Raw genomic sequence first — 115,549 nt, 5'->3', positions numbered from 1 at the left:
TTGTTCGAGCTCCTCTTGAGGACATTATCAAACGAGACTCACCTCGTGCACGATTCAACATAATAGCAATCCTAGCACCGCTAGATATTAATCACCACTACCCAATATATCAGGATTATTGGGTTGCGAAAAACCCGCACCATTTGATAAGTCAAAGTAGTGCATAATCAATACCGTATGCTCAATGCTAACGTATGTAGATTAAGAAATAGCATTTTATCAAGACCTAGTCTTTCAGTAGATAGCATAAAGACACGTCTTGCTGTTAGATCCATTCAGTGCTATACCACACCAACGTCATCTTATTTCAGTAAGGCTTAGAAATAATCGGACTGACATTGCAACCTTTCACGATAGGTAGTCTAAGCCTATCTGGGTTGTGAAATTCTTCTTTTTCTTTTGCAAAGCATTGCATAGAACCGACTGTGTTACCTTAAAGTGGACGACGCCCACAACCAGTCTACTAAGCAAAAGACTTAGACTTTGTTTGCTTCTTATACATTCAAATGTTTATAAAACATCTTCTAAATGCACAAGAAAACACAATGTAATAATATATTGATTCTATTCGTGCGAAACTGCTCGAATAATACTGAATCGGGTTAAAAGTGGATTATAGAGTTTTACGTATACAAGCAAGATTCTATTCGAGCGAAACTTGCTCGAAACATGCTTTTCAGTATACCAAACCTAACAATCTCCCACTTATACTCAAAACATGCTTTCGAGTATACCCACTGCCAAAAACTCTCCCACTTATACACAAAGCAGGTATTGGTACTAGATATATCGAACCACCATTCATTTCACATCATGTTTGAACTTGATTCCACAAAGGCATTTTATGTGAAAAATCTGCTTAGTTGTTCTCTGATCATATCTTTTCCACCATAATGTCTTTGCTGCGTACTTGATCTTTAATTAATTTCATCTCTGTATGTGATTGCTTAGCTTTATTAGCTCGTGTGTCCCTTGAGTTAGCCTTCACTAGAGTCATACTCCAAATGTAATACTCATAGGCATATTCAAACTTACGATTAAAGCTATTAGGAAGATACTCCTAAGGTGAACACATTTTCAGAGGATGACTTACTCGATCACTGATTAGTCATAAAACTAAGTCAGTGTAACCCCAAGGACATTACATGAATGACTGGTAAACTAGAATATAGCAATTAGTCTTTCTCAAGCACTATGGTATACTCTTTACCTCAGTCAAAGTCCTTTGCCATGGTTAATATGATATATACTCGTCATGCATAAGCACAATTAATATCAAACTTAGTACACATTATAGCATACATGAGACAACTATCTCCGAACCTAGTCTCATAATTCTTGATCTCACTAAGCGTCAAACGACACTTGACTAGAGACAAGACAATTCCATCTTGAAAGGTATAAACCTTTTCATGGAATTTCTAATGCTAAAATGTTCTAAGCAATGTGTAGGTATATGATTCCTAAGAGAATCTCAACATTCTTTCTAGCAATCTTAAAAAGGACTTAGATGCAAAGAATGCAATTAGTTTCTCTTAAATCCTTTACCTTAAACTGGGCAGACAACCAGTTTCCTACGCCAGATGTCAATCTTAGTTGTTTGCAACTTTTGTAGATTTCATCATCGTAGAGTACCAATAATACCATATGTAATGCACTTTCAACTTCCTTGTGCTTACTGCACCGTTAAGGACACAAGTCAAATTCCAAATATTTGACAATTTTGATAAAACACATATACTCTGATTTAGATGCTTGCCTAAGACCACGAAGGTCTATATAAGCCTCCAATCATGCGTTTCTTGTCCTTAATTACATATCCATTAGAATGTTCTAGTAGATGATTTCCTCAAGACTTCTATTTATAGAAGGCTGTCTTGACAATCATAATACATACATTCTAATTTATGTAAGTTCTGATAGACAATATGATTGAATAAATCCTGGCACAACGATAGCGAGAAGATAATTCTCTTTGGGTATAACCCATTGTCATTGTCTAGCCATTTGAGATCCACATTTACACTTGCAAAGATACTTGCTCCCACTGACTGACACAGCCTGTAGGTAGTATTGCAAGTCTTGTAAAACATGTTGTCTATCTTAGATTGTAATATGGAATCTAACACCTTTTCAAAGATGATTATCCAAATTAACCAATACTATATTGTAGTTAAAGGGATTATGTTCAAGTTAATCTATGACTGAGTCTTACGACACTCTTAGACCCATGAACTTGTTGTGTTCCAGCGGAACGCTCCCACTACGACATGGTTCTTACAATCTTAGGTACTAAAGTTGATTTTATTAGTGCAAAAGTTTCTAATGGTATGACTTCTTGGTAATGTGGAAAATTCGATATCTCTCTCTTTATTTTGAGAGTTATCACGCTGTTAGGCTTGAAGTTCATCTCTTGATCTTCATACAAGAATTATATCTTTGAAGATTACAGAACTTATAACCTTACATCATTTGGGACAAACCTTAAAACATGCCTCAGTACTCAACTCCAATTTCTTGGACACTTTTCCAACACGTGTTGGAACAACATTACACCTTGAGATGTGCTAGACTAGAGACGCTCTAGTCCACAACTCGTGTTTTGTAGAAGGTACTGATGTTGGTAGTTTCTTTAATGTTTATCCCATCAATGAAAAGATTTTAATGAGTACAACTCATCACTTAATCAAACTTGTCTTAGAAAGACTTCGATTCCTTCTTACATAACTATCCCATTCATTAGATGAATGCTTGGATTCGTTAATGGAGATTAGACTCCCGCTACTGATCATAACCCTTTGCTCGTCTCCTTATGGTGTAAACCATTGAGACTTGCTAGTCTTTCTATGTTGCACTTCTATAAGTATTCTGAATCTCTTGATAAATCAAATGATTCTAACTCATAGTGCATCAAGCAGACTTTCTCAACTCTCAAGCTATTTAACGAAATGTTAAAATCTTGATAGTCTAGATCAGTTCGAACAATTGCTAAGTATTTTCTTGGCCTTAAGACTAAGAGCCATAAATACTTTATCATTCAATGATTAAGAAGTTGATGTGTTGTTTAATACTCAACCTTGTCGCACTTATATTATTTTAATACTATGATGCCTTAAGCATCAACCATAAAACAATAGTTGAGCATTAATAGCTCCCACTGCAACAAAAACCTAACTGGATCAAGATCTCTTACTTAGAAGTTGCATTGTCATGTAAGTCATTGTCCTTCTATAAAATAGGTCAATCCAACTCACAAAGCATCTTTTCTCGCTTTAAACTAACTTTGATGACAATTCAGGCTCTCCCATTTTCATATCTAGTCTTTTGTTCAAATGAACTAGGACTTAAGAAAAATACAGCCTTTATGAATTCGTCATCTATCATGTTACTTTCCTCGAACAATAATATAACGACTATTAATCTGAAGATTTTCTACTTTTCAGTTAAACCTTCTTGTAGTCATTTCTTATTACTTTAGGCGATGACTTGTGTGTCAGAAACTATTTGAGTGATCAAAAGATCCTCAAAACATTCTGTCACTCTAGGATATTCCAATCGAATCATCTTGACAGATTCTATTTATATCCATCCTTCATCGTCATTAACCAAGACTTGTCGAGCTACTTAAAAGAAAAATAGCTTAACCTTATTCCTCAAAGAGCTTGTCAAGTACATGCATAATGCATTCTCGAACATTCTTCGTGGAATTGTGTCGAGGAAATGGAGGACATGAATCATTGAGTATAAACTCCAAGCTTTCAGCGATGAGAATCTTATCCATTTTCGTTTCCGGTCTACATAATTTAGGCATTCGAGTTTACTTTCTTTAAGGATCGCAGACAAATATTAAATGACATAATGAAGATTTGGCAAATAAACTTATTATCACATACTCATGCTCAATACATAATCGCAAATAACCACAAAACAATTATGTATCTTGCAACTGTAAAATTAAAATTTTGTACCCTCAAGCAGAGGTCAATACGCATTAAAATTTTAGCAATTTTACTGGTCACAACACCGACGAATAGTCCAGAGACCGCAGCACGGCATGGCCGCCAAATGTTGCCTAAGCACGACCATCAGATTTAGCATTACAGAATCTTGTTTCTACAACACACTCCCATAACAATGCTCATGTGCTGATAACAAAACCAAGCTATCTCATAAATTCTGTTTGAACTTCTGAAACTTGTAATTTCTTAGGATTATTGTCCCCACAGCATGGGTGGCGATAATATTAGAAACTACTTTCTAGTTCATACTATTTATATTTGAGAAGTCTGCCCTTATGAACTCGCTATTTCTTAGGATTATTGTCCCCACAGCATGGGTGGCGATAATATTAGAAACTACTTTCTAGTTCATACTATTTATATTTGAGAAGTCTGCCCTTATGAACTTGCTATTTCTTAGGATTATTGTCCCCACAGCATGGGTGGCGATAATATTAGAAAATGGCTTCATAAATTTGCAAACCAATGGATGGAGACCGTATACAACGCACTTGTTGTAATCATCACTTAGATATTTTTATATGGTTTTTGCATAATTATCACATAAGCAGATAAAGCAGATAATCCACTTAAAATAGATAAACACCAAATAAACAGATAAATCCATTTAATGCATGGCATTTAATCACACATGATAATTATCGAAAATTATTTAATCTAGTCAAGGGAGAATCAATTAAATAATTAAGTTTTATCTTGGATAATAATTATCCAAATTCATTTAGGATTTATCAGGATAGAGTCAACTATCTAAATCCACTTAGGATTATTCTAGATTTTATTTCGATAAAATCAAATCCTACATTTCAAGATAACGTTGATCTAGGATTATCATTATTTAAATCGCACTAGGATATTACTAGATAGAAACAATCCCATCATAATCCATAAGATAAAAATAAAATCCTATCAACCAAGATTTATACAAATCTTAATACTATTTAGAATAGACATCTAGAATATATCAAACATTGCTTAGGATTTCTTAGACAAACAAATTTATCTAAATCCAATTAAATAAAGATTTTCTTATATATCATTAACATCCTAATCTATCTAGGATATATATCCAAAAGATAAGGATAACTTGGATTAACACTTATTTTAATCCATCTAGGATTTGTCTTGATAGAATTAAATCTATTCAAATCCATAGGATAAAATAAATTAATATTAATATTATTCCTAATCCATCTAGGATTTAATCTTGGAGTAAATCCATATAAATCCATAGAATTAGATAATATTATATTATCATTGTTCAAATCTATTCAAGATTTATCTAGGAACAAATCCATACAAATCTATAAGATAAGAATAAAATATTACATTATCACTATCCAAATCCATCTAGAATTTATCTATGAATAAATTCATATAAACTCATAGGATAAGAATAAAATAATATTTTACTATCTAAATCCAACTAAGATTTGTCTAGGAATAAATCCATACAAATCCATAGAATATAGATAAAAACTTAGATTATTATTTTCCAAATATAACTAGGATTCATCTAGGAATAAAATCCATATAAATCCATTTAAACAAGGAAAGAATCTAATTAATCCATGATTTGATACAAAATCAAATCTTATATAATATATTAAATCCACAAAAGATATATTCAAATCTTATTTCCAAATTAATCTTGAGCAGTCTGGTGTATTTAAATCTGTAATAATAATAATAATAATAATAATAATAATAATAATAATAATAATAATAATAATAATAATAATAATAATAATAAAAAGTAAGTGAGTGATGTGTGAAAACGAATAATACAAGTACTACACTGCCATCAACTTAAACTGATAATATGTCATATTAAAGGCTATTCGAAGCATGACATAAAACATGTCATGGTAACACAATAAATAATTCTTTATTATAACATTCCTAAAACTAACGATGAAGTAAAGACAAAATATTCCATCTACTGGATTTAGTATGATATTAGGTCATAATAAAGACAAATCGAAACATAATAAAAAAATGTCATATTACACTCGACAAACTAAGTAATTATAAAATAGGTCATACTTATTACATTTGAAAAAATAACAAGGAATCCTGGATTTAGAATGACCTAAGGTCATACTAAACACAAAACAAAGCATAACAGATAAATTTGAAGCATAATAAACTCATTGTGAAAAACTGAAAACATTCATAAAACTTAAAACAATGACAATCACAGGTACCAAAATATGAAACTGAGCATAACAAAAAAATGAAAATAAAAAAAAACCGACATGAACACATTATGCCGACTGATTATGAAATTTCATCATACTAAAGTAATATTATATTGAATAAAAAAATAACATGTATTCTCAAGAATGTCATCGGAGGATAATTGATTATCTACATGCGAAGTAGAATGTGATTCAGATTCCATTTTTGGATTGAAGTCACAAAATCCTATGTCGTGACATAACCCAAAATATTTTGTTATCAAAACATTAAACAAAATCAATGAAAGTTCATAAACTTAAATTGTAGTATATTATATAATTACCGCCCGCTGAATTGAAAAGGATGCGAGAAACGATGGTCTAAAAGTATTAACTTACAGTATATATGGGATCTGGAACAAGTAAAACAATTGGAACAGATTGATGCAGCGACGAAATGGTTAAGGCTATTAACAATTCGAAGATATGAAGAAGTTGAATGGAAGATCGAATGACGAATATAGAAGATATTAAAAAGTTGAAGTTATGGAATGTTAATTCAATTTACACGCATTTGATTTGTTAGTGATATGCAAAATTATAGGCTTCTCCTAGCAGCCGATTAGATGGATGGGCATAATTAACCTTTTATGATTTTTACTGATTAAAATAATAATATTTAAGAAATTAATACAACCATTAGATATGCTAATCTTAAGATTGAGATCGCCTAATCCTAAGGACCAACAAACCGTCTGTATTTCTTTATTTAAAGTCATTCTTGTTTTGATCAAAATCATATATATATATATATATAAACTTAATATTTAGCAAATTAACAATTAGACTTTATCAATTAAAAGTGAATTTATTACTGAATGGATACAGAATTCCGTATTTAAGATTTTGTAATGTATAATCAATTATAATCAGAATACATAATTGCGTACATAAGATTTAGTAATTGGAGTTTATAAACTTGATTTCATTAATCATTTCTGAATCAGAAAACAACCTTCTGTAATTAAGGTTTAAGATTTAGTTATGTATAACTATGTTTTATAATCCACGATTTAGAAATTTTAATATATGATTAAAATTTAAAATTAATAAATTTATTAAATTCTATATCAATTTATAAAATTAAATATATTAATTTTAGTTATTACAAATAAAAATATAATATTTTATGTATAAAAATAGATTAAGCACATTTTAATTAAGAAAATGTATTTGATGAAATAATATTTCATTAACATATAATTAAATATTTAGATATATATTAATATCAATTGCTGGTGCATATAATATGGATATATACATAAAATTATTAATATTTAGTAAAAATAAACTATAATGAGTAATACATACTAAAATAATCCATTAAACTTTAGATGAAACTACCAACTCCTACTACCACCATCTTGTATCTTTTAAGAATTGAAACTATTTCCAATTAGGGGTGTCCCTTAAATATAAAAATTTTCTAAACTTTTCATTAGGGTGTCCACAATTCACTAATACCACTTTCACTAATTTTCTCTTCATATCCATTTTTCTTTCTCTCTCTTCTACTTTATGAATTCTTCTCTCTTACTTTACTAGTTTGCATTAAAATCCATACCTTTTCAAAATATAATATTCAAGGAAGGAGGTAGTATATTACTCCCTCCGTCCCAAAAAAATATGAGCAATAGGTATGGCATGGGAATTAAAACAAAATTAGTAAAGTAAGATGAGGAGAATGGTATGGTAAAGTAAGAGAGATGAGGAGAATGGTAGTTAAAGTAGTGATAGTGGATACTGGAGCCTACATTATTAAATTGATATAACTTTCCAAAAATGGAACACACGTATTTTTGTGGGACGGACGAAAATGAAAGGTGCACATATTTTTATATGACGCATGGAGTATAAAAATAAGTACAAATTTAGTGATTGTAAAAGTATAATTAAAATGTAGAAAATATATACTCCATCCGTCCCTGAACAGTATGCACATTTAATTTGACACGAGTTTTAATGTATAATTGGTAAACTAAGAGAGAAATGTAAGTAGAGTTAGCGGAGAGTGGGTTGTACACCATTGGTAGTTTTGTGTAATGGTATAAGCTATAAATAAAATGATATGTATGTATAATGTGTTGTTTAACTATTCTAAAATAAAAAAGTTCATACTTTATAGGAACCGACTAATAAGAGAATAGTTCATACTTTCCAAGGACGAAGGAAGTATTATAATTATCAATTTCTTGAAAGAATATAAAATTAAAATGAATTACTCCTCCCGTCCCTGAAAAGTATAAAATACTACCTCCGTCCCGCATTATATTTACTTTTCTGCACTCGTTTTATAAAAATGATAATAGATAGTTAAAGTGGGGAAATAGTAAAGTAAGTCTTCTATAAAAATTATACGCTCGGATTTTGCACTGTTTTAAGGACTTTATTTGGTATGTTTTTAATGTCAAAATCATGATTCATGTCCATATTTTGCATATTTTCACTATATTGGTATTTTGACGTGTTTTGTGAGTTTTGTGCATATTTGAGCTTAAAAAGAGCGTTAAAAGCAGAACCCCTTTTAAATGTAGAACATAGAACCAAATAAAATAGATCATTATAAAAGAACATAAGGTTATTATAAGATCATTTTTAATTCATTATAGAAAATTTGCATTTTAAAATACACTAAAAAAATCCAAAAATAAACTAGTTCATTTTAAGAATCAGATTACTATATTGAAGTAATAATGAAATAACAATGACCTTAATGGTCTCCTACAATGAACTATTTTCATATAAATCTATGTTCTGCATTTAAGATTGGTTCTATGTTGATCACAATCCTATATATATATATATATATATATATATAGAGTCCTATTAACCACAAATCCACCCTTAAAGACCGAACTAGAGACCAAATTAGGGCCACTCATTTTTCTTAATCTTATGGTTATGATTAATTTACAATTAATTTAATATTTTATTAAATATAAACTTTTTTTTATTTATTTTATTTATTTTATTTTTATTTTTTTTTAATTTTTTTTTTTAGTTTTTTTATTTTATTTTTTTATTCGATAAAAACTTGTTGGGGTAAATAATGAACTATATTCACTACATAATGAACTAAATGAATGTATGTTATGAACTTATTACTTCATTCAGTCGTGCTATTACTTCATTCCGTTAGTTTATTACTTCATTTATTCATGCCATTACTTCATTCTATTAGTTTAGTACTTCATTCCGTTAGTTTATTACTTCATTCAGTCATGCTATTACTTTATTCCATTAGTTTATTACTTCATAATGTGTTATGCCATAATTATCTTTCAGTTGGGTTTAGGGTTATTACTTCATTCCGTTAGTTTATTACTTCATTCAGTCATGTTATTACTTCATTCCGTTAGTTTATTACTTCATTCAGTCATGTTATTGTTATGAGCTTATTACTTCTTTCAGTCGTGCAATTACTTCATTCCGTTAGTTTATTACTTCAATTATTTATGCTATTACTTCATTCTGTTAGTTTATTACTTCATTCAGTCATGTTATTACTTCATTCCATTAGTTTATTACTTCATAATGTGTTATGACGTAATTATCTTTCAGTTGGGTTTAGGGTTATTACTTCATTCCGTTAGTTTATCACTTCATTCAATCATGTTATTACTTCATTCTATTAGCTTAGTAGTTCATTCCGTTAGTTTATTACTTCATTCAGTCATGTCATTACTTCATTCCGTTAGTTTATTACTTCATTTCATTAGTTTACTACTTCATTTCATTAGTTTACTACTTCATTTCATTAGTTTATTACTTCATTTTATTATTTTATTACTTCATAATGTGTTATGACATAATTATCTTTCAGTTGAAGTAAATTCAGTATATAATGAATGCGAAAAATTACTTCATAACATACATTCATTTAGTTCATTAGGTAGTGAATATAGTTCATTATTTACTCCAACAAGTTTTTATCGAATAAAAAAAAAATTCTAAAAAATTTTTTTTTTTTTTAAATTTTAAACAAATTTTTTTTAAATATAAATTAAAAACGTTTTTATTTAATAAAATATTAAATTAATTCTAAATTAATCATAATCATAAGATAAAGAAAAATGAGTGGTCCAAATTTGGTCTCTAGTTCGGTCTTTAAGAAGGGTTCGACATTGATCACAACTCTATATATATATATATATATATATATATATATATATATAGGGGTGCGTTAGGCTCCTTTGCACCCTAAGTGTCCTATTTCCTTCTTAATCTCAACCCTTGGATCCTTAAATTGGATGGTTGTGATCAATGCATTATTAGTCTATAATGTTGCATTATTAGCTGCTGTGCATTATTAGAATGAAAATGTGCATTATTAGTCTATAATGTTGCATTATTAGCCGCTGTGCATTATTAGAATGAAAATGTGCATTATTAAATGACACGTGGCATTAATCTAACCGTCAGATGACAAAATCGTGGGGTTAGGATTAAGAAGGAAAAAGGACAAAAGATATGAAAAGGATTTGAATACATCCCTATATATATATATAGGTTTGTGTTAAAATGACAACCCCTCTTAAAATGACAATGTGGCAACGCTTATACAGCAATATTATAAACGCTACACAGCAATATCCAACACGTTAGACAGCAATTTATAAATTGCTGTCTAACGTGTTGGATATTGCTGTTCAAGAAAAATTGTTGTTTAAAGGCCAGCAGATTGCTGCTCGTCTTTTTTGGGGTTTTTTTTTTTGCCACGTGGCAGCTTATTATTCGTCCACGTGTACAAATGATTGGCTAGAAATGGTGGTATGGTGTTATTTTAAGGGGTGGTGGCACCCTAACATGCCCCTATATATATATATATATAGGTTTGTGTTAAAATGACAACCCCTCTTAAAATGACAACGTGACAACGCTTATACAGCAATATTATAAACGCTACACAGCAATATTCAATACGGTAGACAGCAATCTATAGATTGCTGTATAGTGTGTCGGATATTGCTGTTCAAGAAAAATTGCTGTTTAAAGAACAGCAGATTGCTGCCCGCCTTTTTCCAGAATTTTTTTTATTTTTTTTGCCACGTGGCAGCTTATTATTCGTCCACGTGTACAAATGATTGGCTAGAAATGGTGGTATGGTGTTATTTTAAGGGGTGGTGGCACCCTAACATGCCCCTATATATATATATATATATATATATATATATAGGGTCTTGTTAGGTTGAGATTATTTAGCTAAATTGAGAAATGAGATGCAATATGGGCCACTTATCCACAAACTAAACAAAATGTCAACAAATGCAACATTATATCAACAAGGGGGTAAAATCGTAATTTCATTAATAAAAAAAATCGTCAAACTCAAAACTGATTTCAAATTAGTTTCTAAAAGTTTCTCTAAAATCTCTCTTCAAAAATCTCAAATCTCGCTCATCTTCATCAAATTCATAGAACTCGAATCTCTTCAAAATCTGCAAAATCTCGCTGATATTCAAAATCTCGCTGATCTAAATGACGAATGAAGAGGAAAATCGGAAAGAATCGGTTGAAAAATCAATTGAAGCTGAGGAACAGGAGTCAAAATCGGCGATGCATGAAGCCACTTCTTCAGGTTAAGAAATTGATTCAAATTTTAAGTATATTGCTTTGATTTTGATGTTTTAATAAACATCTCGATTTCGTTTTTTATGAATTCGATACTTGCTGAATTTTTTTGTTGATTTGCGATTGTAGAATCGGAACAGATGGCAACGAAAAATGCAGCTGAAAAAAAAAAGGAAGAGAAGAAGCTTCACCTTCCAGTTAAGGATTAGTTTAAATTTTTAAGATTATTGACATTCTATATACTAGCTATTGACAGTAATGACAGTAGTGTATGCTTGTTTGAATAGGTATTGATATAATAATATTGATATATTGTATGCTTGTTAGAGTGGCTGTAGAAAAAAATACAAATGTATGGCTGTAGTAGTATGTCAATAACTATTGACATAAGGTATGCTTGTTTCAATGGCTGTTAGGATGGCTATAGAAAACATATGTATGGTTGTAGTAGTGTGTCAATAGGTATTGACATATTCTAAGCTTGTTTAAATAATAGTTGACATAGTCATATTTATATAAACATAGTATACTTGCCATAAACTTTATAAGATAATCAACAGGTTATGTCAACTTTAACTATTGACATAATAGTAATAGTATAATTGTTCTAACTATATATGGAAAATACCTTTTAATGACATAGCACACTTAATGCCTGAAATTCTGTTAATCGTGATTGGTATATCTAATGAAATAATTTTAGTAATATACACACACTTGATGTCAACAGAGTACACTTGTTATTGTCATGATACTTTGTATAATTGATATAGATTTATTATGTTTGATTTTAAACTAGAAAACAGAAGAACATCCAAGCAAAAAAGGAGTACCTCAGTATCTCAGAAAGAGTTAATTATTGTTAACAAAAAGCAAAAAGAAAAGTGTAGAGGATGGAAAACAGATTGTTATTGCTGAAAATCTATCTCAAGGCTTCTAGTGAAAAGGAAGCCGATGTATTTTGTTGATGCAATAAGCAGACTGAATGAGGAACAGATTAATTCTGTGAAGGAGTTGGGTTTCGAGAGTGTCCTACATTTCAAGATTGATTACATTCCTAGCAGATTAGCATTAGTATTATTAAAAAAAATTGAAGAGAATAAGTGCAAGATAAAGCTTAACAATGGTAAAAAAATTCATATCACTGAAGAGGATGTAGAGCTTGTATGTGGATTCCCAAGAGGTGACATTACTTATTCTAGAGATAAGTGTAAAAGTAATGCAGCTTTCATGAGGAAGATAGCAAAGAAATGTGGTACGAAAAAAGAAAGTGTGAACCATAACGATGTTTTAAAGGTTATGTTGAATGATCTTCAAGGAAGAAGGCAGTTTAAGACAATGTTTTTGATATTGCTAGAATCAACATTGATTGAGCAATCAACATGTGGAATGGTAAAATCTAAGATTGGAGAGATAATTGATGATCTGGATAACATGAGAAATGTAAATTGGTGTCCGTATGTAATATCTGTTCTCAAATTTGCAAAACAAAATTGGTCAATCACAGAGAAGAATGCATTTGCTGGACCACTTCCCTTCCGAAAGGTAAGATACCACTGGTTAGGTCGGTTAACACGCTGTGTGCACAGAAAGAATATAACAGGTTTCCTTGGTCCAGCAAATCCACTAGATCACGCGGTCTAGGAACTCGTTGGTCGTCGGAAAACCCTGGTCGTCGGACACACAGAGCACTCGTTCAAAAACCCTCAACCACTTTACTAAACCTAGCATAGGGAAGTAGGGATCGATCCCACAGAGATGGATGCGTAACAATCGTGTTCAAGGATTTGGACTTGTTTTTGGGGTTGGCTGCTGCCACGCATTTTTTTTGGGTTGAGGAAAATAAACTTAACTTGGGAATTTAAACTGTTACGCTAACAGCTAGACCTAGGCGAAACAGCAAAAGCATGCACGAAAATTAGACCGAACATTCACTGGATCTAAGAAACTACTCTAATTACCTAGATCGGGGTAACAAACTGACTGTGGGGACCATAACTGAAAAAGCAGAGTACGGATGAAAAGCTGGAAAAATAACTAACTCGGGTACTAACTAACAGCGACATCATCTTCTTCAACCAAATTGCGTAAAAACTCAGAAGAAAAGCAGCATGAGCGAAATCGGAACAGAGCAGACTGAATTTAAATCATTTTGATGAAGAACAATAAGAAAAACTAACAGATCTAAGGATGCTAGACGAGGTAAAACAGAAAGCAAGCGAAAAACTCAAAATCCATGCACAACTCGACCTCCCCTGTTCAGATCCAACCTCGGACACTAAATCCACTCCGGATCCAAGCGTCCGACACAAACTCACGCCAAAAGAAACATTCCATAACTTCAGATTTAAACAACAACCTCCAATCAATCAACAAACCACAGATCTATCACCAAATTCCCAGATCGAGCGCCACAGCAACCAAAACAGAAATCGACATATAACTTGTGAAAATAAACTCTCAACAGCGGGATCTACGTAAATCAACTTGAAAAATCACAGATAAACGCAAACTAACAGAAGTGAATAGATAATCAGTAGCATCAACAACCGAATCGACTCCCAAAAGTGAAGTTCGACCGTAAAAGTGCAAAACAAACTGAAAATTTAAGAGATTGTATCTTCACCCTCACGCGGACGGTGTTACGACTGAAATTTCTGCAGAATAAACCCCTTCGGAACCGAAACTACCCCAGATCTCCCATTCCCAAGTGTGTGTTGTGTGTGAGCTAAGAGTGAGCGAAAAAGAGTGATGATTTGTGCGTTGCATGCTCCTCTATTTATAGGCGTTGGAGTGGGGCCCAGCGAGGTATAGATAGACTTTGTTTCCCTCAGCTACTGACTCCCTTCTTCAAGCCCCCTTTTTCCTTAATTCCTGCTCATTTCTACTTCATTTCTTCGCTAGACTGTTTCCTTCAGCATCTCCTTGGTCTAGCGATTTTGTCACACACCTGGCTTAGAAACCGTGTTAGACCCAGCAAAATGTAACGTTTTTCACCATATAACTGATGCATGAAATTAGTCTTATCAAACTGCTCACACTTAAACCATACTTGTCCTCAAGTATAAAGACAAGAAAAAAGAATAAGGCGAATTTCAAGCAAAGTTATCCCCTGACCGACTCTTTAGACTCTAGACAGACTCCTAGACCTAGACACAATTTAAAACTTAAACAGTTTAAGAAAAACATACAAACACATAAACACATATGCATGAGCTAGCTTCAACTTTTAGGAAACCATCCCCACAAGATTAAGGTCAATCCAACAGGCTGCACTCCTCCAAATAGGCTCTTTCCCATCCTCTACCTAGCCAATCTGTCAGCTCGTCAAGATAGCCCTTTTTCTTACCCAATTGTTGGATTCACTCGATCACTCATTCCTTACCAGGGATGTTAGGATCGATTCTCTCTTAAGTTATTGCCACACCACTGAAGCGTCGGGTTATGAGAGTTCCTCTTTTTTTCCTGGGTCAGGCTATTATTGTTCTTGCCCTTTAGACAACTTCCCGCTGGACTTCGTCCAGCTTATTCCTCCTTATATATTTTTTTTATTTTCTCCTCCCTTTTTCCCTTTTTCCTGTTTTTTTTTTTCTCTGGACTTTGTCCAGCTTATTCCTCCTCTCTTCTGGACTTCGTCCAGCTTATAACACCTTACCCTGGACTTCGTCCAGCTTATGCCTTCTTAACCAATTCCCCTATTTTTTCTCCTTCACAACTCTTCTCCCTAAGCATTCAGTGGCGGCCCTTAAACATGTGTTAGCTCGAAGTTATTTAAGGCTTATAACTCGCTATTATAGTAGGGCTTCACAACTAAGTAAGTAAAGACATCCTCCATCGTTCTCGCTTCACTCAGATTGACTTGGCTTATTAAAGGAAAAAAGCTTCTAAGTTGAAACGCCTCCTATTTTCAATTACTTTCACTAAGGGGATCATGCCGTATTATATTCACTGGCTCATGCGACACAACAAAACTTAGACCTAAAGACTCTTAACATGCAGACAAATTCATGCATTGACTTCTCTTCCCCTCCCACTTCACTCAAGCTAGTCCCCAAGCCATCGTCGTGAAGGGGGAAAACAGAGAAATCAATGCAGTAACAACAATAGTTCATATAAAAACAAATACTTCTCACACTTAGACCAAGCATTGGGCTAAGTGGGAGGAAAACACAACAAAACAGAAAATACAAACTTCTCACACTTAGACCAAGCATTGGGCTAACTGGGAGAAGACATAGACAAATACAAAACACAAGTAGTCAACAAGAACAAACACAGATAACTGAAAGTAAGAAAAATAAAAGTTACTTGGTCATGGGGGGGTGATTCACTTCTGGGGCTGGCTCCCTCGAGAGCCAGACTGAGGTGGGATTCCGGGTCGGGTCACTTTCACTTTCTTCTTTGCTAGCTGCTCCAGCTCTTCCTCTTCCTATTCTGGCTGGTCGGGTTCTGGCTTCTTCACTAGAGACTTTGATTTAGGTGGGGCTGGAACTTGTTTGGGAACGGGTGGGAGATCAACTGCTTGAGCGATTGCTGCGGTCGCTTGACGGAGGGACTGCTCTGGATGGGCTGCTTGACCTCACTGCTGGACCCAGGAGTTACCTTCGACTGGGTCAAGGGGAGTGTCTGCTGCAACCACTTCAACATCTTCATTGAAAGCTCCACCGCTTCCGTCATTCGCTCATTTTGTTTGGCGCACTTCACCACCAAATCTGCAATGTTGCCCCTCAGGGTCTTTACTTCCTCCCGGTTGCCGTTCAATTCCTTTCTGATCCCACCAAGTTCCTTCATCACTTCCTTCCTCATCAACTACATCTCCTTCTTCACATCCTGGACTTCCTTACGTAGCTCTTCAACCTCTTCACTTGGCATGGCTTCCTCAGCTTCTTCAGGCTCTGCTTTTACCTTATCTCTTAACGAGTAGAAAATAACACCTTATCTCTTCACTTGGCGCCATGAGTCTGCAGCAACCCCTTGTTGAAAAAATAATCAACACTGAACACCTTCGGGGGGTCGCACATGACTACCAAAGGAGCGGCCTTGGCAATCTTCATTTCTATGTTTCGTTGGAGGTAGGCGCCGAGGAGGTGGCAGGTATACATATGACGCGCAGGGTTGCTCGTCATTTGGTGGCATGCCTGAGCCAGCCAATAGCCTAGGTGCACCTTCACGCCTTTCGCCATGCACCATGTGAAGTAAAGGTCGGTAGTTGTAAGAGTTGAATTAGCGGTTCCCATCAAGTGGTAGCTGATAAACGTCTGAGCAAAGCGGAGGATTCGGTCTTCGATGTGAGAAGCTTTGGAGTAGCTGGACTTAAACGTTCCCGCCTTGGGGTGATTGATCAGTTCCCATGCCGTTTGCACTTTGAAACCCGGCGTATTCTTCGGCACACCGATCATCCTTTCATTCCAAGCCCCCTCCTCATCCTCAGCTCGGGTAAACAATCCCATTCGCAGAGACCATTCCCAGATGCTCATCTCATATTCGTCATTAAAAAGCCTGAACGTTATTGAATCCGCATCAAGATCAGTGGTGTTCTTTAATCGAAAGGTGGAGAAAAACTCCCTTGCTAGATCCACCGGCACCCTCTCCTGGTTGTGTTGTAGTAACCACTCAAATCCTATCGAATAGATACAAGCGCGGAATTCCTTGTCACATGCAATCATTTTAAGCTCCCTTGAGCTGTACTTCTTCCCAGACTTGGCCATCTTCCCGGCGCTACATCTTTCCTTGTACACTGCGGTCCTCTTCTGATCGTCGAACTGCCTCATCTCCTCTAGCAGCTCTTTAGTCAGCCAGACCTCCGGACGTCCTGGAATAGGCTCTTCTTCAGCTTCTTCAGATTCATAGTCGGGCTCAGGGATAGGCTCGTCTTGTTCCTCGACAGAGGGATCCTCGGTCACCGGGGAAAGGGTCTCCTCAACTTTCTTGACGGAAGGAGCTTTCCTTGACCGAGTAGATGAGGTCGCCGCCGCCTTTCCTTTTCTCGCCCTTTCCTTGGCCAGGCGGCGTTCCTTTGCCTCCGCAGCATCAGGAACTAAATCATCAACTTCATCGAGCAGACTCCTCCTGGTGCGCCTCCTTTCTGCCCTCTCGTCTATCTTGGGTTCATCTTCCTCCTGGTCATCCACCAGGTCCACAATCAATTTCAGCCCTCCCTCGGGCTCCGGTACTCCAGTCGCAAGTAGATCTGCTTCTTCCATCAACTATCGGGGTCACCCCCTCAATATAAATGGGGTTCTCCCCCCAGACACCACTTGGGGTCGCCCCCTCTTCCATGAGTTCAGGGGTCGCACCCCTGAAATCAGTTGGGGTCTCATCCCCAGTTTCCATTGGGGTTTCCCCCTCAGCAACATCCTTCACAATAGGGGTTTCCCCCTCAATCGTAATGTCCACAATAGGGGTTTCCCCCTCCACAACTTCATCTAAAACAGGGGTTTCCCCCTCTCGAACTTTCTTACCCTCAAAACTAGGGTTCTCGTCGCCTTGCTTCTCTGTCTCCACCATTGTCCCGCCGTTCATCGCCGCCTCTTCTTTCTCCGCCTCCTGTGAAGCAGTTTCTACATGTTGAGATCCAGAATCCTGCGGCCTTTCTTCACGAAGATTCGCCGGTTGTGCAGCCGAGTCTGCCGGAATCGTCAGTGGTGGTATGACCGGCACGGACGTCATTAGGCTAGCGGAGAACAGGGCGTATACTTCCCTTGCTTTCTCGACGCTCCCCAATTTCTGCGTCAATTCTGCCACCAGGGTTGGGTCGTACACGGTCTGCTGTGAACTTCCGGTGAGTTTGGTCGAATCCATCACTGCAGATCTGAAATTAGACAAAACTTGGGCCGAATATAGGTTAGGGTTTGTATTCTAGAGAGAGAATGAAAGTAGAGAGAAAGGAGAGTAAATTCATATTTTTGTCGATTTGGGATTATTGGAGAGAGAGAAGCGACGATTGCTTTTCTGATGAAAGGATGGTGTAGTTGCAGGCATGATGTAAGCAACCATACAACTCCCATAATTATTGGCAAATTTTGAAATTCAAATTATCTCCGTCCCTCCTTGACCTCTTCCTCCAATCTTTCCTTGACTTCTTCCTTCAGATTCTTCTCTAGTTGATTCCTTTGATCATGACCCTATACTTATATAATAAAAAAAATTGAAGGTTCCAGACTCCCGGGTCAAGGTTAGAGTATAAAGTATTGGTTTCCTTCGGAGTCTGGTGCTTCAAAAATATTTTTGGATTTTCTTTAGTTTGAAAATTAATTAAACTATTTACACACTTCTTTAGAGTATTCCCGAGATTCCCTGGTTAAGTTCGTATTTTCAAAATTGTTAACCTACTACTTGACCCAGGAATTCATCGGGAATACCTCCTCGTCTGTCTAGGAGATAGTAGGGAGTGCGTGTAGTGGAACTTCATCCACCACACACAACTCGGAATTAGAAGCACTTCCCTGGATCTCCACTGCTCCGTTTGCGCGGATGCCGACGATTGTATATGGGCCAATCCATTTAGACTTCAATTTCCCTGGCATTAGCTTGAGTCGCGATTGGAAAAGGAGCACCTTCTGCCCCACATGAAGTTCCTTGACCCGGAGATTCTTATCATGCCATAACTTCGTCCTTTCTTTGTACCACATGGCAGACTCAAATGACTCCAGCCGAAGTTACTCCAATTCTTGCAATTGTAACTTCCTCTCTTCTTCGCAAGCTATCGGCTTCATGTTCAACTCTTTCAATGCCCAGTACGCCTTGTGCTCAATACCAACAGGTAAGTGACACATCTTGCCAAACACAAGCCTGTAAGGCGACATTCCAATAGGCGTTTTAAAAGCAGTTCTGTAGGCCCACAATGCGTCACCGAGCCTCTTGCTCCAGTCCTTCCTTGACGGATTAACTGTTTTCTCCAATATCGCCTTGATCTCGCGATTAGAAATCTCTGCTTGGCCATTAGACTGGGGATGGTACGGAGTCGACACTCTATGGTAAACACCATATTTCTTCATCAGAGCCTCGATGGTGCGATTACAGAAATGAGTTCCCTGATCTGAGACGATGGCCCGTGGAACTCCATATCTGTTGAAAATATTGGCCTTCAAAAATTTTGCCACCTCCTTTGATTCGCATGTTGTGGTGGCCTTAGCTTCTATCCACTTGGACACATAGTCTACTGCAACCAATATATACGTGTTCCCACAAGATGATGGGAACGGTCCCATAAAGTCCATCCCCCATACATCAAAAATTTTGCACACGATCACCGGGACCTGAGGCATCTCGTCCGTCCTTGAAATCCCCCCCGTCTGTTGGCACCTCTCGCAACATTGGCAGAACTCAAAGGCATCCCTATTTAGCGTCGGCCAATAAAAATCGATGTCCAGAACTTTCCTTGTTGTCTTCCTCGGTCCAAAGTGACCTCCACATGCCAAAGTGTGGCAATGAATTAACACATCTTTTTGTTCCCATTCGGGAATGCAGCGTCTAATCACTTGATCTGAGCACATTTTCCACAGGTAGGGGTCGTCCCAAAAGTAATATTTGGCTTCACTTTTAATTTTCATCCTCTGGGCCCGGGAAACTTCGTCTGAACTTGGCACTTCTCCCGTGACCAAGTAGTTGGCTAAGTCAGCAAACCATGGTTCTGCGTTCAGTGTGCGCTTCCCTTTATCCGATTCCCCTAGACCGGTTAAAGCCAAAACTGCTTCCCAGTTAAGTGGTCTAGGAAATTTCCCTAGAAGGTACAAATGCTCCTCGGGAAAGGCATCGGGTATGGCCTCTTCTGTTTCCCCTTGATTTATTCTGCTCAAGTGATCGGCTACTCTATTCTCCGTTCTTCTTTTGTCTCTTACTTCCCAATCAAACTCCTGCAAGAGTAACACCCAACGGATTAATCTCGGCTTAGACTCCTTCTTAGCCAGTAAGTACTTTATTTCGACCCAAGGAGGTAGGGTCGGAATTTTTCAAACGAGTATACGACAACCAACATTTCATTCTCCGTGGTGTCATAATTCTTCTGAGCCTGATTCAGCGTTTTGGAAGCATAGAAGATCACATAGCTTTTTCCATCAATTTTCTGTCCTAGGACAGCTCCCACAGCAAAATCACTCGCGTCACACATTATCTCGAAAGGATGGCTCCAATCTGGCGCCCTGATAATTGGTGCTGACACTAACCTGTCCTTAAGCAACTAGAATGCCTTTTTGCATCCTTCGTCAAAGACGAATTCCACATCATTGTGTAACAAACGAGTGAGTGGTTGCGCGATTTTTGCGAAATCCTTGATAAACCTCCTATAAAACCCTGCATGACCTAGGAAGCCTCTCACCTCTTTTTGGTTCGTAGGATAAGGTAACTTTGATATCACATCAACCTTTGCTTTGTCTACTTGTATCTCTCTCTCAGAAACCACGTGACCCAGGACAATGCCTTCAGTCACCATGAAATGGCATTTCTCGAAATTCAATACTAAATGCTTCTCTTGGCATCTCTGTAACACTAGATCAAGGCTGGCTAAACAAGTATCAAATGAATTCCCGTATACGGTGAAATCGTCCATGAATATCTCAATGCATACTTCCAACAGATCCGAAAAAATGCTCATCATACACCGCTGGAAAGTTCCCGGTGCATTGCACAATCCAAACGGCATTCTTCGGTATGCATAGGTACCAAAAGGGCACGTGAATGTGGTTTTCCCTTGGTCCTCTGGATTAACGTAGATTTGGAAATAGCCACTGTATCCATCAAGGAAACAAAAGTACTGCTTGCCAGCCAGTCTTTCTAGCATCTGATCAATGAAAGGTAGGGGAAAGTGATCCTTCTTTGTGGCTTCGTTCAGCTTCCTATAGTCGATGCACATCCTCCACCCCGTCACTAGTCTTGTGGGCACCAGCTCATTCTTTTCATTCTTAACAACCTGTTTTCCAGATTTTTTTGGTACCATATGGACAGGACTGACCCACTCGCTGTCCGGAATGGAGTAGATGATCCCTAGGGCAAGCAATTTTAACACTTCCTTTAGGACCTCCTCTCGCATGTTCGGATTCAGTTTCTGTTGTGCATCTTGATGAGCCTTCGCACCTTCTTCTAGCCGAATGTGGTGCATACAAAGATCCGGACTTATTCCTACCAAATCCGAGAGAGTCCACCCTATTGCTTTCTTGTTTCTTTTGATGACTTCCAATAACCCCTTCTCTTGCTCCTTGGTCAGGTTACTGTTGACTATTACCGGAAATGTCTCATTTTCCTCCAAGTAAGCGTACTTGAGGCCTGGTGGAAGCGTCTTCAGTTCCTTCTTTGTTCCTTTCGTCTCCTGGGGCAAGGGATTTTTTTCGCAATTTCTGGCAATGCCTCCTTCCCAGACCCAGGAGATTTCTCCATACTAGCCACGTGAGCCGATCCCTTAGATTTGGCTGACTCGGGGCTTCTGCAAAACTCCATGATGGCCTCTGTGAGTTCCTCATTTGTAAATCTTGTTGTGTTCATTGCTGCACACCATCCTACAACTTCTCTGTCAATTGTATGGCTCAACTCTGAGTTGTCAATTTGTCTCTGCATTAATTACGTCTCAAGATATTCTTGGACCAGGGGGTTAATTACATCAATAGCATAGATGTTCTCAACATCTAAAGGCCTTTTCATCCCCTCGTCTATGCTAAAAGTATATTTTTCCCCATTATAATCCAAGCAAATCGTTCCATCGATGACATCGATAATGGTCTTAGCGGTACGCAAAAATGGTCTCCCTAAAAGTACACCACTAGACTCAGCAGACTCATTATCATTCATCTTGATCACATAAAAATCAGCAGGATATAGAAATCATGCACCTTGACTATAACATTTTCCAACACACCTTCAGGACAAATGCAAGTTCTATCTGCTAACTGGATCACTACCTTGGTAGCAACCATCCTCACTCCAGTCAATTTCTTATAGATCGAAAGCGGTAAAACATTAATGGACGCCCCTAGATCACACATAGCATGCTCGACCTTGATGTCCCCTAGAGAGATGGGTAATGTGAACATACCTGGGTCAGTGCATTTTGAGGGCATCCTCTTCTTTTGTATCACAGCAGACACATTCTCCCCGATCACAATTTTTCCGTCTGGCTTGGTCTTCCCTGCAATGAATTCTTTGATGAACTTGCTGAAAGTAGGCATTTTTAGGGCTTGCAAGAATGGCAGGTTGATTTCCAACTTGCTAATAATCTCCATGAGATCCTCTGCATCATCCTTTTTTTTCTTTGCTTCCCCTCGGTATGGAAATGGCTTTGGTCGCTTTACTACATTGGTGGAAGTCCCAGCCTGGGTTTCATCAGCTCCCCATGTTTCCTTCCTTGCTCACTTCTTCAGGTTCTGGGTCTAGGAAGAATGGGTCTCTTGTTCGAGGTAGGGATCCCCCTAAATCTCCCTTCTGGAGGTCATCCTGAACAAGGATTTCCCTGGGTCTAGAGCTATCCCCTTGATGCATCTGACTCTTTTTTCCTTCACTAGCCTGCATAGGCACCTCCTCGTCAGTTTCCAACGTCGGTCCTTCATAACCCCGCCCAGATCTCAAGGTGATTTGATTAATGTTTGCTCGGTCTGGCGGTTTGACGGTGGCAGGAAGCTTCCCTTCATTTCCCCGCATCTCATTCAAGGAGACTGCGATCTGGGACAGTTGCTTTGCCATCATATCCATGGCGGCTTTATGTTCAGACTGAGCGTCTTGTAATTTGTGTACCATGTCATTGTTGGAGTGCAGGTTACTCTGCATGAACTGCTGTGAATTCACTAGGTCGTGGACCATGTCATCCAAACTCCTCTGTGGTCTGGAGTTGAACTGATTAGAATTTGGCCCTTGACCCTGGTTCTGACGATAATTCCCTTGATGATTGTTGTATTGGTTACTAGACCCTTGATTCCCCTGATGGTTGTTGTACTGGTTACTAGACCCTTGATTCCCTTGATGATTTGGTTGGGAATTCTGGTAGTTCCCTTGGTTGTTTCTCTGATGAGGTGGCACATAGGAGCTCCCTGGATTGTTCTGATTCCTATTTCCCCAATTAGTATGGTCCTGATTCATGTACCCTTGTTGCAATTGCCCCTCTTGACCTTTCCCAGACCAGTTGGATTGCCTCTCCGGAGGGTGTGCATAATTCGTGAGCTGAAGTGGGGGTGGCTGGCCTTGATCATGATCGGTCCACCTAAAGTTTGGGTGAATTCTCCATGGTGCATCCCTCTGTCTTCCTTGGTTCCAACTTCCATCGGGATTCCAACTTCCCATCGAATTTGCCTGAGCTTGGCACTCCCCTTCCCAGGGCTGACTGTAATACGGCTGAAGTTGTCTTTCCTCTGGACCAGGGGGTTTCTCAATTTCCACTGGAGCATGCGGATTGTATTTCTCAATTGCATTCAGCAAAGCTTTCTCCAGTTTATCGATCCTATCTTCCACCTTATTGTCATTTTGTTCCATTACTGTATTGGCTGACCCTCTCCTCAATATGCTTCGCGGGTTATCATAGGCCTTCTTCGCCTCGATCAGCCTTCCCAAAGTTTCCCTAGCTTCACTTGCTTTATTCTTAGTAAAATTTCCCCCGCTCGAGGAATTCATCAAGTCCTTCGATTCAGGATTTGCACCTTCGTAGAACAGATAGTAGGTCTCCGCTTCTATCATCCTGTGGTTCGGACAAGCATCCAGCAGCCCCTTGAACCGGGACCAATAAGAACTCAGAGACTCATCGTATTCCTGCTTGCACTCCTGAATCTCCTTCTTCAAGGCATTCGTCTTGTTGGACGGAAAAAAGTAATCCAAAAACTCTAGTTTAAAGTCCATCCATGTGTTGATCGAGTCCGGTGAGAGCCTTAGCAGCCAAGTATTCGCCTCCCCCTTGAGAGCAAACGGGATTGCTCGAAGACGGTAGTCTTCCTCCATCGCCTCGTTGGGTCGCTTTTGAATGCTGCATAACTTACTGAACTCGTTCAAAAATTCATAAGGGCATTCGTTCCTTCATCCAGAGAACGTGGGTAGAACTCCGAGTACACTCGTTTTGATATCGATCGACCTCCGGCGCGGGTTTGAGACTATAGCATGGGTTGGTTGACCGTCGAGATGTGCGGTGAGTGACCCTATCTCCGGATCAGGGTCTACTAGATGAGCCATATTCGGGTCTTCCTCCTCCTCGGTATCGGAATGCTCTGTTTCCGTTGATGACTTCGGGTCCTCTTCTCCCGATGAATTCCACTCCTTCTCACTTTCTGATTCGAATGGAAATGGGTCTCTCGTCCTTAAACCTAACCTGGTGGTGATGGTAGATGTAGACTCCTTGACTCGCCACTTGTATTGGCCACTCCCTGACTCAGATGAGCTCGCCCAACTTCCAGAATGGAAGCCTGCGTTCATAAACTGTCAAGGAGAAAGAAAGTAACAGAAATTAAAATATTTACACCAAATTCTTAAACGCAATAACAATAAACGCCATCCTTCCCCGGAAACGGCGCCATTTGAAAGGTAAGATACCACTGGTTAGGTCGGTTAACACGATGTGTGCACAGAAAGAATATAACAGGTTTCCTTGGTCCAGCAAATCCACTAGATCACGCGGTCTAGGAACTCGTTGGTCGTCGGAAAACCCTGGTCATCGGACACACAGAGCACTCTTTCAAAAACCCTCAACCACTTTACTAAACCTAGCATAGGGAAGTAAGGATCGATCCCACAGAGATGGATGCGTAACAATCGTGTTCAAGGATTTGGACTTGTTTTTGGGGTTGGCTGTTGCCACGCATTTTTTTTGGGTTGAGGAAAATAAACTTAACTTGGGAATTTAAACTGTTACGCTAACAGCTAGACCTAGGCGAAACAGCAAAAGCATGCACGAAAATTAAATCGAACATTCACTGGATCTAAGAAACTACTCTAATTACCTAGATCGGGGTAACAAACTGACTGTGGGGACCATAACTGAAAAAGCAGAGTACGGATGAAAAGCTGGAAAAACAACTAACTCGGGTACTAACTAACAGCGACATCATCTTCTTCAACCAAATTGCGTAAAAACTCAGAAGAAAAACAGCATGAGCGAAATCGGAACAGAGCAGACTGAATTTAAATCATTTTGATGAAGAACAATAAGAAAAACTAACAGATCTAAGGATGCTAGACGAGTTAAACAGAAAGCAAGCGGAAAACTCAAAATCCATGCACAACTCGACCTCCCCTGTTCAGATCCAACCTCGGACACTAAATCCACTCCGGATCCAAGCATCCGACACAAACTCCAGCCAAAAGAAACATTCCATAACTTTAGATTTAAACAACAACCTCCAATCAATCAACAAACCACAGATCTATCACCAAATTCCCAGATCGAGCGCCACAGCAACCAAAACAGAAATCGACATATAACTTGTGAAAATAAACTCTCAACAGTAGGATCTACGTAAATCAACTTGAAAAACCACAGATAAACGCAAACTAACAGAAGTGAATAGATAATCAGTAGCATCAACAACCGAATCGACTCCCAAAAGTGAAGTTCGACCGTAAAAGTGCAAAACAAACTGAAAATTTAAGAGATTGTATCTTCGCCCTCACGCGGACGGTGTTACGACTGAAATTTCTGAAGAATAAACCCCTTCGGAACCGAATCTACCCCAGATCTCCCATTCCCAAGTGTGTATTGTGTGTGAGCTAAGAGTGAGCGAAAAAGAGTGATGATTTGTGCATTGCATGCTCTTCTATTTATAGGCGTTGGAGTGGGGCCCAGCGAGGTATAGATATACTTTGTTGCCCTCAGTTACTGACTCCCTTCTTCAAGCCTCCTTTTTTCCTTAGTTCCTACTCATTTCTACTTCATTCCTTCGCTAGACTGTTTCCTTCAGCATCTCCTTGGTCTAGCGATTTTGTCACACACCAGGCTTAGAAACCGTGTTAGACCCAGCAAAATGTAACGCTTTTCACCATATAACCGATGCATGAAATTAGCCTTATCACCTTCCTTATGGTATGTTTTACATTTTGCATTGTTGATTATTAACATCATTACATTAGGTTGTGTGTGTAGTTGATATAGCTCGTACTATAGTTGACATAAGCTGTATTAGTTATTTTAAGTGGCTTTTGTATTGAGTTGACACGACACAATAATAATTGACATGCATTTTTTAACATATGCAGCTCTGCTACTTAGACAGAGTTATACAAGACAAGCGTCCTGTTCCTCGGACATTTCCATTAATGAAAGGATGGAAAAGTGAGCATCTTCAGGCTAGAGAAGATAGAGAGATCAGTGCAGGAGTTTTTGGTTTAGGAAATGTAAAGAAGAGATACATTCGAAATGAAGAGCAGCAGCAAGAGAATGAAGAACAAAGTGTTGATGTAGATGACAGTGGAGTGGGGTCTTCTTCTCAGAACATACTCCCATCAGATATGGTGAAAAATGTTTTAAAATACATCAATCAGATAAATGATGGCAGGACCAGTCTTGTTAGAGTCCTCAAAGAAGCTTCTTCACAGATCAAGAATAATGATTTATTCGGATTTGTTTGTGACAATGCTAGAAGCGCAATTGGAAGCCAAAAATCTCCGGTTGTATCTGTGAGTGACACATTCATGCATTTGTCCCAGTCATTTCATATAGACGACAATGTTGCTGTTGATAACTGGAAAGCGGTATTTGACTCAATACGGAATGCTGAAAAAGAAAACGAAACACTTGAAGATTTGAATGAATTTCCAACTTTCAGATTGGGAGATTTTTTCGATAAAGTAAGCACATAATCAACCTATATTTAGATTAATACATCATTTTGTTGATATATGTTTCTCTTAGTTGACACTGGATTACTCCTACAGTTTAGAAAGTAACATTGTTGAACTAATTTTTGAACAGGCTGTAGAAGAAAGAAATAGAGAAAATTTACCTACATCACCAGTTGATAATCCTGAAGAGGTCAGACATACTGTTGAAGAAGATGAACAAAGCAAGGAGAACATGATGTGTGATGGTGATAATGAATCAAACTCTCCTATCTTGACAGCCATACTAGGATCTCCACAGACAGCATCCCCATCTCTCCAACAACAAGAAGCCAATGCTTCAGAGCATGTCAACACTCAAGCATCAGTTTTAGGATCCGAGAACAGATGAAGTGAGATGGAAATTCAAGTAGAAGTTCAAGCTGATAGGGCATCACCAACTACTGAATATCCTGGACATGTCAATACTCAAGAATCAATTATGGAATCTGAGAACAGTGGAACTGAGTTGGAAATGCAAGAAGAAGTTGAAGCTGATAGAGCATCACCAACAACTGAATCTCCTGGACAAGTCAATAATCAATCATCACTTATAGAATTTGAAAACAGGAGTAGTGAGTTGGAAATTCAAGCAGAAGATGAAGCTGATAGGGCATCACCAACAAATCAATCTTCTGCACATGTCAATATTCAAGCATCAACTATAGGATTTGAGAACAGGAGAAGTGAGTTTGAAATTCAAGCAGAAGATGAAGCTGATATAGACTTAAGAACACAAAATGCCTTGCATATATTGTCAAAAGCATGTACTGACTTGGAAATCAGCAACAATGAAGAAGCAATCAAGGCAACAAATGCTATTGTTGATATCATAAATGAACAGGTACAGTTTATAATGATTATATTAAACTCTTGAATCTTTGTATATAATTTTATATTAGTTATTGACATTGTGGATATCATAGTTGACATAGATAAAAATATAATTGACATGGTATAGCATGGAGTTTCAGGAAGACAGGGAGGATGCAGCTGCATGCTCAATTGTTGAGTATATGATGAGAGAGGGTATTGAAACACTGGATGACACTCCTCCTGAATCGAACATACAAATACAAGAACATAAAGGGAAAGAGAAGATGCATGAGGAAAAAGAAAAAACTCCTGAAAACACGGAAAGAAGAATGATTGTTTACAAGGTAAAAAAATGAATGTTTATTGATTACATTGCTTGTAATAGTTGTTAAAATGTAATTGACACGGTTATTTACACGATATGTAGTGCAGTTGACATGATATGTAGTGTAGTTCACATAATCATATTAGTTATTGAAACAGTTAGTGTAATATAGTTGACATGATTTGTAATTGCAACTAACATTAAATTCACTGACAACAACATCCAAACCCTGTTCCGATCTCTGAGATTCCACTGGCTGAAGCTAGAGAGAAACGGACTCGTGCTGAAATGCGTCCTAGCCCAGTGCTACGCTCACCATTTGAAATACGAGCCGTGCATATGAAAACAACCTTGAACCCAGACGAAAGAGATATGTACTACTACATAGTAGAAACTGAAGGAACAAATGAGTATGCATAATTTAATTCTTTGAATAATCTGTACAATCCTTTTATATTTCCATGCAGTTGACATAATTTATGAATGATATATAAATGTTGTCTGCACGCTGTCATTTCAGTGATTCATGTGTCTACACTAATGGCTTTGTGTGGGCAAGCAAAGAAGTGTTTTCATCTCTGAAACCCCATTCAGAAATCAATACAGGTGTAATTGATGTATGGGCAGTGCACCTGAACTACAAGAAAAGAGAAAGGGCAGAATCGTCACCTCCGCGCCTGTTTCTGACAACATCCCCATGCGTGAGTAATCTAAATTTCTATGTCAACTATTTGGATGACAAATTTCATTAACAAAAAATGTTAAATGCAGTATTTGAATATAACAAATCGGTAGCCTCATTGGGATCCATTACAATCCCAGAACAACTTTGTGTCGCGAATTCAACAGGAGATTAGAACAATAGAAGATTTCGATTGGAGAAAGATTGATTTGATAACAAATTTAATTTTGTGCAAAGATCTCACAGTTTCACCTACATAGTTTTCGACAGGAGTTGTCAAATTCTTTTCTCTAATTTTATCTAACATACAATACAGGTATTCTTCCCTGTTTTTAAAAGTGGCTATTACTATCTTGTGGTATTCTGGATGAGGATGAACAAAATTGAGATAATTGATAGTGCCAAACCACCCAGAGACAAGAATCCCTTGAGAAAGTATAGCTTTGATGTTGCAATACTGGTATGCTTTTTTAAATATAGCTAACATTATGTTTAGATTTTTGTTGACATAATTTATGTATCTTGCTAAAATGCTTTGTATGCAAATTTTAATTTAGTTGTTTATATATTTGCAGAAAGATATGTTTGAGGCATACTTCGTAGAGAATAACATGACAGATCTATCACAGAATATAAAGAAGTCTCCTTACAAGGTTATTCCTTTAGATTGGGCCACAAGCACTAATAAAGAAGACAGCGGTGTTTATACGATGAGACATATGGAGACATACTTTGGCAGGAAGGGAAGGGATTGGGATATTGGCTTTACTCCACGCGGCTTGAAGATTCTACAGGTACTCAGAGGAAGATATTGCGAAGCAATGCTTACATCAGAGAGCAACAAGAAGTGTATGGATATGATATGTCATGCTAACATCTGGATGAATGCAAACAAGCAAAGATTATCTGCGTTACAGAACAAGTACAAGGAATGGTTTAGCCGTAGAACCAATAAGTAAACAGTTGTTTTATTTTGATTTGAACAAAGAGTGGTTTGAATATTTGATGTTATCATGTTTTTTAGATGGATGTGTAAAACAATTATCATATATCGATTTGAACTACGCAGCCTGTAATAATATATCAACTATGAAATCAGTAAAGCAACTTCAATAGTAATGTCAACAACTTGAATTTTATGTCAACAGCTCAAAAACAATTGTTTTAACTAAAAAAAATGTACAACTATTTTTCTTCATTTTTTAATTTTAAATATGTACTGGCATCATTATCATAAAAAACATGTTAATAGTTTCTATATAAAAACTCAACATTGTGTCCATACCTTAATTATCAAATATCAATAACTTTTAGCAAAAATGTGAACAGCTTGTCAATAGGCTTCATATAAAATTTCAGATAACTCAATATTTTGAACATATTCATGAATTATGGTCATACAATACATTTCAGTATAAAGCAAATTAAACGTGAAAAACAAAAAAGAAAATATAAATAAACTCTATGTAATGCCAATAACTAAATAATTGTCATGTCAACTGCCTTTTTTTCAAATATTAACAATGTCAACTACCTTTTTTTCTAATAAAATGGATGAAAAAAAATATAATACAAAACCATCTACTCTACAAACTATTCCACTAAGTCATAAAAAAGCAGAATAATAAATATTTCTCTACCACCTACTCTCTCACAAATAGATTACCGCTCAAAGAAATTTTTGCTACTCTCTCATATTCAAACCCTTCGTCTACCTGATTTCATTTCTTTTCTAGGTTTCTAAATCGATTTAGAGTATTAGGAATGTCAACCGCAGAAAGAAACACAAGTGATTCAGTTGTATCGTCGACCGTTCATGGAAAAACGACGTCAGAAATGGAGGTCAATAGCAAATCAACACAAAGTACTGAAACGACTTATTCAAGTTAAGGATTTCTTTCGTTTATTAATTGTATGACTTCAATTTCACTTTTGAAAAACACAGTTTGATTATTCAAAAGATTTTATTTTTAGGTTTCATTATTTAATTATCTGATGAGTTCGATTTTTGCTTTTTTAAAACAGCATCAGAATATTTCTGAGGTTAAGTAGTATGTATTTAAATTTTTATGATTATTGACATTAGAAGATGTATGTTCACATAGTGGTATTAACATTTTATAAAATAATTTTTATCATAATGTATGCTTGTTTCAATTGTTGTTGAAATAGTCATATGGTTCCTATAAAATAGATATGTTCTGTACACACAAAAATGAATTCATATGTGAAGTGTCAAAGGATTACAAAGTATGTCAACAGGGTATGATGGCAATTGTCATATGTATGATTGTAGTTGCTATAAATTTTGAAATGATAATACTGTATTGTTGACATTTTGTTGAAATAGTGATATTGACATTTTATACAATAATTATTGACATAATGTGAACTTGTTTGAATGGTTGTCAAGATAGTTATATGGTTAACATTATATTACTGTATTGTTGACATTTTTACTGTCCTTGCTTTTAAACCAGAAAAAAAGAACACAACAAAAAGAAAAAGAAATACATCAATTGATGAGGATGAGTTGATTACATCTGAGATTAGAAGTAAAAGAAAAAATGACAAGAGACCATCAGAGGCTAAGGAACAGAAAAAGAAAAGTAATTTATTTTCTAAAAGGCTTCTAGTCAAAAGAAAGACGTGGTATTTTATTGAAACACTGAGAAAATTGAATGAGGCTCAGATTAATGCTGTCAAGGACTTGGGTTTTAGGAATGTTTTTCATTTCAACGTCGATTACATTCCTACCTATTTGGCATTTGAATTGGTGAAATGTTTTGATGAAAGAGTGCAAGATAAAGTTAAATAATAGGAGGAGTGTTAGTATAACAGAGGACGATGTGGAGCTGGTATACGGATTTCCGAGAGGTAGGATAAATTACTCAAGAGCTAACTGTAAATGTAATGCGTCTTTTATGAGAGATATAGCCAAACATTGTAAAATAAAATAAGGAGGAAATGTTAGCCATAAAGCTGTGGAAGAGCTTATGTTAGAAGATAGTGAAGGAGGGCCATGGTTCAAAAGATTGTTCTTGTTACTATTAGAATCAGGATTGATTGAGCCATCAACATGTGGAACAATAAAGTCTAAGATTGGGGAAATAGTTGACGATCTGGACAATATTCGAAATGTCAACTGGTGTTCGTATACATTGTCTGTTCTGAAGTTTGCAAAGGAAAATTGGTCAAAGAAAAAGATGAATGCTTTTGCAGGACCACTTCCTTTGCTCATGGTATGTTTTACGTTTCACATTAAAGATTATTAATAGTGAACATAATGTTCACATAATGTTGTATATGTAGTTGATATAGCTTATAATTGTTATTGATATGTATTTTATATGCAGCTCTGCTACATGGATAGAGTTTTACAAGCCAAACGTTCAGTTCCTCGCACATTCCCATTAATGAAAGGCTGGACAAGCACACATCTCCAGGCTAGGGAAGATCGGGAGATAGATGTGGGAATATTTGGTAATGGACTTATCTTCAGAAGATATGTCCGTAATCTGGAGCAGGAGCAGGAGCCTCAACAACAGATTCCACACGTAGTTGACAGCGGGGTTGGGTCTTCCCAAAGCGTTGTCCCAAAAGATATCATGCAGAATGTAATGAAATACATTCTACTCATAAATTATGGGAAGACCAATCTAGTAAAAACCCTTGAAGAAGTTCCTACACACGTCAAAACTAATCATCTATTTGGATTAGTGTGTGATATTGCTAGATCTGCAATTGGAAGCCCAACAACTTCTGTTCAATCTGTGGAAGACAAGTGTGTAAAATTGGCAGAGTCATTTCTTCAAGACAAAGATGAGGCATTTGACAACTGTAAAACAATATATGAAGCACTAGTTACTGTTGAAAAGAAAAAAGAAGCACTTGAAGATTTGACTAAATTTCCAACTTTCAAATGGAGAGATTGCTATAACAAAGTAAGTACATCATTTTGTTTACATAACTTTTCTCTAAGTTGAAATTAATTTAATATTAATTATAAATAACCCTTTCAATAGACTGCTGAAGAAGAAGTACATGAAGAACAGCAAAGTGAAGGACAAGAAGAACAAGAACGATCAAAAGAGGACAACACATGTGGCATCAATAATGAATCGGCGTCTCCTATATCACCACCTGTATCGGAATCTGATAACAAGGGGAGTGAGACAGAAAATCAGAAAGATCTTGAACAGGTACAATTTACAATAACTATCTTAAACTATAAAGATATTCTGCATATTATAGAAAAAAATATAATTAACATAACATAATGTATTTCAATTGAAATAACAGGAAGATAAGGAGAACCAAGATGACACAAATGTTGAACCGGACAGAGAAAATCCACTGGATAAAGAAGATAATGTTGTTGAGGTAACTAAAACTAAGATTAAACAGTATATTATTTTTATAAAATGAGTGAAGTGTTGTTGACATGACTTGATAGTGTAGTTGATATAAGTTATAATAATTATTGACATGGCTTCTACGTGTAGTTGACATGGACCATCTTGTTTACATACATTTCTCAAAGTTGAAATTAATTTAATATTAATTATAAATTACTATTTCAATAGACTGCTGATGAAGAAGTACATGAAGAACAAGATAATGAAGAACAAGAAGAAGGAGAAGCATCAAAAGAGGAAACAACATGTTGCGTCAATAATGAATCAATGTCTCCTATGTCAACACCTGTACTAGAATCTGGTAATAAGGGGAGTGAGATAGAAAATCAGAAAGATCTTGTACATGTACAATTTACAATAATTATCTTAAACTCTAAAGATATTCTGCATATTATAGATAAAAATATAATTGACATAACGTAATATATTTCAGTTGAAACAACTTGAAGATAAGGAGAATGAAGATGACACACATGTTGAAACGGACAGAGAAAATCTACTGGATAAAGAAGATAATATTGTTGAGGTAAATATAACTAAAATCTATTATATTATTTTTATAAAATGAAAGAAATGTTGTTGACATGACTTGATAGTGTAGTTGATATGATTTATAATAATCATTGACATGGCTTCTATGTGTAGTTGACATAACTTATAAGTGTTGTTGACATAGCCTCTATGAGTAGTTAACATATTATGTACCGTAGTTGACAGGAGAAAGAAACAGTATACATATCCCTACATCGCCAGTTTCTGATCCTAAAGGAGTGAGTTAAATCTCGTCTTTTGTTATTTAGAATTAATTCAAATTAATTTGATATTAATTATAAATTACTAATTTAATAGGCTGTTGAAGAAAAAGAAGAAGAAGGAACAAAAGAAGACACAGTGAGTGATGACAATAGTGATCAGCCTCTCCTATCTCACCACCAGCTGCAGGTCCAATGGATGACGCACATGTTGAAATGAACAAAGCAAAGCAACAGAAGAAAGGAAAAGAGAAAGAAGAGAATATTGTTAAAGTAAAGTAACTGAAACTAAGATTAAATAGTATATTGTTTTTATAAAATGACTGAATTGTTGTTGAAATGGCTTGAAAGTGTGGTTGACATTTTGTTATTATTGTTATTGACATGATTTGTACGTGTAGTTGACATGTCTTATAATCGTTGTTGACATGATTTGTATGTGTAGTTGACATGTCTTATAATTGTTGTTGCCATGAATTTTATTTGCTGTTAACATGGTTCTGTGTGTAGCAGACATAGTACGTACAGTAATTTACATAACTCGTATGTGCGGTTGACACAATATGCACCATACTTGACATAATTATACTAGTTGTTGACATGGCTAGTAAATATATAGTTGACATGATTTTTAATTGAAACTGACATGAATTTTATTTGCCAGAAGACTGTTGTTCCATTCTCTGAGATTCCACTGACAGAAGCTAGTGTGAAAAGGTCTGATGATAAAACGCATTCCGACCCATTCCTAGGCTCTCCAGTTGACATAAGAGCTGTAGATACAAAAACATACCTGGAATCTTATGAAAGAACTGTCTACTACTACATACTAGAAACAGAAGGAACAGATGAGTATGCATAATTTAATTATTTCATTGATCTAAAAAGTATTTTTAGTTTTCTATGCAGTAAACATAATTTATGAATATTGTTCATATGTCATTTGTATAACTTCATTTCAGAAATGCATGCGTTTATGAAGATGATTTCACTTGGGCGACCAAGGAATTGTTTTTATCACTGAAGCCCCATGTTGAAATTAATGTGGGTGTAATTAACGCATTGTCTTCACACCTGAACAACAGAGAAAATGAAAGGCCAACAACATCACTTTCACGCTTTTTCATGAGTATATCTCCATGTGTAAGTAATCTTAAATTATATGTAAACTGTTTGAGTCAGATGTCTCCCTAACCAAAAATTTTAAATGCAGAACTTCAATGTAACAAATCGGGAGGAAAATTGGGATGCTTCGACAGCAAAGAGAAATTTTATTTCTCAGATAGATAATGAGGTTGAAAGAAGACCAGATTTCAACTGGAGAAAAATTGATTTGGTAATAAGATCTAAAAATGATATCTATGTTAGAATATGAATAAGTATTCTATGGATATAATTGTATATTTCATGTCATACAGGTCTTCTTCCCAGTTTGTGCAGATAACCATTACTACCTTGTAGTATATTGGATGAAGAAAAACATCATTGATATCATAGATAATATAAAGCCACTTAAAGATACAGATCCGTTGAAGAATTATGACATTGATATTGGCTTACTGGTATGCTTTTATCTATATTATAGACATATTCTATACATTGTGTTGAAATGCTTTGTACGTGTAGTTTAATTTAGTTATTTATATATTTTGCAGAAAGATATGTTCGAAGCATACTTCATAGAGAAGAAATTGCTAGATCTTTCAGAAAATATAAACAAGTCTTCATTCAACTTTATGAATTTAGAATGGGCAACAACCACAAACATAAAGGACTGCGGTGTCTATTTGATGAGGCACATGGAGACCTATGTTGGGAAAAAGGGCAGTGATTGGGATATCGGCTTCTCTGCGCGTAGTCTGAAGATTATCCAAATACTCAGGGGAAGATATTGTTGCACGATGATTGCATCAATTTACAATAACCAGAGATCGCCAATGTTACAACTAGCTCATGATTGGATGGAAGCAAACATGGACAAATTGTATAAGCTAAACAACAAATACAAGAAGTTGTTTAGTTGTAGAAAGAGGAAGAGAACAAAAACAGATTTTAATGTTTGATGTTAACTTATCTTTTGGATTGGTTTTAAAATGATTATTATGCATTCTGACTTTTGAATTAGCAGTTATAACAAATGTTAAATAAGTTCAACAAATTGTATTGAAATGTAAACAACTTGATTGAAATATCAGCAACCTATAACAAAATGTCAACAGCTTGTATAAAGTGTCAACAACTTGGAAAACAAATATTATGTCAACAACTTAAAATTGACATAATTATATTAGTTGTTGACATGGCTAGTACATGTAGTTGACATGACTTACAATTGTTGTCAACATGTTTTCTATGTATTGTTCACATGGCTTGTACGTGTAGTTGACATGGCTTGAAACATAGTTGACATGACTGGTATGTGCGGTTGACACGATATGTACCGTAGTTGACATGACTGGTATGTGCGGTTGACACGATGTGCACCATAGTTGATATAATTATATTAGTTGTTGACATGGCCAGTATATATAGTTGACACGATATGTACCGTAGTTGACATGACTGGTATGTGCCGTTGACACGATGTGCACCATAGTTGACATAATTATATTAGTTGTTGACATGGTCTATATATATAGTTGACACGATATGTACCGTAGTTGACATGACTGGTATGTGCCGTTGACACGATGTGCACCATAATTGACATAATTATATTAGTTGTTGACATGGCCAGTATATATAGTTGACATGATTTTTAATTGTTGACATGGTGCAAGTTGTACTAAAAAGTCAACTACTTATAACCAAATGTCAACACCTTGTATAAAGGTGCACAACTCAGAAAATAAAACTTAAAATTAAAAAAATAGAATCATAAAATAGATGTCAACAGAGAGTAAAATCAGATATCAACAACTAACAAGAAAATGTCAATAATTTGTAGTCTATGTCAACAACTAAAAAACAATCATGTCTCCTTTCTGCCACAGCTTCTAGCATTATGATCAGTAATTTTATGACACTTTCCACAACGCCTATGAGGTTTATTTGCTTTTTCAATTGCTTTCTCTGTGCTTGACTTAATCCTGTTTTTCTTGTCACTTGCACCTCCTTTTGTACTAACCACATCTGGAGCATGTGCAGTTATTTCTTCAGGTACAGCAATACCATATATGTTCATGATTGAATCATTTTTATCAATAGACGACGATCCAGCACAGTCATCTTTAAATATTTGAGGACCAATACCCGCAAGCAAATTATCCAAAGCAATCAAATGATCTTTATTCCTAAAAGCACGCTGATATAGACCAAAGTAACGACCATGACACATCTTTGTTAGAACCTGCACACATATAAAATGTCAACAGCCTATATAAGATGTCAACAGCCTATATAAGATATGTCAACAGCTTAAATAACACATGCTAAAACTTAAACTAAAATATCTATAGAAAATAGTTTGAATACCTCTGTCAGACGCACTATCATCACTCGTGAGACCATGAATTGAAGGGACTGGCAGCGGAAGCGCATGTATAAATCAATTACATAATAATCAGATCTATTTAGCGGATTATTTAGACAAATTCTATTCGCATAATTATCTCACGTATCATGCTGATAACTCAAATAATAACATGCTTTAAATTAATAGAAACCTAAAACATGTTGTTCTAAGGTTTAGCCATCATACCTTGATGATTCTCCAAAGAATCGAAGATAGCTAGCGCCTTCTCCTGGTAAAGATCTTCAGTACAAAACCACGGATCTTCTGACTGGTTCCCGGACTGTGAACTGATATCAGGGTGGGCCACCCTGATCTCACCAGTGCACTAGGACTTAAATAGAGAAGACAGAAATCCTTTCCCTCGGATGAGAGAAAATTTCGACTACTACTAGGAGTAGGGGCCGAAAATTTTGAGAAAAATATTAGTGTATTTTTCTGTCTCCTTTATTCTCCTATTTATAATAAGTCACATATTGGGCCCAGACAGGGATCTATGGAAGGCTTTGGATATGGGCTCCTCCAATTAGCTTTTTACTAATTAAATTAAACCCAATTTAATATAAGCTTAAAATTGGAATATTACGAGCAGCCACTACAGAAGTAATACTGCACTCCCCATCCAAATTCGAAATTACAAGTACTTCGGGTTTCCAATACTTTATATTTATTTCCCGCGCTTAAGATAAAAACATGCATTAATTAATTATTGTCTTCTATGGACTTAATTAATTAATATCTTATTTATTCCAAGAGAGGACTCAGCAAGAAAATCTTATTTATTATTCATAGAGTAGTTAAACTCCAACTAGCTAGGTTCCGAATAATAAAACCTTATTTCAAGCTTCTCTTGAGGATGTTATCAAACGAGACTCACCTCGCGTACGATTCAACATAATAGCAATCCTAGCACCGCTAGATATTAATCACCACTACCCAATATACCAGGCATATTGGGTTGCGAAAAACCCGCACCATTTGGTAAGTCAAAGTAGTGCATAATCAATACCGTATGCTCAATGCTAACGTACATTGATTGAGAAATAATTTACGAGACCTCGTCTTTCAGTAGATAGCATAAAGACTGTCTCGCTGTTAGATCCATTCAGTGTTATACCACACCAACGTCATCTTATTTCAGTAAGGCTTAGAAATAATCGGACTGACATTGCAACCTTTCACGATAGGTAGTCTAAGCCTATCTAGGTTGTGAAAATATTCTTTTTCTTTGTTTAGAACTGACCGTGTTACCTTAAAGTAGACGACGCCCACAACCGCTCTACTATAACAAAGACTTAGACTTTGTTAAGTTACTTATACATTTAAATATGCAATAAACATCCATTAAATGTAAAACATAACAACATTATGACAAAAATAATCTGTTTATTCATTTGGAAAATAAAATGAGAGTTTTAACAGTATTCAATCACTCGAAAGGTGATTTCTAGTATACAAACTCTAACAGAACTGCCTTTAGTAATTCACTTTTAAGCCAACGGTTACCAACATATTTCTCTGGAATATTGTTGACATCTTTGTTTCTGAGGATGAAGAAAAGGTGGCTGCATAGATAACCACACCTTAAAAATAGTTTACACTCACATTCATATGACTCAGTCTCTATCTCATGTGTAACTGTAAAGGTCTTCTTTCTAGCATCAGAAACTTTGAAGACCTCGATATTCTCCAATGTGGACATGCTACTCATCCGACAACTCTTATCAGCCTCAGCAATAAATTCTTGTACCACTCTGAACATCCTATCTGTGTATACAGATGCCAATTGCTTCTCAAATGCTAAATCAGTGACATATTTTGGAGTGATTACAGAATCATAATAGTCAAGCCTTTCAGTTTGATTCCTTTGAGCATCAATGGCATTATTATACTGAAGAGTGAAGTCAGCAAAATTAAACAACGGTTTCGAGTACCTCTTAAAAAAACTGTTTTCAGATTCTGAAAAAGATGTTCTCATTAAAGAACCCATAGGAACATCTCTAAAGAAGGTTGGGATCCACATATGTTTAATAGGAAACATATCCTTAAACCATTTATGATCTTCTTACACCATATTTTTCAACAATACTAGTCCATAATATATCAAACTCATCCGGATCTAACAACTCTGACCAAACACAAGACTTAAACTCCTTACTAAACTTTTCTCTGTTAGAAATAGATTTAGGTATCTTCTCAAACAACTTGCTCATAATATGCCACAAGCACAAACGATGCCTTGTACCAGGTAATACCTTCTCAATGGCAAGCCTCATTCCCCAATCTTGGTCAGTGACTATGATTCTTGGAGCAACACCCATGCATTCAACAAATACAGTGAAAATCCATGAAAATGCATCACAATTCTCACCGGATACGAAACCAGCTCCAAACGCAATAGGACACCCATGATTGTCTTTCCCGGTAAATAGACCAAACACCATACGATACCTATTGAACAAATACATCAACACAAAACATCGAAATGTCAATTATAGGTATATGCTATGTCAACTATTAAATCAGAAATGATGCAAAGTACAAATGTATCCTATGTCAACTACCATATCAACTACTATCTATGTCAATTACTAAGTATAATATATAAACTACCTGTTTGTTGAATATGTTGTATCAAATGCTACAACATCTCCAAACATGTGGTAATGCTTCCGAGACTCAGCATCAGACCAGAATAAGCTCACTAACTTATTATCTTTAGGTGATAATTGATATTTGTAAAAAAAACCCTTCACAAATTCTCTTCTTCTCTTGCATCTGATTTAGGATCATTTCCACATCCACTTCTTTTAATTTCTCTTTAATATCACGTGAACAATTCCTAACATCAGTCAACGTACACCCAACAACATCATAACCACCGAAAAACTCCTTTAATAAATTAAAAGTATAGGTAGGACCGATGTTAGCTTTGGTGCAATCTTCAACAAACTTGTGATGAACATCATTCAAACTGCGATTACCTTTCATAAATCTCTTATGATCTTTGTCAATCATAGCATGATTGTGTTCCTCAACAAACTGATGCACAAGGTAATACTTATCACCAAAATCAGAAAAAAAAACTTAAAACTAATTCTCGCTCCACATCCACACCTTTTGGTGCCACGTCTACGTCTCTTCTTTGAAGATACTTCATCATCATCAGACACATTACCATCGTCAGATACACTAACATCAACATCCAACGAATCTACCGTATGAAATCCTTGTCTATTGCAAACAACATACTGAAAAATAATAACACCACCACTAGACCTATTTCCAAATCTTCGACAATCAAAATAACACTCCTGAGCATACTTTTCATAAAAGGAAATTCCTTCCTCAAGGGAAGAAAATTTTTTACCTTCATAAGGCCTCAACTCAGGCTTACAAATTGGAATAACAGACCCTACAACATAAAATATTTACCAAGGAACATAAATCATGTCAACAGATTTTCAAGTCATGTCAACAGAGCATAAATCAACAACATAACACCTTTAGTTATCTCTAAAGAGGTGGCTGAACTCTTGTAAAATTCTTAGACAATTGTTATAAGTTACGTAAGCCAAAATATCAGAACATGCTTCAAATTACCAGGATCAAAATGTCCAGTTTAATTAGAATACACCAATTCAAACACACGATGTCAACAGAATATTTAACAAGTAACATAAATCATGTCAACAGAGCAAAAATCACCAACATAACACAACAAAATAATATTAATGAAACAGAATGTCCACAAAGAGCATAACAACAACACAGAATATTTACCAAGTAACATAAATCATGTCAACAGATTTTCAAGTCATGTCAACGGAGCATAAATCACCAACATAACACAAAAAATCATGTTAATGAAAATCAAACCAAACTACCTCCACCATTCGTAAATCATGTTATCAGATTTTCAAGTCACGTCAACGCAAATCAAGAGACTTACGTAAATTACCCCTATAGTTATCTCTAAATAGGTGGCTGTACTCTTGTAAAATTCTTAGACAATTGTTATAAGTTACGTAAGCCAATATATCAGAACATGCTTTAAATTACCAAGATCAAAATGTCCAGTTTAATTAGAATACACCAATTCAAACAGACGATGTCAACAGAATAATTAACAAGTACACATAAATCATGTCAACAGAGCATAAATCACCAACATAACACAACAAAATAATGTTAATGAAACAGAATGTCCACAAAGAGCATAACAACAACACAGAATATTTACCAAGTAACATAAATCATGTCAACAGATTTTCAAGTCATGTCAACAGAGCATAAATCGCCAACATAACACAAAAAAATCATGTTAATGAAAATCAAACCAAACTACCTCCACCATTCGTAAATCATGTCATCAGATTTTCAAGTCACGTCAACGCAAATCAAGAGACTTACGTAAATTACCCCTATAGTTATCTCTAAATAGGTGGCTGCACTCTTGTAAAATTCTTAGACAATTGTTATAAGTTATGTAAGCCAATATATCAGAACATGCTTCAAATTACCAAGATCAAAATGTCCAGTTTAATTAGAATACACCAATTCAAACAGACGATGTCAACAGAATAATTAACAAGTACACATAAATCATGTCAATAGAGCATAAATCACCAACATAACACAACAAAATAATGTTAATGAAACAGAATGTCCATAAAGAGCATAACAACAACACAGAATATTTACCAAGTAACATAAATCATGTCAACAGATTTTCAAATCATGTCAACAGAGCATAAATCACAAACATAACACAACAAAATAATGTTAATGAAACAGAATGTCCACAAAGAGCATAACAACAACATAGAATATTTACCAAGTAACATAAATCATGTCAACAGATTTTCAAGTCATATCAACAGAGCATAAATCAACAACATAACACAACAAAATAAAGTTAATGAAACAGAATGTCAACAAAGAGCTCATAACTGATTAAGAAAAAGGGTTTAACAGTGTGCACCTAAAATATCCATACATTCCAAACTCAACCATGTTTCTCAACCTCCTCAGGCTTTATGGTCTTTTGCTTAGCCAATAACTAACCAATTTTTTTATGTCAAGTTAAGGACTCTCGTCATGGTTATATCATATGGACTTTTACATTCAAGAAAATTCAACCAAAGATTGATCCACTTAGACTAACGTTTATTTCCTCGGTCAAGAATTAATGAGCTGATTTCTCAAGTAGCTTCAATTAAAGCAGAAAATTACCCCTATAGTTATCTCTAAAGAGATGGCTGCACTCTTGTAAAATTCTTAGAAAATTGTTATAAGTTATGTAAGCCAAAATATCAGAACATGCTTCAAATTACCAGGATCAAAATGTCCAGTTTAATTAGAATACACCAATTCAAACACATAATGAAATTTAACATAAATCATGTCAACAGAGCATAAATCTACAGCATAACACAACAAAATAATGTTAATGAAACAAAAAATCAACAAAGAGCATAGCAACAACACAGAATATTTATCAATTAACATAAGTCATGTCAATAGAGAATAAATCACCAACAAAACACAAAAAAATCATGTTAATGAAAATCAAACCAAACTACCTCCACCATTCGTCGACGTAGACTCGGAATAAGATGAAGAATCCATCAAATAACACTTAGCTGCTGATTACGAACTGAAATCGAACCTAAAGATGAGAAAATCCAAAAAAAAACTAATTAGGAACAAATTTGACTGGAGATACACAAATAAAACATAAAAAAAGAATCAAAGTCAGTAAAATCGACCGAAAAACGTCAAAATCAACAAAGAAATCCGTCGAACAGGTCGTCCGTTTTTCGAACATTGAATCGCAAATCAGGTATCACTGAAATCGTTGAAACTGGCTGAGTCTAATTTTGCAAATCAATTGAATCATAAATCGTTAAAATAGATTGAATGAGAAATATGATTCAATCGTTAAATCTCACCAGAATCGCGCGACAAAATATGAAACCTGATGAAGAACCCTAAATTAAAACGCAAAAAGACAGTTTTACCCTTTCATATTAAATTAATCTAAAAATATTTATTGTGTGGCAAAATCTGGACCACTCATTTAATATATATATATATATATATATAGGATCATGATCCATTGAGATTATTTAGGCTAATTGAGAAATGAGATGCAATATCAGCCACTCATTTTTATTAAATGAGTGGTCCAGATTTTGCCACACAATAAATATTTTTAGATTAATTTAATATGAAAGGACATAATAGTAATTTTATGCTTATTTGCCAATCTCTCACGCAAGGCGGCGGAGTTCTAAATCCAGATCCAATTTCGTCGGAGCTGGTCACGATTCGCCTTCGCCGCGGTGGTGAAATCGTCTCCATCGGTAAGTTTGCGCGGTCGCTGCTCGGCGCGTGCGGCAACGGCAGCTATAATCGCGGCATCGAGGTCGGGTGAGACGTCTGCGAGGGATCTGTTGATTTTGTGCAGAAAATTCGACTGAATCCGGCGGGATCGTCGATTGCGGTGGTGAGGGAACTGCCTTTCTCTCTCTGTAAATTAATTTTCGTGGTGAGCATCTGGTGAGTGGAATGTAGCGGATTGGATAATACGAAACGATCTAACCTCTCGTTTTGTAGTTATAAAATTCTCACTTTTCCGAGTTCAAGTTTGAATCGTGATTGTTGAATTGCTGGTGCATTTTTGTAGCTGTTGAAGGAGAAGGCGTGGGAGCTCGATTTTGTTCAGAGAATCGTGGAATTGTTTTTGTACTCTGATTGGATTTCTGATACGAATTTTTTGACTCCAGAGGTTTCGATTAATTGTGCTCTTCTGTGTTGTTTTTTCTTCCGTTTCCGGAAATTAATCTGGATTTTTTGTTCGACAGGTAGTGCTGGAGATATATGATTATTATCCTGGTTCAGAAGATCTGAATTGGAAGTTGTGATTTATTGTTCTTTCATCGTCAATCGGGACGTGCGTGGCGGAATTACTGTGTTTAGACATAATTTCAGCAAATATGATTCTCTGTTCACCGCTTCTGAGACGATGATATGAATGCTTCGCTTTGAAATCCAGATTTCGTTAGGTAATTTGATTCTTCGTTATAAGATGACGAGCGTTGAATTTTCTCCCTAACTGATGAAATTGTTTGCCCTCGCAATTGCAGATTTGGATGGTTCTGTTAGCTGATTTATCTAATTTCCGGAAGCAGAAGGAAAATCTGGATTGTATGAGGAAGAACAAAGTACAGTGAACAGAATTGAAGTTCGCTGGTAACGCAAATATTGTTTTTAAAATAATTGTTTTCTCATGATTTCTGTTTCGATCTTTACCACAGAGTTCCCTAAAATATTATTGTTGACATAAATTATATAAGTTGTTGACATGAAAATGTTTATTTTTGACATGAATTATATAGCTCGTTGACATAATAACTTTTGTTATTGACATGAATTATATAAGTCGTTGGCATAAATTTTATGAAAATTGTTGTTGACATAAATTATATGTAAAACATTGTTGTTGACATGAATTATATGTAAAATGTTATTGTTGACATAAATAATATACGTTGCTGACATGAAAATATTTGTCGTTGACGTTAATTATTTGTGAAATGTTATTGTTGACATAATAGTTGACATAAATAAAGTTTGTTGTTGACATCGTAGTTCACATAAATAAAGTTTGTTGTTGACATCGCAGTTGACATAAATAATGTTTGTTATTGACATTTGTCGTTGACATTAATTATAAGTGTTATTTTTTAGTTGTTGACATTTTAATACGAGTTGTTGACATTCGATAATCTCGGTATTGAAATGCTCTCGGTAAGGTGAGTGGCGGATCGCGTAGAAGAGCACTTGGAGCTTTGACCATTGAAATGATCTGTTCCAGTTCCCTTGCTGCCTCCCTTTGCAACTGGGCCTTCTTCGGCTTCAGTCTGTCCAGATTCACAAGGCACGTAAGTAGCTAGTAACACCGTGTTTATCTTTGATATCTTTGTTGCTATTCTGTGTTGTTGTTTGGTGTGTTACTGGAATTGCTTTGAAGTGATATGAAGTAAAATGAGTTATAATAACTACAATTGATCACTAGTTAATTGATGAGGAAATTATTGAATCTCGCTTTGGCAAAGGAGTTAGATAATAGAGTATATTATTGATGAATGTAACTGATTTACTGGAATTGGAAGTATTATCAGGAATTGGATGTCAACAAAACTTGGATTTGGATTGCAGAATTTACCCCAAGAGAAGATGCCTCAACTTGTACAGATAATCAGGAAGAGGGATGAGGATTTGGCACAGGATGTCAATGAAATTGAGCTTGATATTGAGGCTCTTGATACGGAAACGTTGTGGGAACTTGATCGGTTTGTGACCAATTTGAAGAAGATGGTGAGCAAGATAAAGCGGCAAGCGTTGATGATGAACAACAATCCAGCTGCTGGAGTTTCTATTCCCTCCAGTCTTGTTACTGATGCTGATGTGGTAAGTTAAATTTGCATCAAGATTTTTGTCTTTTTTGTGGTGTTTTCACTGTTTATTCATGTTGTTGGTAATGTTGTGTAGGGCGCATTGAGCGACAAGAATGATGATTGTGGCAAGATGATGAAACAAAATGATGAAGAAGATGTAGATATTGATGTCGATATGCCAGCAACGAGTTTCCCTGTTGTTGTGGAGATTGAGTTTGTGAAAGAAGGTGTTGTTGGGCAGGAGAATGATGGTGTTGTTGGACAGGAGAATGATGGTAGAGGCAATGGCAGCAGTAGCTCAAGCAGTTCTGGCAGCTCAAGCAGCGATTCGTCATCCTCGAGTGGTATTGATACTGATTCTTCTTGCGTTTCTACATTGTGTTGGGGGTGAAAGTATGGAAAACGGAAACAGAAACAGATGTTCATTCGTTTGAACATGTTTCTTACAGATTCTGATTCAGGGAGTTCCTCTGGTAGTGAGTCCGACGCAGATGATTGACCAATTTGATGATTGAACTTTTATTTGATGATTGAATTGGATGTCTGGCAGTTTTATTGCTTTTTCTTGCCTGTTAACTGTGATATCTCAACTTTGTTTTAGTTCATTTGATATTTTGGCTATTGATATGTGAATTATAAGTGTTATTTTTTAGTTGTTGACATTCGATATTCTCGGTATTGATATGTCAATTGTAAGTGTTATTTTTTAGTTGTTGACATTTTAATACGGGTTGTTGACATTCGATATTTTCGGTATTGATATGTCAATTATAAGTGTTATTTGTTAGTTGTTGACATTTGATATTCTCGATATTGAAGAAATGTTAAATGTACAATTTTTTTATTGTTGTTGGATGATTTATCAAGTATGAAAGGAACGGAAAATACGTAAAGAATTCTGCTTTTGAGGCAAATGTTACGTGTCTCTCTCTTTTATTTCTCCAAATTAAAGCATGAAATATTTTGCACTCTATTGTTTGGTAATATTTCTCATTTGAAAATTAGTTGCTAAGATTTAGTTATCTCCCCTTTTTAATATCAATTATGCATGTTGAAGCTACGTCGGGATGTGACAGTACAAGTGTGGTGTGTGTGCAGTGTTGCGATATTCAAATAAGGCAGGTTCCCCAGATCCAGCAAGTCCAATAGATCACATGGTCTAGGAACTCGTAGGTTGTGCGGAATCCCGGTCGTCGGACACACAAGTACTTCCCCGCTTCAAAAACCCTCAACCACTTTACTAAACCTAGTATAGGGAAGTAGGGATCGATCCCACAGAGAAGGATGCGAAAGACTCGTAATCAAGGATTTGGGAGTATTTTTGGTGTTGGCTGCTGCCACGCATTTTCTTGGGTTGAGGAAAATTAAAATTTAACTTGACTTGGGAATATTAGAAAGAAACTTAACCTAACAGCTAGACCTAGGAGATAAATCTACGGTGGGACCACATCTAAAAAAAAACAGAGTACGACTGGAAAGTGGCAGAATAACTAACTCTCGTACTAACTGACAGTGACATCGTCTTCTACAACCAAATTCGCATAAAAACTTCTGGAGAAAACACATACGCAAATCAAAAACAGGGCTACTAACTTGGAATCAAATCTATGCATAAATAACGAAGAACTTAACAGATCTGCATACCTAGACGAAGGGAAATAGAAAACAAAGGAAATAAAACAAGTCTATCCACTACTGTTTCTTTCACACGCCAAAACCAACTTCAGACGCTAAATCCACTCCGGATCCAAGCGTCCGACACGGACTCCAAACAGAAGAAATTCTCCATCACGTCAGATTTACAAATTTAAGCTCCGAACACTCAATCAACCACAGATCTGTCACCCAATTCCACATCAAACACCTCAATAACGAAATAAGCAGAGATCGACATAGCAATTTAAAAATTACGCTAACAGTAGAGAGATCTAAGCAAAAGTAACTTGAAATTAAACAGCTAAACTCAGATCCATGAGCGATAAGCAGTTAAACATCATCAACATCAAAGTCGACTCCCAAAAGTGAAGTTCGACGGTGGAAACTAGCAAAAACAGCTGAAATTAAAACAATTGTATCTTCGCCCTCACTGGGACGGTGTTACCAAATTCGAGATCTTTAGAAAGTACCCCCCCTATCACGATTATCCCCAGAATGTTTCCCAAGTGTGTGTGTAAATGTATGAGCTAAGAAGAGTGAAAACTATATCCATTACGCTGCATGCTCCTCTCTATTTATAGGCGCTTTAGTGGGTCCAGCGAGGTATTGATAATGACTTTGTTGCCCTCAGCTGTAGACTCCCCCGTCACGCCAATTTTCCTTGTAAATCCTGCTCATTTCGTCCTTTTCTCTCGCTAGACCATCTCCTTCATTACTTCCTTGATCTAGCGATTTTCTTCACACACCTGGCTTAGGAAACGTGTTAGACCCAGCAATTTATAACATTTTTTTGCACATTACCGATGCATGAAATTAGCCTTATCAAACTGCTCACACTTAAACCATACTTGTCCTCAAGTATAAAGACAAGAAAAGAAAAAGAATAAGGCAAATTTCAAGCGAGGTTATCTCTTGACCGACTCCTAGACCTAGACTCAAGAAAAACTAAGAAATATAAGAAAATCACACAAACACGCAAAACACATATATACATGAGCTAGTTTCAATTTTAGGCATCTGTCCCCACAAGATTAAGGTCATTCCAATAGTTTGAACTCCTCCAAATAGGCCCTTTCCCTTCCTTTACCTAGCCAATCTGTCAGTTTGTCAAGATAGCTCTCTACTTACCCAACTGTTAGGTTCACTCGATCACTCATTCCTCACCAGGGATGTTAGGATCGATTCTCTCTTAAGTTAATGCTACACCACTGAAGCGTTGGGTTATGAGAGTTTTCTCCTTTCTGGGTCAGGCTATCATTATTCCTGTTTTAGACCATTCCCCCCTCTGGACTTCGTCCAGCTTATTCCTCCTTTTTTTTTTTTTTTTTTCAACATCTGGACTTTGTCCAGCTTATTCCTCCATTTTTTTCTCTGGACTTCGTCCAGCTTATACCTTCATAACCCAATTCCCCTTTTTTTTCTTTCTCCTTCATAGCTCTTCTTCCCTAAGCATTCAGTGGTGGCCCTTAAACATTTGTTAGCTCAAAGTTATCTGAGGTTTATAACTCACTATATAATAGGGCTTCACAACTAAGTAAGTAGAGACATTCTCCGTCATTCTTGCTTCATTCAAATTAACTAGGCTCATTTAAGGAAAAAGCTTCTAAGTTGAAATGCCTCCTATCTTCAATTACTTTCACTAAGGGAATCATGCCGTATTAAATCCACCGGCTCATGTGACAAAACTTAAAACTAACAAACTCTTAACATGTAATACGGGTAATGCATTGACTCCTCTCCCCCTCCCACTTCACTCAAGCTTGTCCCTAAGCCATCGTCGTGAAGAGAGATCAATGCAAAACTAAAATCATAAAACTTCTCACACTTAGACCAAGCAATGGGCTAAGTGGGAGAAAGACACAGAAAAACATAGAAAAACAAATAAAACAACAGAAAACACGAACTTCTCACACTTAGACCACGCAGTGGGCTAAGTGGGAGAAGATATAACAAATGTTAAACACATAAATAACAGGTAGACAATAAAAAAAACGAAAAGAACGAAAAATAAAAGTTACTTGGTCAAGAGATGTTTGATCATTTCTGGGACTGGCTCCCTCGGGAGCCAGACTGGGGTGGGACTCCGTATCTGTTGAAAATGTTATCCTTTAGAAATTTCGCCACCTCCTTTGATTCGCAAGTTGTGGTGGCCTTGGCTTCTATCCACTTAGATACATAATCTACTGCAACCAATATGTAGGTATTCCCACATGATGACGGAAACGGTCCCATAAAGTCCATTCCCCATACATCAAAAATTTCGCACACGATCACTGGGATCAGAGGCATCTCATCTCTCCTTGAAATTCCCCATGTCTGTTGGCATCTCTCACAATACTGGCAGAATTCGAAAGCATCCTTATTCAATGTTGGCCAATAAAATCCGCTGTCTAGAACCTTTCTCGCTGTTTTCCTTGGCCCAAAGTGGCCTCCACATGCTAACGCGTGGCAATGATTTAATACATCCCTTTGTTCCCATTCGGGAATGCAGCGCCTAATCACTTGATCTGAGCACATTTTCCACAGGTAAGGATCATCCCAAAAATAAAATTTGGATTCGCTTCTAATCTTCATCCTCTGGGCCCGGGAAACTTCTTCTAAAACCGGCATCTCTCCTGTGACCAAGTAATTGGCTAGATCAGCAAACCATGGTTCTGCATTCAGCATGCGCTTCCCTTTATCTGATTCCCCTAGACCGGTCAGAGCCAAAACTGCTTCCCAGTCAGGTGGTCTAGGAAATTTCTCCAAAAGGTACAAATGTTCCTCGGGAAAGGCATCGAGTATAGCCTCTTCTGTCTCTCCTTGGAAGATTCTGCTCAAATGATCTGCTACCCTATTCTCCGTTCCTCTTTTATCTCGTACTTCCCAATCGAATTCTTGTAGAAGTAACACCCAACGGATTAACCTTGGCTTCGACTCCTTCTTAGCCAGTAAGTATTTTATTGCTGCGTGATCCGTGAAGACTATAACCCTTGACCCAAGAAGGTAGGGTCGGAATTTTTCAAAGGCATACACGATGGCTAACATTTCCTTCTCCGTGGTGTCATAATTTTTCTGAGCTTGATTTAGTGTTTTGGAAGCATAGAAGATCACATAGCTTTTTCCATCAATTTTTTATCCTAAGACAGCTCCCACAGCGAAATCGCTCTCATCACACATTATCTCGAAAGGATGGTTCCAGTCTGGTGCCCTGATTATTGGTGCTGATACTAACCTGTCCTTAAGCAGCTGGAACGCCCTCTCACATCCTTCGTCAAAGACGAATTCAACATCATTTTGTAACAACCGAGTGAGTGGTTGCGCGATTTTTGCAAAATCCCTTATGAACCTCCTATAGAACCCTGCATGGCCTAGGAAACCTCTCACCTCTTTTTGATTCGTAGGGTATGGTAATTTTGATATCACATCCACCTTCGCCCTGTCTACCTGGATACCCCTCTCAGAAACCACGTGACCTAGGACAATGCCTTCGGTCACCATGAAGTGGCACTTCTCGAAGTTCAACACTAAATGCTTTTCCTGACATCTCTGCAACACTAGATCTAGGCTGGCTAAACAAGCATCAAATGAGTTCCCATAGACGGTGAAATCGTCCATGAATATCTCAATGCATACTTCCAACAGATCCGAAAAAATGCTCATCATACATCGTTGAAAAGTCCCCGGTGCATTACACAATCCAAACGGCATTCTTCGGTATGCATATGTACCAAAAGGGCACGTAAAAGTGGTCTTCTCTTGATCCTCCGGATTAACGTAGATTTGGAAATATCCGCTGTATCCGTCAAGGAAACAAAAATACTGTTTGCCTGCCAATCTTTCCAGCATCTGATCAATGAAAGGCAAAGGAAAATGATCCTTCTTTGTGGCTTCATTCAACTTCCTGTAGTCGATGCACATCCTCCACCCTGTCACTAATCTGGTGGGTACCAATTCATTCTTCTCATTTTTGACGACTTGTATCCCAGACTTCTTTGGCACCATATGGATAGGACTGACCCACTCACTGTCAGGAATGGAGTAAATGATTCCTAGAGCAAGCAACTTCAATACCTCCTTCAAGAATTCCTCTCGCATGTTTGGGTTCAGCTTCCGTTGTGCATCTCGATGAGCCTTTGTACTTTCTTCCAGACGGATGTGGTGCATGCAAAGATCTGGACTTATTCCCACCAAATCTGAGAGAGTCCATCCTATTGCCTTCTTGTTCCTTTTAATGACCTCTAACAACTCCTTCTCCTGTTCCTTGGTCAAGTTGCTGTTGACTATTACTGGAAATGTCTCGTCCTTCTCCAAGTAAGCGTACTTAAGGCCTGGTGGGAGTGTTTTCAGCTCTTTTTTCGTTCCATTTGTCTCCTGGGGCAAGGGATTTTTTTCTGAATTTTCTGGTGAAGTCTCTTTCCCTAACCCAGGAGATTTTTCCAAACTGGCCACATAAGCCGATCCCTTGGACCTAGCTGATTCCGGGTTCCTGCAGAATTCCATTATGGCCTCCATGAGCTCTTCATCTGTCAATTCCTCTGTGTTCACTGCTGCACACCATCCCACAACTTCTTTGTCAATCGAATGGCTCAACTCTGAGTTATCAATCTGTTCCTGTATCAATTCTGTCTCAAGATATTCTTGGACTAAAGGGTTAATAACATCAATAGCATAGATATTCTCAACATCCAAAGGTCTTTTCATCCCCTCATCTATGCTAAAGGTATATTTTTCCCCATTATAGTCCAAGCAAATTGTTCCATCAAACACATCGATAATGGTCTTAGCCGTACGCAAAAATAGCCTCCCCAAAAGTACCCCACTGGACTCAGCAGACTCATTATCATTCATCTTGATCACGTAAAAATCAGCAGGATATAGAAACTCATGCACCTTGACTATAATATTTTCCAACACTCCTTCAGGGCAAATGCAAGTTCTATCTGCTAGCTGGATTACTACTTTGGTATCAACCATTCTTACCCTAGTTAACCTTTTATAGATTGAAAGAGGCAAAACATTTATTGACGCCCCTAGATCACACATGGCATGCTCAACCTTGATATCCCCTAAAGAAATGGGTAATGTAAACATACCTGGGTCCGTGCATTTTGAGGGCATCCTTCTTTTTTGTATCACAGCAGACACAGTTTCTCCAATCACAATCTTCCCATCTAGTTTGGTTTTCCCTGCAATAAACTCCTTGATGAACTTACTGAAGGTGGGCATTTTCAAGGCTTGCAAGAATGGCAAGTTGATTTCCAACTTGCTGAAAATCTCCATGAGATCCTCTGTATCATCCTTTTTCTTCTTCGCCTCCCCACGATATGGAAATGGTTTTGCTCGCTTTACTGCATTTGTGGACGTCCCAGCCTGGGTTTCATCAACTCCCTTGTTTCCTTCCTTACTTACTTCCTCAGGTTCGGGGTCTAGGAAGAACGGGTCCCTTAGTCGAGGTAGAGATCCCCCTAAATCTTCCTTCTGGGGGTCTCTCTGAACAATGATCTCCCTTGGTTCAGCGCCTCCTTCTTGCTGTTTCTGACTCTGTTTCCCTTCTTTGGCTTGCATAGGCGCTTCCTCATCAGCTCCCAACGTTGGCCCTTCATAACCCCGCCCAGATCTCAAAGTAATTTGACTAATATTTGCCCGATCTGGCGGTTTGACGGTAGCAGGAAGTTTACCTTCATTCCCTCGCATCTCGTTCAAAGATACTGCGATCTGGGAAAGTTGTTTTGCCATCATGTCCATGGCGGCTTTTTGCTCTGACTGAGCATCTTGTAACTTGTGCACCATGTCATTGTTGGAATGTAGGTTACCTTGCATGAACTGCTGTGAATTTACCAAATCATGGACCATGTCATCCAAACTCCGTTGTGGTCTGAAATTGAATTGACCAAAATTTTGTCCTTGACCTTGGTTCTGTCGAAAATTTCCTTGATGATTGTTGTATTGGTTACTCGACCCTTGATTGTTGTACTGGCCACCAGACCCTTGATTCCCTTGATGGTTCTGTTGGGAATTCTGAAAATTGCCTTGGTTATTCCTTTGGTGAGGTGGCACATAGGAGTTTCCTGGGTTGTTTTGATTTTTGTTTCCCCAATTAGCTTGATCCTGATTCTTGTATCCCAGCTGCAATTGTCCTTCTTGTCCCTTCCCTGGCCAATTAGACTGCCTCTCCGGAGGGTGTGCAAAATTCGTGAGCTGCAAGGGAGGTGGCTGGCTTTGATCATGGTCAGTCCATCTGAAGTTTGGGTTAGTCCTCCATGGAGCGTCCCTCTGTCTCCCTTGATTCCAACTTCCATCGGGATTTCAACTTCCCATCGAACTTGCTTGAGCGTGGCACTCTCCTTCGTAGGGTTGGCTGTAGTATGGTTGCAGTTGCCTTTCCTCTTGACCAAGGGATTTCTCATTTTCCACTGGGGCATGCGGATTGCATTTCTCGATCGCACTTAGCAAGGCCTTTTCCAGTTTATCGATCCTATCTTCCACCTTCTTGTCTTCTTGATCCATCACTGCATTAGCTGATCCTCTCCTCAATATGCTTCGCGGGTTATCATAGGCCTTCTTTGCCTCAATCAATCTCCCCAGCGTTTCCCTGGCTTCACTTGCTTTGTTCTTAGTAAAATTTCCCCCGCTCGAGGAGTTCATCAAGTCCTTTGATTCAGGGTTTGCACCTTCATAGAACAAATAGTAAGTCTCCGCTTCTATCATCCTGTGGTTTGGACAAGCATCCAGCAGCCCCTTGAAGCGGGACCAATAAGAACTTAGGGACTCATCGTATTCTTGTTTGCACTCCTGAATCTCCTTCTTCAAGGCATTCGTCTTATTAGATGGAAAAAAGTAACCCAAAAATTCCAGTTTAAAATCCTTCCACGTGTTGATCGAGTCTGGTGGAAGCCTCAGCAGCCAAGTGTTCGCCTCCCCTTTGAGAGCTAACGGAATTGCTCGAAGACGGTAGTCCTCTTCTGTTGCCTCGTTGGGTCGCTTCTGAATGCTGCATAGTTTACTGAACTCGTTCAGAAATTCATAAGGGCATTCATTCCTACGCCAGAGAAAGTAGGTAGAACTCCAAGCACATTTGTTTTGATGTCGATCGACCTCCGTCGTGGATTCGAAACTATAGCATGAGCGGGTTCACCGTCAAGATGTGCGGTGAGCGACCCTATTTCCGGATCGGGGTCTAGTAGATGAGCCATATCTGGGTCCTTCTCCTCCTCGGTCTCGGATTGCTCTGGTTCTGTTGATGTCCCTGGATTCTCCTCTGTCGATGAATTCCACTCCTTTTCACTTTCTGACTCGAACGGGAATGGATCTTCCGTTCTCAATCCTGATCTAGTAGTGATGGTAAATGTAGATTGCTTGATTCGCCACTCGTACTGGCCACTCCCTGCTCCAGATGAACTTGCCCAACTTCCAGATTGGAAGCCCGCTTTCATAAACTGTCAGGGAGAAAGAAAATAACAAAAATTAGAATATTTACACCAAATCCTTAATAACAGCAAACGCCATCCATCCCCGGCAACGGCGCCACTTGAAGCTACGTCGGGATGTGACAGTACAAGTGTGGTGTGTGTGCAGTGTTGCGATATTCAAATAAGGCAGGTTCCCCAGATCCAGCAAGTCCACTAGATCACTTGGTCAAGGAACTCGTAGGTTGTGCGGAATCCCGGTCGTCGGACACATAAGTACTTCCCCGCTTCAAAAACCCTCAACCACTTTACTAAACCTAGTATAGGGAAGTAGGGATCGATCCCACAGAGAAGGATGCGTAAGACTCGTAATCAAGGATTTGGGAGTATTTTTGGTGTTGGCTGCTGCCACGCATTTTCTTGGGTTGAGGAAAATTAAAATTTAACTTGACTTGGGAATATTAGAAAGAAACTTAACCTAACAGCTAGACCTAGGAGATAAATCTACGGTGGGACCACATCTAAAAAAAAACAGAGTACGACAGGAAAGTGGCAGAATAACTAACTCTCGTACTAACTGACAGTGACATCGTCTTCTACAACCAAATTCGCATAAAAACTTCTGGAGAAAACACATACGCAAATCAAAAACAGGGCTACTAACTTAGAATCAAATCTATGCATAAATAACGAAGAACTTAACAGATCTGCATACCTAGACGAAGGGAAATAGAAAACAAAGGAAATAAAACAAGTCTATCCACTACTGTTTCTTTCACACGCCAAAACCAACTTCGGACGCTAAATCCACTCCGGATCCAAGCGTCCGACACGGACTCCAAACTGAAGAAATTCTCCATCACATCAGATTTACAAATTTAAGCTCCGAACACTCATTCAACCACAGATCTGTCACCCAATTCCACATCAAACACCTCAATAACGAAATAAGCAGAGATCGACATAGCAATTTAAGAATTACGCTAACAGTAGAGAGATCTAAGCAAAAGTAACTTGAAATTAAACAGCTAAACTCAGATCCATGAGCGATAAGCAGTTAAACATCATCAACATCAAAGTCGACTCCCAAAAGTGAAGTTCGACGGTGGAAACTAGCAAAAACAGCTGAAATTAAAACAATTTTATCTTCACCCTCACTGGGACGGTGTTACCAAATTCGAGATCTTTAGAAAGTACCCCCCCTATCACGATTATCCCCAGAATGTTTCCCAAGTGTGTGTGTAAATGTATGAGCTAAGAAGAGTGAAAACTATATCCATTACGCTGCATGCTCCTCTCTATTTATAGGCGCTTTAGTGGGTCCAGCAAGGTATTGATAATGACTTTGTTGCCCTCAGCTGTAGACTCCCCCGTCATGCCAATTTTCCTTGTAAATCCTGCTCATTTCGTCCTTTTCTCTCGCTAGACCATCTCCTTCATTACTTCCTTGATCTAGCGATTTTCTTCACACACCTGGCTTAGGAAACGTGTTAGACCCAGCAATTTATAACATTTTTTTGCACATTACCGATGCATGAAATTAGCCTTATCACATGTCAACTACCTATATAATCTATGTCAACTACATATACAATTAATGTTAACTACACACATATAATGTCAACTACATTTACAATTCATGTCAACTATATATACAATTCATATCAACTACACACATATAATGTCAACTACATATACAATTCGTGTCAACTATACACATATAATGTCAACTATAAGTTGTTAACATTTGATGCAGGCTATTGACATTTGATGTGCAAGCTATTGACGATAATACCCCTAGTTGACATAAACTACACGCTGTTGACATAGCACGAAAATTATGAATGAGTGGCTGCATCAAATGTCAACAACTTATAGTTGACATTATATGTGTATAGTTGACATGATTATGCCAACTAGGGGTATTATCGTCATTTCATTTCTAAAATGGCGGAATATCGAATGTCAACAACTCGTATTAAAATGTCAACAAATAAAAAATAACACTTATAATTCACATATCAATAGCCACAATAGCAAATGTCAACAACTCGTGTTAAAATATCAACAACTAAAAAATAACAGTTATAATTCACATATCAATTGACATGTAGTTGACATGGCTTGAAAGTGTAGTTGACATGGCTTGAAAGTGTAGTTGACATGACTTATAATTTCGTGACATGGCTTGTACATGTAGTTGACATGGCTTGAAAGTGTAGTTGACATTACTTATAATTGTTGACATGGCTTGTGCATGTAGTTGACATGACTTGTACGTGTAGTTGACATGGTTTTTTTTTGAATTTTTTTTACATTTAAAAAAAAAATAAAAAAAATTAATTTTTTTCAATTTTAAATTTTTTTTTTATGTCAACTACACAGTTGTTGACATTTGATGTCAACTACATAGTTGTTGACATTTGATGTGTAGTTGACATGGATTGTACACATAATTGACATTATATGTGTGTGCAGTTGATATGATATGGCTTGTACGTGTAGTTGACATGACTTGTACGTGTAGTTGACATGGTTTGAAAGTGTAGTTGACATGACTTATAATTATTGTTGACATAACTTGTAGTGTAGTTGACATGGCTTGAAAGTGTAGTTGACATGACATATAATTGTTGACATGACTTTTACGTGTAGTTGATATGACTTGAAAGTGTAGCTGACATATTACTTACTTTCAGAAACATCGCAGAGCTTCCACCAACATACACAAAATCTATTAGTCAATTAAAAAATTTAACAATTTCGACACGAGGATTCAATATCTTACAAATCTTATTGTTCCAATTTTTAGATCTACAAATTCCAATTCAGGAAAAATGATTAAAATTGCAGATCTCACTACAAAATCCAACAAAGAGTAGAAATCAATGCTGTCGGCGAGGAGCTCTCGGCATCCATCTCGAGATCGGGCAAAACGTCGCCGTCTTCGATTTCGAGGAAGAGATCGTTGAAATCAATGCTATCGAGCAGAATGACGCCTAAGAAATTGGGGAACTCGGCAGCGTCGATCGAGAAGCCTTCCATTTCGCCTTCCATATCGGAAGGCAAAATGTCAACATCTTGTCAACAACTTGTATATAGTGTCAACAACTAAAACAATCCTTGTAATTAAAAGATAACTACTATTTTATGGCTCCACACATCATCATCGTCACCATCAATATTGAGAGTGCTGCTTTTCACTCTATTCCTTACAAGATCAAGATGTTTTCCTCTCTCTCTCTCTCTCACTCTTTCTCTCAAATAGATCAATATGTTTCTTTCAGGAACCAATAAGCTATGGAAATCTTAGCTCAAGAGGCAAACAGAGAGAGAGATTAGATATGGTAAGATATCAAGACCAATAAAAAATCAGCAGAATTAAGTAAGACAGCAACTCCATCAAGAACAATTTCAGCTCAAGAATAAGAAAAACAATCCACCAAAAATAATCCCTCATTGAAAAGAAAGGAAACATTTGCTAGAAAAACAGAACACATTCAACCATCACTATAAACAAGAAAAAAGAACATTTTATTCTGGAAAAAAATCGAATCTTAATAATTAGATTAGAGAGACAATTCACTCTAAACTTTCACACGCATAAACGCACACACCTTCTGAATCAATTCATCAAACACCTGGAGAATCCGATCGAGCTCCACCACCTCTGCCGCCCCCTTGCGCTGCTGGTGGCTCCAAAACGGCACAAACGCTCTCTTCACCTACTGCAGCACGGAGAAGAGCTCCGGCGGCACGCCCTGCGGCGGCTGCTGCTGCTTCGTGATCCACCACGGCGACAACTCCTCCCTCGAAGCCTTCCTCCTCTCCAATGGCTTCACCGTCCCCCCTAGCTCGATCCCCTCAAATTTGCCATGGAAATCCTCACCGACCTCCAACCACTGGAACAGCCGGAGCAGTAGCCGGAAAAATTAATCGAATCCATCTCTCCTCCTCCAATTGAACACAAAATCAGATCTGGAAGCTCGAGAATCCACGAAATCACACTCCTATCCTTCCGATTTTGGAAATTGATTTACAGAACGAACAATTGCTCGTCAGCAACACATTGCAAGCCATAGGAGTCGGAATCGTGCTCGGCACGATCTACATCAACATCGGATTAGACAAATCGGGGATCGAGAAGCGATTAGGTCTCTTCGTGTACAGACTCACCTTCCTCCTCTCCTCCACCACCGAAACCCTCCCGATCTTCATCAACGAGCGACTAATCCTCCTCCGAGAAGCCTCCAGCGGCGTCTACCGCCTCTCTTCCTACCAATCCGTCTTTCAGATTTTCCTCTTCATTCGTCATTTAGATCAGCGAGATTTTGAATGTTTACGTTTCGAATTTTGAAGATTAGCGAGATTTTGCAGATGAAGATTTGAAGATTTTGGAAGAGAGATTTTAGAGAAATTTTAGAAATTGGTTTGAAATTAGTTTGGATGTTTCACGCTTTTTTTATTAAAGAAATTACAATTTTACCCCCTTGTTGACATAATGTTGTATTTGTTGACATTTTGTTTAGCTTGTGGATTAGTGACCCATATTGCATCTCATTTCTCAATTTAGCTAAATAATCTCAATCTAACAAGACCCTATATATATATATATATAGGGGTGCGCTATGGTCCATAAGTGAAATCCTGTCAAAAATCAAAGCGAATCTCATCCCTTGGATCCTTAGATTGGATGGTTGTGATCATAATATCTGAACTACATTATTATAGTATAAGCGTTACATTATTAGCTGAGCTCCATTATTAGACTACACAATCTACATTATTAGACTAAAACGCGTTACATTATTAGTCGAGCTACATTATTAGACTACACAATCTACATTATTAGATGACACGTGTCATTAATCTAACGGTTACATCATATGATCCAATGACTGAGATTTGCTTTGAATTTTGATTGAATTTCAGTTATGGACCTGATCACGTCCCTATATATATATATATATATATATATATATATATATATAGAGAGAGAGAGAGAGAGAGAGAGTTGTGATTAATGTCGAACCAATTTTAAAGACCGAACTAGAGACCAAACCTGGGCTATTAGATCTAGTTTTTTTGATGAGATGTGCTGCTGTGAAAATTTTTTCTGCTTCATTACTAGCCCATTTTACTTCATTGTATAGGTTTATTACTTCATTTTGTACGTAATACCTTGAAACTACAACATGTTTTTACTTGCTTCCAATAGGTTTTGAAATGATTCAACATATGCTTCATTCAAATTCATTGACATGGGTTTTTGCTTGATTAACATTTAAATATGCAATTTATTCAAGTAAGTTTATTACTTCATTCAGAAATGTTATTACTTCATTGGATAAGATTTTTACTTCATTCCAGTAGGACTTCAAATGCTTCTACACATACTTCATTCGAATAATTTATTATATTATTCCATGTGTTTATTAAACCATATTAGCGCCATGGCGGTGGTGATAGATATTGTAGAGAGAAAGAACGACACGCGACGGCGAAACCACATTTACGTACTGGAATGAAGTAAAAACCTACTAGAATGAAGTAAAAACCTACTAGAATGAAGTAATATATTCTGGACGAAGTTAAATCTTCGTAACATGTTAGTATGACTTATTTACCTTCGGATGAATTAAAATAGGCTCGTGATGAAGGCAAAAATAATTTATAAATTTATGTATCTTATCCATAAAAAACTAGATCTAAAAGCCCTAATTTGGTAGGGTTCGGTGGTTCGGTCTTTAAGAGTGGATTTGTGGATAATGGGACTATATATATATATATATAGGGATGTATTCAAATACTTTTCATATCTTTTGTCCTTTTTCCTTCTTAATCCTAGCCCCACGATTTTGTCATCTGACGGTTAGATTAATGCCACGTGTCATTTAATAATGCACATTTTCATTCTAATAATGCACAGCGGCTAATAATGCAACATTATAGACTAATAATGCACATTTTCATTCTAATAATGCACATCGGCTAATAATGCAACATTATAGACTAATAATGCATTGATCACAACCATCCAATTCAAGGATCCAAGGGCTGAGATTAAGAAGGAAATAGGACACTTAGGGTGCAAAGGAGCCTAACGCACCCCTATATATATATATATATATAGGGGTGTGATCAATTGCTAACTTTCTTAAGCTGCTAACTTGCTAACTCATCAATGTTGTGTATTAAAAATGTCAATACGGTGACATTAAAATGTCAACACATAATTTTGTTGAACTTCAATATAATGTGTTGATATTATGTGTTGACATTTTAATGTTACCGTATTGACATTTTTAATACACAACATTGATGAGTTAGCAAAGTTAGCAATTTAAATAGTTAGCAATATAACGCACCCCTATATATATATATATATATATAGGGATGTATTCATATCAAAACGCTAAGTATGAGTAAAACTTAAAACACTTGCAGGCCATTGGATCGTGTGATCTAACGGTCAGATTAATGCCACGTGTCATCTAATAATGTAGATTTTTAGCCTAATAATGTACCTATGATAATAATGTAACATTTTAGTCTAATAATGTACATTTCCATTCTAATAATGTATCTCGGCGAATAATGTACATTTTTAGTATAATAATGTAGCTTATCACAGCCATCCAATCTAAGGATCCAAGGGCTGTGATTTGTGCTGTGTTTTACACTGAGATGCTGTTATGACCCTAACATACCCCTATATATATATATATATATATGGGTCGAACGATGGAGGTGTGAAGGTAATATCATATCAAAAATGAACGGAATTTCATTTCCGAGGCAAATGGTTCGTATGTATATATTTTTTTTTTCGCATTTCGGTAGTTCGCGAGTTCGTTCTCGTAAGTCGTTCGCCTCGCATTCAGCGTTTTTATGCCTCCAAGTTCGATATCGTTATACAAATTTTCAATCACAACACGATTTACAACTAAAAAAAAAAAGCATGCCCAAGTTCAACTCATTCACCGAACAATCACGCAATCACAAATCATATAGAATTTCATTTATTCGATTCGTAGAGATCTTAGTGCAAAATCACTTGCATAATAACATTCATCATTTTTTTTGCATAGTCGCAATTAGCAATTTCACATGCATGCATAATCGTGATTTCATACTCCAACACAAATCTCAAAATATCACAACAACTTCCATTCACTTCAATTTCCTACATTTCATAATTCAAATCAATATTCAAAGATACATATTACCTCATTCATCGTGGTTGAGCGGAGACGACTCGTGGTGTTGAGCTTTCGACGATTATTATTTAATCAATTCCCACAAATTTCAGATTTTAATACAACAAGACTCTTGGGTCCAGAGCGGAAAGAACTGAGGCTCTGATACCAACTGTAACAGCCCGCCATTCTAGTGTATAATAAATACGGCGACTTCTATTTAGGCGAACTTAAAGGCAACAAGAACGTAGACTAGGGTTTCATTTAAAGAGATTTGACCAAGAGATTTCATGAACAATCAAGGCAACGAGTCAACGGCTAAATCACGAAAATCAAGATTTTATAGATAACATAGGCTAAGCACAAAGGTCAAGGGTTTATTGTAAATCCAACAAAACACAATATTTCACAATATTCCAATTCAAAGAAATGAGTTCAACTCAACCAAAAATAATAAGTTCCCAAATATTCAGCGGAAGCAATCCAAGAGAAAGCGAAGCCATGTATGAAGACACGACTACACTTAAAGTTCCAACATCCATTTTATTCGATTCAACTGTCTCAACACCACCGACCGTCCGTCGCCGCTCAACCTGCACATAGGGAAAACACATGCAGGGCTGAGTATGTTAAACATACTCAGTGGACTCATGCCAAAACGTTTTAATAGTTATGCCACCCTTACCATAGTGAACTCGAGGTTTAGCATTTAATTTAAAAGATAGCATCGAGTATCACAAAATATTTCATGGACTGGCCAGTCAACAATACCTCCCATTTTCTCATCAATCAACAATATCATGGTGCGACGAAGTGTGGCCACACTTTCGCCCACGAGACCGGCCGACTAGCAAGGACGGCTCCCGATCTCCCGTGTACACTAGCCTGATAGGGTTTGCGGCCCTACTCAGACCCGAATTCGTTAATATAGCCCTATAGCCTAATGGAGCGCACTCGCAAACTAGGCATCAGGCACACACAATATCCAAAATAATCATAGGCATGGCATAACAATTTAATCCACCCTTATCGCTCTACTTTCATATATTTGCAACATAAGAGAGAGTTTAAGAATAAAGCTCACCTCGATTCCTAGGCCACAAGTATGTTCTTCTTCTTGTTATCACTTCGTGAACGCGAGTTCTCACGTTTAATTTATGTATTACAAGTAAGTCTCAATCATGAATCAAAATCATGCATGTTCTCACATTTCCCTTCTTCCCATCGATTTTTTTTAATATCATCATTCAAAATCAAAGTACGATTATCATAACGCTTTTATTCGCACAACAACTCCAGATTTATCATCAAATCGTGTCACGCATGAGTGTTTCAAAACACACCCACACACACACACAAACACACGCACCAACACACACACCCACACGGTTTCACACACACACACACACACATGCATGTGTATCCCATTCATCAATTAATTTCCCCTTCACTCATTCTAAATGCATGTGGACTCAAGAACACCGATTGATCGGTAGAGGAAGAAAAGATCAAAATAAAAATACCTTTTCAATAGAACAATCGGTAGGAAACAAGTAGTAGCCTTGGTTCTTCAAGATTTCTTGAATTGCAACTTCAATTCTTCTCCAAAAGATGAAGAATAAATGGAGAAAAGTAGAAGAAAAATTTGAGAGAGTAGGGAGAGGGAGAGAGCGACGTGAAGAGGGGGGGGCGATTTTTGTTGTGATCTAGGGTTAGGTTTCTCACTCTTATTTATAGAGTGCAAAATATAATCCCATAATTAAATAAATAAAGATTTGGTAGAGATATGGGATAGTAGTGGCGTTAAAACTGGTGAGGAAAAAGGGGATTTCGAATTTTTATGCTATTTATTAGCATATGATTTAATTTGGATATTTCACGGAGTAGGATAAAAATAAATCTCCCCAATCAACATGAAATAGGCGTGATTTTCGATTCCTTCCACAAGGAATTATTTAAAATCCTAATTTAATTAGGATATGGCAAGATCTTCTTAGATATGGCAAGATATGCTAGGATATTTGAATTTATTTATGGAAGAGAATAAATAAGGGATCAAATAATATAATAAAATCCCTTCTCCCATAAAACAAGGGGATTTTCAAAAATCCCCCTAGACACAATCATAAGGGCCGAAAATTTCATCAAATAAATAAGGAATAATCGGACTTTGGATTTAATTTGGATAATTATCCCAAGCAATAATTAAATCCAAGAAAAATAGGATTTCTTCTCCATTAAATAGGAGGGGTCGAAAATTCCACTTAAATAAATAATGATTCTATTAAATTCTCACTCATCCCTTAGGAAAATAATTCACCACAATTATTTCACACCGCATCAAAATATTCACATATTCGAATTTCACCTCCACTTCACATTTTCCAACGACTTTGACCATTCCACGGCCACGTCATATTTTCCACAATATTGACTATTCAATAGCCACGTCATATATTCAACAAGTTTGACTATTCAACTCAAACTCAACTTCATATCGCAATTAGGTCACAAAGAATATTGCAATAAATCACTCATCATTTAATCCACATATATCATAGCATTAAAAGCATTTAATGCAAAAATTTTCACGTCTCAAAAATTAGGGTTCGAAAAAGTGGGATGTTACACGGCACCCGTCATCCATACAGCCAAGACGAGACGTTGGCTCTGTACGACGCTTGGATCAGCGTCTCGTACGATCCTGTCGTCGGGAATCAACAAACCAACAAGTGTTTTTGGCAATAAGTCACCGAAGTTTACAACGCACGAAGGCCGAAGAAGATCGTCGCCCGCAACGTGAAGATGCTCCCCAGTCATTGGGACCGATGCGACAGAGATGTCAAAAAATTTTGCGCGATATACAGGGGAGAAGAGGCGAATTATCAGACCGGAGCCAGTGGAGCCGACATTCTGAAAGCGGCGTTGCGGGTCTTCAAAGACGACGTCGGTAAAGATTTCAAGCATGTCGATGTTTGGTCGCAAGTCCACCACCTTGAAAGGTGGGCTGGCGGTGTCACGTCGGGCTCGAAACGCACGAAGCACACGGTGCGTGGCCACTACTCGTCTAGTGATGGCGGCGAAGGCAACACCTCACGTGAGGGCACGCCAACCGATGATGCAGGGGTGTCTTCTTCCGGTACACGACGTCGGCCGCAAGGGAACAAGGCGGCGAAGGAGGCGAAGGCGGCTAAAGCGAGGGGAAGAGGGAGGGGCCGCGGCGAATCAAGCCAGGCGGGCGAGGGCGAGGGCTCCGGCACGGGCATGGGCTCGCACACCCAAATGTCCATGTACTTGGTCGCCACGATGGCTGACCTTTCAAAAATGACTCCTGGCCAAGTTTCAGCCCATATGGCCGGAATTGAGTATATGAGAGCTCAACTTGGTATAGGTGCACCGCCGACTTCGGGGGATGATGATTCGCCGGCGGAGTAGTTTTTATAGTTTAATTTAGAGTATTTTAATTATGTATTTTTTTTATTTTTTAGGATTTTAAATTATGTATTTTTTTTAATTTTTTAGGCTTTTAAATTGTAATATTTATTTTATTTAATGAAGTGTGTTTTTATTAATTGAATTTGTTGGAATGAAAAAATAAAAAATGAAATTGAATGAATAGTTAAGAGATGGTAAAAAGATGGTTAAGAGATGGAGGGATGCAGGTGTTGTCTCTTAGTTAAGAGATGAGCTGAAAAGTACAGTGGGGCCCATGAATAATGAAGAGATGAGACGGTTAAGAGACGGATAAAAGACAGCGTTGCGGATGGCCTAATACACCATCAAATAGATAGAGGGTAAATTTGTACATTCATTCTCCACATAAGTATCTATTATTATTATTATTATTATTATTATTATTATATTTATTATTATTATACTTTCTAACGGCCTCCTTATTCCCCAAATGCTTCCTTGGCCGAGAAATTGGGATTTTCTCATTGGTCATGGCATTATCGTCCTCGGAAGGGATGACATGAGTGTGCATGTAAAAACATATGTGAGTATGTTTAGCATCTGGGCCGACAGACCTCAAGTGTGAGTGTGAGTGTGAGTGTGACTGCAGGTTTCGTAATTTCTCAATAAATCATCACGAAGCGAATCGGTTGAGAGTAATATTTGAAAACTAAAGAATCTGAATTTGGGCCTAGGTACATGTTCTAAACCTCAATCTCTCCTTCAGCATTCGCACTTTCTTCTATCCCTAAACCAAGAGAAGGAGAAAGCTTCATTAATCAAAATTTCACAAAGCTTAATTAATTCCAGTCATCCAAATAACATGTATTTTCACTAAAATGAGAAAACCAAAAGATAAGTAAAATCAAGAATGAATCCAATATCTCAGTACCATAATGTCGTTAGATACGTATATCGGCAACAGATGCAAAAAAATGTTTAGGAAGATGAGTGTAAAAAATATAAAATTTATTCTTTTATTTTGGAGAATAAATATACAAATTTGTTCTCTACCCATTTGAGGGTATATAAAAAGTCAGCATGACCCTACAACGTGCACAATGTATATTAGTTGAGATCGCAAATGATATTTTGAAAGTTTAGGTATCGCAATTATGCATCAATTAACGTATAGGTCCTAAATTTATAGTTCCTCAAAACAATGCAATACAACAAAATAAGAGACTCCAATCACTTATTGTCATTTTTTTTGAACAATTAAGGATTGTTCATTTCGTAAAATTATATTTCATGATTAAATATATATTATGTTTGGTTCATAGCGACTTATCCCGATGATTAATTATATAATAATTATCCACCTCCAACTAAAATAAAATAACTTAATTCTAAATGAATTACTTTTCATATTGCATTAATTAGTGTACATTACTTGGTACAGAAATACTCTCTACATTAATTTTGGGAATTTCCGATTTTCTGTCGAACCAAAACCCTAAACCTCACTTCATCTTCCTCATTTCGTCTGTTGAGCCAACACACTCATCTCTCTGTTTCTAATCTCTTAATATCTCTCTCTAATATCTTCTATATTGTCTTCAAACTTCAGCCATGTCGGAGATAAAGCTCTCGGAGATGCGAGACCTAACTCGAATTGAACGAATCGGCGCCCACTCCCACATCCGGGGCCTCGGCCTCGACTCCGCCCTCGAAGCCCGCTCCTCCTCCGAAGGCATGGTCGGCCAGACTTCAGCCCGAAAAGCCGCCGGCGTCATCGTCAAGATGGTCCAAGAAGGCAAAATCGCTGGCCGGGCAGTCCTCCTCGCCGGCCAGCCCGGGACCGGCAAAACTGCCATCGCCATGGGCATGGCTAAATCCATCGGCCAAGAGACTCCCTTCGCTATGCTCGCAGGGAGCGAGCTGTTCTCGCTGGAGATGTCGAAAACCGAAGCCCTAATGCAGGCGTTCAGGAAAGCAATTGGGGTCAGAATCAAAGAGGAGACCGAGGTGATTGAGGGCGAGGTTGTGGAGATACAGATTGACCGGCCGGCTGTTGCTGGGGCAGCGTCGAAGACGGGGAAGCTCACGCTGAAGACGACGGATATGGAGACGGTTTATGACTTGGGTGGGAAGATGATTGAAGCACTGGGGAAGGAGAAAGTGCAGAGTGGTGATGTAATTGGGATCGACAAGGCTTCCGGGAAGATCACTAAGCTCGGGAGGTCGTTCTCGAGGTCAAGGGACTATGATGCGATGGGGCCTCAGACGAAGTTCGTGCAGTGCCCCGATGGCGAGCTACAGAAGAGGAAGGAAGTTGTGCATTGTGTTACGCTTCATGAGATTGATGTTATCAATAGCAGGTAATTATGGTTAAAGAGTTTTCTGTACTTTTTTTGATGCATTATGAAGTAAAGGTGCTATCTGCTGAATTGCTTGATTTTCTTGACTTGGTGTCAATAAATTTTTATGGGCTTGGTGTTTATTTGCTTAATACATGGGAGCATAGATTGTTAGCTTGAGTTAGTTAATACTCAAAACAGTGTAGAATCATTGAGATGCAAAGACTGTTTCTACCCTTCTGATGTATTTCCCATGTGTCTTTGATAGGTTAAGTAGACAAGTTCTTATGTGTTTCAGCTGGCTCTTTGTGGATTGAGTCTATAATTTGTGATCGTACTAATTTCGCTAGTATTTGTTTTCCTCTTGTCGCATTTTGGACCGCCTGCAACTGGGATTCTTGAATCTTAAATTGTTACTTCCTTTAGGTTGTTAAATATGCAGTTGTACTTGGTTGTGACTAGTTTTCTGATATCTATATAACGGTTGCAAGCTTTTATGATTTAAGAGTTGTCATCAATAGTCAGTATTTTCTTGATCAACTAACTTTGGTTAGGTGTCAAAGGTTTAGACTTCTGCTAGCCATGGTTCAGATAACTTCTTCTGTGATCCGACATGTTGAAGTGTAAGATGCTGACATGAACTCTGCTAGAAGGCTGTTTTTTGCCATTTTTTGTTAGACAGTAGTGTTTTGAATTACCTTAGTACACTCTCCATCAAACAAAGATAGACCCCTACTCTGTTCATCACAAATTGTTTTCCACTACCTTAATAGACATTCATTGAAAAAGAAGTTTCATACTATACCCTTATTTATGTTTTGGGTATTTAGCATTTGTTTCCAAATATAAATAAGGTTAATTACCTCAGTGTGTGAGCTTATAGGAGATTGATAGAAAATTTGTTGTTTATTGTCCTTTTTAGTACATTATGTCCTATCCTAGTCCACCTGATAAAATTTGGGGGACTCGTATTGGATTAGTACGGATTAACTGCTTCCTTGATTCTGGATATTCGGATATACCTAATTGGTAATTATGGAGTAATAGACTAGCTTCAAGGGTTGATAGAAAATCTGTTGCTTATTGTTTTTTTAGTATGTTGTCTGCTACCTTAGTCTTCCTGATAAAATTTAGGGGACTCTTATTGGATCAGTCGAATTAACTGTTTCCTTGATTCTTTATATTCGTATATACCAACTAGGTAAGTATGGCTTAGTTAGTATACTAGACTAGCTTCGCCGACCTATTGCTAACATGCATATGACACATGATTTCTTTGAATGCTATATGATATAATATTGTATGCTGGCTGGTCTGGACTCTGGTTCATCTACATATCATGTTACTGAAAGTCTATCCTTTTGTGGTGCACCCTATGCAGTTTCTGGATTAGAAACAAACAGTTGGAGTATGCTAGTAATAATGGTTATCAGACTTACGATGATATTTCCCAACTTTTGTAAATGTATGGTTTGTTAGGTACTTCGTTTTTTTGAATTTCATCTTCCATTCTTCTCTCTTTTCAGTTTTCAGTATGTTTTTCATTTAACAAATTCTGTTACTATTGAGTTATGTCTGGATGTGAAATGCTTTGCTGCTTAACCCCTTCGGTCTAATTAAACTTCTTGTCAAAAAATATTTTCTCATTTCTTGCACTATGTTACTATCTTTCCCTCCTTTAAGTGCATTGAATTTTTGGCATTGTTTTTATATTGAAATGAAACTCAGGTTAAATATTCGGGAAGCTGGTTGACTACTGGTTCTTTGCAATACAGTGGGCTGACTCCTTTAAATAAAATTTATTTTCGTAATATTATGAGATATTAACATGCTCATCTATTTAGTACTAGTATATTGCTCACTTTTATGACTGGTTTGAGAATCTTGGTGTCATGGCACCACACAGTCTAATTTGCTAAAAAGCTGTCTTGTTTCTTGCATATAATTATCAGATGATTGATTTATTTGCTCGTTTCTTTTTGTCATATTATTGGACTTCATAATATTTTCTACCCTCTCAGTCGTAATTACTATCTATGCAATGCCTGTTTGTCAAAAACATAGTGTTCTATGTAACTTCAGGTGGCAATGCCTGCATCGTATATACCTTCATTTCTACAAGATGACTGCGTTATAGCTCACTGTCTCAATTTCAGAACGCAGGGATTTCTGGCATTGTTTACGGGTGATACTGGCGAAATCCGTGCAGAAGTTAGGGAACAAATCGACACAAAGGTAGCCGAGTGGAGAGAAGAAGGAAAAGCAGAAATTATACCGGGTGTCCTCTTCATTGATGAAGTACACATGCTTGACATCGAATGCTTTTCTTTTCTAAATCGTGCATTGGAGAATGACATGGCGCCTATATTAGTCGTCGCCACGAATAGAGGGATCACTTCCATCAGGGGCACAAACTACAGGTCTCCACACGGCATTCCAATTGATTTTCTTGACCGCCTGCTCATCATCTCCACGCAACCGTACACAGGGGATGACATCCGAAAGATCTTGGACATCAGATGCCAAGAGGAAGATGTAGAAATGTCCGAAGATGCTAAGGTACTGCTTACAAAGATCGGAGAAGACACATCACTGAGATACGCTATAAATCTCATCACCTCTGCCGCGTTGGCCTGCCTGAAGAGGAAGGGAAAGATTGTGGAAATGGAAGACATAAGCCGTGTGTATGAGCTGTTCTACGATGTGAAGAGGTCAACTCAATACCTGATGGAATATCAAAGCCAATATATGTTCAGTGAGGTGGGAACAGGAGAGGGATACGAAGACGAAGCCAATGCAATGGTCTCATAAGGAGTGTGAGTGTGTGTTTTAGACACAGTGGTATGTTTGTGTTTGGCGGCTAGATATTTCAGCTGGGAAGATATTAGCTGATTATGAATTTATGATGCTTCAGTTATAGTAGTAGATGTTAATTTGACTGTTTTTGGTGAATATACTGTAGCAGTCCCAGTTATTTTTTGCTTGAAATTTGTAGGTTTTTCTTTTGCCCCGTGTTGATTTCATGGGATTATGTTAGTAAACTTGTTAAATATCCAAAGTTAGCCTTCACAAATCTCACAAATCATCTCTGGTATGGTTGTCAGTGTTTATTTTTCGTTTAAGCTTTTGAATTTCTCTATGCATGTTTATTTTTCTACATGAACTTTTTTGTCGTCAATCATCAACTTTTAAAGATCAAATTGTAGTTTCATATTTTCAAATTAGTACTATTGATTAAGAGTAAAATAGAAAAAAGAAAAAAAAAAAAAAAAAACACAAATCAGACTGACTTGGAAGTTTTACACAAATAAATAATACTAATACAAATATCAAAATTACGCCGTTGCCGGGATCGAACCCGGGTCACCCGCGTGACAGGCGGGAATACTTACCACTATACTACAACTACTTCTTGTTAAGATTAGGCATAGGTTATTTTATCAATAATAATATCATACTCCATATTTGGCTATTTAGAGTGCCCATCTGGTGTCATTCGTATTTCTTTTTCAGTGTCCAAAATTAATTCACACATGTTTCTTCTTTTTGTTTTTTTTGCAAAAAGGCATAATTTATAGTAATATTTTTATTTTATTCTTTCTTATAATTTTGTTGTCTTTTCATTTAACTTATATCACCACTTTATTGAATCTTATATCGAAAAGAAACATCTCAATTAACTTTAGACAACGAGAGTATTGGTTTACTTTTTTACTTTTGAACGTGTATATTGACTCTGTCCCATAGAAATAAGTTGGATTTCTTTTTTCGTCCGTCCCACACAAATAATCTATAGCCAATTATAGAAACATTTTCTCCTCTTTACTTTATTATTTATGTGCCCCCTATCCACTACACTATTTCAACTACTTTTCTTATTTTCTCTTATTTTATTAATTACGCATTGAAACTCATATCATCCTCAAATAGCCTATTTCTATGGGACATGTGGAGTATTAAAAAACTAAACACAATTTCCGCGTGAAGTCCTCAGACACTATTAAATACTTCACCGGTCTGCGAAAAATAGTCGTATCTATGGATAACATTGATTTTAAGCGTAATTGTTAAGTATGAGAAAGTCAATTATGAGAGAGAAACATAAACAGATTATAAGAAAGCATCCATAAATAATAGAAACGAGACTAATTTCGGTGGACATACCAAAATGAGAAATGGTTATTTGCATGTAAATACACGAACTTTCAATATTTATTATTTTTCTTTCAGATTTTATTTTTCGAATACAAATACATTAACTTTACAATTTTCAAGTTTTTTCCCAAAATGAAAAATTAAATTAATGTGACAAAATTTTGAATTTATGTGGCAATCAAATTGAAATCTCTGGGACAATCAATCAGATTAGTTAAGTTCAAAATATAAACATAAAATTACATCTCTTCATCTTCCTCACCCTCTCTACCATTTCTCTTTCTTTTTTAGAAATGCCAAGCTCTAAAACTAGAAAAAAATTGATCTTCCATGCATGCCAAGCCGATACGAACAAAAATTACCTAGTCTTGATATACCACATGTCAATATGAGTTGATATATTCAACTAATACAACGTTTTGACAAATGGAAGCATTGGGTGTGAAGCTAACTAGATCCATTCATTATTTCATTTAAATTATGGAAATTTCTGCACAAATAATAAAATGTGACCATATAAATAAATTTTATTAGCATTTATTAATTATTTTATGTTTTTGATAGGCAAATAACCAAATGAAAAAAAAGAGAATTTTTCATGGACATGGAGAATATTAGCTTTGATTATATTAAAACAATAATACTTGTAAATTTCAGTGAGTACAATACCATCTTTAACGGTTACCGTATTAATGCTCAGCCATATAGGTTTAGATTTGGCTGAAATCCAAAGGGAAGTTTTACATAGACTCTAGAATTAGAGACGAAATCATTGAATGCAACTACTGATGATGTTAGTGCATGCTTGGTAAACAATAGCTGCATGATAAATATTTTTTCGTCTGCTCTTTAATGAATATGAACAAATATACCCAATTTTTTTTAAAAAAATGCATGCATGACAAGATTTCAGTTTGGGAGATTTCGTTGCGAACATTTTTTTCTTGTACAAATGAAATGTCTATCTTTCATTGTTTTATTTAATGTATGTGACGTGATAAATTAATATTTTTAACGTGTATGATAAATAGGAGAAATTATATGGAATATTGGTTACCGTATATGATATAATTAAGTAAATAATTGAAATGAATTTAAAATAATAGGAGTGTAAAATATAATGTTTAGTTCAATTTTGAATAAATCAAAGTTTAGTAATTAATTTAATACAAATTCCAGTAACCATTTATAAAATGATCCTAAGAAGTTTTAAGTTATCCTTAGTAATCTTTTATTTACTAATGGAATTGCAGTCATATGCAATCTAGCTGATCCATTTCAAATAAAAATATACAGTATATTATTTATAAAATCTTGTAGAAAAAAGAAGCATTAAGCTCTCGTAGCTCAGTTGGTTAGAGCACCCGTTTAGTAAGCGGGAGGTCTTGAGTTCGACTCTCAACGAGAGCATTGATTTTTTTTTCAATTTCTGATTTTAAGCAATAATTAGTCGGCCATTTTTTCCCGTTCGGAATTGTTCATATGCCAATGTAGGGGTGTCGAAACGGGTACCCGCGGGTACCCGTACCCGAAAACTTAAATATTATACTACCTAATCCCGACCCATATAGTTAAACGGGTAACCCCATACCCGCATCGGGTATCCCAAACCCGCACACATAATTTGAATTGTGTATTATATTATTCAACGGTATTATGCTTTTAGTTTTCGCTTATCATCAATGCTAGTCATCTAATACAATAATTTTTTGTACATGTTTGAAATTATAGAATGAATTTTGGGATTGTTGCTAGTTGCTGCACTACGATTTTAGATTTTACATGTTTGAAATTATAGAGCATTGATTTTTTTTCAATTTCTGATTTTAAGCAATAATTAGTCGGCCATTTTTTCCCGTTCGGAATTGTTCATATGCCAATGTAGGGGTGTCGAAACGGGTACCCGCGGGTACCCGTACCCGAAAACTTCAATATTATACTACCTAATCCCGACCCATATAGTTAAACGGGTAACCCCATACCCGCATCGGGTATCCCAAACCCGCACACATAATTTGAATTGTGTATTATATTATCCAACGGTATTATGCTTTTAGTTTTCGCTTATCATCAATGCTAGTCATCTAATACAATAATTTTTTGTACATGTTTGAAATTATAGAATGAATTTTGGGATTGTTGCTAGTTGCTGCACTACGATTTTAGATTTATATTTTTTTTACTTTGTTGTATTTGCATAATTTCCAACTATTAACTATGCACAAATATGATGATTTCTCATCTCTTATATATAATATGACTACATATAAAATATAATGCAAATCCAAATTTCAAATAAGCAAATATAATAGAAACATCAAGCATGTCTAAAATTAAATCACCATTCAAAAGTCTAATATAAAATTATAAATAATTCACTTTCATCAAAAGTCTAAATATATATATCTTCAACTAAAAGTTTATATATTTTAAATCTTTAATATAAAGACACTAAACTAATAAAAGTTTCACTTTCACCAATCTTGCAATCCTTCATTTGGTAGTGGATAAATAATTGGAAATAAAGTGTATCATCGGGGAGTATATATGGATTTGAAACTAATTAACTAAAATAAAATATTTGAAACCCCTATAAATAACGGGTATTATCGGGTTTAACGGGTATACCCGAGCGGGTAGCAGGTATACTCATACCTGCAAAAATTTAAAACAAACTATCCGATCCCGCCCCGTTTCCCATTGTCGTCGGGTAGCGGGTACCCGTTAGGGTTGAGGGTTTCCCAATACCCGCTACCCGTTTCGACGCCCCTATGCCAATGTGCATTAATTTATTACTCACCAATGCACAGCTAATCAATACTTGTCCAATTGTTATTTATTAGTAATTGTATAAATTCTATGAGAAATGTTTTGGAGACATAATGGCATTGTCATAGGATGTAATTAGTAATTTTGTATTTAATTTTATTTTTGATTAAAATTATAGTTTATCAATATACCTTATTGCCCCTACATATATAATTATCTAATCAAGGAGTATCAGCTAAGATCCACTCCATAAGAGTGCTTCATTAACGGAAATATATATGGACTTAGCTGGGACCCACAGCTTTAAATAAATTGATCCATATCATTTTTTTACATGTGATTTAAAAACAAATGAATCAAAAAGATAAGAAAAAATGTCAACAATTTTCATTAATAATGACAAAATAATTAAACATATATTCAAAATTGTTAAAATTTCGAATGCTTAAAATTAATACAGTACTATATGTTTATTTAAAAATATACAGTTATACTTTATATTTTTTGTTGTAAAATATTAGAGTCCTTAGTTCAATTCAATATAACATGTAACACATTTATATTTGATATAAGGTATATTAATTCTAAATGAGGTTACGGTTTTGATTTTAAGAATTCATAATTTTGAGTTTTTTTTATGTACTTTTCCCAAATTTTAATTTCTGTAAATGACTAATTTTTGGGAACGTTATAATTGGATCTCGATCAAAATATAATCACATGATCTTAATTCTTAACTTGTTATTCAATATCTTAAAGATATATAATTAATATTTTTCTTTTATTTATAAATAAACTTCTTGGCTCATTTCGCTATCATGCAATAATTTAAAAAAATTGATACGATGTGATTTATTCATACTAATTGAATTTAAGGTTTTGAGTTCAAAATTTTAATAATTTTATAATTAATTCTTTACTTCTTAAAATAGTATTAAATTATATAAATTCTTAATTTTGGAACTTTACAAACCTCTATCAAAAAAATTATCACATTTTAAACTCATTTATTTAATATTTCAAAGCTTCATATTTAATATTTACTCTTTTTTATAAAATATAGTACTAGAGTCTTAGCTTAATTCTTCATGCAATAAATTAAAATTTGAGAAATAATAGTATATTAATAATAATTGAGTTCACATTTTTTATTATAAGAATTTCATAATTTTTATTTTTTATTTTTAAAATTTGATTTTTTTATTATTACAATTTCAAATAAGTAGAAAATTTGTAATTTTGTAGAATATATACTCTCAAGAAAATACAGATATATAAAGAAAAAAAAAAATGAAAATGTGCGTGGTTATGTTAATCAGACATCACATTAATGTACCATATTAACTGAAATTCTTCACATTAAAATCCCCTAAAATTAGAATTATCCATAATTACACTACTAGGGATATATTAGTCAAAATCTATATTATATTTATAGAAAAAAGCCACCATAAGGGTATTATGGCATAGAGACATTATGTCTCTAAATCACTACCCAAATTCTATATGTAATTGAATCGATATTAGGCGTGTTAAGTCCTACATTGACATATTAATTTAATTTGTTTGCATCATACTCATTCGAAGCAAAGTTACTATAATTGCTAATATTGAGCTAAAACCGTTAATGTTTGAGCCTAGAATTTCAGATTCGAATTAATAGTAGCGTATGAGGCCAAAAATTAGATTCACATAGATATTAGATAGTAGCACAATCTTTAAATTACTAGCAGTTAAATATTTTTGCCATAGTATTGATGTTACAATGGTTATAGATAGTGCAATGGCTCAAACTTTTACCGTAGTAAAAAGCTTCTAGTACTACTCAAGCATCAAGATTGCAGAAAATACAAATCAACTAATAACATCAAACTTACTCTGTGTGTCCACAAAAAGTATGTCATATTGGTAGACATCACAAATTTGAATACTACAAAATTGGTAAAATAGAAGAAGATAAATTAGAAACATTTTTTTATATTTTAGTAAGATGACTAATTTTGATAGAAAAATTGAAATAGAAAGATGTGAGTGTGGCCATCTGTTATGAATGGAGAAAATATATTAAAAAAGAAATGTTTTGTCATAAAAGAAACCACCGGGGTAGTACAAAAAAGAAATTTGTTGATATTTAGGTTGAGAATTTTTTGTGGCAACGTCAATCATTTAATTCAAAATGAAATAAAGCTGAGCATTTCCCACACGATTCTCTGCAACCGCCGACATCTACTTCTCATTGTCATCCACCACCGCCACCGCCACCACCTCTGTGCCGCTCCAAAAATTAGGGTTTCATCGATTTGTTGACTCAATTGAATGGCTGCTGCTCCTCTGAGCCCTTGCCCTTGCCCATCCACTCTCAACAACCGCCGCCAAACACGCAGAGCATCTACTTCAATTTGGAGCTCCAGTTCCATCAAACTTCACTCAATCAGTAACTTTCGCGGAGTTCAATCGGCCAAAGCTTCGCCTTTCGACGATAAACTCAATGTCAATGGGGAGACTGAGAGCGCTGCCATCGAAGCGAGCAGCGCCGTCAAGGATGAGCTGTTCGTGCGCTTCTTCCGCGAGGCGTGGCCGTATTTCCAGGCGCACAGAGGCAGCACTTTCGTCGTCTTGATATCTGCTGAGATCGTCGATAGCCCTCATTTGGATCCTATTCTCATGGCACGTTTTCATCTTTTCAATTTTTGTTAGTTTTCCTGCTGAATTATCTGCCCTTTCTCGCTTATAGTATTCAATTTGAGACGGTGATATTGAATCTGGGGGTTGATTTTGTGATTTGTATGTTGTTGTGTAGGATATATCGCTGCTGCATGGTTTAGGAATCAAATTTGTTCTTGTGCCTGGGACGCATGTGCAAATTGACAGGCTTCTCGCTGAAAGGGGTGAGATTGTTTTCACATTTCTAGTTATATCCTCTTTTTCCATTGTGAAATTGTTCGATTGTTTAGAAGATTTATTGATTCTTAGCGTTAAACTGTGTTTTATGTCACAGGATGTGACCCCGAGTATTTTGGGAGCTATAGAATTACGGACCCCGATTCTCTAGATGCTGCAATGAATGCAGCTGGGAGGATCTGTATCATGATTGAGGCAAAGCTATCACCAGGGCCTTCTTTGAGTGGCATACGCCGCCATGGAGATAATAGTAGGCTGCATGATGGTGTCAGTGTTGCAAGTGGTAATTTCCTTGCAGCTAAGGTTAGAAGACATCTTCTTTCTTTCTATATCTTGTTCAATATAACGTTATACTCATTCCCACAACAATTTACTGGTCTTGTATATATATATATATATTTGTGTTAGTATGCTAACTAATTTACTGAAATAACTAATAACTTTCAAGATTGTGCATTAAAATTATCAACACAACGACATAATTATATCAATACAACTTGTAAATTTAAAATGTCAACACAAAGACATAAGTTTATCAGCACAAGAAGATTGATAAATTTATGTCTTTGTGTTGATGTTTTTAACATACAAAATTGATATTAGTTATTAGTTATTACCATAACTTAGTTAGTATTTGATCACACACCTATATAACACACACACACACACACACATATATATAGGGGCATGTTAGGGTGCCACCACCCCTTAAAATAACACCATACCATCATTTCTAGCCAATCATTTATACACATGGACGAATAATAAGCTGCCACGTGGCAAAAAAAAAATCTGGAAAAAGACGGGCAGCAATGTGCTTGTCTTTATACAATAATTTTTCTTGAACAGCAATATCCGACACACTATACATCAATCTATAGATTGTTGTGTAGTGTTTGTAATATTGCTGTGTAGCGTTTATAATATTGCTGTATAAGTGGTGTCACGGTGTCATTTTAAGAGGAGTTGTCATTTTAACACAAACCTATATATATATATATATATACATACATCATTGTGTGTTTCTTGCTCCTTGCTCTGCTGAGATTTGCTATCCTTGGCTTTGCAGAGAAGAGGAGTTGTAGAAGGAATTGATTACGCATCAACTGGTGAAGTTAAGAAAGTAGATGTTTCTCGTATACGTGAGAGGCTAGATCAAGATTCCATAGTGCTTTTAAGCAACCTGGGCTATTCAAGTTCTGGACAAGTATTAAATTGCAAGTATGCTAATTGCTAAATGATTTTGATAGGTATTTTTGTATCCTTGCAGGGTTGTTTGTGCAGTAATTATCACAGATGAACTAGTAGCTTCTAAATTGTTGAACAATATCATAATGAATTTACCCATCTCTAATTGCATGGCTAAATTTAAGCATCTATTTTTATTTTATGCTGTTTGACTTCCACATTGAGTTCCTTTCAACATGACAATGAACTTTGTTGAAAATCTGTCTACAACTTGTTTGACTACCTTTCACTTCCATAAGCATCCTAGTGTCCGTCGCCCATTAATTGTTTGGCCATGGAGACCAATTAATGTCTAAAACCCAGTTCTTCCTCTCCACATTGCAGCACTTACGAAGTTGCTACTGCATGCGCGTTGGCTCTTGGTGCGGAGAAACTCCTTTGCATTATTGATGGTCCAATCCTTGATGAATCTGGGAGGCTTATACGTTTTCTAACACTTCAAGATGCAGACATGTTGGTTCGCGAACGGGCTAAACAAAGTGAGACAGCTGCTAATTATGTTAAAGCTGTTGCTCAAGAAGATGTTGGCTGTGTAGCGTATGATGATACAAGTGATATGGCTACTACAAATGGAAAGGTTTTTACTCAGGCTCCAACATTCCAAAATGGTGTTGGCTTTGGCAATGGGAATGGACTTTGGTCTACCAGTGAACAAGGTTTTGCTGTTGGAGGCCAAGAACGGCTGAGTCGGTTGAATGGTTATTTATCAGAAATAGCAGCTGCTGCTTTTGTTTGCAGAGTAAGTCTCCAGAATTTAATGATTATTCTTGTGTCAGCACTACTCTGCTGACTATATGCGTGTCCTGAGTTCTTAAGCTATTCATATTTTTTATTTGTTATGGCACAAAGTGGTTGGCATATGCTAAGCCTGTATTCTTCGCTATGTTATTCTAATGTTGGCGTGAAAATTAGATTTCAAAAACGAGAAAGGAATCTGATAAACCCTAATGCTCTTGCAGATTTGCTTAAGAAATTGAAATCCCTACACCCCCCTACTCACTTTATTCCCCCAGTGTGGTTTTTAAGATCTTGTAGTTCTGAGTAGTTTTTGGATTTGATCAGGGCGGTGTCCAAAGGGTGCATCTATTAGATGGCACAATTGCAGGAGTTTTACTGAAGGAACTGTTTCAAAGAGATGGAGTAGGCACAATGGTGGCAAGGTATCTATCTCTAGATGTTATCTCTCTGAGACTATTTTCAGGTTGTATTAGTTTTAGTGTTTTACCTTAATTTTTCTTGTCGAATAAAACTATTCACAGGAATTTTCAACCAAAGGTTCCTAAATATTTTTTTCATGCTGCCAAATATCTTGAAAATTCTATTTGGACTGTAATATGGAAATATATTTGAACTGCTGACAAAGTTCATTTTCTATTAATATGTACTGCTATATATCCTGCTTTTCTTGAAGGTGCACCTATCACAAAAAAATTGAGTTCTGTTTTCCAATACTCAAAGAGTTTTTTTTACATTTTTGCTTAAAAATGTCATGAAAAGAAGGAAGCTGTTTACTTATATAAGGTTCATTCTTTTGTCAGTGATCTTTATGAAGGGATGCGGATGGCGAAAGTCACTGATTTTCATAGGATAAAACAACTTCTGTTACCTTTGGAGGAGTCTGGCACATTGATAAAGAGAACAGAGGAACAGGTTTATTCATTGTCTGTATGTTATTTTGACTTTTTATTATACTATCTTTGTATGTTTCACCCTGTCTCTGTCTGCTGCAGCTACTCCAAGCATTGGATTACTTTATAGTTGTGGAGAGAGAAGGTCAAATTACAGCTTGTTCAGCTCTTTTCCCTTTCTTTGATGAAAAATGTGGAGAGGTAGCTGCAATAGCTGTTTCTCCTGAGTGCCGTGGCCAGGGACAGGGAGATAAACTACTTGGTATGTAGAAGATATTTCATTTCTCCTAAATTATGTTTGTGTATTCATCTTTCATTTCATTAGTCACTACTGAGGTCTGTATAGAATCTAATCATGATGTTGCCTTGCTCTCTTCTCTCACAATCTCATTCTCATCACTTAAATGAACTTATGCAACTTTTGTTGCAATCTAATCATGATGTTGCCTTGCTCTCTTCTCTCACAATAAAGTATGTTTGCGTTGCCCTTTGTTTCAAATGCTCTTACTCTTCTTAATAGACTTCATAGTAATAAGCTCTGTGCTCACCATGGCAATATGCTCTTTTGTACATTTGTATTAGCTGTCAAAAATGGGAAATAAGCATGTTGAGTGTTTTGATTGCTTGCTGCTAGTTAGTAGTTAGAGGTGCTGTGATTTCTATCTTGTGGAGGATAATAAAATTTCTGTATGGCCGTGCAGATTATATTGAGAAAAAGGCATCTTTTCTTGGACTTCAAACGCTTTTCCTACTGACAACTCGTACAGCTGATTGGTATGTCATTCTGATTGCAGTATCCATATTAAAACCCTTAAAAAATCAGTTGTCCTCTGTCATCGTATTTTGTACAGTATATCTTATTTGAGGCTTTTTACTTGTGCTTCTCTTTTTTATTATAATAAGCTATAGTAAGAATAAATAAACTGAACCAATGACATAATGACATTTGTTCTACTTGATCATAATGAAATTTAGTGCGAGTTTAAAACTGCTAAAATCTGCTGTTGTTCACAGTTGTATGGTGTTCTCTAACTTTTTTCTGACTTGATAATGGGTGATTTACCACTTTCCAAATTCCACATTGATTGTGACCTTCTGGATAAGTATATTAAAAGTAGTAGCCCACCTTTTTCATCTACTCAAAGAAACTGTAGTCTAAATTGTAATTTTGGCTTTGCTTGCTCTGTCTGTCTTTATGTCAGCTGCTAGGTATCAAATATCAATGATCTTAAAGATACTAGGTGTTTGAACAGGTTTGTGAGGCGTGGCTTCTCGGAATGTTCGATTGAGTGCATACCGGAGGAGAGGAGGAAAAAAATCAATATTTCTCGTAGATCAAAATACTACATGAAGAAACTTCTACCCGACAGGAGTGGTATTCGGTTAGACAATGCTTTTGTGTAACACCATTACCATTACCTCTACTCCTTTGTTGTATTTTGAGTGTCGCAAAATAGAATCATAACACCTAAATTATAAGAGCACGTAACTTATAGTTTGTGGGGAATAAATTACATTGTAGTGTCATAAATCATGGGAAAGGGGCATAATCTAGCCTAATATTTGACTTCTCTTTATCTCAAAATAGGAGCAAACATTGATAAGAAACCGACCAGGGAATAGTCTAGGGGCGGATCAAAGTGTTTATGTGTAGTAGTAGAAGTTAATCTATAGTTTAACATGTGTCTTTAGGGGCGATGGATTAATGAGTAGAGCTTAAGAGACGTGATCAATTGTAGGATAAAATAAAACTGAATACCATCCTTAAATTCGTTGTTAGCTTGGGAAGGAATTTGGGTACATGGATAAAATAAAACTGAATACCATCCTTAAAAATTCGTTGTTAGCTTGGGAAGGAATTTGGGTACATGGACTTTACTGCCTGAAACAAGTTAGGAGAGAGTAAATGTGTTGTTTTTTTGCTAGTGGCTCCCTCCACATATATATAGTTCGGTGAGTGGAGGGAGCCAATATTGGGTTTAGGAAGAAGACCTATAGTCCATTTTAACTTATTCTATGAACTCACTAGCAATTACAGGCCACAAGAAATCCTGTGGTCCAACATGATTGCATTAAGAGACTCGTGTTCTCTTTTTAGCTACGAGCCAAAGCTCAATAATGGTAGGCTTCACTGCTTGACTACAATATGGCCACTTTTGAGGAGTTAAACAAATTATTTTGAAGGAGTTTAACTTTACTTGCTAGACTAGAAAAGTTGAGAGATGTTATTCACACTTTCGAAGAGTGCAGAGACGTTGAAGCCCGTCGTTGATTTCATGAGTTGATAAGGAGCTGCCGAAGTCACGGGATGACATCAAATAAGGAGTACTTATTATAGTTCTACACATAAGGCTTGACACTTTTGGAGATGATGCACAAGCTTTTACTATGAAGTCTTAGAGCATCTGTAACCTCGTCCCAAATTCAGATCCTAGTTCCCTTCACGTCATCATTCCCCTAAATTTGAGTCCCTAAATTTGAGTCCCAGGTCACAACTCCTCTAACCCTGCAGGCCCCATCTCATGCCACAACTATTAAATTACACTATTCACAACTTCAACTTATTTTACTTGTAAAAATTGAAAACATTGAACGATTATAACATGAAAAATTTATTTTTAATTCAAAATAATAAATTATAAGCTAAAAAAAATAAAAATTAGAACAACAAAAAAATGCAAAAAAAAATTACTTCTTCCTTTTTCTCTCGCCCCTCTTCTTCCTCTTCAAAATATTAAAAAAAAAAAGCAAAAAAAAAAATTGAGAAAATTGGGTCGGTCGTCCCTCTTCCTCTCCCCCTCCCTCTTCTTCCTCTTCCAAATGCAAAAGAAGATCAGAATTGAGACTCTGTTGCCCTCTTCTTCCTCTTCCAGAAACTAGAAATTCAGGCCCTGGACCGGAAAAAGCTCACCTCCAATGCCGGTCAGGCCGGAAAAACCTCCCCTCCAACGCTGCGTGACGGGAGCCGGGGCCCAACTGCGGCCCGGCCCCTAGCGTTAATGATGCTCTTAGATTGCTAGCATACATACGTAGAATCTGGCTACAATGACCAAAACTAGAAGTATTCCATTTTCAAATCAGTTTTTTTTTCCCAAACCAGATCAAAAGAAAAAACTATTTTTTTAAAAATTAAAATCGATTCAAACTGAAAAACCAAACTTCAACTATATAATAAAAACCAATATGAATAAAAAAACTGAAATTGTGAAAAATCTTTTAATACAATAATAAAAATTATAGTACCATTAATAATATTAGATTGTTATCTTCGTATTAGACTTATTAATTTAATACCGATGTCCGTGAAAAAATATCTCATTTTGCAATTTCAAGACGTTCGAAATTTATTGTCTTATTTACTTGTTTCATTTAAGATAATGAACCTAATTATTTAACTAAATAATTGCACTCACATTCTATTATTAAACAAATATATAAAAGTGGGTTTCATATTCGAATAACTAATTTCTCCATTTTTTTTTTCAGAAAGTCAAAACAAATTTTTAAAACTTGTGCCGAATCAAAATAAGACTAATAAATGGCTAATAGAGAGAATATATTTTAATAATATATAGTTTATGTATCCAATCTCTTAGTATGTCCAAAGTTGCAAAACAGTAACTATTTAATTTGTCCCTCAATATTTAATGGAGGTAATATTCATAAAAAAATAAAAAAGATTGCATATGATTTTAATATTCAAAATGTTTAAAATTATATTGAAATATCTTATTGTAATTGTATATTAATTCAGTTTTTTAATTTTTAATTTTGGGTTTTTATATACCCAAACGGAACTTTACTGAAATCTGAAAAAAAAAAACTTAACCAAATTTTAAATTCAGTTTGGTTAGATTGAATATTTGATTGTTGGGTATTTTGCTCACTCCTATATATGTTCTAACAAAGCCTTTATATCTTTTCAACTAAACTAAAAAAAATGAGAAAATTCATTTTTATTTGATCTTAGGATCACTTTCACTTGGTAAACTCTATGTAATCACAAGATCGAAATAAAAACTAGATGCATAATAAATCTGTTAATAAACTACAGGTGATGATATTATAGTGAAAATCTTAGACTTGGGAGCGGCTGCGCTTATGAAAAGCTTGATTTTTTCTTATTATGATTATATCTCTCTCTCCCAAAGCATCACCATTTCCATTTCCAGTCGCCTCTTTCCTCTCAGACTTGTTCTTCTGCAAGCGGAAAGCGCTCCTCAACCCGTTCATCAACCGCCTCCCGAAGTTCACCTCGGGAGACGAGGGCGCGACATCGCGATAACTCAAGGAAGAAATCGACCCAAGTTGGCCTCTCTGGAGCTTGTTGGCATCCTCAGAACTGAAGCGGAAACTAGCAGAGCGGTTCTGAGGTTGGCCGAGGAGCTGGCGCATGCTGGTGAGCTCCTCCTCCAGCGTCTGGATGCGCGAGCTCGTGGCGTTCATGACCGCCTTGAGCTGCGACACCTGGCGGAGAGCTGCGTCCTTCTTGAGGATAGCCCCCAGGGTGGCCACGGCCGTGGCTGGGGGCTCCTTCCTGCTGCGGCCGCGGTGGTCTGCAGCGGACGAGATGATGGAGTGGCGCGTGTTGAGCTGCTGGAGGAACATGGCCTGGACCACGAACCGGAGCGGCATTCTTGGGGTCTGCACAGCATGCATCAAAAGCTTCGGCGATAATATGCTGCAGTCTATGTAGTTGCACATTTGGATTTTCTCCTCCTCTATTAACCATCCCATGTTATCCTGGCCGGTTGGAATTTATTTCGCAAATTAACAAATACCTATATAATAAAATTGTTAATTAATTAGAGTCGGCAGCGTACTTAAACGAGCATACCTTGAGATACATGTCGATAATTTTGTAGAGGAAATCGTGAGAATCCGCCAAACGCTGACTCACTGATTCCAAAATCAATTTCAGATCACTAATCTCGACATTTTTCAACCCTTCCAAGCACCTAGCGTCCCCGTCACCAGACGCCGTTAGACTTAACGCCTCAATGCATCTGCTAACGAGTCCGGCCGCCGCCTCAGACTCGGGGAGGAGCGGGAAGCACGACTGCAACACGATGGAAGCGCACTCCTTGTTAACAGCGACGACGCGGCGGAAATAGGCCTCCGTGATCTCCTTCAGGTCACCGGCGCCGGCCCCTTCAATGCCGAGCAGCTCCGCCGCAGTGCGGAGCGCGGCGACGTTGAACGGAGTGACGGCGATGTGCGTTCCGTAGCAGAAGTCCGTTACCAAGGCGAAGGTTTGGGCCGTTATGTTTAACGGCGGGGAGAGGGTTATTTCGGTCAGTTCAGCTAGCTGCCGTTTCAAATAGGTACTCTTCGCTATCAATGCTTGCTGTAAATTGAGTCATTGATTCATCACTTTCTTTTTACAAACATCACTCTCATTGCACATTTATTTAGGCTAACGAGAAACAATTAATTCATGGAGTAGCAGATGAAAAAGTATTTTGTTATAATAGAACTTATTCATAAACTAATGTATCGATCTTATCTTACACAAAAGTACTAAATTGCAGTGGATGGTTAAGAATTGAACTAACTAAGAAAATGAAATTAATTAATTTCCGTAATGAAATTAAAACAGAAAAGGACATTTGTACAAGTAACGTTGTTAAATCATTTTCCTACTACCTCAAACATGTTTAAATCTTAAACATGTTGGTTGAGAAAAATGGGAAAGAGAAAACAGAAGCAGTACCTTGTGAAGGCGAAAACATGTGCCCTGCACATGTATCACAACATCTGGATCATGTCTGCTTCCTGATTGCCTGTACCAAACACAAAGATTGGAGTGGGCAATTTGATATATGCACAAAACTGAATGAAATTTGGGGATTTGAAATATTAAAGAAAAAGAAACATAAAATATATACCATGGTGGGTGCTCCTGCCTAGACAAGTGTGGTGTTTTAGAAGGGGAAGATTCAAGGGATGCAACGGTGGAAAAAGATGATGATAATGCAGAATTTTCATCTTCTTCTTCTTCATAGATTGTTCCAACAACCCCTAAATCATTCCAACCCTTCATTCCAAAATCTATTTCCAGCTCTCTTGTGTAACTCTCACAGAGAGGCAAAGGGTTTTGTGTAAACTCTGAAGGGTGTGGGTTTTTAAGAGTATGTGTGTGTATCCATGTAGGAATTGTTTGGGTGTTGGTGCATTAATTGTGGGCATGTGGTGAATCATAAATGCCACCCTCCCCACTTCATTGAAATCATTCATTTCTCCTGTTACTCTGAAAACTTAATTCCCATGTTTCAACAAAAAAGAAAAAAAAAAAAAAAGAGTAACTAAGGGGGCCTGGGGTTGTGGCGGGAGCGAAAACGCTCGTTTCAAAAATATAAGTAATCATACAAATTGATTTGATTGATGAACGTTTTACACTAAGGAAAACCTCAGAAGTCAGAAGGTTAAAATAGAAAATGCCAAAAATATTTACTGAATCGACTTTGTAGTATTGTAGTAAGTACTTCTAGTATTCCTAATTACTCCCTCCGTCCGCCATTAGGAGTTCCATTTGTTGGCGGCACGGGTTTTAAGAAATGTTAAGAAAAGTGGGTGGAAAAAAGTTAGTGGAATATGGGTCGCACTTGAATATATTAGTTTTAAATAAAATGTGAGTGAAATGAGTTAGTGGAAGGTGAGACCCTATTACCATTTATGGTAAAAGTGAACCGGGACTCCTATTCGCGGATGGACTAAAATGGCAAAACGGGACTCTTATTCGCGGACGGAGGGAGTAGTTTGCTTGGATTTTCTCTTTTTTTTTGGAGAGATATTCTCTTATCTTTGTTTTTTTTTTAGTTAAGGGCAAAGTTCAAGTACATTGCTCTCCCTTGTTGGTCTTAATTTATTCCTTGATGCATTAAGATGAAATTTATTCCTTGATGCATTAAGATGAACGTTAAAACTTTGGATTTGAAAATTTGACTTGTTGGTAGCGTCTTTGGGGGTTGACTTTCAAGTAATTAAATCATCAATAAAAGGTTACTAATGACAACCTAGAGCAAGAAATTACAATCTGCAACAGAAATAACAACGAATGGCCATTCAGAAAGGTTAATTATTCCAAACTTTCATGATTGTTGCTCATTCCTTTTAAGTTATGGAAATATACAAGATTTATATACTCCATACATCCACCGATACAAGACCAATTTTGATCGGACACGAGTTCGTGTCTTAAGAAATATAGTAGAAATCGAGTGGAAAATGTTAGTAGAAGATGAGTCATACTTTTACATATTAGTTATATATTAAAATATGAGTGAAATAAAGTTAGTGGAATGTGTGGTCCATTACCAAAAGTAATAAAAAATCAAAATGAGACACTTGTTGGTGGACGGAGAGAGTAACTATTTTTTTCTTACAAATTTGGCAATTAAAGGGTTTTCTTAATGTTGTACGTCAAATTCAAATATTTATACTTTATAGCCTGATCTTTGGCCAAATTTCATAGTGATCTAACATTAAAAAGTTTCATAAATATATCAATATTTAAGCTCCTTTGTGGATTGTTCCAATGTAGTCAGCGGCGAATCCATAATTTTTAGTTTGCAGTACAATAAATAATTATAGCACTTCGAAGCTTCAAAATCTAATTCATTTTTTTTTTTAATTTGTTTCCTCAATCATAATTGATTATTTTATTTTCATTATTAAAAACATCATAAAGATGTGCATTATAAGAGAATTGGAAAGATAAAAATTTATTACTGTACTATATTATGATGAAACGATATGGAACTAAAATACATTAGAATATTTTTAAAAGGCTAAAATGATGAAGATATAAAAATTAAAGATTTGAAAAACAGAATGAATAAATATATGTGTGAATGAATTGTGTAAGTTTCAAATGTATTAAAATATTTATAAAGAACTTAAATGATGCTGGTATAAAAAATGCTTTTAAAGATTTGAAAAAATAAATATTCATGTGAATTGTGTAGATTTCAAAAGCATTAGAATATTAAAAAACAAAAGAATGAAAAGTATAAAAATGCATGAGATTTAATCAAACAAAAATGCGTGCATTAAATGGGTTTCTACTTTGGAATCCATATAAGAATTTTCAAAAAATATAAAAAGATATGGAGTATAATTAGAATCTTTAAAATGATTAAAATATTTATATATATAAAAAAGGAGTAGTACGAAAAAGAACAATATATAGGAGTTGCACTTCGGGACTTTACTACGAAAGAAGAGCTAAAAGATGTGAATTGTTATTGAGTACCAGTATCCCATATGTGCGCACAGGTTAAGATATTTTAAAACATTGATTTTAGATTCTAAATTAATTAATAATATTAGATACAATATTATTATATAAAAATTGTAAACAAACATTATTATTATATTTGATGTTGAAAACAAACTCCATATTTAAAGTAATAAAATTAAATATGAAGAATTGAGAATGTAAACAAACATTATTAGTATATATCACGCAGAAAACAAACTTCGTAATAAGCTAATAACCATAGAGAGTAAGAGAGTACCTAAAATTTGATCAAATTTATGCAAAATGTTCAACAAAGAATATAATGAGAAAAAGATAAAAATACGGATTATAAGCTATCAAATGCCATATATTTAGGGTGCGGGTGATAGCCCTTAAATCCCTTGAAACAGCACTGTAGCAAAAGGGTTTCCACCGTTTGGTAGCCCTGAAACCATTCTTCCAACCCGGTACACTGCAGCCGGATTTCACACCCACATCTACTATTTTCACTCAATTCATGTTAACTCTATCAGGATGGAAGCGAGGTATTAGTTTCAAGGTTATCAGCAGTGTGCTGAAAGCGCTATATTAGGCCGTTTATACTCTCGGGGATATTCGCCGGACTCACACCACAGCTCACGCCGGACAACATCTTGGCGTGTGCAGCTTCTCCCATTGACGGCGCCCACCGGGTCTTCTCCTCAAATTTCGACCGACGGCCATATTGGAGTTCAATTCCGCCATAGGTTTGTTCGAATTATGCGATTCAAGCTTTCGATCTACTGGGTATTCGTAATTGATTTTGTTTCCTCAAATTGTTGTTGTAATTCGACGATTGGTAGATTGTATATTCTTCAAATTGGCCGAATTGTTATAATTTGGAGTTTTGCTAGCATAATTTGCTTCTCAACTATGAGAAATCGATCGGTGATAAGAATTGTACGGCAAGGGGGCAAGGGATGGTTTAGTCATTTGATCTACCATTTCAAGGCTTGGTGGACTCAACCAAACACCATACAATGGGCTGCAAAATTTTTATTGGTTGTACCAAACAGCCTATTAAGTTGTCCATAAAAGTGGGAAAAGCCCATATCTTCAAAGTCATGAAAATAATTTTACAGCCTACCACCCGAGCTTATAGTAGAAAAATAGAAGTTAATTTCTTTCAAAATCATTCTCTTCCTCCACTTATAATTAAAATAAATAGAATTAACTTCCTACAATCAAAACCTATAAATATGAAGAATAAAACGATAGAAAACTGAATAATTAATTACATTGATTGGTAGGGTCAAGACTTTATAGGGGACAAATGACATAGTAAAACCTCCCACTCACTCCACTTAATCACACATTTTAGCTTTTAATCAAACGTGTTTCAATGGCCTTCAACTATACATTTTTAATTTAATAATTATTTTTTAAATTAAATGACAATCTTGTAAATTTCTACAAAACTCCCCTTTTATATATTGTATAGATACCTAAATCCATATAATTACCGTTGGACCAAAGATGTGAATTGTTATTGAGCATACCTAAATTCATTATGAGGATAAATTTTGGGGTATAGTGGTACCCTTTTTTCCATGTGGCTCCGCCATTCAATGTTGTTGAGTCATTTTTTTTTCGTAAAAACTTTATTCCCTTTCATACTTTACTCTCCTTTCTCTTTCTTTCTTTATTCTCTCTTTTATTTTACTTTTTCTACTTTAACCTTTAACACATATACTACATCCGTCCATATTAAGTGTCACTAATACGAGTTTTAAGAAATATAAAAGAAAGTGAGTTGAATTAGTTAGTGGATTGTGAGTCCCACTTATATATATTAGTTTTATAATAAAATGTGAGTAGAATTGGTTGGTGGAATGTGGGGTCTATTTACCATATATGGTAAAAGTGAAATGTGACTCTTATTGTGGGACGGAGGTAGTATTTCTTAAATCTCGTGCTAAAAAAATTCCCCAACTAGTATTAGTTTTATAGTAATAAAATGTGTGAGATAAAGTAAGTGGAATATGGAGTCCAATACCAAAAGTAGTAGTGAAAAATAAATGAGAAGTTTATTGGTGGACAAACGAAAATGACAAAATGAAAAGTTTAATGTTGGGCAAAGAGAGTACTAGCTATGACATTGACTTTTAATTGAATAATTTCTTTTAATTTTATTTATAGAAATTATGCACTTATATATTTTCAGTTGTTTATTAAAGTGTATGTCTTTTGTGTGTTGGGTATGCAATGTGTGCTTGCAAGCATGAATTATGTGCCGTGTGTGTGCGCGCACACATTTTATATGTACAATGCATGTGGAAGATACTCAATTTTATACTTATTTTAAATTTTAAATATTTATTTTGAATACAAAATTAAAATTATGAATTGAGAGATTTTGAAATAAAAATCTAATTATAAATTAGAGTATTGTAATGATACAAAACTATATGAATTTGAAATAAAATTCTATTCCAAATCCGTATTCCTAATTTATTACTTCATCCGTCGAGGAAATAAATTTTCAATTTGATTTTTTAAGGCGTCCACAATTTAAAATTTCGCTTACTTTTTTCTATTTTATATAATGAACTCCACATTCAAATAAATTGTGGCGGATGGAGGGAGTACTTCTCAGTTTGAATATTTTCGGCTCCACATGCTTAAAAAAATTCATCATACTTAATAAATAAATTAAGATCTAAAAGAAACCAGAACAGGCCTAATGATATAGAAGGGTTCGAGACTTCGAGTGCAATGAAAAAACTATTTACACATAAATAGGCATATTAGGCGTATAGAAAGCCCGAGTTAAAAGCCCAAAACACAGAAACGACGCCGTCACGAAATCCTTGATATAGACACAATTACCAAACCCTAATAAGCCTCCACCCAAATCGACCGATTACCGGCGGCGGAGACAGGTAAAGATGAAGTATAATCCGCGGGTGTCGTCCTCCCGGCGCAAGAGCCGCAAGGCTCATTTCACCGCGCCGTCCAGCGTCCGGCGCGTGATCATGAGTTCGCCGCTCTCCGGCGACCTCCGCTCCAAGCACAACGCGCGGTCGATGCCGGTGCGCAAGGACGACGAGGTCCAGGTGGTGCGCGGCACCTACAAGGGGCGCGAGGGCAAAGTCGTCCAGGTGTACCGGAAGAAGTGGGTGATCCACATCGAGCGCATCACGCGAGAGAAGGTGAACGGATCCACCGTCAACGTCGGGATCCACCCCTCCAAGGTCGTCATCACCAAGCTCCGCCTCGACAAGGACCGGAAGTCGCTGCTCGACCGCAAGGCCAAGGGTCGCGCCGCCGCCGACAAGGACAAGGGCGCTAAGTTCACCGCCGACGATATTATGCAGTCTATCGATTAGGAGGTTGGTTCATTTCTAGATTGTGAGCTTTTCTCAATTTGCGATTTTTGTCTATCGGAGGAATTGCCGATTTTGATGAATTTTGTTTCGTTTCAGACTCGATGTGGAGTAATATTTACATTGTTATTAAATTTTAGCTTAATTTCACAATGAGTTTCCGTTTATATATCTATTAAGTACTAATTGCTTTATATTATTGTTGTTTTTAGGCTATTAGTTTCAATTGAAGTAAATGTAGCACTTCTGGTTTTAATGCTCAGTTTAATTTCACAATGGGATTCCGTTTGCATCAATTTGATCACATTTGAGGTTGTGCTGGTGTTATATACATTCAATTATGATGTATAAAAGTGTTTATAAGCTTGTTTTTTGCTTGTATGTTCTTGTTAAATTTTGTGATCGAGCAATGTTTGTTCACTAATTAATTCTTTGTTGCAAAGCTTAACCATTTGATTTATTAATTTAATGTGATATTATGCCTTTTTGTTGTCACTAAAAAATGTGTGTGATCCTTTCCATTTTATTTTCTGCATATTTATAACCAGTAGCTTTGATGCAACCTTTTGAGAATGTACAATATTCCTAAACCGGCCCAATTACAATTTTACCAACCCAACAAGCTGTGAAATCAGTTGGAATTAGTATATTGTTATTTCAATGCCCTAATTTTTGAATTTGATGGTGAATAATATGTGCAAAATATGCCTTGTAGATCTGTCAAATTCGAAGAATAATAGAATTGGTCCAAAGTTAATGGTTTTTAATCCAATTATCCCCATTCCTTTTGTCATCTGAACATTCATTTTCATTTTCATTTTATAAGTAGTGTGACATTTCAATTTTAAAACAGAGTTTAATTGAGTTGTGTTTTATTTCCAAGTAAAATCTCTTTGTTGAATCTAGTTCTTGTCTCGACTCGATCTGAATAAATTTAAAACAGATAAAATAAATTCTGTGATAAAAAATTGTAGCATTTTCTGAATTAGAATAAGGAAAACTAGTTTCTTTTTTTCTTGCCATTTTTCATTAAACTAAGTAGTACTCCCTCCGTTTCATAGTAATAGAGTCATTTTATCATTTTGGTACGTTCCATAGTAATAGAGTCGTTTCCCTTTTTAGTAAAAATTAACACATTTTCCCACACCTACTTTACTCTCTCTTACTTTATTATCTCTTCATCTCTCTACCTTTTTCATTTTTCACTTTATTCTCCATTTACTTAACTCACCTAACACAATTTTTCTTAATCTTCGTACCGAAATGAAATGTCTCCATTACTATGGAACGGAGGGAGTATCAATAAAAGCTTGTACTCCCTCCGTCCCAATAAATATGAAATGTTTGCTTTTCGGTACAAGATTTTATGTAGTGTTGTTTTGTAAGTTAAAAAAGAGAGAGTAAAACAAGATAGAGGAAAAGGTAGAGATGAAGTTATTTCTATTTTAGGAAACATTTCATTTTTAATGGGACAACCCGAAAAGGAAAACGTTTCATTTCTAGTGGGACAGAGGGAGTACAAATTAAGAATTTAAGGGTATGTTTGATTCATTTTCTGGTCAAACCTGTTTGATACTATAGACAACGCTTTACGTCTGCCCTTGAAAAGGCGCGTGGCCTGAAGTGGCCTTTGTATCTATACATGAGTACTCCAGAAATTACATTTAGTTCCACTATTCTTTCCTCGTCCTCACTTCTCTGCCTGACGAGTTTGAAATCAAACAAGAAAATCAAAGAGGTTATAAATTTATATCTAGATTGGAATTATTTTCGTTCTAGTTCGCCGGAATTGTTGTCATTGGATCTTTTGTGGAAATTGAGGGGTTAAAATGTCAGTATACTTTTAAAAGTGTGTTCGTCCACCGCGTATTAAACGAAATAGAGAAAATCAGCCTCAACTACACTCATGAATCAAACATAGGAAAGCTTATAATTTCATTTAGTTTCAACTACACTCATGAATCAAACATAGGAAAGCTTATAATTTCATTTAGTTTCTTGGTCAAAATATTGATAAGTTTCTTGCGGGCTTGATAAGATTACAAGATTATTATTAAACAAGTTCTATTATTTTATGTCTAAAATTAAATTTAGAAAACAATGAATGATAATGCACGTGGATAGGGAAAAGTAACAACACGTTAAATTAATATTACATGTAATGTCGATAAATATAAAATCATGTTAAATTGAATTTATTATGTATAAAACATTATTGCAATCAATATAAAAGATTGATAAATCAAATTTCTAATAGAAATCAGACTAGTAGTAGTAGTTGAGTGTAGTGTGTAGACTACCAAAGAAAGAAACGCGTGCCTTTATTAAAAGCCCGTGTACAAACGCGTAAGATAGACGACTATATTTAATGATATTAATAAAAAACAATGACTTACGCTGACAAGTGTGGGAAAGATATTGAGAAAAAAGAGCAGCAGCATAGCGCACTTGTCGTATACAAATATACTCTAAATTCGTTCATTTTGATTCCCCGCGTCTTCGTAACTTTCCCACCAATAAATTCGGATCATCCTTTTCTTCTCTCTCTTTTGGACGAAGATGTTACGAAACTTGGTTGTTTGCTTCCATCGATGATGTCGAGCAACTTCCTTTTAATTCGATTAACTACATTATATAGGTTGAAATACCAAGACTTGTTCTTCCGGAACAACAACATTTGCATTGTGAATTTGAAGAAGAAAATAGACAAACAATGGAGAGTTTACTCTGTGAGAAATGGGAGCTCAAGCCGAAGCATTCCTCCACCGAGGTGTTGCAGCGGTGGCGCGACCTCTGCGGCGTCGTCAAGAATCCTAAGCGCCGTTTCCGCTTCACCGCCAACATCTCCAAACGCCACGAGGCCGCTGAAATGCGCAAAACCAATCACGAGAAATTGAGAGTCGCAGTTCTCGTCTCCAAAGCTGCATTCGAATTCATAAAAGGTATAGAAAAACCGTTGCATTTTCAACCTCGAAATATCAAGTAGAAAATATAGTTGATGGGCATATATGATTACAGGTGCGAAGATAAGCGACTACATCGTCCCCGAGGAAGTGGAAGCCGCCGGTTTCAAGATATGCGCCGAGGAATTAGGATCCATCGTAGAAGGCCACGACCTGAAGAAGCTGAAGCTCCACGGAGGGGTCACCGGCATTGCGGAGAAACTGGCCACGGACGCCTCCAACGGCCTCTCTACGGCCGACCTTAGCCGCAGGCAGGAGCTCTACGGCATCAACAAGTTCCAAGAGAGCGAGCCACGGAGTTTCTGGGTGTTCGTGTGGGAAGCCCTCCACGACATGACGCTCATGATCCTCGGCGTCTGCGCCCTCGTCTCCCTCGTTGTTGGAATAGCCACTGAGGGCTGGCCTCGCGGCTCCCACGATGGCCTCGGCATCGTTGCCAGCATATTGCTCGTCGTGTTCGTTACAGCCTCGAGTGATTATCGGCAGTCGCTGCAGTTTAGAGATTTGGATAAGGAGAAGAAGAAGATCTCTGTTCAAGTCACCAGGAATGGTTACCGGCAGAAGATGTCTATTTACGAGCTACTCCCTGGCGATGTGGTGCATCTTTCCATTGGCGATCAAGTCCCTGCTGATGGGGTTTTCCTCTCTGGCTTCTCGGTGTTGATAGACGAGTCGAGCCTGACTGGGGAGAGCGAGCCGGTGATGGTTAATAGCGGGAACCCTTTTTTGATGTCGGGGACTAAGGTGCAGGACGGGACTTGCAAGATGCTGATCACTACCGTCGGGATGAGGACGCAGTGGGGGAAGCTGATGGCCACGTTGAGCGAAGGAGGCGACGACGAGACTCCTCTCCAAGTCAAGCTCAACGGCGTTGCTACCATCATTGGGAAGATTGGCCTTGTGTTTGCTGTTGTCACTTTCGCGGTTCTTGTTCAGAAGCTCGTGGCTCGGAAATGGGGAGATGGGACTAGCTTGGTGTGGTCTGGGGATGATGCTCTGGAGCTGCTCGACTACTTCGCCATCGCTGTCACCATCGTTGTTGTGGCAGTCCCTGAAGGGCTGCCGTTGGCTGTCACGCTCAGCCTTGCATTCGCCATGAAGAAGATGATGAACGACAAGGCACTCGTGCGCCATCTCGCTGCGTGCGAGACCATGGGATCTGCCACCAGCATCTGCAGTGACAAAACCGGAACTCTCACCACAAATCACATGACTGTTGTCAAAGCCTGCATTTGCATGAATGTCAAGGAGATTACTAAACCAGAGCATGCCTCTGCTTTCTGCTCTGAGCTCCCACAGTCCGTGGTCAAGACGCTCGTGCAGTCCATCTTCAACAACACGGGCGGGGAAGTGGTGGTGAACAAGGACGGGAAGCGCGAGATTCTTGGGACTCCCACTGAGGCCGCTATCCTCGAGTTTGGGCTGTCTCTTGGTGGGGATTTTCAAGGGGAGAGGCAGGCTTATAAGCTAGTCAAAGTTGAGCCGTTCAACTCGACCAAGAAGAGGATGGGAGTGGTGCTCGAGCTCCCAGGAGGAGCCGGCCTACGAGCCCACACCAAGGGCGCCTCAGAGATAGTCCTGGCTGCCTGCAGCAGAGTGCTGAATTCAAGTGGGGAAGTGGTGCCTTTGGATGATGCATCATTCAATCATTTGAACGAAACAATCGAGCAGTTTGCGGGTGAGGCTCTTCGGACTCTGTGCCTCGCCTACATGGAGCTCGAGCATGGCTTCTCCACTCAGGATGATATCCCACCGTCTGGGTTCACTCTGATAGGCATTGTGGGGATCAAGGACCCTGTGCGCCCCGGTGTCAGGGAGTCCGTGGCTCTCTGCCGCTCAGCTGGCGTCACTGTCCGGATGGTCACTGGAGACAACATCAATACTGCAAAGGCTATTGCAAGGGAATGTGGGATTCTTACAGATGATGGCATTGCTATAGAAGGTCCGGATTTTCGTGAGATGAGTCTGCAGGAATTGCACCACTTGATCCCCAAGATCCAGGTGATGGCTCGTTCTTCGCCACTGGATAAGCATACGCTGGTGAAACACCTGAGAACCACGTTCAATGAGGTTGTTGCTGTGACCGGTGATGGGACGAATGATGCTCCCGCGCTTCATGAAGCAGATATTGGACTAGCAATGGGCATTGCTGGAACAGAGGTGACTTATCTAACTTCCCTTTGAGTGTCAATTTTCTTATTTTTTTTTTGTTTGTATCTGAAAATATTACCACGTTGTGATTGAATTCAGGTGGCAAAAGAGAGTGCTGATGTTATAATTTTGGACGACAATTTCTCCACCATCGTCACGGTAGCAAAATGGGGCCGTTCGGTATATATAAACATCCAGAAGTTTGTGCAGTTCCAGCTGACTGTCAACATTGTTGCCCTCATTGTAAACTTCACTTCAGCTTGTTTAACTGGTAACAAATCAAGCCTCATGTTTAATTTACTCTTTTTACATACTTATAACTAAAATTGTGACACATTCAGGAAGTGCTCCTCTGACTGCTGTTCAGCTGCTATGGGTGAACATGATCATGGACACACTCGGGGCGCTTGCACTGGCCACAGAGCCTCCAAACGAGGCGCTGATGAAGAAGGCGCCCGTTGGAAGGAGTGGGAACTTCATCACCAATGTGATGTGGAGGAACATCTTGGGACAATCAGTCTACCAGTTTGTGGTCATATGGTTCCTTCAAGCATATGGAAAGGCATATTTTGAAATTGAAAACTATCAAAACTCTGACCTAATCCTCAACACCATCATCTTCAACACATTTGTCTTCTGCCAGGTAAATCTTCTTCAACATCAACTCATGCTCAACAAACTCTACCTAAAATCTCATTATATGTATTTACTTGGTTGTTGAATGGTTGTGCAGCTGTTCAACGAGGTGAACTCGCGAGAGATGGAGAAGATAAACGTGCTCCAAGGGATACTGAACAACCACGTGTTCGCCTCCGTTGTTGGCTCGACAGTCCTCTTCCAGATCATAATTGTTGAGTTCTTTGGGACATTTGCAAACACCACTCCTCTCACAATGAGGCAATGGAAAGCAAGTATATTCATTGGCTTCTTAGGCATGCCCATTGCTGTCATCTTGAAAACACTAATTCCCATTAGAAATTAAGGAAGAAGAATTATGCACTAATCATCAAGACAACTAGAACAAGAGCTTTTATTTTCTTAGCCTCTTGACATGTACAATTTTATCTAGCGGTTTAGAATTTTTTTTCTTTTTCCTTGTATAGTTCATTTATTTATATTGTAAAGTCGGATGATATATTGTTCAATCTACGATGCCATTGCAGAGCTAATTTTGTTTTCAAGGTTTCATTCCACCATTTCAAGTTTTATATTTTACGTGAAATGATTTTCGAAGGTAGGACGCAGGCTAAGTTTATTTTACTAATCAAATAACTCATTCACTGATAAGGTCCGTTTGGTAATTGGAATTTAATGAAATTAAGTATTGTAGTTTAACTCAAGAATGACTCAATTTAATTGGGACATTTCCAAAAAGGAATACGACTCAGCTTAGTTATGACAGATGAAGTATTTCATATTAAGTTCTAATTGATTATTTATATATATTTATGAAATTCTATATTTTTATTCTATATCTTTTAAGTTGTTTGTGCTAGTGTATAGTATTGTAAACGTGTAGTGTTGGATTTGTGTGTTTATGTGTTTATTGGTGTATTTGACTTTGTTTGTGTATCAGTGTATGCATTGTGTTCATGTATGTGTGGTGTGTATTTTTATAGGGCAAACTGCCTTAAAAGTCACAAATTTTTGTCAAATTTCGATTTTTTCCCACGAATTAAAAAATTAGCGCATAATATCACAACTTTATCGAGTTGCTAGTATTTCCCATTTGACCCGACCCTGCGGTTTTCCGATTGAAAACAAGCTTACGTGGCAAGGTTGAAAGCTGATGTCCGGAGATCGCAGGAAATTCATAAAATGACGTCGTTTTCTACGGCTAAAAGGCGCCGTTTTATGTGTAGACCCACGGTGGTTGTAAAATTTATCGGGCAGAATCGGTGGCGGCGCTGCCGGAGGAGGAGGTTGCAAAGAGACCCAAGAGGGTGGTGTGCGAGGGGAGATCAGGAGATTTTACAAAGATTTGGATTTGATGAATCCCGGCACCGAAGTGACAAATTTAGTAATTATTTGATTTTCAAATATTTACTTTAGCTATGAATTCAAATAGTAAAACAGAGAGAATTTAGAATTGTAATTTGATTTATAATATAAATATTTTTTGTGATATCTTCCAAATAGTCTTTATCTTTTTATTTTTGAATACTTTTAAAAAATAGTTGCATGCAAAAAAAATTTCTCTCAAATAATTCATATTGTTCAACCCATTTTTCCTCCTCTCTCATACTTTATTCATTTTTTAATACTATAAAAAATGGACTTAATATTCTATTAATTTTTCTAATATATTATTATTTATATTTTTTAAAATTTGTGATCACTCAAAAGTGACTTCTGTGGGGGGCCAGAGAGAGTAATTTGTATTAATATTAATTTAATAATTTTCATCCCATTAAGTCATGCTTTCTCCGTCCGCCATTTGGACTTTCATTTATACGCGGCACGAGTTTTAAGAAATGTTAAGAAAAGTGGGTAGAAAAAAGTTAGTGGAATACGGTTTCCACTTATATATATTAGTTTTAAATGAAATGTGAGTGAAATGCGTTAGTGGAAGGTGGGACCCTATTACCATTTATGGAAAAAGTGAACCGAGACTCTTATTCGCGGACAGACTAAAATAGAAAAACAGGATTCCTATTCGCGGACGAGGGAGTAGCTCTTAATTTGAACTTATTATGTTTGTATCAATAAAAATAAAATATTTTTCTTTATGAATTATCCGATTAAAAATAAAATATTTCTTAAAATAAAATAACACCATTTCTACTTATTCTCCTTTCGGGGAGTGATCGATTGCTAACTCATCATTTAATTGCTAACTACAACTAATTTAAGGCCATAGGATTTTAGAAAACGTGTGGTCTACAATTTGCCACATGTAATTTTCATTTTTATTAATAAAATAAAAAAAGATAAAAAAAAAACTCCAAATTAGGGCTTTGGATGAAAATGTCAATATAGTGTTTTGAAAATATCAACACAATGCTTTGAGAATGTCAACACAATGCTTTAAGAATGTTAACCCATTGCTTATATTGACATTCTACATGTATTAGATTAATATATTTTACATAGTATATTACATTTCTGCTGTACGAAAAAATTAAAAAAATTCAATTTTTTTTTCAAATATTGACGTCGGAACATATGCATATAGGATATCGTTGTAATCCTTATGAAATTATCTTTGATTTGATATATATTATATGAATTTAAAGTTTTGGGATTTCTTTTAAAAGTTAGTTATAACTAAACATGTAATTAATTAACATTAATATCCCTATTATTATTTTTTGGAAATAATCTTATAGCCTTATTGACGTTTTTCTTTGATTGTATTAATATTTAGGGATTGGTGATTTAAACCCTTAATTTAAATATCTAATAACTATTATTTATTATAATTAATAATTAAATTATAAATTAACAATATAACACTACCCCTCCTCCTTCTTAGTTTTTTCAGTCGGTCGATTAATTATGTAAATTTGGACTTCATCAGAATTCCAATACAACGATGTCGCCAAAGTTAAACAGGGCAAAACTTGGAAATAAAATGAAAGGAAAATTACAAGGAGAAAAATGGAAAAGGGCTTCCATGGAAAAGAAGCGCATAAAATTATATTAACCCTTACCATTTGATGCCCATCCAATTCGTCGTCTCTCGTCACCACTCTCATCTCTCTTCTCTCCTCCACCGTCTACCCTCCCCGCTTGCTCTCAACATACACAACGAACAAACCATGTCGCAGAAGATCGGGAAAGCGATTAGGCGGCCTGGAGCCCCCTCCAAGGCGCCGGTCTACTCAGACGTCAATGTTATCCGCCCTAAGGACTATTGGGACTACGAGGCGCTTACTGTTCAATGGGGGTGGGTAATCAATCCATTGGGATGCTCCAGTCAATTTTTTTTTTCTTTTCCCATCTAATTTGTTTTCCCATGTAATTTGTTTTTCACAGGGAGCAGGATGATTACGAGGTGGTGAGGAAGGTTGGTAGGGGGAAATACAGCGAGGTTTTTGAGGGTATTCATGTTACCAATAACGAGAAATGCATCATCAAAATCCTCAAACCGGTCAAGAAGAAGAAGGTCCATAAATCAATTGTTGCTCAAGATAGTTTCTTTCCTGTCAAATGCTCTATTCTTGCTATGAACAATAAGAGGGAGAAGATTGAATGATTATATTTCTTAAACATTCAATATAATAGATTAATTGACTAGAAATTTGGTCGAAATCAAAACCATCGGTCTAGTGACTTGTTTCATACATTTTTGGCAATAGATGAGATGACTTAATTTTGGTTTTTGGTTTTGATTTTAATTGGGGTTTGAGTAGGAGGGAATTTTGAAAGTAAAGAATAAGGAAAAGCTAAAATGAGGAATGATAAAGATAAATGCTAGAAGCGGAGAGAATTCACAAGAACTAAGAAGAGAAAATATGAATGTAGAAAAAAAAAAAATAGTAGAGAAGTCATGTTGCTTTAATACCTATTTCAAGTTTGAATTAAGAGTTTGTTTAATATACTTTTCTGTGTTGTTATTTACTTGGAACTGTTTTAAGTTTTATATGAATGATCGTATCCATTTCTGCAGATCAAGAGAGAGATTAAGATTTTGCAGAATCTCTGTGGAGGGCCAAATATTGTAAAATTGCTTGATATTGTAAGGGATCAGCAATCAAAGACCCCAAGTCTTATATTTGAACATGTGAACAATACAGACTTTAAAGTGCTGTATCCCACTCTATCAGATTTTGATATTAGATATTACATATATGAGCTTTTAAAGGTAAGTCTCTTCTTTCATCTGCACTTACTTTTTCTTCTATATCTTTCAAATTCCTGGTTCTTCTTTATCTGCTTGACATGTGCTATTCTATCATTTATTCATTTTTCATGCCAACTTGATTTTACGTGAACATTTTGTATGACCAGTTGAAGTTGAAGAACAATGAAACTAAATGGATCCGGTCATTTCAGTTTGGCATTTTTTTGTGGATGTATCATTTTATGGCCCCTGATTGCAACCTGAACTTGGAGAATATAACATAATTTTAACTATAGCTGGTATGGTTTGTTTTCATTTGTGGCATGCATTTACTAGAGTATGAAGAGTAGGTTCAAGGACCCAGTTCTTTTTTCTGCAGTGGGAAGGAAATATGACAAGCAACAAAGGAAATAGGAATTTCCATAGATTCTGCTCTCGATTATGTGGTTGAAGCACCGACAGCAATGATGTTTAGATTTTTTTATTAGTGTTATTCCAGATTTAGACTCTGGCATTCATGGGATGGGACTATGACTTCTTGGACTTGAACTGAATAATCTTACTAATTTAGTTGAAGCAGGCTAGTTTCTTGTTTAATAGGAGTATCAAAATGAGCACATGCCTAATTTTAACGAATTAGTTACCCGCACTCAACTTCTCTTCTCCTGAGTTCTTCTAGCTGTGATAGAAATGATGTATCCTGATGGAGAGGCTGAAGCTTTTTTTAACTGATAATACAGGCTTTAGATTATTGCCATTCTCAAGGCATCATGCATCGGGATGTGAAGCCCCACAATGTCATGATAGATCACGAGCAGCGTAAACTCCGCCTAATTGACTGGGGACTTGCTGAATTCTACCATCCAGGGAAAGAGTATAATGTTCGTGTTGCTTCTAGGTTTGCGATCATTCTTCACCTCTGGTTTTACTTTTACTAATTATCTTGTCTTATTTTGCTCGACGTATTCTATTCAAAAACTGTACTTCCGTTTTGAATATGTATTGCTTTGTTGAAATATTTTCTCATTTGTACTTTCTTTTTCTGATATGCTCTGGTTTAGTTAGTGGAAGAGAATCATGAAGTATAGTTTATAGACCACTAACTGCTAAGTGCTAACAAAGGAAATGAGACTCATATAGGATTGTTACCAAGTCAAAGGAAGAGAAAATTCTTCTGATATTCAGTTCTGCTATTTTTATTTATGATGAATCAGGTTTATATACAATGCCATTGCTCTGATTGTATTAAGATTTCCACTTAGAATAGAACGTTAGTCTTGACCTAGATAAGGAGTTATAATTCTGATAATGATAGGTTACTCAGTGAGAATTAAATTTTGAATCTGTAAATTCAGTTTTGAGAGAAATAATGAAGATTGTTTGGTTTAGCTGAAGTGAACAAATTAATTAGTTTTAAAGTGGAATATTTTAAGTTGGACATATATTCTCAATTCTTAGTTTTGTGATGCATCTTTTTTCATCATCGCAATTTTGATTAATAAACCTCATTATTATGAAAATATAATAATTTAATAGTACTTATTTGGAATAGTGAGTATAATATATTTTCAGTCAAAACCTAAAAGAACATGAACTTTAGATGCATCTAGGTGGCTAGTAAATAGTGGTGTGATTGGTGTCTCTTGAACTTGATTTCAAGGGAATATGATTAAAGAAGGTGGCATCTACTCCCTCCTTCCACGAAAAATAGTCTCATTTTGCCATTTTGGGATGTCCACAAAAAATAGTCCCGTTTCTATAAATGGAAAGTCTCTCTCTCATACTTTACCCACTTTTTCTACTCTCTCTCGTACTTTTCCTACTTTTTCTTCATCTCTCTCTTACTTTACCTACTTTTTCTCCTCTCTTATACCAAATTTCTCATTAAAACCTGTGCCGTCCACAAATGGGACTGTTTTTTGTGGTCGGAGGGAGTATAAATTTCACTATAGAAAATTACATGCTTTGATTTTATTGAATTTTCCCTATTAGTTCTCTATCTTCTTTATAGGAAATTAATTGCCAAGTACAAGTTTATCATTACATTATTTCTGTCAACTGCAGTGCATATGGTCAATTATAGGGCACTGTTTATATCCACTTGATTCATGTCCTAATGGTAATTTACTTTGTTTATTGTTATCTCATAAGAGGTAGTGGATGAATCATGAATTTATGACCTATTAATAATTAGCTAGAATTCTTCTAATATGTATAATCTGACAGTTGGGAAATAAGGGCATAGTTTGAACATTTGCGACTTGTTTCAATTTTGTATTAACCATAGAACTTGGTTCTCTTGCAAATTTATAAGCCAACTGAAGTTGAAACTATTGGTAAACCTTGGGTATCAGAATATGATTTACTTCTTGATAATGGCAGTATCTCTTTTCCATGTCATTACCATTATGTCCAAACAAAATATATCATATTCAACATGAGAAATTTGGGATCTTAAGATTGATGCAAATCATCTGATTATTGTGCTAGGATCAGATTTGATGGATGATTTTGACAGTCACATGTACTAAATAGATATATGCAAATATTTGTGTTAAGTTCTAATCTCATGAAAATTACACTGATTGAAGGGAACAGTTGGCATGAGAATTGCTAAGCATTTTATGTAGTTAAATCGTTGAAATATTTTTGTATCCACATGTTTCACTTCGGTCAGCTTATTGTGTATTTAAAAATCTAGGTAGCAGCCTCTTAACTCAGACTCTTCTCCTAGATCTCTGTTCTGTTACCATATTTATTAGTTGAAAGATGGTTTCAGTTTCATGGTTATGAGTATGGGATTTGTTTGATCACGTTGCTTCTAGCTGTCTTCTAAATGTATACATTTTCATGTTTTTTTGCCATATGCACAGATATTTTAAAGGCCCTGAACTTCTGGTTGATTTGCAAGATTATGATTACTCCTTGGACTTATGGAGCTTGGGCTGTATGTTTGCTGGAATGGTATGCTTATTTCTTTTATCTGTCTCTGTTGTAGGTGTTAAACTTCTGTTCTTCTACGCTACATATGTGCTACACCATATTTAGGGGGTACGTTAATGGGCTTGATCATATGAATTCATGAGATTCTATTCAATGCCATCCTTTCTATATGTTCTAAATATGGAAGAATCAGAATTTAAAATATGGGTGACAAATCGTGCGTGTTGTGTCGTTATCGTGTCGACACGATAACAACAAACACGAACACGGCCCGTTAAGGAAACTCCAAACACGAACACGAACACGACCGCTACCCTCAGACACGAACACGACACGAACCACTTTGGGTCAACACGACACGATAACAACACATATATGACACGACACGACACAATACACTATAATTTAGAGACGGAGAGAGACAAGAGCGGTTGCGGCGCTACTAAACCCTAAACTGGAAAGTGATTTAGAATGAAAAATGAAAAATCTATTTTCACGCTAATAGTAAGTGCTCCATTAAACTAAACCTAATTTAAATTTTAAAATAAATAGAAAAATAATAATATTTTAATATATTAATATTATTTCTTAACGTGTAATACGAACACGACACGAAATTTTCGTGTCGACACAATAAGGACACGAACCCAATAAGCTTTGACGCATACCCATTAATTTTGCGCGGGTCGTCCGTGTTATCGTGTTGTGCCAAAAATTGCCAGCCCTAATTTAAAATAGACTGCTCACATATACCAAGTATCTGAATCTCTATGTTAGCTATTCTTCCTGAAGCCTCACGAGAGACTTTTATCTGATTTCTTGTGATGTGTGGATGGTAGTTGAGATTTTAAATGGTCATACTTAAATTAAATGTGAATTTTCCTTCTGTAATTGTAATTATGCTTATGTGGAGCTTGTGCTGTATAGATATTCCGTAAGGAGCCTTTCTTCTATGGGCACGATAATTATGATCAACTGGTCAAGATTGCAAAGGTATGTCGAAAGATAACTCTCTAGTGAATTTATTTTTTACTTGTACTCGTTTTTTTCCAGATATTTGTTTACATGGCTGAGATTGGAATGCATCCCATGTTCTAGTGTTTAAATCTCACCTTCAGTTAAATAAGATGGTCATTACCTTTGAGTTTAATTGCATCCTTTCTTTGTATATACTATATAGTTAGATCATAAGTTTATGATGATATCACAATACATATGCTTTGGCAACTACATTGGGAAGTGGATGATTAACATGCAAGCAGATTCATTACTGATTTCATGCTAGTAGTTTAGAATATTGGTATTACCTAGTAAGGTTTCAAATCTTGATAAAATGACAGGTATTGGGTACGGATGAGTTGAATGCCTATTTGAACAAGTACCGCTTGGAATTAGACCAAAATCTCGCAGCTCTTGTTGGAAGGTGAAATATATGAGACTTTGCAATTGGTCTTCCGTTTGTATTTATTTATATTGTCTGAGTAGAAGTCTAGAAGATAATACTGATTTCCTGGTGTGTCAATCTAGGCATAGTAGAAAGCCGTGGACAAAATTCATCAATGCTGATAATCAACATTTGGCTGTTCCTGATGTAAGCATTTCATCCATATGGATACCGAGAACCTATTTACCATGTAGTTAAGTTTTTTATACTATAATATTTGACCGTAAATATTCTTTTATCATCTGAAGGCAATTGATTTTGTTGACAAGTTGTTGCGATATGATCATCAAGAAAGGCCAACTGCAAAGGAAGCAATGGTACATTCTTTCTTCACTCACCTGACTGTTTCCAACTGGAATTTTTTTCTCTTATGATGGAATTTGAGATATGGAAACATCTTATCCAATTTATACTCCTCCATTCTCTCTAAACCCTATTTAATGCTCAAAATTGCATCCAGTTGTTGCTAAAGCATATCTTTGCTTCTGACTGATGGTTGTAATCTTGTGCAGGCCCATCCTTACTTTTATCCGATAAGGAATGCAGAAGGCCGCAGAAGTCGTGGCCAATAGGATTTGAAGGAGGAAGGAGGGGTCACTGAGTCAAACTCGAGGTGCCTAGTTATTCTTGTTGTTCTTGTAAACTTGTACTGATCATTCAAGTTGAGTAGCTCTGCTGTGGTTACCATTTGATTCATTCACAAGTTTGTTGTACTTCATTGTACACAAATTTGAGTCAGCGCTGTGTGGTTTATGTGATAGATTTTCATGATTGATTTCTTCAATTAAATTATCCTTTAATTGAAACCGAAGCAGATATATCGTGTTTGGCCTTTATAAGGGCCTAGATTCATTGTTGTGTAACTGTTTTGTCGATTGAGATCTGCTAAATTTTGATATGTTCAATGTTGTTTTCTTCTTCTGTCAATCCTATATACGTCCGTTGCCTTTCATTCAAGTATTGTTTTTCCGTGCAATTCGACTTCTCCTTTGGAGACTCTTTTCCACTTCACCCAGAATTCTCTGAGTGTTCTTTTTCCTTTAGAGCTATAATGAAAGATCATATAAACTATTCAACAGATGTGGCTTTTGCTTATTCTTATATCGAAATACATTTTGAGTACTTTAGAAAACTTCAGTGGCACCATCTTTAGTGTCGAAGCAAATACCAATCTCTCCAGTATATATCGACCAACCGATCCATGTTACTGTCATCAACCCTACAGACACGTTCTTCATTGGCATCCTCAAAACTCTAACAACGAGAACAAGTTCAGTAATCTTTTCTTTGGTGTGAAAAACAAACTAAAATAACAAAAGTTATGATTTTCATTTGAACAAACAATTGTACTAAATGAATTCTTTAAAAACAATTGTACTAAATGAATTCTTTAAAAATATAAATTATACTTTCTCCGTCCTATAATAAATGACACAATTGAAAAATGGCACGGGATTTTATGAGATGTGTGTTAGGTGGAAAGAGAAAATAGTATATTTATATTAACGTATGAGAGAGTTTTTTCCAAAAAAGGAAATGTGTCATCTTTTGTGGGACAAACTAAAAAGGAAAGTGTGACATCTATTCTGGGGCGGAAGGAGTATCTATTTTGGTCATGTCTCTTTAAAATTAGAAATCTTTAATTTTAAGACATTTTTTTCTCTAAGAGATGAGACCTGTCTTAGATAATTATAATTCAATCATGTGTACAATTTTAAAAGTTTCTATGTTTAAAGGACAGATGTAGTATCAACACGATTACATGATTATGCCTACATAATTTAATGTTAACATTGTACATGTATTTATAGGTATATTATGATAAAAATGTTGATATTAAACTGTTTATCAAAATATATAAAAGTTTTTGAAAATATTATCAAAATTTGTCATCCTCAGAATCTTTAGAAAATTACATTCAATTTGATACATATGTTGTGTGAAAGATATTTTAATCAAGATAGTTAAAGTTTTGAGACAATTTTTGAAGAGGAATACTAAAATATATGTGGAACTAAAAAAGAGGAAGACTATAAAAGCTGGTGGTGAAAGAAAGATGGAGTGGTCCATGTTAAAATATTTGGATCAGGCATATCAAGGTGTGTGTATACGTTAGTGTTTATTGTTCATATCATATGATCTTCACTTTCACCTATCTCTTCTTTTTTCCGAAATTTATATTTCTTGTAGTGTCTATAATTGACTGCACTGTTGTGTCAATAATTTTACGATCCAAATGAAAATTGTCTAAATATTAAGAACAAAACTTCCATTTATAGATGGTTGAATTAGAAGTCCCTGGGATCGACAAAAATAGACATCCCAGGAGGTGACTTAGTCCAGTCAGGCAGATTGTGATCATGATCTAGACTTTTAATGCACCATAAATCCTGGGCGCACGATAGACTCTCCCAGTGCGGGATCCCTAACCTGAGCGGCTCCTCGCTCGCCACCTCCGTCGCCACCACTCCGCACCCGCACTCCCTCGCCATGTTATGCGCCATCCCGCACAGCGCCCTCACGCACCTCACCGCCTCCGGGCCTTCCCCTCCCAGCCCGAACAGGAAATGCAGCCCGAACGGCCTGAACACCTCCGGCACCGACGGCAGCCTCAGCCACGGCATCGCCCTGTCCACCGCCCGCGTCGCCCCCGCCAGCGCCCTCCTCACGCGCGACGCGCCCCGCACCTCCAGCGTGAACACCTCCTTGCAGTTCCACACGCTCACCACGCCCCACGACGACGCCCCGGCACGTGCGAGGAACGTGCCGAGGCAGAGCCTGTTGCTGAGGATGGCGTCGATGTCGCGGGGGAAGAACTCTGTGGCGGAGAAGCGGCGGCGGTAGAGCGCCTCGGCGGCGGTGGGGCTGAGCTTGGTGATGGTGGCTTTGTTTGTGACGCGGACTCGGTGGGCGTACACGGGCTGGACGAGGATCGAAGGGGTGCGGAATTTGGTGTAGCCGCATTTGCCGGTGAAGAGATTGAGGGATGGAACGTTGTCGTTTACGGTCGCCATGTACGAGTATTCGGCGCCGTTTTCTATGAACCATCCTTCCATTTCTTGCACTAATTTGAGCCCAACACCCATCCTCCTATAATGTGATAAAAACACAGTCCCCACATGTGTTTATTACAAGCATAGATGTAAACAATAGTTACCTAAAAAGGGTGCCTACAAAACAAAATGAATATCTTTGATAACATGACAAGACAAAAAAAATAGTCCCTACATATGTTTATCCAGGATTTGGATGCCTTATTGTGCTACTGTTCCATACATCACATTATTTAAATAAAAAGAAATTAATATCTTAATAAGTACTACTTCCGTCCCCCAAAATTTGCTACACTTTGATCCGACACGGATTTTAAGAAATGTAATGGAAAGTGAGTTGAAAAAGTTGGTGGGATGTGGGTCCTACTTTTAAAGTACTAGTTTTATAATAAAATGTGAGTAGGAATGAGTTAGTGGGATATGGGGTCCACTACTAAAAATGGTAAAAGTGAAGTGTATCAAATTTTCAGGGACAGACCGAAATAGTAAACTGTATCAAATTTTCAGGGATAGAGGTAGTATTACTCTATCTCATTCTTGAGCAGAACGAGAGATTTTATGCACTTTTATTTTCTATGTTAAGTGGAGAAAATAAAATAACGCAAAGGGAATAAAATAGAGATAAAAGAGGTTTTCATTTTTAGTAATGAGTCATGTCTGGGACAAACTAAAAAGGAAAATGAGTTATCTTCAAATAAGACAAATAAAGTACTACTACCTCCGTCCCTCAAAATTTGCTACACTTTGACCCGACACGGGTTTTAAGAAATGTAATGGAAAATGAGTTGAAAAAGTTGGTGGGATGTGGGTCCTACTTTTAAAGTATTAGTTTTATAATAAAATGTGAGTAGGAATGAGTTAGTGGAATATGAGGTCCACTACCAAAAATGGTAAAAGTGAAGTGTATCAAATTTTCAGGGACGGACCGAAATGGTAATATGTATCAAATTTTCAGGGACAGAGGTAGTATTATTTATGAATTATTGTGATGTGTGGAACAACATAGTCTGGTGCGACTTTTAGCACAGCAGACTAGCAGAGGATCCAATCCATTTATACAAGCAAAGATGTAAACAATAATTACCTAAAAAGGGTGCCTACAAAACAAAATGAGTATCCTAGATAAGGAAATAAAGGAATGGTAATAAGTTATACCGATGAGAAGGAGAAACACGGAGGCCTAAAATGTAGGCAAGTTTAGTGTAGTGAGGGAGAGGGAGATTGGGACAGTTTTTCCCATTTCTAGAGACATTGCTTCCGCAGTTGACGGTTTTGATGCAACCTCTGACCATCCCAATTATCTCTCTTTCATACTTATCCTTAACCAGCTCAGCCACCTGAATGCAATAAATTACTAATAAGTAGGAGTATCAAATACTAATACTAAAATTAGTCTTCGATTTGTGAACAAGAAGAGAAGTACGAGCATGAGAGAAGTCGGGGAGTGGCGGACCCGACAAACGGGGTCGCCTAAAAGGTCTGTGTGGAGAGAGAGTTTTCCGGTGGCTCTCACATCGCACCTTTTCTCGACTTCTTCCACTGCTCTGCAATCTCTTTTTGCGTCGTATTCTCGCACCACCATCGCGGCATACATCTCTCTGACTCTCTATCTATATAAATTCAAGTGGAATTGGGAAAAAAGTTAAAATGGAGTAGAGAGAACAAGTAGGTGATTTAAGAGGATGATTAGTGAAGGATTATGTAGTAGTGGTGAACAATTATCCTATTTATAGAGGAACCTCAATCTTAGTTAGAAAAGCAATCAAGAAACAAAAATAGATAAAAACTAGTGGCTATGCAATTATTCTATTTGCATGCACCATTTGATGATATTAACTTGGAGTGGAATATGACTATATTTCTAAAGTTTATAGATGAAACATATAAAAAGCAGATATTTTTTAATTTAAATACTTAGTAGTTAGTATCTTTGAGATTTATTTACTTAGTTTGTTAAGATTAGATTTGACTTAGTTAGGATATTTTGGATATTTTTTTTTGTACCCACACATATTATAAACATGTGTGGAGTATTTCCTAATCAATGAATAACGTAATTTAGCCTATCTTTTTATCTTTTACGCTTTCTTGCTTTAAATCCTAGTTTCCAAGGTTGTCGATGGTAAGGGAAATACCATTATCAATTGGTGCTTTCATTGTGATCTCTTCCTCCGAATCGTCGTCAACATGTCATACACCTACACCGGACATCATCTCTGGCAGACAGATTAGCTTCCACCTTGCACTGCTACTGAGTGGCAGCAGTCGCCCACCCAAACAACCAATTACGTGGAGTGGCAGCACATGCAGCAACCCTAGGTCCATCCGCTGACTTGTTGGGATATCACTGACCGCCACATTGCCAGCCTTCGACCACCAGCAAAGCCCCAACTCGAGCCTGACCCTCTGTATGGTATACCCAATTACAACTCGTCGAGTTTTGGTCTTCCATTCACCGCAACAAACAGTTCCATAGGCCATAAGCATTATGCAATGTTTGACGGAGCCGCACCGTCTTTCGGACCATTTGGCCGGACATCACTCAATCAGTTCAAGAATTTCAACTTACAAACTATTAGTATGCTTGAATCTGTATGGTTTGCTGCTAGCTGAACGAGGGGCCGACGCTATGAAATGTTTCTGTTTTAGGCCTTAATTTTGTATTGGACCTAGCCCGTCGTTTGTGTGCCTATTTATATAGGAGTAGGGCACAAAACTCTTTAATCTGAAAATAATCTGAATAACGTCTATTCTCCTTTTCCGCCCGTGGACGTAGCCAACACAACGTTGCTGAACCACGTAAATTTTGTGTCTCTTTACGTTTCTTTTTGTCTCAATTACACAATTGCTCTTTTCTGTCACAAAACAAACCCTGGTCCAGATCCGTATGGACTACTCGGCCTCACCACACCGGTTATCAGTCCGGACAGCTTGACTTTCAGCAACCAAGACCACTGTATGTTGGCCCGAAGTCATACATGCATCAATAGACAGTTCTCTTCGGCTATCAGCTATGTCAGTTCATCCCAATCAAACGTCCAACCACCTGGATTGGCAGCAGCCATACTAACCCTACGATTAGCATGCACACGCGGCCTGTCAGCCCACCGCGCATTAGCTACAAACACAGACCCTTACCCTTATCACAACCTTCGAATAACCAAATCCCCCTGGCATGCGAAATCCTCACGCTGAGCATCACCAAGGTCGGCCGGAGTACCATTCCCAACAGCATGGTCTCCCCTATAATCTCAACCTCATGGTTCGTTCGCTTCCCCATGCCCAACTAGCCGCCGTAAAAGATTACAACGAGAAATTATGTATTTATAGTTTTGAGAAGCATATGAGATGAGAGCAATCCAGATTAGCTATTCAACGATGAAGCAAGATATTTTTTATGTTACAGTTGGTAAACGCTAGCTTCCCCTCTACTTAATAGATTAGGGGTTCGAGTCACCACGAGATAGATGGGAAACCATCATTTTTCCTCTTTAAAAATGAACAAGAGAAAGAATCCCACATTAGCTATTCGATGCCAAGACAAAGGAGCTTTTTCTGGCCTTAATAAGAATTTCTCCTCTAAGAATAATCGCAAGTTATTTTTATGTTATCTACTGAAATTCATCTGTAATAGTGCAGTACTAATTACCGAGGTCCGAGGGATTGACCAACGTCGGTGATTCCGGCGGTAGTTAAACTTTTTCTTTTGTTAGTGAATTTGTATCACAAATTATGAATTAAACCAACGATTTTAGTATATAATTTCATATACAACTTACATAAATAAAAGAACTGTATACCAAGTTTGATACGATGATTATATCTATATGAAGGTAGGGTTTAGATCTATGCAAACCTATTTTTAATACAAAAATACAGAATCAAGCATATGTAGGTTATATTAGGTTATCGTAAGCTTATTTTTACGTCATTATTATAAGGATAACATAAAAGGATCTTAACATGACCTCAACCCCAAAGTTTATAATATGACATAAAACTGCTTGATAATGACCCTCCGCGTTTTTTTTTAATTATTGACCATTAGATTGTCAAATCTCATGGTCATAATTTGGTCTGGATTTTGTATCGGGATTAATTTTTGTATTGATCGTTTTCCTAAGAAGGTAATGTCAAACCAAAAATCTCACTTTATAATTTCAGATTGCATTGAGGGAATATAATATATAAATCGAGCATAAAAAAGGGAGTCCGATCCTAGTAACAATATGATATAAATTGTGCCTAAAATATGGAGTACATACGGGAAGCCCACCATAGTTTGGCTCCATACTCATCATTATTTATGATCTGATTTGGATTGTAATCATTTTATTTGGGTGATAAATACTTTTTCGTCAAGGTAGTGATAAAATGCAAATTTTATATATTGTACAAATTCCAAACTATAATTTGGACCGTTAAAAATATCAATAGATGGCAAAATAACAGTAACAAAACATGTCAATACAGTATTAACACAATGTCAACACAACATCAACCATTGACATTTTATTGACATTTTTTATTGCAATTATTTTACCATCTGTTGACATTTTATAACAGTTCAGATCATAGTTGAATTTGTACAATATTTATAGTTAAATTTGATTACATCGTTGTTAAATGTACTCCCTCCGTCCCTTAAAATATTGTAACCGGATACGAGTTTTAAAAAATATAATAAAAAATGAGTTGAAAAACTAGTAGGATGTAGGTCCTACTTTTAAAATATTAATTTTATAATAAAATGTGAATGAAAATAAGTTAGTGGAATATGTGATCCACTACTAAAAATGGTAAAAAAGTGAAATATGACAAATTTTGTGGGACATATGAAAATAAAGATATGATAAAATTTCAGGGATAGAGGGAGTATTAAAAAAAAAAATGGAATGCATTAATGAAGAGAACAAAGTAATTCAAGTAATAATGAAGAAATAGAAAATATAATTGAATGTACTATTAATTAGAGCTTAATTTTAACGAAAAAAACAAAAGGGAAATGTGATGTCAAAAGAATGTGACATCTATTTAAAGCAATATGATTTGCCTTTTATCGCTTTTTCTCGTGGAGTGTAAACGCCATAAAATTAACATAAGGTGCAAAACGTCTTCATGCAAGTAACTGGTTTATAAGACTAAGAGGATCCACCTAATTTATTCGTTGCCAAGTCAATTTTGGCAGCTGTGGAAGGCCATCACAAGAGATGCCCATTGTGTTGGACGTGGCATTTTTGTATTTTTTTGTATACACACATTTTAGAAGAACGGAATATACCTGCAACACCAATTGATGAATAAAAATGGAGCATTGAGTCATATAATACAC

The 115,549-nt window shown here is 36.6% G+C and overlaps 7 protein-coding genes, 1 long non-coding RNA gene, 1 other non-coding gene and 1 pseudogene across 12 annotated transcripts; 8 read left to right on the top strand and 2 right to left on the bottom strand.

Moving 5' to 3' along the window:
- Nucleotides 1-44,573: 44,573 nt before the first annotated feature.
- On the top strand, nt 44,574-45,357 carry LOC148932454 (uncharacterized). Of its 2 annotated transcripts, none has more exons than XR_016135043.1 (4): nt 44,574-44,619; nt 44,800-44,901; nt 44,978-45,178; nt 45,260-45,357. It is a non-coding gene; the product is annotated as an uncharacterized LOC148932454 (long non-coding RNA). The 2 variants fall into 2 exon arrangements; XR_016135042.1 differs by having other exon boundaries at nt 44,574-44,672.
- Nucleotides 45,358-46,304: 947 nt separating this feature from the next.
- Nucleotides 46,305-47,189, top strand: LOC148932453 (transcription factor GTE2-like). The gene is made up of 3 exons (XM_089065109.1): nt 46,305-46,583; nt 46,668-46,917; nt 47,023-47,189. Exons 1-3 carry the CDS (start codon nt 46,305-46,307, stop codon nt 47,070-47,072), a joined length of 579 nt encoding a protein of 192 aa, XP_088921235.1. The 3' UTR covers nt 47,073-47,189.
- Nucleotides 47,190-67,687: 20,498 nt separating this feature from the next.
- LOC125201576 (uncharacterized) lies at nt 67,688-71,654 on the top strand. Its single transcript, XM_048099748.2, has 2 exons — nt 67,688-68,590; nt 70,726-71,654. The coding sequence occupies exons 1-2, from the start codon at nt 67,842-67,844 to the stop codon at nt 71,378-71,380; spliced, it is 1,404 nt and encodes a 467-aa protein (XP_047955705.1). The 5' UTR covers nt 67,688-67,841; the 3' UTR covers nt 71,381-71,654.
- A 2,406-nt stretch (nt 71,655-74,060) lies between these two features.
- Nucleotides 74,061-74,134, top strand: TRNAT-AGU (transfer RNA threonine (anticodon AGU)). Its single transcript has one exon. It is a non-coding gene; the product is annotated as a tRNA-Thr (tRNA).
- A 3,505-nt stretch (nt 74,135-77,639) lies between these two features.
- On the top strand, nt 77,640-82,801 carry LOC125201052 (putative amino-acid acetyltransferase NAGS1, chloroplastic). Of its 3 annotated transcripts, XM_048098940.2 has the most exons (11): nt 77,640-78,160; nt 78,294-78,381; nt 78,492-78,697; nt 79,464-79,615; nt 79,967-80,004; nt 80,092-80,381; nt 80,705-80,802; nt 81,181-81,292; nt 81,373-81,532; nt 81,972-82,044; nt 82,512-82,801. In XM_048098940.2, the coding sequence occupies exons 1-11, from the start codon at nt 77,810-77,812 to the stop codon at nt 82,672-82,674; spliced, it is 1,731 nt and encodes a 576-aa protein (XP_047954897.1). In that variant the 5' UTR covers nt 77,640-77,809; the 3' UTR covers nt 82,675-82,801. The 3 variants fall into 3 exon arrangements, with proteins under 3 accessions (XP_047954897.1, XP_047954894.1, XP_047954896.1); XM_048098937.2 differs by having other exon boundaries at nt 77,641-78,160; nt 79,967-80,381; XM_048098939.2 differs by having other exon boundaries at nt 77,642-78,160; nt 79,967-80,381; nt 82,524-82,801.
- Nucleotides 82,802-85,278: 2,477 nt separating this feature from the next.
- LOC125213225 (Phototropic-responsive NPH3 family protein) lies at nt 85,279-87,415 on the bottom strand. Its single transcript, XM_048113647.2, has 4 exons — nt 87,159-87,415; nt 86,984-87,053; nt 86,108-86,617; nt 85,279-86,013 (listed from the first exon to the last, which is right to left on the bottom strand). The coding sequence occupies exons 1-4, from the start codon at nt 87,311-87,313 to the stop codon at nt 85,348-85,350; spliced, it is 1,401 nt and encodes a 466-aa protein (XP_047969604.2). The 5' UTR covers nt 87,314-87,415; the 3' UTR covers nt 85,279-85,347.
- Nucleotides 87,416-92,344: 4,929 nt separating this feature from the next.
- Nucleotides 92,345-93,030, top strand: LOC125205740 (large ribosomal subunit protein uL24z pseudogene; annotated as a pseudogene).
- Nucleotides 93,031-95,383: 2,353 nt separating this feature from the next.
- LOC125201768 (calcium-transporting ATPase 2, plasma membrane-type-like) lies at nt 95,384-99,160 on the top strand. The gene is made up of 5 exons (XM_048100011.2): nt 95,384-95,819; nt 95,896-98,000; nt 98,091-98,262; nt 98,333-98,634; nt 98,725-99,160. The coding sequence occupies exons 1-5, from the start codon at nt 95,591-95,593 to the stop codon at nt 98,971-98,973; spliced, it is 3,057 nt and encodes a 1,018-aa protein (XP_047955968.1). The 5' UTR covers nt 95,384-95,590; the 3' UTR covers nt 98,974-99,160.
- Nucleotides 99,161-101,587: 2,427 nt separating this feature from the next.
- On the top strand, nt 101,588-108,091 carry LOC125201358 (casein kinase II subunit alpha-2-like). Its single transcript, XM_048099434.2, has 10 exons — nt 101,588-101,880; nt 101,970-102,099; nt 102,604-102,798; nt 103,518-103,675; nt 105,651-105,741; nt 106,648-106,713; nt 107,061-107,143; nt 107,248-107,311; nt 107,413-107,481; nt 107,677-108,091. The coding sequence occupies exons 1-10, from the start codon at nt 101,651-101,653 to the stop codon at nt 107,734-107,736; spliced, it is 1,146 nt and encodes a 381-aa protein (XP_047955391.1). The 5' UTR covers nt 101,588-101,650; the 3' UTR covers nt 107,737-108,091.
- Nucleotides 108,092-109,452: 1,361 nt separating this feature from the next.
- LOC125205744 (putative N-acetyltransferase HLS1) lies at nt 109,453-111,811 on the bottom strand. The gene is made up of 3 exons (XM_048104877.2): nt 111,641-111,811; nt 111,373-111,554; nt 109,453-110,254 (listed from the first exon to the last, which is right to left on the bottom strand). Exons 1-3 carry the CDS (start codon nt 111,809-111,811, stop codon nt 109,453-109,455), a joined length of 1,155 nt encoding a protein of 384 aa, XP_047960834.2.
- Between the last annotated feature and the right edge of the window lie 3,738 nt (nt 111,812-115,549).

This window comes from Salvia hispanica, chromosome 2 (genome assembly GCF_029641045.1).
Source record: "Salvia hispanica isolate PSC_SH4W2 chromosome 2, Shi_PSC_v1, whole genome shotgun sequence".
Lineage (NCBI taxonomy): Eukaryota > Viridiplantae > Streptophyta > Magnoliopsida > Lamiales > Lamiaceae > Salvia > Salvia hispanica.
Note: the sequence above shows the minus strand (reverse complement) of the source record. Positions and strands in the feature narration are given on the sequence as shown.

Excerpts from the sequence above, each read along its gene's own strand:
- LOC148932453 (XM_089065109.1), top strand. The coding sequence starts at position 46,305 with ATGTCAACAAAACTTGGATTTGGATTGCAGAATTTACCCCAAGAGAAG. Across the intron at positions 46,584-46,667 it reads GTCTTGTTACTGATGCTGAT|GGCGCATTGAGCGACAAGAA; the intron begins GTGGTAAGTTAA and ends AATGTTGTGTAG. Across the intron at positions 46,918-47,022 it reads CGATTCGTCATCCTCGAGTG|ATTCTGATTCAGGGAGTTCC; the intron begins GTATTGATACTG and ends TGTTTCTTACAG.
- LOC125201576 (XM_048099748.2), top strand. The coding sequence starts at position 67,842 with ATGTCGGAGATAAAGCTCTCGGAGATGCGAGACCTAACTCGAATTGAA. Across the intron at positions 68,591-70,725 it reads ATTGATGTTATCAATAGCAG|AACGCAGGGATTTCTGGCAT; the intron begins GTAATTATGGTT and ends TCTCAATTTCAG.
- LOC125201052 (XM_048098937.2), top strand. The coding sequence starts at position 77,810 with ATGGCTGCTGCTCCTCTGAGCCCTTGCCCTTGCCCATCCACTCTCAAC. Across the intron at positions 81,293-81,372 it reads TAAAGAGAACAGAGGAACAG|CTACTCCAAGCATTGGATTA; the intron begins GTTTATTCATTG and ends TGTCTGCTGCAG. Across the intron at positions 82,045-82,511 it reads ACAACTCGTACAGCTGATTG|GTGTTTGAACAGGTTTGTGA; the intron begins GTATGTCATTCT and ends TAAAGATACTAG.
- LOC125213225 (XM_048113647.2), bottom strand. The coding sequence starts at position 87,313 with ATGAAGGGTTGGAATGATTTAGGGGTTGTTGGAACAATCTATGAAGAA. Across the intron at positions 87,054-87,158 it reads AGGCAGGAGCACCCACCATG|GCAATCAGGAAGCAGACATG; the intron begins GTATATATTTTA and ends TGTTTGGTACAG. Across the intron at positions 86,618-86,983 it reads CATGTTTTCGCCTTCACAAG|CAAGCATTGATAGCGAAGAG; the intron begins GTACTGCTTCTG and ends CTCAATTTACAG.
- LOC125201768 (XM_048100011.2), top strand. The coding sequence starts at position 95,591 with ATGGAGAGTTTACTCTGTGAGAAATGGGAGCTCAAGCCGAAGCATTCC. Across the intron at positions 95,820-95,895 it reads TGCATTCGAATTCATAAAAG|GTGCGAAGATAAGCGACTAC; the intron begins GTATAGAAAAAC and ends ATATGATTACAG. Across the intron at positions 98,263-98,332 it reads CACTTCAGCTTGTTTAACTG|GAAGTGCTCCTCTGACTGCT; the intron begins GTAACAAATCAA and ends TGACACATTCAG.
- LOC125201358 (XM_048099434.2), top strand. The coding sequence starts at position 101,651 with ATGCCCATCCAATTCGTCGTCTCTCGTCACCACTCTCATCTCTCTTCT. Across the intron at positions 101,881-101,969 it reads GCGCTTACTGTTCAATGGGG|GGAGCAGGATGATTACGAGG; the intron begins GTGGGTAATCAA and ends TGTTTTTCACAG. Across the intron at positions 107,482-107,676 it reads CAACTGCAAAGGAAGCAATG|GCCCATCCTTACTTTTATCC; the intron begins GTACATTCTTTC and ends AATCTTGTGCAG.
- LOC125205744 (XM_048104877.2), bottom strand. The coding sequence starts at position 111,811 with ATGTATGCCGCGATGGTGGTGCGAGAATACGACGCAAAAAGAGATTGC. Across the intron at positions 111,555-111,640 it reads CCCCGACTTCTCTCATGCTC|GTGGCTGAGCTGGTTAAGGA; the intron begins GTACTTCTCTTC and ends TATTGCATTCAG. Across the intron at positions 110,255-111,372 it reads CGTGTTTCTCCTTCTCATCG|GAGGATGGGTGTTGGGCTCA; the intron begins GTATAACTTATT and ends ATCACATTATAG.